The sequence below is a fragment of the Poromitra crassiceps genome (genome assembly GCF_964638095.1).
Source record: "Poromitra crassiceps genome assembly, chromosome: 17".
Taxonomy (NCBI): Eukaryota; Metazoa; Chordata; class Actinopteri; order Beryciformes; family Melamphaidae; genus Poromitra; species Poromitra crassiceps.
The window spans coordinates 17,443,696-17,587,874 of NC_139635.1; the positions used below are offsets into that span (position 1 = coordinate 17,443,696).

General features: G+C 42.4%; 4 protein-coding genes across 4 annotated transcripts in view; 3 read left to right on the top strand and 1 right to left on the bottom strand.

Moving 5' to 3' along the window:
• Positions 1-246, top strand: part of rnf182 (ring finger protein 182) — a gene marked incomplete at both ends in the record, with an annotated part of 879 nt that extends 633 nt beyond the window's left edge. The window contains one exon of the mRNA XM_083653956.1: positions 1-246. This exon is cut by the window's left edge and continues 633 nt beyond it. Coding sequence (XP_083510082.1) covers positions 1-246 — 246 coding nt within the window.
• A 29,465-nt stretch (positions 247-29,711) lies between these two features.
• ranbp9 (RAN binding protein 9) lies at positions 29,712-74,336 on the top strand. The gene is made up of 14 exons (XM_083653850.1): positions 29,712-30,337; positions 32,307-32,418; positions 37,901-37,953; positions 46,947-47,114; positions 49,017-49,039; positions 56,814-56,998; positions 60,772-60,884; positions 61,628-61,736; positions 63,854-64,008; positions 65,404-65,557; positions 67,824-67,945; positions 69,044-69,195; positions 71,979-72,090; positions 72,942-74,336. The coding sequence occupies exons 1-14, from the start codon at positions 30,097-30,099 to the stop codon at positions 73,070-73,072; spliced, it is 1,830 nt and encodes a 609-aa protein (XP_083509976.1). The 5' UTR covers positions 29,712-30,096; the 3' UTR covers positions 73,073-74,336.
• A 7,131-nt stretch (positions 74,337-81,467) lies between these two features.
• On the bottom strand, positions 81,468-93,448 carry nol7 (nucleolar protein 7; the record flags this gene model as incomplete). The annotated part of the gene is made up of 8 exons (XM_083653851.1): positions 81,468-82,035; positions 85,902-85,979; positions 87,738-87,859; positions 89,246-89,345; positions 89,459-89,484; positions 89,590-89,645; positions 92,447-92,507; positions 93,270-93,448. The coding sequence occupies 8 exons, from the start codon at positions 93,446-93,448 to the stop codon at positions 81,962-81,964; spliced, it is 696 nt and encodes a 231-aa protein (XP_083509977.1). The 3' UTR covers positions 81,468-81,961.
• Positions 93,449-115,305: 21,857 nt separating this feature from the next.
• The window catches only part of LOC310792228 (NLR family CARD domain-containing protein 3-like), a gene marked incomplete at its 3' end in the record, with an annotated part of 45,998 nt that continues 17,124 nt past the window's right edge, over positions 115,306-144,179 (top strand). The window contains exons 1-6 of the mRNA XM_083653957.1: positions 115,306-115,347; positions 115,463-115,726; positions 119,891-119,956; positions 123,560-125,342; positions 128,334-128,507; positions 136,747-136,920. Of these exons, the coding sequence (XP_083510083.1) occupies positions 115,308-115,347; positions 115,463-115,726; positions 119,891-119,956; positions 123,560-125,342; positions 128,334-128,507; positions 136,747-136,920 (2,501 nt within the window). The 5' untranslated portion in view covers positions 115,306-115,307. The remainder of the gene's footprint in view (positions 115,348-115,462; positions 115,727-119,890; positions 119,957-123,559; positions 125,343-128,333; positions 128,508-136,746; positions 136,921-144,179) is intronic.

Genomic DNA, 144,179 nt, shown 5'->3' on the forward strand with positions numbered 1-144,179 from the left:
ACGCAGCGGTGGACGGTGTGGAACTGCGCGGCGCTCCTGTGCCAGAGCTCGGCCCGGGCGCTGGTGTGGGTGCTGGGGCTGCTGTACTTCAGCTCCCTGCCCATGGGCGTCTACCTGCTCATCATGCAGAGGACCACCCTCGGGGTGCTGCTGGTGAGCCTGGTCCCTGCCAGCCTGGTCATGATCATGGTCTACGGGTTCTGCCAGTGCATTTGCCACGAGTTCTGGGACTGCTTACCGCCATAATGGGACCATGCATGGGATCAGTATGGGATGTTTGCTTTGGACACGCTTTAGTATGGAGCTCCAGAACTTTCTAGTTTCACTCATGGGCATGGGGAAGGGGAGATTGTAACTGACAATGGGATTATGTATAAAAGGAGAGCAAGAACAGATTATTTTTTATATTTCAACTGGGATTCATATCTTTTAGATTTTCAGTGCGTTCCATGTGTTTTGCTAACAGGTAATGTGTTGTTTTCATGCCTGCCAGCATTAGGCAGGTACGTCCTTCAGGTCTGTCGAACCGCCGTCAGTGATGTGATCCGTTGTTCTGTCGATTTATGCTGGCTTGTTGAAAAATGCTATCTGTAAAGGGGAGACTGGCACCCATAGAACCCATTTTCATGTGGATATCTTGAGGTGAGAGGTCAGAGGTCAAGGGACCCCTTTGAAAATATTTTTTTCCTGGCCAAAATTTTGCTTAAGTTTGGAGCGTTATTTAGCCCCCTTCCCTACAACATTGGTACCAAGCCTTGGGTCATCTACTGTCATATATATATATATATATATATATATATATATATATATATATATATATATATATATATATATATATATAGTATATATATATATATATATATATACAGTATAGATATATATATATATATATCTATACTGTCATAGTTACGATACCAGAAACTTTACTCTAGCATTCAAACTAAGCCCGCTAGAGCCATTTCATTTGTATCACAAATCATGAATATGAAATTACCAATCAGAAGCACAGCAGGAGAAAGGGCTAAAAATAAGAAGACTCCTACAAAGTAGAGTGTTGGCAGTTTTGTGTTTTAGCTTAATAGCAAACTAACCAACTGTAGAAACAGAGTTGGGAGTAACTAGTTACTAAGTAATTAGTCACTGTAACTTATCTACTTTTTGCAGTAAATAGTAATCTAAGTAATTACTTGTTCAAATTTAGTAACTCAATTACAGTTACTGAAATAGTAACTAGGCTAGTTACTAGTTACTTTCAGGCATGAAAATCACAGATACTTATTAAGAGGATTATCCGGTTTATGATCATCAGACCTAGTCCCGGCAGAGAAGTCACCTCACTGTATGGCAAACATGCTCCACACACTGCAGCTGCAGCCAGAGCCCCAGAGGATAATGACCTTGAGTAGGCTATAAGCCCCAGAGGATAATGACCTTGAGTAGGCTATAAGCCCCAGAGGATAATGACCTTGAGTAGACTATAAGCCCCAGAGGCTAATGACCTTGAGTAGACTATAAGCCCCAGAGGATAATGACCTTAAGCCCCAGAGGCTAATGACCTTGAGTAGACTATAAGCCCCAGAGGATAATGACCTTGAGTAGGCTATAAGCCCCAGAGGCTAATGACCTTGAGTAGGCTATAAGCCCCAGAGGCTAATGACCTTGAGTAGACTATAAGCTCCAGAGGCTAATGACTGCCTCTGACACCAGTGTAGCGTACGTTCTCAACCTTTTCAGTTTGTAACCCCTCTAAACAGCCAGACTCATGAAATTTCACAAAATGTATTAGTATTACTCAGTCTCCTCATGTAAGGTTTCTATTGCTTAAAAAGCTAACAACGACCTGTTTTTATTTTCTTCATTGTTTTGTATCACTCTCTATAGTAAGATGAATATACTTTGCTATAACTAACATAAATCTGCACACGTTCAAAATGTTCTAATGCTTTTATAGTCACAATGAATATCTATGCAAAGAAATTGATTGTATAATTTATCAAATCTCCTAGTTTTTAGTTTCCTGTCCCTAAACGGTGATGGGAACAACTTCTGCTGGATAGAACGGACGGCCAAACTGAGAAATTTATAAATAAAAGATGATACAGGAAATCTAGTTGTCTTGGGTCACACTCAATCGGAATACATACAAATATTTATTTTGACATTCCGCCAAAAGGAACACTTTCATGGAAATTGATGTGAATGAACATTGTTGCCAGTATATCACACCAGCTTAATTTGTTTTATTACGTTTTGATACCAGAATTCTAAATGTTCATTTGGAATAAGTTATTGATTATCAATTAAGTGATTATTGAGTCAGCAGATTTGATGCTCTAAGGATGTGTGTTGAGTGTGAGGAGAAAAGCAGATGATAATGTCACCTGCTGCTACCTACTAACGGCTAGTGTCTCCGTCGTTGCGATAGGCCCTTTTCACGGGGGCCATTTTGTGTCGAAAAGGCAGAATAAACACAGGTGCGAGCAAAACACTAATTTCCACATTCCAATCATGGAAGTTTGAAACCCTCATTCGTGTTTTGCTTGCACCTGTGTTAACCCTGCCTTTTTGACACAAAATGGCCCCCGTGAGAAGGGTCTATTGGTTGGCTGGACAAAGCTGCTCAGCTCACCCTGCGCTTTTCTGAAAAGTGTAACATTTCTCAGCTTTTAAAAGCGCTCCGCTCCGAGGTAAAAAAAAAAAAAAAAAAAAAAAAATGAGGAACTGGAGCTCAGAAAAAACGCTATATGACACAGCCTAATGTGTAGTCTCTTAAAACAGACGCGCTGGCTCCCGCAATTTACAAATGCTTCCACCTACCCCCTGTGTACTTTAAGCAGGAGAACTTGGCCCAAGCGGAAAGGGAAACTCACGGAAAATAATGAGTGATATAGGGGGGATGTCCAGCCCGGATGTTCCGCCTAAAGGCAGGTGGTTTTTGAAATACGAGCGGATGTCCCGCCTGTTATCCGCTTGTATTTCTCCAATCACCTGCCTCGGTTTGAACTTCCTGCGGGCTGAAGCGTGTTTCATCCCCCAACTTCCTCTGACCAGCTAGGCTCTGTGGGTGTGAAGTAGCTACAGACTGTGATGCATTTGCAGAATGTCGAAGGGACAGTCTGGCGTGAGAGACTACCTAATATGGCACCACTTGCCATGGTCTTAGGTTGCTGAATAACTTCATGATACGTCTCTGCCAGCAGTCATTTTCAGTCTAAGAGAAGTTCTCAGCTTTTTCAGATGCTGGATATCATAATCTATCAACTCCTCATGTTGAGTCTCATTGACAGGAGTGCAGTAGGGCCTACAGTATTTGCAGAGGAAAGGTGCTCATGAGTGAGGGGCCCCCATGCTGCAGGCCCCCCAAAAAGACAGTCTGCATTCATAGGAACAGAACATGATGACTAGCGCCCCTGCTGGCCGCCTTCACTCCAGAAGAAAGTCCCCATTCATTTCCCCTTTTTGTGCAATGTAAAATACATCTACATCAGAGTTTTGGACACACCACCTTTTTAAGTATTTTCGTAGTATTTTATACTTTTAGAATAAAGACAGCATCAAAAAACACAAATATGGAATTTGCGTTCCAAACAAACAAATGGGATTACGCAGCGACCAAAAAAGCGTTAAACAAATCAAGACTATCTTAGGTTATTTAAAGCTGCTTTGGATGGAAGAATGGAAATGAAAAGGCTTTGGAAAGAAATGCATCCATATGATCAACTTCACTCTTTATATTCAATTTCAAGCATTTAAGCAGCAAGCAGAAGCCTCTAGAGTCTAGATCAATAAAATATGAACATCCAATCAGGTGGGTCCAGACTTTTGACTTTTGCACAAAGATTTAATTCCAAATTCGACCAATTCATTTTTAATAATCTGTGCCATGTGATTAATTAGCCCGTATTTAATCAATAAGGAACATTTTATACCATTTTATAAGTGATGATCTTAGGTTGCTGAAGAACTTCATAACTCACTTAAATACTTTCATGCCAGCAATCTCTGAGATAATGTCTCTCTCTCTCTCTCTCTCTCTCTCTCTCTCTCTCTCTCTCTTTCTCTCTCTCTCAAAGCTTTTTTGGATGCTGGATGGATGTCACTTCAGAATGAGACTCCTCATGTTCAGTCTTGTTGACAGTAGTGTAGTAGACGTAGAATTGCTGCAGACCCCCCCCAAATAATAATAATAATAATAATAATAATAATAATAATAATAATAATAAATCACTGATTCATGGGTAGAGAAAATGATTAGCGCTCCTGCTGCCTGCTGTCAGTCCAGAAGAAAATCCCCATTATTATTATGTATACATAACAATATTAAATTATTATAACTGGGTGAAAAGATAGTAGGAGCCTGTTAAGAATGACAATCAATTTAAAGCAAACTGTTTCTTTCATGGAAATGAAATCCTATAGTCATGTTGAATCAAGGAGATTTTACAAGTCTCCACTACAATGTTTGTCAGTCAACTTTGATCTGGACTGGACCAGCAGAGGGCGTCACAGCATCTCTCCTCTCCTCCTCCCACGGGGTTTGGACAGATGTGTTGTTGTTGTCGTCTTCCTCGGGCTTTCTGGCAAAACCTCCAGCTGTTGTCCTGCATTGTCAAGCTGACAGCCAGTTTCTTGGTTGCCTGTGCGAAAGCGGCATTGGAAACTGTTCATCCTATACGCTGCTTCACCAGATTCTCTCCATTTATCTCTCTGTAAATAAAACGTATGTCTTTGAGTTAAAAAAATAAAAGTGTAGGCCTAGATTTCTTTCCTGAAAAACAAATTCCTGGGATGATGAACAGATGCCAGAGTGTTGGAATGAAGCGTGTGGTGTGTTTACTCTCTGGACAAACCTCTCTGGCTGCTCTGTCACTGTGACTGTGCATGTAGCTCAGATGACCTGTTACTGAACCCAGGCCAGCCTGGGACATGGGTGTGGTTTGGGGTTTCCACAAACGCTGCAAGAATGTTTAGACAAATCATTTGAAACTCAAATGATTTCCACTTTTTGTCCTGGTAAAAAAAAGTACCATGTTAGCAGAGTTGGTGGAGGACCTGAAGAAGAGAGAACTCCTGCTCCTCCTGGCCATGACACAGTCTCAGTTGCAGCAGAAACGGCTGAGAGGCAGAAAGAGCTCAGGGAGTCGGCAAAAAATCCAGCAGAGAGAGAAATAGAGAGAAAGAGAAATATGTGAAGGTGCTTCAACAGGAGGCGGTGGAGGCTATCGATCTCTACTGACAAAGCAGTGGAGGACAGTGAGAAGAAGACCTTCATGAGCTGGTCTGTCTCATTGAGAAAAGAAGCTCTGATGTGAAGGAGCAGATCAGATCCCAGCAGAAAGAGGAAGTGAGTCGGGCTGAAGAACTTTAGGAGAAGCTGAAGCAGGAGATCTCTGAGCTGAGGAGGAAAAACGTTGAGCTGGAGCAGCTCTCACACACAGAGGATCACATCCATTTTCTACACAGTTACCCCTCGCTGTCACGTCTCAGTCAATCTACAGACTCACCCAGGATCGATACCCGTCCTCTGTGTTACTTTGAGGATGTGACTGTGGCTGTGTCAGAGGCCAGAGCTAAACTACAGGACATTCTGACAGAGGAATGGCCTAAGATCTCATGGAAATTGAGTTAACTGGATGTTTTACTGTCACAACCAAGAGAGCCCAAGACTATAGTAGCTGAATTCTTACAACATTCACGTCAGATCACACTGGATCCAAACACAGTAAACACATTGCTGTCATTATCTGAAGGGAACAGGAAAGCAACATATATGACAGAAGAACAGTTATATTCTCCTCACCCAGACAGATTCATTGAGTGGCATCAGGGGCTGAGTAGAGAGGGTCTGACTAGACGTTGTTACTGGGAGGTCGAGTGGAGCGAGGCAGAGTTTTAATAGCAGTCGCATATAAGAATATTAGCAGAATAGAAACCAATGACAAGTCTTGGGCATTAGATTATTACAATAATGAATTCATACATAACAGTATCAACACTCCCATCCAAGGCCGGTTGTCCTCCAGAGTAGAGAGATAGATAGATAGATAGATAGATAGATAGATAGACAGATAGATAGATAGATAGATAGATAGATAGATAGATAGATAGATAGATAGATAGATAGAGAGATAGACAGATAGATAGATAGATAGATAGATAGAGAGAGAGAGATAGATAGATAGATAGATAGATAGATAGATAGATAGATAGATAAATAGATAGACAGACAGACAGACAGATAGATAGATAGATAGATAGATAGATAGATAGATAGATAGATTATATTTGTCATGCAGGAAATTTGTTTTCACAGTCAGTAGGCTACATGTTTCAGGAACATAGGTGATCACATCATACATCTTCCAAGAACATAATGCATAACATACACCCCCCCCCCCTTCCCCGCCCCCACCAGTATCCCAATACAACACAAATGTTAGGTCTGGATCTATACCAGGTCAGCGGGGCGTTCTGTTCAGGGCGGCTACTGCTGAGGGGACAAATCTTTTACCAAAATGTGCTCTTCTCCTGAACTTCCCTACAGCTGTGCAACAGTCTCTAACACAACTGTTGCAACAAAAAAAACCTCATTCTGAAGGAATGGAAGTTCCATTCCTTCAGAATGAGTTTTTTTTTTTTTGCAACAGTTGTGTTAGCAGGGGCGGTTTTAGCATCAGAGCTTTGGGTGGGCTCAGCCCACCCAAAGCTCATGGACCCCTGAACCCCTAGGGGGGTCCGGGGGCATGCCCCCCCGGAAGAAGATTTTGTACAATTTCAAGTAAAAATGGATCAAACTGGCGCACTTTGAGATCAAAATGAAGAGACTAGATCTATGAAGAACTACACACATCAATATCTTCTTTACCATTCTGTGGTTTTACAGCGATGAAAAAATAATTGTTTCCCTATATATACTATATATATTCTGCATACAGGTTACTATATGGTAGAATTATGCTTGCATAAATAATACCAAAATCACTTCAGGGGAGTTTCAAGTAAAGTAACATTTTGCTTTGTAGGCAAAACAAAAGTAAAATTAAATCAAAAGGGAACTTCCTAACTTATTGGATGGAATAATACTCCGACAAGATAATAATATACTGTAAGCAATAAAGCAGGAGTTTGCAGTCAACTAGTTGAAATTAATATGTGGCAGTATTTGTGGGGGTCAAAATCTATGTAGGGTGTACCACCACAAATAGATCAGTGTATGGGAAACACTGACTATTAAATTGTGTGACTAGAAAGACACCAATAAATCTGAGAAAATGTACTTTAATTTTGAACAACAGCACTACAACGGTGGCATTACAAATGGTATTATGACCTGTGACTGTGCATGTAGCTCAGATGACCTGTTACTGAACCCAGACCAGCCTGGGACATGGGTGTGGTTTGGGGTTTCCACAAACGCTGCAAGAATGTTTAGACAAATCATTTGAAACTCAAATGATTTCCACTTTCTGTCCTGGTAAAAAAAGTAGGGCCCTATTCTCCCACAGGCCTTCGGCACTAAAACGGGCCTTAACCGCAAAAAAACGTGCCTTGCGCCTGTTTTGGGACGATATCAATATGGCTTTACGCTGCCAAATGCGCTTTAGGCCGAATGGGCGTGGCGCAGTCCCAGAATGGGCCAAAGTGGGCGTGTCGGCCTTAAATCTCGGCGTACTGATATCTTGGCACCTGCCTTAAATTTAGCGCTTTGCGCCTTTGAAAACCAGGCCTATTCACTGCGCCAGTGCACTTGTGCCTCTCCCCTGTCACCCTTCTCTGTCTCTCTCTGAAACCAGGCCTATTCAGTGCGCCAGTGCTCTTCTGCCTCTGAGTCACCCTTCTCTCTCTCTCTCTGACTCCCTCGCTCAAACAGACACAACACATAGCAGCACCCAGCTTCCCATAGGAAATAGCAGTTGTAAGTTTACTGCCTGTGAATGTCCACTCCCAGCATGCAATTGGGTCCTCCATTTCGCTACTAAATAGAGCCGAAATAGATATAAAAGGTAGATCTAAAATAATGTGTAATGGTAAGACAACCTGCAATTGTCGAACATTTCAATATTGGACCAAATAAAACATGAAATGAAACACCACCCTATGTGAAACATATATGTCCTCTTGAGCCTATATATACCCTGTGTGGATTTAACGTGATTTAGGTAAGTGACAGCGGAACGCGCTTCGGAAGCTTCTACTGTCATCTGCTATACTGTGATGTGCGCTCCAATAACTTCGCCCTACTCCACATTTAGTTTTACAATAAAAACACATTTATGCAATGACTTTACATAATGTAGGGTATATTTATGTGCATCATTCTACCTGCAGCAGGGGAGAGAAAACGATATCTTTCTGGACAAACTTTCACCAATCTAATAGGCTATATTTTTCTAGCTGATGCATTTAGTACATTATTTTCACTTTGATCTTGCTATAGTGTAGCGTATTTACATGCTTGCAGTATTGAAACTGCAGTTAGATTGGTTTGAGAAGCATAATAATATGGAATAATAGCCTATAATGCAGACAGACAGGCTGGATGAAGGGAGGGGGGGGGGGGGGGGGCAGAGCGTTTGGCTTTCGTCTGGTTTTGCGGGATCACTGGAATTGGAGCTAAAAAGGCAAGCGTGCAATTCGTTTATTGCACTTATCCAATGAGCATGACGGTGCATAATTTTACGCCTAAAAGGCGTGGTTGTAATGCTTTGGGCTGCATCTAGCGCCAGCACGACGATATCAAGTGCGCCTTTCCACGCCCACTGCTTTGATCTGCGCCTGCCGCTCGGCCTAGAAACTGCGCCGATGCAACGATAGGGGCCGTAGCCTACCATGTTAGCAGAGTTGGTGGAGGACCTGAAGAAGAGAGAACTCCTGCTCCTCCTGGCCATGACACAGTCTCAGTTGCAGCAGAAACGGCTGAGAGGCAGAAAGAGCTCAGGGAGTCAGCAAAAAATCCAGCAGAGAGAGAAATAGAGAGAAAGAGAAATATGTGAAGGTGCTTCAACACGAGGTGGAGGCTATCGATCTCTACTGACAAAGCAGTGGAGGACAGTGGGAAGAAGACGTTCATGAGCTGGTCTGTCTCATTGAGAAAAGAAGCTCTGAGGTGAAACAGCAGATCAGATCCCAGCAGAAAGAGGAAGTGAGTCGGGCTGAAGAACTTCAGGAGAAGCTCAAGCAGGAGATCTCTGAGCTGAGGAGGAAAAACGTTGAGCTGGAGCAGCTCTCACACACAGAGGATCACATCCATTTTCTACACAGTTACCCCTCGCTGTCACGTCTCAGTCAATCTACAGACTCACCCAGGATCGATACCCGCCCTCTGCGTTACTTTGAGGATGTGACTGTGGCTGTGTCAGAGGCCAGAGATAAACTACAGGACATTCTGACAGAGGAATGGCCTAAGATCTCATGGAAATTGAGTTAACTGGATGTTTTACTGTCACAACCAAGAGAGCCCAAGACTATAGTAGCTGAATTCTTACAACATTCACGTCAGATCACACTGGATCCAAACACAGTAAACACATTGCTGTCATTATCTGAGGGGAACAGGAAAGCAACATATATGACAGAAGAACAGCTATATTCTCCTCACCCAGACAGATTCATTGAGTGGCATCAGGGGCTGAGTAGAGAGGGTCTGACTAGACGTTGTTACTGGGAGGTCGAGTGGAGCGAGGCAGAGTTTTAATAGCAGTCGCATATAAGAATATTAGCAGAATAGAAACCAATGACAAGTCTTGGGCATTAGATTATTACAATAATGAATTCATACATAACAGTATCAACACTCCCATCCAAGGCCGGTTGTCCTCCAGAGTAGATAGATAGATAGATAGATAGTGTCGTGTTTTGAATGCACCGAGAGAAGAAGAGATGAACCACAGAAAACAATGGAGAAACATGATGAAGTCTATTTGAAGAGTCTTTTTTATTTGCAGAGCAAGTTGTGGTGTTTGGCATGGCTGAATCCATGGAGAGATGATCTTGAGTGTGTTCTCTGAGTGCCTTCTCTGCCCTTTCAACCTCCGTCCTCTGTATATGAAAACTTCCTCCACTCAGGGCAACTCCCACTTTTAATGCTCTATCATCCAATCATCTCCCTGCTTAGATGTGTATGTGCTGTCTGTCGAACCACTACAGTGTGTCACCTATCAATCCAACCCCCATGACAGCTGCTCCCCTCATCCTTGAAAGGGCTTCCTGCTTCCCTGCTTAGATGTCCCCACCAAATGGTTTTTATCTCCTTTCACGATGGCCTGCAGGGTTATTGCCCCCCAGTATCCCCACTATCTCCTCTCAGTATCACAACAGAATGTGTGCATGTGACTGCTTGAGTGCCTTTGAGCATGTGTGCTCATCCTCTCATAAACAATACAGCTGTTGCTTCTGTGTATGCGTAACCCCCTAAACTGTACTTTTGTGTGTCACTCTCCTAGTCACCCCCTGATGCTAATCTAACCCCCTCTGCTAAATCCTATGTGTTTCTGTGTGTCCCTCCTGAAGCTATCAACTTTATTACCTCTTTCTCATGCTTCAAAGAGGAGCCTGCCTTTTTTGTCTCACTAGCCTCAACTCCCTCTAGTTAACACTGATTTAGTTAACACTACACTTCATAACTGCACTCCTCTCTTAATGATAAAATATAAGATAATATAAAATATTAAAGGGTCAATGGGCCATATACCACATAAGCCCCCCTTGGCAATGTAAAACTACATTGCCACAAAAAGCCAGATTGTTAACTTATTAAGTTATGTCTAATACTAGTCTATCCAATAGCCACTAACTTCCAATCCTAATTCTAGTTGGATCCCTCTCCTCTCATCCTCAAACATGCTGTTTCCACTCAAACAATTCCCAGTTTCCTATTTATTGCTATTTATCAATGACCCTTGGTGTGGATCTTACTTAAATTCCCACTCAGAGGGATTACTTAAAGTAATATAAAACTACTTCGTTTTTCTTTTAATTCTTAGCTTAATTTTGTTCAAATAACCCCCTAAGAAGATCAAACATTTCCTCTCTGCTTTCCACATGCTCTACAAAGAGAAACCCTGGTCATCTCCCACTTCTCCTCCATGACTCCAATCATTTTTCTCTTTGCCAAGAATGTATCACTGCAGGATTTTCATAGACATGTCCAATCTCCCTTAACCATTAGTGAGTTATAATCTTCAATTCTGGCCAAATAATCACTCTTTCTAGAAAAAGTGCAAAAAAGACCAGATTAGATTTACGCCTATCCAAAGCAACTTCCAGCCAATTAGTTGCCATTACACATGCATTAAACTTTCTATATTACGCCAGAATTTTATCATTTGACTATAGTTCTGAGACCTTCAAAAATAAGTCCTATTATAATTAACATTCTCTTATTTACTTACCATCCAAATTGTTGCCAATTCAAATTAACCTATACCATTACTTTTACAAATCTATATCTATTAGAGAAAATCTCCCTTATTGTGTAGCAAGTAAAGCAAATTGAAGTTATTCACAACACAGAAATACAACATCAGAAAACATTCCATTACTGTTCTAAACACTCTATCATAAGATAACCCTTTACATTCCACTGAGCATCTAATATTCCACTTCACTTCTAATAACCATACTCAAAAGATATACTAAATCATTATCATAAGAATAGACATCTGTAACATCATCAAACATCTAAAATCATCGAGTAACCTAGCATCTATCATATAGTATCGCTTATCCATTCTGTTACTAACTTATATATATTATTTCAAGCATGCACCAACATCTTTATAATCTCCTATTCCAATCATTCTCCAACATTTCTCCATCATTATGAAAATCAAAAGACAGATACATACATCAATCAAAAACTATAAGCTTCCATTACCTCAGTCTATCCAGAACCCACACCCCCAAACATCATTATAATCAAGAATACAGATATAACATATCCCCAATCAAGAATAATACATTTTCTCATTTTTATTAGACACCCCCCTTTCTACTTATCTCATCTCTAAAACCCCATTATCCACGCTGCTGAGGAAGAAATATGTTAACACACAATTCACACAACTGTCAACCGACACTCTATCATTCTAAGCATCTTAAATATTTATTGCTCTCCCATTTTCTTCTTGGATATCAAACCACCTGGACTCGCTCCATCTTCACATTAAAGCCGCGCAAGTAGTCTCCTTCCACAGATTCTTGAATACTTACCAACCGGTCTCAGGATTACGAATGTATACGCATGTATTCTTCTTTTGGCATCCGCCTGCATAGTTTACAGTCCACATGTCTCTTTGTTATGTATGTATGTATGTAGTGTATGTTTTAATGCATTGGGCTTTCTAGGGGCAACTCCCTCTCTTGGCTCTGCTCCCTCTTTTCCAAGCTCGTACAGACTGCAGTGCACCCCTCTGCATACATGGCTCACTCTGGGCATCAATCATCTCCTCATCTTCCCGTTTGGCTCCAACTGCCTCTCCTTTTACATCTCTCTCGTCCAGACACTCTCTCTCTCTCTCTGATTCCATTAAACCCCTGAAACACACTTTACAAGAACAACATCCTACCATCCTAACCACCTGTTAAACTAGACTCAGACATAATGTATTCTCCTACAAGCAGTCACTCTATCAATCCTAAACTTTAAATGTCCTGCTAACCATCAGACTATTTGACATATTCATATTCTCTTTGTAAAGATTTTAATCATACATGGGAGACTCCAACTATCAAACTATATTTACCTCTCATATTTCACATTATCACTGGTGTAATTCCTCAACCATTTAATCCATAACATTATCATAACTTCCCTTTAGATTAACCTCTTACCATACATTACCCCTTCACTTCCTCATTTGATCATAAGGTTTCCCTTGAAATCTCCATCCATTATGCCGTCATCTCATCACATCCCATAACCTATTTCCTATTGGACAAACAGAAGAAACACACACACAAAACAACACCCAAATCCAATACAACCACCACTTGATATTTATATACATAATTAACTTACCATCTCTCACTAAAATGATTAATACTTATACTTACCCAATACTCAAAGGAACCTAATGTTTTTGTGATCAAAATGTTACCAAGATATCTCTCCAGTAGACTCCCCAGTCTATTCTCTTTTCCCATCACGGTTTGCCCGATATCAACATTGGTTTCCTGCTTTTATCCAGCTATTGTTCTCCTGTAAACTGAAACAACACATCTCCCACAACCACAAAGACCCCACAGCTCAAAAGAACCCATCCTCATAACATAAATGACAACCAATGAACCAAATCATAATTGAGTCTCCCCAATTTCATATGACTACATTAAATAATCACTTGATGTGTCCTATCACATCATAGCAGACTCTTCACATTAAATTCAATCATCGCGTGCACTCAATGACCGATTTTAACAGAATGTACTGCTATTCTATCATTTCAAAGTTGTCAAACCCCTTAAATTTATGCCTCAACCCCAACATATAACACTCTTGTTACACCTTCAATTCCCACACATGCTTCATAGTTATTCATGTTCATATCCACCTTGATGTTCTTCCATTTTTTCCCTTTTACCTGGGCCGGGCCCTCAAAAATAATCATCATTAGATGCTCGTACATACTTACCACTCACCACAACTGTAGAATTATTATTTCATACCCCCCTTGTTCCTTCTCTAATGTCATAAAAATCCCCAAAAACCTCTATTCAAACAATTTGAACCATTCATTGTGTACTCAGAACTCTCAGTTTGCATTGTTGCAAATTACCTGCTTTTTTCCACTATTTTTCATTCATTTTCTTATCATTTTCTCTTCCCCCTAACTTTAGACCACCACTCATTCACACTGAAAAGGATATCATACAAACAGAATCCCAATCATTAACTTCACTCATTATATGATAAAACACACACTCTTTTTGTACTATTCCTAAAAAATAACTCTCTGCATTTGCCACACCATATGTTCCACATACTCCCTAGAATATGAATCAACCTTCTATCACCCATCTATCGCCAATCAACTTCCTCTGACCCTCTTTAATTACCATCCTATAAACCATGACATCACAAATCATAAATCATCATTCAATCCCATCTCTTCAACATACCATCGCTTTCATCAAAAATGCTTCTCATTACCACCTCCCCCAAACATATACCAACAACAATCCACAAGCTCTTTCAACTTTCTCCATCATATTATATAACTCTCCAAGATATTATCATCCTACTGTAATCACTATCATTGTCTCACCTTAAACTCCACTCTGAAACCCTCTAAGACATGTCAAAATAATATACCAACAACCCACTCAGATCCTATCTCAAATATCACACTCAAATCAACTCAAATATACTGAAACTTATAGCATGCAAAATCAGCCATTCACACCTCCATGTAATAATCCTCCTCATTATGTTTTATCATATTACAATCCCTCAAACTCATCCCCCTCATCCAACATCAAAGATCAGCTTATGTAATATTCCTCAACTAAACCCCTTCATTACCTATCAGTGTCATTATGTCAACATTCGATACATAAGCAGCAACTTTATCTTATGTACTCTCCCCTATACTAACCCCAATTTACTTAATTTACTTTTACTTAAGATGCCAACTTTTAAGAAATCACACCTCTCTCTAAACAACCTCCTAAATACAGTTATCTCCCCCCTAATAACCTACTTCACTCATTACACAATTTTGGATTTCATCAATACTCTATCAGCTGTAACTTACCTAATTACTCAACCAGCAAATCGCTCTTTACACTGCATTAACATTAACACTATCAACTATAAACCCCCACTCTTGAGTTCTCAAATCATATATACTAAAATAATTTGCTAAAACCACAACACTAATAGGAGACCCCAAAAATCCAAATCAAAAACAGAATTTATGATCTTCAAAAATCCCCACAATTGCCCATCTTTATAATATAACTCAGAAACTAGTTCAGTGTACTATATATAACCTGTGTTTGCATCTATGTATCTCCTCATAAATATAATACAATTCATCTTCAGTCAGTCTATATCGTCTATAGGAAGATACACAGCAGACTTCTCAAATTTCCCCATAATTATTTTTGTCATTTTTAATTGCAATAAAACTTCCAAACCATACGGATAATAGAGCCATATTTTCAAGTTTACAACTCATTGCCAATGACAGCATTGTCAATATCAAGATTTCATTGTGCCTTTCTCTTTTCCAGGGGAGGGACCAGTTCCCCTTATTTTATAATCATTGGGGAGGGAGGAAACCCCATTATCTTCATAACAGCTGATGGGAGCATTTTTCTGTTCAGCTTTACAACCTTCTGTCTTTTTGGCATACTTTAAAATGCAGCTCTATATACATATGTTCCATTCAGTCTCATTGACTTCCTCACAATGCATATAAACCCCCAATTAATCATCCACCTGTGTATCCACCTGTGTAATCAATGTGATGTAGAAACATAATATTCTATCACCTGTGATCAAAAAATTAACATACTGATGAGGTTAACTTTATCATTCCCCAAAAATTTGCTTCCCCCTATTTGTAGTCATATAATAACTATTTATGTATGATGCATAACCTAAAATGAATGACTCTGACACACAGGCTGTGTTTAACTCCTTAGTATTGCCTTAGTGTGTCACAGCATAACTTCAATAACACTGATTCATCCAGGTCTCCCCAGCCAAGCTTGTGGGATAGATGATAGCATCAATCTAACCAGACCCCATAACAACTTTAATATGATCACATCTATAATTTACACTCCACCCCCCTGGTCTCCCACACTAATGCTTCTATCAAAAAGCCACAAATTAATTTATCTTTTTAATCAATAGGGCCTCCCTTTTCGTGAAGTAGTCAAATAGCAAACACCTGTAGGGTTCATTAGGTATTATTCTATACTATATGCAGATATTAATTTCACACACTCAGGTGTGACAATCATTGGGACTTTACTCTACTTTACCTTATTCTACAAAAGCAATCAAGTAATTAAAATTGCTCAATTGGATTGACTTAAACATCAAATATCAAATCATGTATGCCAAAAACCCCATCTCAGTATATCTGACTGATTAACTTTGCTGATGACATCGTTTTCCCCCTTTTTCCATAACTATTAGACTATCTCTCCTCCCATAACACTGTGCTATTCTTTCCCCCCAAAACATCCTGAACGCTCAAGTAATCACTAAGGTTGCTGGTTCAACTCCATCCAAATATTCTAATGCAATCTCTATTCGCTATCCCCTATCAATATTTCAACATGCATCATCAATTAACTCCCATCCAGTATAACTCCAATCAACTTCTATCCACAACCAAGAATGAATCAAAGCTACAGATTCTTTGGTACCTCAAATAACACCCCCATCCATCAAAACAGCCTAATAAATGATTTCCTAATTACTCAATCTAAACTGGAGTTCTTATATAGGCTACTGATTATGAAACCTCAGTTAATGTTCACCAGCCTAAATAATTTCATATACCTTACCTATCTCTGTTAGCTACCCCCAGGAAGACAAACTCACTTCAACATGAAACACCCACACACAAAGAATTTACAACCTAATCACCAATGCCCTCTGCAATCACCCCCTAGCTCATTCACCTCAATAAACAACATTCTCCACAGTACTCATCCCGTTCCAGCAATAAAGCAACTGATCCAACCATTCAATACTGAACATTCATTCATACTAGAGCTGCACGATATTGGAAGAAACTGACATTGCAATATTTTTTTATTCTGCGATATATATTGCGATATGAAAATATACAGGAATTTTCACCAAAAGTCTTGAATAGGTCTATCAAGCCTTGCTCATTTAAGAAGGTGTCCTAGTGGGTAACGTGCGCGGTTGACGTAGTAGGAAGTGAGTGTGTTTTTAGCCACAGACAGGGTGAGTTGCAGGATCCTAAGTGAGTAAAAGTACTATAGTTAGTAGGAAAAGAGCTTAGAACGTCACCGAGAGGGCATGCATTACTGTATGTTATCAGTTCATTTACCTTACTTGACATTGCACGCTCTGCGATGTGACTATTGTGCATGTGCACATTGCGATGACAAATGCTGAAACGATATATTGTGCAGCCCTAATTCATACCAATATCTATAACCTCATAATAGCAAGCAACTAATTCACTTCACAACTAACACAGAGCAGAGTAATTCATTCACCAATCTATCAATTTTCTCCGTTCACTCCTTCACAGCCTCAGACTCACTCACGCTGACTAGGTCTCTTATACGCTCACACATGCCCACTCGCTCTCTCTCGCTCCCCCACTCACTCACTCGCTGTGTAAAATCACTCCTCTTCACATGCGGGGTGTGAGTCAAGGATCACACTGTGAACTGATCACTCGTTTTAATAGCAAGAGCTGCATGCAGATGTGATATCGATCTGGCTATTTAAATTTAAAAATAGACTAAAGACTCTTATGTTTACCGTCACTTTTAACTGCTGACAGCTACTATGCAAACCCAATGAGTCCTCTATAAGTTTAGCTCTTTCTGCAACTGCCGCGCCTGTTGCTTATTGCACTTTTTATAGTCTTTTTTTTTAAGTTTTGTTGTGATGCTTTTAAATATCCGTTTTACTCTCTTCTTTTATTCTATTTTCCTGTCAACCATTTTATGTGAAGCACTTTGAATTGCCTCTGTGTATAAAATGTGCAATACAAATAAACTTGACTTGACTTGACTTCACTTCACGCTACCGATACTCCATCACACAGACACCGCTAGAGGCACGCTGATAGCATGTAAACACTACGGCAGCTCACAGTAGACAAACATGACATGCGATTATCAAATCACCTACACCTCCCATTCTCTTAAAAGGCTCCACACATTATTGTCCTGCTTCCCTACCACTAAATAAGATTCTTCAATGTAATACTATTAATCTTTACCAATAATCTCCCCAAATCGTAGCTTACAATAACTAACAACCACTAATCCTATGCTCCTGATTGCTGATTGGCCAATCTACTTCCTGCTCCACGCTGCAAAGCACTCTGGGTATTGTAGTTTCAATGTCATATCCTGGTATGGACTGCAGTATACTACTCTCCGCTGCATAGACTATTAAGCTAAAACGATAAGACATCCCTCTTCTTCTATGTCATAGATAACCGCATTGAATATGTTTAATGGTCACTGTTGGAAGTTGATTTAAAATAAAAACAACTTACTGTAATTAGCTTATTTATTACCCCCACTACCGTACTGAGCAAACAACAGCCCTCACCATCTGGTCCTACAGCCTCCCCAAAAGTCCCCCATTTGACCAAAGCAAACAGAGTCTACAGTCATTAATCATTATTTTAATACAATATCCCTATACATTCCTATTTGATAGTATCATTAAACACAGCCCTTAGAAGAATAATCCCCACTCGCAGAAATTACCATAACTTTTCTTGCAGTCTACTCTCCCCTATCAATATTTCATATTACTTAACACCTACTGCAGAGTGGCCTACAGTAACCATTCTCACCTATATCTAATAGCCTACTTCCGTGTTTTGACTAAACATGTGACTGAATGGGACCAATAAAAATGAAGAATGACCTCAGCAGTTGTTGCATTTACCCTCTGGCACACTGTAATCTATCAGTTATTAAATGATATCCACACAAGCTGTACGTAGTAGCTACTGTTATTTATTCGGCCATCTTGAAGTCAGACAAGGCTCGTTTGAGATGAGCAAATTCTGCGCAGATTCGACCAGCGCCTTGCTTGCCCCATTGCATGATGGTTAGAAAGTTGTCCGACTTGCTCCGTCCTGCCCGACTGCGTGAGTCACGTGACTCTCGCGAGAGCGAGGCGGGCACAGATTTGGAGCGAGGCGCTGCAGTTGCTCCCCACCAACTGCGCCCGACTGCGGATGACAGAGGATGACGAGAAACGCATCAAGCTGAGCGCCCATTGGTTCAACACAGGTGCATCACAAACCCACAGTGAAGTGTAGAAACTTCAATTTTATATCTATTCCAAGCTGTCACTCCATATTTTACATAAATACCACCTGGAATGCCTACATTAAAATAAAAATAAGGAATCTGAAGGGCTGTGTTATTTGAGCAGTGAGTGTGGGTGGCGCTAATGCATGTTTTAATTTGTTTACAAACCGCTGTTAAACCAAACTGTAGAAGAAGAAAAGCAGCAGCGAGTGTGCCGTCGGGGGTGTTCGACTTGTTGACGCCTCGCCTGACTGTGCTCGCCTGCTCTCGTCTGCTTTCCAGGCGAGGCGGCAGTCATCTCAAACGAGCCTAAAGTCACGTTAACTCTCGCGAGACTTGACACTAAACTACGGTGTCCTGTATAGCACATTCCATTTTAGCTTCGCATGAATCAGGATGTTACACCAATAGTAACCCCAGAAAGTTGAATTCAGCAGTGTATTATAAACATGTAAATAAGTAAATAAAACTAAACATAAACTGTTGTATATGTGGCCTAACTACACAACTAGACATTAATCAAAAGACTTCAGTTTAAGTCTTATGCCTTAATTGACATATATTGTATTCCTTGTCTCTGTTTTCTGCAACTGACTGAGTTTATGACGGAAGCCTCTCTTCCCTCTCCTGGCTAAGTTAGTGATGTCACAAATTTGTATAGAACTCCAGGCTATCGAGTGGACTACAACTTACACACACTTCTTGATTAGACAACTCATTCAACACCAATCAGGCACCCAATCGACTTTATAAATGAATATTCACGGATCATTGCACACATTCAAATCATCATATAGGCTACCCCTTCAGCCTAACGTTCTCACTATAGGCTACTCCTAACCATCTAGCAGCCACATCCCTATAGGCTACCACACACTACAGTCTCTCTCTCAAGACGCAAACCAGCCATCTCATCTCCCACACACACACGCTATAGCCTATCTGTAAAAACCATCTTTTTTAACCAATATTTATTCAGCTTGATAAATGATTATTCCCCGAAATCCTCATTCACACACTAAAGTCATTCTTTTTCACTAAGACAAACTATAATGCATCTCACACCCGCTCAACTCTCCACACAGCCATTCCATATCCTGCCCAACCTTTCCTAACAATGAATCAACCAAACAAACACACTCACACAAAGTCCTGTAAGTCCCCCGCGTAACTCATCATTTAATAGATTACTCCCATATGCCTATTTTATTCCAATCCACTCTTATTCTTACTTAGACTGGCTATTTGAGGTCTGCTTATTCACGCTTTGTTAAAATAATACACACAGACGCTCCTTCGATCACACAGCCGCGCACGCACACCATCAGCCGTTCCAACCAGAATCACAATAGACACGTCACCACGCTCCACGCTCCACACCAGTCCACGTCTAGGTACATATGCGTAAATATATATATCCTCTATTCTCCCATAGGCCTATAAGAATGACAAATATAGCGCTATTCTATTATTTTCATTATCTAGTCGGTTTCATAATCAGTTTCCTATTGGTCCGGTCATCACAAATTATAAAACCCATTTATTATATTCTAGCAAGATCCCCCGCTAAACTTATACTCTTATTGCTTATTTTGAAAATCTCAAAGGAAATACACGCTCGTATACTCTCGCCAACTTGCAACCAGCCATAAACAACCAACATCCCCTAATCCCTTTAGCGCTATTCCATCGCTGATCAAATAGCAACATTATATCTATATCTATTTACTGATAACATATTATATTTTCTTTACCTATCGACCACACCGTAACGCATTTTCCTCAGACGGAACGTAAATCACCAGCCATCATTTCCACCCGGAGCCTCTCAGAATGATGCACTCCACTGACTTCTCTCTGCTCGCTAAACTAAAATTTAATTTATATTCAAATGTACTATTATCTCTATCTCAGCAGTCCTCTTTGATGTGAGGATATCGCGAACTACTACTCTACCCATTAGACTAAAAATATAATTTAATTAGTTATTATTTCGACCAGTATCTTACAAAGTTGCTACTACATGCTAAATGGCTAACTGCTTTAGCCTCTCGCAAACTGGATCTTCTTCAGTTTCTCAAATCAGTCCTATTAAAATATACTAACATTACATAAATAACCCATAATAATGCCATGGGGCAACCTTTTATTGTACGCATTGGACTAACAATCTAGTTTATTTAGCCACTGTTGACTCCTATTTATCTATCATTATTCAACCACTCTAGCCATCGCCCCCAATCTGGTTGCGTGGCAATCAAAGTACTATCTGATCTGATCTGATCTGATCGCGCTGACATTATAATATTAAACCCATTTAAACATTGCTTTACTTTCATTTATTCCACCACTCACACGATCTGGCCAGATACACAATCAATCAATCATAGTCAATCATACTACACATAACACATAGCACATAACACATAACACAGCCTAAACAATAACACATTAACAAACGCGCGTTTCAATATCTCTAAAATCTCATCTCTTATTTCCATATCTCTTATACTCTGACTATTTGCTTTGGGCCCAAGATCTATTTCCGTGCGACTTCTTTTTCAACTTTTTAGAGTGTAAAGACACCCCTTTTTCCATTTTAATCTCCCCAAAACTGCACACGTATTTTTGCCAAACGGTTTGTGTGATCCCACAATCAATCTATTTAAATCTGCGTTTTCTCAGCTGCCTCGCCAAATCGCTTACACACATTTAATTACTCCCTAGGCAACCGACGACTCGGACCGCATTACTTATATAGCCATAATTGATCAATCCTATGGATCCATAAGCAATACCAATCAATAATTCTAATCACGCTTGGAGGGCGGAGTCTAATTATTAATTGTTGTCCTAGTTTACATTAGACAAATTTACTAAAAACTAACAAACATTTCTACTAGAGCAAAACTTAATCAAAGCAGTTATTACACAATCACTCCCACACTGACTTCATTCTAAAAAACGATGTTCAGCGTGTTGGTTTCATTATGTGATTCCAAGTCTATATCTGTCTTCATCCACAGTAGCTAGCTAGGCTATCTGCCTTACTTATCAGATCCGACTCTGTGTGCCAGTTTAACCCTGAAAAGTCTCTCTTATTCTCACTAAAAACTAACAAACATTTCTACTATTCTAAAATCATTGCATTAACTTTAAACAGTTCCATCTTCACTTCTCTCTCCCTACTAGCGTTCGTGCTGGTCGGCGAGACGGAGCAAACGCACAGCGCATCCCAATATTTTAGAGATAGGCCTACTCACCTGCCGTGTGCAGTTGCTCCATCCTGGCCGCCGATTAACCATCTCCGTCTGGCTCGCCACTTTGTCGTGTTTTGAATGCACCGAGAGAAGAAGAGATGAACCACAGAAAACAATGGAGAAACATGATGAAGTCTATTTGAAGAGTCTTTTTATTTGCAGAGCAAGTTGTGGTGTTTGGCATGGCTGAATCCATGGAGAGATGATCTTGAGTGTGTTCTCTGAGTGCCTTCTCTGCCCTTTCAACCTCCGTCCTCTGTATATGAAAACTTCCTCCACTCAGGGCAACTCCCACTTTTAATGCTCTATCATCCAATCATCTCCCTGCTTAGATGTGTATGTGCTGTCTGTCGAACCACTACAGTGTGTCACCTATCAATCCAACCCCCATGACAGCTGCTCCCCTCATCCTTGAAAGGGCTTCCTGCTTCCCTGCTTAGATGTCCCCACCAAATGGTTTTTATCTCCTTTCACGATGGCCTGCAGGGTTATTGCCCCCCAGTATCCCCACTATCTCCTCTCAGTATCACAACAGAATGTGTGCATGTGACTGCTTGAGTGCCTTTGAGCATGTGTGCTCATCCTCTCATAAACAATACAGCTGTTGCTTCTGTGTATGCGTAACCCCCTAAACTGTACTTTTGTGTGTCACTCTCCTAGTCACCCCCTGATGCTAATCTAACCCCCTCTGCTAAATCCTATGTGTTTCTGTGTGTCCCTCCTGAAGCTATCAACTTTATTACCTCTTTCTCATGCTTCAAAGAGGAGCCTGCCTTTTTTGTCTCACTAGCCTCAACTCCCTCTAGTTAACACTGATTTAGTTAACACTACACTTCATAACTGCACTCCTCTCTTAATGATAAAATATAAGATAATATAAAATATTAAAGGGTCAATGGGCCATATACCACAATAGATACCCACATGGAAAGAATCTATATGTACCCTATATGTTTTAATATAGGGCCACATATAGTTTTCCCATATATGGTGCATACATAAAATTGGCCGTTTTCCTATATTATATGTACATATATGTACCTATATGTATAGGTACATATATGTACCTATATGTACATATAATATAGGAAATCGGCCAATTTTATGTATGCACCATATATGGGAAACCTATATGTACATATATGTACCTATATGTAGGATTTTAAATGAAAAAAAATAGCAGCGCACACGGGATTCAAACCCCGTTCTCCGTGCGCTCTAGTGCTGAGCTATACATTTTCTTATACTAACCAGAGAGCCGGGCACATTATATACTCTCTCGCACACAACGTAGACCACAATTGTCAGCGATCGGGAAGTTATTTTATGTGATGCGTACGATCGTAACAGACTAAAATGATGTTGTGTGTGTGTGTGCATCTATAGTCTGTAGGCTGTACGGCTTCAGAGGTTAACTTCATTTAACACCAGAGACTCAGGAGGTAGGCCTACACAGAGCCTCGTATAGTCTGTTACAATAACATAGTGTGCCCAGAGCAGCTCGTTCCGCACTTGGTGCAGACCGGTGCAGACTTGGTCTAGTCAGTCACAGCTAGTAAGTACTTGCGCATGCTCGTTGCTGCAGGAACTGAATTCATTATTTTATAGTATTGCGCTAAACTATTAACCATAGTTGTGTCCTGGAAGCTTTTTGCTGGCACCACATAGCCTATAGTCCCATATTTATGATATTTCATGTGACATAAAATGCGTTGAAATGTAGTTTTCGTGTAGATCAGATTTCAACTCTCAGTTACACAATAAAAGACAATAAAATGCCAATTCACACACTATCAATATTGTCTCTATTCCAAACTACAACAAATGTTTTAACAATATGATGAACCAAATTGTGTTTTTTTACACGTTTACGTTGTAACCGCATTTTAGCCGGTTGAAAAGAGGGTGAAATTAGGTCTTAGACGTTCAAACCCAATATCACCCAGATTTAAACTAAAAATCAACGTTGAAAAAACGTTTTGTGCTCGCTGGGTATATATGGATTATGACACAGTGTATACAAACAGATTTGTAAATGACCTATATAGGAGGCATATACCTTGTATTGTGTACATATATGGCCTATATGTGGATATAAAGAAGTGAGACCTATATGACCTGTATTATGAACATATAGGGCCTTTATGTGTATATAAAGAAGCTATATAGGAGACATATATGCCCTGTATGTGCACATATAGTACCTATATGTGGATATAAAGAAGCTATAGGAGACCTATATGCCCGGTATATGCACTTATATGCACCTGAATCTGGCCTATATGCAACCTATATGCGGCATAAATGTGGCCTATATGCGCATATATGCACCTAAATCTGGCCTATATGCAACCTATATGCGGCATATATATGGCCTATATGCTCCTATATGCGCATATATGCACCTAAATCTGGCCTATATGCAACCTATATGCGGCATATATATGGCCTATATGCTCCTATATGCGCATATATGCACCTAAATCTGGCCTATATGCAACCTATATGCGGCATATATATGGCCTATATGCTCCTATATGCGCATATATGCACCTAAATCTGGCCTATATGCAACCTATATGCGGCATATGGCCTATATGCTCATATATGCTGCATATAGGTTGCATATAGGTTGCATATAGTTGCATATATGTTCATATAGATTCTTTCCATGTGGGTAGATAGATAGATAGATAGATAGATAGATAGATAGATAGATAGATAGATAGATAGATAGATAGATAGATAGATAGATAGATAGATAGATTATATTTGTCATGCAGGAAATTTGTTTTCACAGTCAGTAGGCTACATGTTTCAGGAACATAGGTGATCACATCATACATCTTCCAAGAACATAACGCATAACATACACCCCCCCCCCCCCTTCCCCGCCCCCACCAGTATCCCAATACAACACAAATGTTAGGTCTGGATCTATACCAGGTCAGCGGGGCGTTCTGTTCAGGGCGGCTATTGCTGAGGGGACAAATCTTTTACCAAAATGTGCTCTTCTCCTGAACTTCTCGACAGCTGTGCAACAGTCTCTAACACAACTGTTGCACAAAAAAAACTCATTCTGAAGGAATGGAAGTCCTCCTCTTCACCTTCTTTCCAACTGTGGTTGACAGACATGACCTCTGTTATACGGATGGAGAGACTTAGGTTCCTGAGGATCAAGCCACTTAAAAAGTTTTCAACCGGGGGGCATGGTGGCTCAGCTGTCGCCTCACAGCTAGAAGGTCCTGGGTTCCATTCTCACTTGGGACGCTGTGAGCGCTGAAGGAATTCGTGCCCGTCCGCATGTCCTCGAGTGCCCACCGCCCGGGTGGGGTCGTCAAAAGGGCCTTTCTGTGTGGAGTTTGCATGTTGTCCCCATGCCCCATGGGGGTTTCCTTCATATAGGAACCCCTCACCAAAACATGCAATATCCTGGTTGCTAATGTGGTGCCTCCTCTGGTAGTTAGGGCCGCCTGTTCGGAGGGAGGGGAACTGGTTGGAATAGCGTGAACCTCCCACGTGCTGCTTTCCCTGTCAGGTGAAAAGAAGCGGCTGGCTAACAGCCCATGTCTTGGAGGAAGCATGGAGCCATGCAGTTTCGGTTCTGCCCAGATCGGCAGAGAGTGGAGCAGCAACCAGGATAAATAAATTAAATTAGCACTAATGGGGAATAAAAATGGGATAAAAAAATTGGGAAAAAAATATTAATTTAAAAAAGTTTTCAACCATTTGGGACACGTTTCTAGCCTATCTCGATGAGGTTAGGGGTGACGGGTCACAGGTGACTCACCTGGCTGGTTTCTCATGGACCCCTTGCGTGGGATCCCGAGAACAATATCTCTCACAAGCACATAAGTTCCTTATACAGCTGGTAATCACGTAATATTGAATGTCAATTATATATGTATGTTTCTTTTTCTTTTTCTGTGTCTGTGTCTGAGCGTGTTCGTTTGTCTTGTCTGTGCGCTGAAAGTTGAAAATAAAAAAAGTTGAAAAAAGTGCTCTTCTCCATTTCAGTGGCTTGTATCTGTGGCCTGATGGCGATAGTGTGAAGTGTGGATTGAGGTGTTTGATGGCTTTATCGTTCATGTAGGAGGAGTGTACCTGGATCACAGCAGGGCAGGTATTCTGTCCTTCTACAGCGTCTCTGAAACCATGACTCTCCTCCACAGAGTCCAGATCACATTCACTCCAGCAACTCTATGCTGGACTTTGGTTTTATTACCATGGAGCCACTGCTGAGTTGTGTGAGCTAGAGTCGACAAGGTGTTATTACAGCCGCAGTGTGTGGGGTGAAAAGACACTTCTCCATCTGTGTTGCTCAGCCTCACACTGTGGTGTTTCTGCACTGCATTTCCCAGAGATCAGCTGTGCATCCAGCAGTGTGGGCGGAGCTTGTATTTTCTGTTGATGCGCGGTCTGTTCAGCCACGGTGGCTGGCACTGCTCATGCTCACTACACAGCTCTTAACGCATCACTTCCTGTGCAGCAGAGGGGAAACGATGGGAAAGATTTCATGAACCAGATATAGGTTGAATCACTTTTCTTTAAGTTATATCAGTGATTATCCAAAATGACATTTATTCGTATGAAAATGTAAACTGTTTATAATTCTATTCATATTTATTCATTCATATTCATAATTAAAATATAAATATAAAATAATATAAATAATAAATTATTTATATAAATATATAAATAATATAAATATTCATATTTATTCATATTTATTAATAAATATGTATTCATATTTATTAATCAATATGAATTATATAATTAATAATTATTATGAATTTCTGATCTTTGTTGCCGATTTGGATTGTTGCTGTAATATTTTCTCCTGTTTCTGTTCCACTGCATGGGCTGAGTTGTTGATATGTTGCAACTTGCTTTTGTTCCCGACACTTTGTAACCTTGTTTAAAAAGTGAACTAAAAATGTCATCATGATTATAATCAATGGGGAGATGATCCTATGTTTTCCTCCACAGTGCTGACATGCTGGTTTAACAGATTGATTGTGGATGAAGTGAATACAATGTAGTAGATCGATTGCACCAGTCTTTTACCAGGTTTTAGTGATTTGACGTGTGATCAAAGTGAATGTGTGCAAAGATGAATAAAATATGTCTTCTGTCTTCATTCCAGGAAGCGTACTACTGCATCAAAGCTGAGCTGATAGAGAAAATGTGAAACTGATATGACATCTTAACTGCGCCGACGTCCCCCATAAAACACAACAAAGTGCAGTCTTCATGTTTAGAGCAGATGTGGAATCAAAACGAAGCAGCAGTGTCACTAAAGAAGAAACACTAGTGAAGATGGAAAGAATGAAGGACCATCCTGGTGTTCATGTAACTGGTTAAAAATGTATGAATGAAGTGAAGGACATGTGTGGATGGATAACTGCCTTTACTAATCTTTATCCTTGCAACTTCTTCACTGAAACAGTTTTGTCATGGAGGACAAAGCTTTTAACCCTCAACTTTTGGATCATCTATTGCTTTTTATATCAGCAAAATAACAGTGCTTCGGATGTTTTCTCTCCTCCCAAAATCATCATTGTCAAACTTGACGTCTCTGTAAAACCATTTTATTCTAGTTGCTTCTGGGATAGACTTTCCTGTTACGCACTATTTAAACCCATGGGGCTCCATTAGATTCCAGTAGAAGTGATGTGAGGGAGAAGGAGTCCTCTCCTCAGCCTGTGAACGTCCCTCGCAGCAATGTGGGAATGTTCATTGCATCACTAAAAAGGAATCTGAAATGATGTTATGGGCTGTGAAACACACAAAAGGCCCAGGCTGTTTATCACAAGCCTCACTTCTGTTAGCCCTGAGTCCTCTTTAGAAAAGACAATGTTTGGTAGCTGTGATCTTTTCCATGTGACTCGAGAAGGAGAGGACAGAGTTAAAACTACTATAGCTTATTTTAACCTTGTACCCTGCTAACTAAAAATCTTTAACTGTCTGTTAAGATCCATGGCATGGATTTTGATATTCATAATTAATTTAAAACATTAGAAATGACAACATAAAGTTCAGAAATAAAGTAAAGTCAGATTCCTCTTTTCACTGTGAATGGATCCCGTTGATCCAGTTTGCACTTTCATTGTATACTTGTTTTCTCTCTTATGGCATCACTATAGGATTTTCTGTTTAATCTTTAGGTTTATCTCCAAATCTGTTTCTTTCTGTCTTCTTCATGGCTTGCCTGCTGACCTCAGGCAGGCCTATTCAAAATGATTGATTCAATCACTGATCAGATCAGGCCTGAAAAGTCAGCAGCATCAGCCACAAAATACAATGTGCACCTATTTGACATTGCTGGTTTTCCTATTATCTCATTAGCGTCAATGTTTTTCTTGTAAACAAGATGTAGCTAGAGGTAAATGAAGAGGTAGATATTATTATTAAAAGGGCCTCTCTTGTACTTAAATGTTTGATGCCACTTACAGTGCTAGCCTATGATGCCTACTGCCCAGGTGAGCTATCTCATCAAAATGGCCTTTCTGTGTGGAGTTTGCATGTTCTCCCCTTGCTCCCCTGGGGTTCCTCCATACAATATTGGTATGGACCCCCACCCCCCACTAAAAACATGCAGATCTGACAAGTGAAGATGGTCCCCGGGTGCTGTACACAAGGAAGCTGGCATGGCCTGCCAACCGAACGAGGGACATAAAGAAAGATTATATAAATATAAGATTAGGCTTCTCCTTCTTCTGTGGTGTTTTATGGCAGTTGGCATCCTTTATGTTGCATTACCGTCTCCTTCTAGATTGATCCATCCACTGCTTCCCTACTGTCCCACTCCCGATTTCCGTGTGCGCCTTATCATAAGATTGATAGGGTGATGTCACTTGAGCAAATTGTGACGTCATCAGTGATGATGTCATCATTGATGTCACTCAAGCAATTGTGATGCATCACTGCAGTGATGTCACTCGAGTGACATCATCAATGACATCATCTGTGACATCATCAGTTGGGAAGCAGGGAAGGGATGCTGATGACGTTACAATGGCTCTGTGAGTGTGAAGGGTTAAAAACGTAAAATATTGCTGTAGTGCCGCCCATGGGCAGATTTTTTTCTTTTTCTTCTTTTTTACACCAGATTCATTCCAGACCTCTGAAAAGTGTTTTGGCCAATTTTAGAGGTGATCAGAGCAACGGTGTGCCTTGAAACTCTGGGCAAACAGACAGACAGCTCTCCAATTACTTATACTGTTATGGTATAAGTTATGGTGATGATGACGGGGATTATGATATTAACAGTGGTTAAGTTAAGTGATGATGCCCTATGTCTACTGAATGAGTCTTTAAGTTTAGGTGTGTGTATTTTCCTATGATATTATTTTCACATTCCCATAGGAAGTGAGTGGAGTTGCTCTGAGCCAATCAGATTTGCGGATAACGCTCGGACAACAAACAAAAGATCGAGACTATCCGAGCTCATTATACTTGGTCGATCTGTCTAGCGTGACGTTAACGTTGCTTGTTACTTTGCTCTAATATCGAGCAGATCTTCTGTCTTGTAGTAACTACTTTCCTCTGGTCCTATGCGCCAGGCAGGCAGTGTTGTTTCGGTGGCTCAATTTGCGGCTTTGTGTCAGCTAATGTCAACCTGAGCCATTTTAGCAACCGCTTTGCTCTCGTTGGCAAAGCTAACGCGTTTAGCTGGGTTAGCTAGTCGGCTAACCAGCTCTGGCTACTTCCCTGCGATCAGCGAAGCCAGTTAGCCTAGCCTGCTAGCTAGCTTTGCTATCCCCATAAAAACTTGACACTGAGTGACACCAGCGGATCTGGCTTGTTGCTGACAAGCCGTCGCCCCGTCGCTATGTCTGGGCAGTCTTCGGGCTGTGTGTCTGGGCAGTCTTCGGGCTGCGGCTTCCTCATGTCGGTTGTTGTTCACGGAGACTCCGCTCTGAACGAGCAGGAAAAGGAGCTGAACGAGCGGCTCAGACGGCTTTACCCAGCCGTCAATGAAACCGAGACTCCGCTCCCTCGGTCCTGGAGCCCGAAGGACAAGTTTAGCTACATCGGCCTCTCTCAGAACAATCTTCGTGTGCACTATAAAGGTACGACATATAAGGTCAACTTTAGTTTAGCACTTTAATCGTACTGCCCCCCCCCCCCATGCTAACGTCAGTGAGCCAAGTTAGCTAACGTTAGTTTAGCTTGGCTGTTAGCTGGCTAGCCGCGGCTAGCCAGCTGCCGTTGTGGCTAAAAACAAAGTAGGCTAGGCTAGTAGCTTCATCAACAACAAGACAGAGGACATCTTGCAAAGCGACCAGCTGGCGAGGTGTATCCCCAGCCAAAATTGACCTACTAACGTTAGCTCGCTAGCTTGCCTGCTATTTTTGCCGTTCAATTCCCCCACATAATCAACTGTCATCAACGGGCTCTCAGTTGGACGGTCTGTCAAAAATACATGACACAAATATGGATATTTATGTTTTGAGGTAAAATCACAATAAAACAAAGTAGAGCTAGAGCTGGTTTGGATCGATCTGCCAAGTAATATAACCAAGCCGTTTAGCCAAAATGGACTAGGCTAGACGACCCTTATGCAATTTTGATTTATTTAATTACATACGACGAATTGTACGTTGTCAAATTAGCCCAAGTTAATCAACACAAGTGCAAGTATTTCCCATAAGTTATAGATGACATTATAGACAGTACTTTGGTACTGAGTGAGGCTTATCAAGTGCCATATCTGACAATCGGGTTTGACTAGTTGCTTAGCTGTGCTATCCGGAGGGTTTTTTGGTGCAGGCCTTAACGTTAGAAGAAAAGGCTAGTGTACTGTAAGTGCGACTGTGCTTCCTGGGTGTGTTCTACTATTCTGTCTGACTGTCCCTCTTCATACACTCTTTCCTTGTCACAGCTAGAATCTTCTGTCCTTTGAAAACAAATTCACATTCATGTTTCTTAGCAAGTATGAACGTTATTATAGATGTTAACTAACTTAGCATAGCAAGCCAGCAAACCGACAACTAGTCTACTTGGGACAGGCAGACAATCTTGACATGTTGCAGTGCTCAACCTTATGATGTGCATGTCAACAACGGTGTTAATCAACGCTGCAATTTGAGGCTAACCGTGATGATCCATTTTTTATGGTAAATGTCCTTACAGGCGTTGTCATTTCATAATTGGCTCTAGTAAACATTGTTAGTCTTTCAGAGAGTTCGTTAAATTCAATCTGAATCACACTGAATTGAATGGTTTGTTTTGTGAGTAGAGGGATCATGGGTACTACATACCATAAGCCACATGCTTAGCTTGTAACAACACCAACCTGCAAGTAAAACAACAACAACAATGCAATTGGGGTAAAAGGTGGGTATGGCAGAGATGTGTCTTAATCCCAGACATGACTGGAAATCAAGTGGTAACGAATCATCACACTTCATCACTATATTAAAGAGCCAGAGATTTTAATATGGGTGTGTCATTTCTCTAGCATGTCCCCCCACCTGGATCTGGCATCCATTTTGCCACAGAAACAAACGTGAAATGTAGGTGAAAAGGTTTGTCTGGGTCTACTTACTGAAGGAGAAAATACAAAAGAAATGGAAGCCACATCCCACCACGCAGTAATTCTCTCAAGATCAGGGTGGGAAATTACTGACGAGCAGAACCAGATTCGATTTTAGTTTCAGATGGGGAACTTCAGCAGATACATTTGCAGGCAACCAGTCGTCATTTAGAAAACCTATTCTATCTTCAAAAATGTCGACTGCTGACAAATCTGTACTGTAGTAGATGAGCCGGTAGAGCGCTACGGGCCGATCACACAGGACACATTTTGAAAGCTGAACAACTCCAGATGCGCTGCAGCAACGCCATTGCCTCGTTTGATGTTTAACACATTTTCGGATTCGAGAGCCACAAAGGCTTCCTTCCCGTCTTCATACGCAAGATTTCTCTCCTCTCTTAATACCAAGAGCCTGTTTTAACAGTCACGCCTATTAACTAGAACCTGTTTTATCAGTCACGCCTATTAACTAGAGCATGTTGCTCTCGTCCTCTCACCCAAAGGTCACGGCAAGACACCTAAAGATGCAGCGTCTGTACGAGCCACGCATCCCATCCCCGCCGCCTGTGGTGTCTACTACTTTGAGGTGAAGATCATCAGCAAAGGCCGAGATGGGTAAGGACATGGAACAAGGCACACGCTTCGGAGATAGAAACTGTGCATTTGCACTTGACTTTTTCCTTTACAAATGGCCTATACAAACTCAACTACCTTAAAGGAGAATTTCGTTTTCTTTTTTAACCTGGAGCCCTCTCCTCACATTAATTATTATCTGACGACTCACCCAGTGTTCTCCGCAGCGATTTGGAGCGTCCTAGGCGTTGTTTTGAGATCAATAGTGTCCAAGCCAGTCCTAGAATGGAGCTCCGTCGGGGCCACATGGCAGCGTGCTGTTCCTCCATGTAAATAGACAGTTTTATTCCCGTTTTCTACCCATATCGTCATTATATATATATAAAGACACATCAGACTGCTATTCACCCCCGGGCTATTTCCAGTAGTCTTTACAGGGATCTCATTTCCTCATTCGGGGTGAGTTTCACCAACTCTCGTCAAGTCCCGCAAGACTTTCCTGCCGGCTGGCCTGTGTACTGACTTGAACACTGGGTGAGTCGTCAGATAATAATTAATGTGAGGAGAGGGCTCCAGGTTAAAAAAAACGAAATTCTCCTTTAACTAATAATAATAAAAACCTCATATACTAGACCCTGTAATGTTATAGTAGATGCAAAATGGCTGCCACCAGGAGCAGATATGCGCTCAGGGCTTTGTAGATGTTATGCTGACAAAGAATGCTCCCAGAACTGACTCCTCATCTGTCTTTACATGCATTTTTAACTCTTTTAACATTGTAACTGTCATCCACATTGCTCATCTAAAGGGCATAAACTTGCATCGGCTTTTTAAAGTGGAACTAAACCCCCAGATTTCTGGCAAAATGGCATTCTGCCTCATTTGAAAAAACAAGGAAAGAGGCAGAAGAGCGTCTCCTCTTGTCCCACTATATACACTTTGGCTGTATTCAGACCTGAATTATAAACCGGAAACCGGAGTAGGTTATAAATATAGTCGCGTTATAAACAACTAACCCACGCCGGTGGAAACAGTGTTGCATTGCTCGAAGGGGTTAAAAGTCATATCAATTTGGTCATTCAGTGGCGTTTTACTGCCATGTCAAGTAACTAACGTTAGCCGCTAGCATTAGCCACAGTAGCCGACTACCCATAATGCATTACGTTATCCCAGCACCCTAACTCACGCTACATTTAATGCATAAAATAAAGCTGATATACAATTGATTCACATTGAAATACACCACGCGCAAATACCACCGTGACGCAACGATGTACCAAATCGTCCATTCATTTGAGAGCCCCCCCCCCCCAAAAAAAAAGCAGGTTTGAACCTATAGAGGGCACTTATGCTAGTGAAAATGATAAAGATTGTAGAATATGTAACAGTTTGGTCTCAAATGGGGACATTTTGGCCAGAATTCTTCACACACCAGCCCAAAAGCCATATTGGAAGCCATATTGGTTAAAAGCTGAAAAAAATTGTTTTGGGGGTTAGTTACACTTTAAGTAAACATGCTCCACATGCTCACAGATCGTGTGGGACTTGGATTTGCTCTGTTTAGTGTGAGGTGGTGTGGGAATACAGCAGCTCACAGTCCTGTTCTGTGATGAATCTTTCAACAAAGATGACATGCCCACCTGAGGTTGCTGTCTCCGTTCTAGCTGCTCACATCCATGCCCCACCCAAAACTGATCCCAGCAATATTTTAGTATCAAGGGACACTTATGCAGAGATGTTCATGTATTTTATTCATTATTACAAAACTGTGTAGATCCCACAACTGCACAGTCTTGCGCGGCGTGGGCATTTTTTTTAAGATTATTTTTTGGCCATATATTATTAGATAGGACAGTAGGCAGACGGGAAAGGTGGGAAGAGAGCTGGCATGCGGCAAAGGATTCGAACCCGCATCGCCCGCGTGAAGTCCCGAGCCTCCGTGGTACGTGTGCTACCAGGTGTGTCACGGCGTGCTCAGATTGAATAGTTATTTAGAGGTTTTGACGAGTGTCGAATTCAGTCACGTCATCCAGAGGACACTGCTACCCTCACTGTGTTGTGAAATGTTGCTGATGAAAAACGGGTCAAATGCTGCATTCACACTGATCGCCTTCTTGCTCAATTCTGTATTGCTGCTCATATCAGATCCTTTTAGATGATCTCTATTCTGCTCATATCAGATCCTTTTAGATGATCTCTATTCTGCTCATATCAGATCCTTTTAGATGATCTCTATTCTGCTCATATCAGATCCTTTTAGATGATCTCTATTCTGCTCATATCAGATCCTTTTAGATGATCTCTATTCTAGGATGAAACTGGTGTACGATGCTAATGTGAACTTGTCAAAAAGACATGAGACGCACAGAGTAACATAAATCAAGATGGCTGCTTTTGTACCTCGGCTTCTCCTGCTTGATTCGTCACACTTCAGTGTTGTAGTCAAGTCACTACGTATATCTCGAGTCTGAGTCTAGTCTCGAGTCCCCAGTGTTCGAGTCCAAGTCACCAAAGAAGAGTCAGTCAAGTCCGAGTCGAGTCCCCATTTAACAAGTCAGAGTCCTCGGGCCCTCTCTTACACCTGGTACACCATTTAACAAGTCAGAGTCCTCGGGCCCTCTCTTACACCCGGTACAAGGTGTTGTTATTGCTAGTTTCTAGGGATGGGCATCGAATTTCGAATTTTCGAATAATCGTTGTTATTATCAAGGTCGACTTTTATTATTGAAATTCGGAAAAAAAAAAAAAAATTGTTTTTTTTGTGAGTGAAATGTTGCATTGTCTCCCCTGATTCTAAGTATAGTCGAATCGCTTGGTTTGAGCAAGTAAAACAATTTTTATAAGCATTTTAAGCAAGGTTTATGGAAAAATGAATGGCGGATGAAATCCCATGAAGAGGGAGAGGGGGTGACTTTGGCACCCCTTTGGCACTCAGACCTGAGCCTACTAAATATTTAATGAACCACTCATGATTGTCAAAACTGTTTTTTATTTTCGAAAATGTCAATGTCATGTAACATGTTCTTTACTTCAGTGGTGCAATGCTTGTTTGAGCTAAAAATCCACAGCAGAAGCTTTTTCTATTAATTAATAAAGCCTTAGACTTAGAATCAGGGGAGACAATGCAACATTTCACTCACACCCAAAAAAAAAAAATTTTTTTTTTTTTTTTTTTTTTTTACATTTTTTTTTTATATTTTCGAATTTCGATTAAAAGTCGACTTTGGCCAGCGAATTTCGAATAGTGTTTTTGCTAGAAATGCCCATCCCTACTAGTTTCTAGCACTCAAAATCTCCCTTTTCTTCTTTTAATGACCACTGGGTCGCCGAAATGCGTCCATTGATGTACTGACCCACTGGTCATTAAAAGGACTAAAACTAGCAATGACAATGCCTTGTGCCATGCACCAGCCTCCAGGCCTGAGACAGAGCCCTATGTCTTCAACTTAGAGTCTGAAAAGCTTGAGTCAGTCATCAGTGCTCAAGTCCAAGTCGAGTCACCACTCCTGAAAATAAGTCCAGTCTTCCTGAGTACTACAACACTGCTTCAGTTACAGAATGTGCCATCAGGTTTTGACCAAATGCAGGTGTCAAGTCATCTGTTTAGCTTTCTTTCCATTGTCGTGTCTCATTGTCACTGATGTGAACACTCAAAATACAAGCAGGCATGTAGATCACACGCCACATGTAGATCACACACCACATGTAGATCACATGCCACATGTAGATCACACACCACATGTAGATCACACACCACATGTAGATCACACACCACATGTAGATCACATGCTACATGTAGATCACACGCCACATGTAGATCACACACCACATGTAGATCACATGCCACATGTAGATCACACGCCACATGTAGATCACATGCCACATGTAGATCACATGCCACATGTAGATCACATGCTACATGTAGATCACACGCCACATGTAGATCACACACCACATGTAGATCACATGCCACATGTAGATCACATGCCACATGTAGATCACACGCTACATGTAGATCACACGCCACATGTAGATCACATGCCACATGTAGATCACACGCTACATGTAGATCACACGCCACATGTAGATCACACGCTACATGTAGATCACACGCCACATGTAGATCACATGCCACATGTAGATCACATGCTACATGTAGATCACATGCCACATGTAGATCACATGCCACATGTAGATCACACGCCACATGTACCGTAGATCACATGCCACATGTAGATCACATGCCACATGTAGATCACACGCCACGTGTAGATCACATGCTACATGTAGATCACATGCCACATGTATATCACATGCCACAGGAAATGATTTTACTCCACATATCCATATGATCCGGATCAGAAATGTCCATGCCCCTTTTTGCTGTTTGAGTAGAAGACATCAGCTCTGCCTCTGACTGAGTCACATGAGAGCGACAATTTGTGGAATTGGAAAACTTTGGGCTGCAGTGTGAATGTAGCCAAAGCCCCAGTAAGACAGTTTCATTACATGTCAAATATGTATAGAAAGCATGTATAGGCTTTTAGAAATCCATATCAAGACATAGCATAACAACTCAAATACAGTATCTAATGAGCTGGGTAAGACTTGACTCATCTTAGAGGATCTGCTCAAGTGTAACTGCCACAAGTCACATGACATGACTGGCTGGTCTACAATTGATTGCCCCTTCTTGACCTGAGTGATGAGCTGCCCGTGGGTCAGCTGACCTGAGTGATGAAGAGCTGTCGTGGTCAGCTGACCTGAGTGATGAAGAGCTGCCGTGGGTCAGCTGACCTGAGTGATGACGAGCTGTCGTGGGTCAGCTGACCTGAGTGATGAGCTGCCCATGGTCAGCTGACCTGAGTGATGAGCTACACAGCTAACGGTGTGGGTAGCGTAGCGCCCCCCCAAAAATGTGCCAAAATCCCCTGCAATATTCTTCTGTTGGTATTCACTCTTGTTTTGAGCTTCAAGTGCTGGCAGGTGTGTGCCAGTCACAGGACTGGCACCCGATTGGCACCTAATTTGCGGTGCCAAGCTGTTGTGGCTGCGTAGGGATCTACCACACGCTACTGAGGTCCCTGTCTGACAGTGTCAAATGAATAACGTGTAAAAATGGCCAATATGTGTTGTTAACTTGTTTTTTTCCTTATTACTGTGGTAGACTGCAATCATCCAATCCACAAAGCACCTCAAAACAAGAGTGAATACCGACAGAAGAATATTGCAGGGGATTTTGGAATTTTTTTGGGGGGGGGCGCTACCCACACGTTTAGCTGTGTTGCTCATTCCACGAATGCACGATCCTTACACGTTGTACCCTGTTGTAAAGATGACTAATCAGGCTTTCCAACTATATAAAATACAATATCAATTGGTATTATTAAAGGGGAGAAATAAATTGACCGAAATAACGTTTCCAATTGTTTATCTTTTTTGAAGTGTAACTTGAGTTCTCTTCACTCTGTTTTCATTTCTACTTGTATAAAATAAAGTAAAGTATCAACTGTCTGCTCCACAGGTACATGGGCATCGGCCTCTCAGCTCAAGGTGTAAACATGAACAGACTCCCTGGTAAGATGACACTCTGTGTGTGTGTGTGTGTGTGTGTGTGTGTGTATGTGTGTGTGTGGGGGTGTGTGTGTGTGTGGGTGTGCGTGCGTGTGCGTGTGTGTCTGTGTCAGTTTACTGTTGCTGCCTGTGGGTGTGGTGAAAAGCCGTTTTGTTTGTACTTCCCACTGTCTGTGTCTATAGAGTTCTTTTTGAAGTGCTTTTGTGTGGGTGTCTTTGTTTGATGCACTTGTCTGAGAGAGATGTGCCTTGGCTAGGTTCATATCTGATGCCTGTTGGTTAAAAGCAGGGTTCATATCTGATGCCTGTTGGTTAAAAGCAGGGTTCATATCTGATGCCTGTTGGTTAAAAGCAGGGTTCCTATACAGGTCTGGAAAATCGGTGTGATCATTTCCTTTTTTTTTCTTTTTTTCTCAGATTTGTTTATTAGTTTTTCAACAACATACAGGTGTTCAAAAGGTCATTTGTCACGCTTTGATATTGTGTCAAATATAGTATGCAGAAGAACGAAATCTTAGGGTTGTAGCGGTACTAAATTTCTGTTTCGGTGCCGGTACCAATTTGTATTTCGATACTTTCGATACTTTTCGATACTTTTTGTAAAAAAAAAAGTGAAACTGTCCAATGTCAAGATTTGGCTTTATTTTAAGAGTTTGGGAACAATTACACCAATAAATTGGTGTGGCATTTAAATGCTGAACAAAACAAACCTTTTGAGCAGTGAGAATACCGGTAAGTAAAATAAAGTAATGCCAGTGAAAATAAAATGACCATAAAACACTAGCCTATAGCAGCAAAAACTCAGAGAAACACCAATAACAACAATAAATAAATAATTGGTGGCATTTAAATTCTGTCTAACTTTTACTTGTCAAATAAGTACACACTCAGTAACATAACACAAATCTTTTGAACAGTGGGAAATGGGAATAAGTAAAATAAATAAAATAAATAATAATATAATAAAACACTATAGCAGCAGAAACTCAAATCTTTTTTTCTTCAACAAGCAGCATAACTGGCTTCATATTCCCATTCTGTCCCCCAGCCTACTCAGTCTAAACCCTAGTTCTCCTATGGGTGGTAGACAGACTCACTGTTTGGCTGACTCTCAGTTTACTCACTCAGTCCCTCCCATCCCAATGTCTTCTTCAGGTTCCTAGCCAAGAAAACGAGGGTGTCAACATGTTCCTCGGTCAGTCTAGATCTTGTTGGACTGCAGATATTCCCAGAAGTACTGAAAACACGTTCAGATGCACAGCTTGATGCTGGAATACAGAGATATTGTCTAGCAAACTGAGCTAAGATGGGCAGGTCTGTCTGGTGTTGCTTCCACCATGCCAGGGGATCCTCTGCAGGGCTGATGTCTCTAAATTGTTTATACTCAGTAATCTCAACTTCCAGTTTAGCACTTCTTGTCATGGGTGGGGCATTCAGGCAGTATTACTCACAGTTTACATCTAACGTTATGTAGGCTACTTTCACGCATACTTCAGTCAGGGTTATCGACAGTCCATATTATTGCCTCTGCACGTTTCCCGACGCTACAGTGAGCGCTCGTTAACTAACGTTACTGCGGAGTCCGCTGTAACGTTAGTACAGCGGAGTCCGCTGTAACGTTAGTTAACGAGCGCATTTTCTCACTGTAGCGTCGGGAAACGTGCAGAGGCAATAATATGGACTGTCGATAACCCTGACTGAAGTATGCGTGAAAGTAGCCTACATAACGTTAGATGTAAACTGTGAAAGGGCACAGCTGCTGCTACTAACTGGGCTGGGAGAGGCTTTGTGTTTAGCCATAGCCTACTTTGCTAGTTTGCTTTTAATGTGCGCGGGTCTGCTCAGTGCTCAGCTGCTTTTTTTCCTCAAACTCTTTTCCTCACCGCTTGACATGTGGATATGACGTCACTCACTCCAGCGCATTTCTTAAAGAGACAGGCTCATATTGACCATTATCAGTCATAGCAGCGGTCGGAAAAGTACCGGGTCTTTTTAAATCTTAGTATAGAACCTGTTCTACAGCAATAGTACCGCGGTTCGGGGGTAGTACCGGTAGTACCTACATCCCTACAATCCAGTGACAGAAACAAAAAAAAACAACACCAACACAAACAAACAAACACAAAACGTACATATTGGTCACCAAGAAAAAAAAAAAAAAATCTATAATAAAATTACATGATACAGAATGATACATTCCAAACCCACCATCTGTGCATGAAAGACTGTTACTCTGGAATGGCGGTAAACTCCAACTTTTTAACGTGTGTAAAAAAGGGCCCCCAGGTTTTATCAAATTTGGCAAGTGAACCATTTACAGAGCACCTGATTTTTTCAACTTTAACAAAATAAAGAATGTCCCTGATCCATGCGGAAGGAGAGGGGGGTGCAGTTGACTTCCACCTAAGCAAAATCAGACGTCTGGCTAATAAAGTAACAAAAGCAACAAAGTCTGCTTTATATTTTGGAAGCGGCAGAGTGTGAGGCAGAACCCCAAACAATGCTGTAATAGCTGTTGGTTCAAATTGGGTCCCAGTACAGTCTGAAATTGATTTAAAAATGTCCAGCCAATAACTTAACTGTACAGGGAAGGGCAAGTCCAAAACATGTGAATATATGTAGCAGGAGCCCGGCGACATCGGTCACATGTAGGGTCAACATCATTATAAATCCTAGAAAGTCTGACCTTAGTGAAGTGAACACGGTGAAGGATTTTGCATTGGGTCAGACCGAATCTAGCACAAATAGATGAGGAGTGAACCCGATGCAGAATGTCCTCCCACAGTTCGGTGTGATCATTTCTATACAGTGTCTTTTAGGCTCCCCTGTTAAGCGTCGGGGGGGGGGTTCATTGCCTAGAATAATATTGACCGGCTAATACATTTTTCAGGGACATCACTACCTGTTTCCAGCCCTGTTCCAGGATAGAATCTCTGTTAAAGGATGGCTTTACCCCGGTAATCAACCCACTTTTTATCATTAATAATCTCGGTAATATAAGCACATGGGCAGTGTTTTACCTTCTCTCTATCAGTTTACCTCACGGAAATGCTCCTGCTCCTGTCTGCAGAAACTCCGCCCTTGCCACCTGTAAGTCATTAAGGCTCGTTAAGGCTCTCCATGCGATTCGTGCGCATAATTAAAAAATAAAAATATACCATAACAGCACCGCCCTCGGAGCGGATTCCACGTCTCCAGCAGAACTTCCGCAGCTCAAACGCGTCAGAACGGAGCGCTTTGCCAGAAGAGGAAATGGGAGATCTCCATGAGGAAAACACAAGAGAGAAGGTAAACACTGCCCATGTGCTTATATCACCGAGATTATTAATGATACATAGTGGGTTGATTACCGGTAAAGCCATCATCCTTTAATTGAAAATTTGGCCACTCACTTATACAGTGGACAGAGTTTACAATTCATCAACAGAAGTGTAATTGCAAGAGAGCATTTTGACGTGTCGTTTGAAATGTCGATAACAAATCCCAAAGACGAGGCTATATATAACTGAGGCATTCAGATGCTGCCGTCTGGAGGAGTTGCACCCCGTGTGTGGAGAGGGTTACACTTACTGACTTATCTGCCAAAAGCTTTACTCACCATTTGGCACTTGGCAAGGTTGGGAAGAATTGCACACACAGAAATATGTCGAGTACCGAAAGTCTTCTTCCAACGCCATCAATGACCTTTTTGGAAAATAAAATGTTGGTTCGTTTTTTATTGACTCCGCCCACGGAGTTAGTTTTTTGTTTAACTCCGCCCACAGAGTTGGACTGAGGTAATCTGACATAATGGAACTGTTGCAAGCAAATGTTGACAGTTGCATAGGAGGTATGAACTCTACTGAGTGATCTAGTTGTTATACTTACTTACTGCCCAGATAAGTCACTTTAAACATATAATAAGACTTTGACACAGTACCAATCTTTGAGGTTGTCGATCCCCTGTCCCTAGTATTCACTTTGATTGTTTGGTAACTACATCACGACACTTAAAATGAATTCAAAACATACATTTAGTTGGCGGTCTGCTAATATCAGCCCGCCCCGCCCCGCTAAATGAACATTGTATGGGAAACACTGCTTCGGGTTATTCGAACACTTTTTTGAGAGATATTATGTAACGCACCATCTGATGTCACCAAGTAACAGTTGTTCCTGGACCAACATTTCTTCCTAGTATGGGCTGGGAAAACCCCGCCCCCGAACTCCTTTAATTGGTCGCCGCAATGAGGACTGGGGTTCGACTCCCGGTCGAACCACACACATTTTTATAAAACATGAGGGTTAGACATTAGGTTTAGGCAAGTACAACAATGTGGTTAGGGTTTGGGTCTGGTCGTCGTCAGATAAGAAAACCCTAATCTTAAACACATCTTTTTTTTTTTTTTTTTTTTTACTTCTCGCACATTTTCAGGAAGAAGCAATTGCGGCGACCAATCAAATGAGTTCGGGGGCGGGGTTTTCCCTGCCCATACTAGGAAGAAATGTTGGTCCAGGAGCAAGTGTTACAGTTTGTGCGTTATGTAATGTATCAAAATGTTTTAAAAGATTGAAACCTTACGAAGCAGACAGAGCTTTTCTTTTCATTCTTTTTTGTGTTTGTTTATTTAGGACAACACCACACAATCTACATCCTATAATAAAAATGCCTCGGTGGACGGGCGTGGTCGGGCACGATTTGCGTCACGTTTTGTGGCATACTTTGTAAAGAAATGGAGCGGACACCTTGTCGTGTCTCATGCAGGAGGACGGTGTTGGCAGACATCGTGCACTGTGCAGGGGTTATCAGGCCACACGGGGGGCAGCCTCTCCCCAACACTCCTCTACCAGTGTGGGAGGATTAGACCCAGCCAGCAGCCCCAGTCTCAACTCTCCAAAGATAACGGGAGGCTCAGAGCTAACTGCCAAGTTCCCAGCTAAATGCTAATGACAATTAGCTAATTTGCGACGGGCCGGTTGCCAAACGGCTGCAGTCGAGTGCTTTTTGGACGGCGACAGCAGGGTAAATAATGCGGGTTGGTTATAACTCACATGACCACGCCACCAGTTTTCTCATGTTAAAAGCGCCCCCCAGGCCGCCTTTGCTGTGGCAGAGGCTGCTTCTCCTTCCTCACGAGACACCATGGATAGAAAGAAAAAGACGCCTTTATTGGTGGCGAGCAAATTGATCCTCCTGATCCACACGCAAGGATTTGTTGTTTATTTGAGTCGAATTCAAAGTTTCCGAGAATGATCTATTTATTTGTTGAGTGAATTTTCAAGAGCTTTGCGTTCCTGAAGGAGTCGTCAAATGTAATAATTAATGCATAGACATCAAAAGGAAAGGAGGCATTCATTTCCCATTCTTTAAAAACATTCTTTGCGGATACAGGTTTTCTTTTGTGTTTGTGCGTGTGATCAAGTTTTTATTCATTTTTGCCCTTGTCCCACAGACAGAAGAGAGAGTAACAATAATGACATTGACAATAATAGATACATTGTTTCTTCTTGTTTTCTCTTCAACAACGCTGAAATGTGTTACAACCGTTTTATTTATTTATAAGACAAATTCAATATGTATATATAGCCACGACCAATTTATAATCAGATTAAGTTCAATTAGGCAATGAGTACAGCAGCACAAACAGAGGCTGCCCCTCTGAAATAATAAATAAATACACAAATAAATAAAGAATGATAGTGAGGTGCAAAATCCTTGGAAATGTACAAAACCTGGAACTATTATACCCAAAATTCTGGGAGAAATTGGATGAGCAGTTTCCTCGTTACTAGGGCTGGGTATCGCCACTGACTTCCCGATACGATTCCGATACACAAGGTCCCAAGTCGATACGATTTCCGATACGATTCGATATCGATATTTTAGTTAGAATACCAGTTTTGCTTTGATAATGGAAGAGATTCTCAAAGAACTAATGCTGTAAATTGTACAAGGAACCCTCTAACCTGGTGCATTATTAAAACATTTAAATATTTACATTAAGAATTGACCATAAAGCAAGCAGTTACATCATGTAATTCTTTTTTATTTAAACATGACCAACATAGTCATTCACAGTGCTGTAGTGGTAAAAAAAAAGGTGGGTAAACTATACTTTTGACTCGAGGCAGCTTTCTCACGCGGCACCGGCAGTGTTATAACGGCGGATAAATAAGCTTCCGTGACCGATATACAAGACAAAATATGAGAGTATATAGAACAACTTAATCTGAATCATATAGCTCTATAAGGTATATCAGGGGGTTCCCCCACATTTCTGAGTAGCCAGCCAGATAGAAAAAGTAGCTGGCTATGGGATGGGCCTTGCCCCTCAAGGGGGGTCCGGGGGGATTCTCCCCCGGAAGATTTTTTTTTTTATTTTAAAGTAAAATTCATCAACCTGGTGCATTTGAGAGCAAAATGAACTACACACATCTCTAATGTGTTGTGACTTTACAAATAATTAGGCCTAAACAATCAATATAAAATGTATTTATTGAACATTTGTTGAATTTCTCCAGGTATGAAAAGTTAAATTATACAGTAGGTAGCCTACTTTAAAGGACCTTGTATGAACCCAGTATATACAGTTTGAAGAGTAATATAGTTCTCTCTCTCACACACACTGTACCTGTGATTGTCAGCTTCAGCTTTATAGCTAAAAGTATGTAGACAGATTGAATCTGTGATTCTTGAATACCAATATATAATTCAAACTGTCGACAAACACATTGGGCAAGGATAGGTAGACAACATACTGTACATGGAAATAAAAGTGGTTCTGCCACTCTGGCCACTAAATTTTAGTCAGCCAATATTTATTTATACAGATCTCGGCACAACAAACACCAGTATGTTTCTAGATAGTTTTCAACATGGTCGTATTATATTGGCTTTATACAGTAGCACCTGGACTATTCAAGTCGACTCGCACGCACCTAATGTTACAAACTTTACTTGATCAGAGGGAAATCAATCATGTTTCTTACACCAGTGATTCACTCTTCAGTTGTAAAACGGTGAGCCTATATGATTTTCCCCACTCCGGACACACATTTTTAACCAACCTTACCTATGTTCAGCTCACCATGAGCTGCTCTCCAAATGCGCATTGCGCATCGCTGGCACAATGGCACCGTTAAGTTGTTTGAAGGGAGCGCTGTCTGGGCAGGCAAGCACAGCTCGATAAAGGCACCAACGTGACCGGGGCCGTGTATCTTTCCCGCGGAGCGCTCCACAAAAATAGGCTACGGTTCGCGGAGATCCTGGTCAGTGCCATGCCCATGTGTAATCTTTTTTCTTTTCTTTTGGTGTGTGACGTGCTTGGCGTGGTCTCCACATCAACGGAGTTTACGCAAACGTGTTAAAACTCGTGCAATAATAAGTGTGCATAAACGATTTAAACATGTGAGTAAACGATCTTAAAAGGTGCCTAAACGCTGCAGAGCATTGAAAAAGGTACGTAAACGCCGTTTACGTGCGTTTAGCCACCACTACAGCCCTGGTCATTCAACATCTTATCTTTCTTTACAGTCTTCCGTCTCTTTCTTTACAGTCTTCTGTGAGAAGCGAAACAAATTTAGATTTCCACTATACAACAGAATCATTGAACAGCAGCATGTTGTAAACAGTGTTTCATAAAGTATAAATGCTTTGTAAATAAAATAAAATAAAATAAAATACAGCTCATGAACATTTCCAGTTCACAAACATTATAGTGCAAACAGATCTGAGGTCTGTACATCTGGCTCATGGTGCATGCACAATGCACATGTAGCCTACAGTATTTGTTTTTGTTTCAACTACAAACATAAATAAACGTCAACTTGAAACTATGTTTTAACTACCACACACAGCCTATAATATTATAGCCTATGTTTATAAAAAAAAAGAAAAAAAAAAGATTAAAATATCGATACTGGGATTTATGTATCGATACTTGTTCCTTCACATGAATATCGATTCAATATCGATATATCGATTTTTTTTTAACCCAGCCCTACTCGTTAGTCGTTACCTATGTTTTTTGGACACTGGGAAGACTGTTCTGTAACCTGCTGAAGGGCCTTTGAGCAAGACCGTGAACCCGCTACCTGCTGACTTGCATTAACGTCCTCTGCATTAGGGTATCATCCCATAACTGTAGGAAAGAAGGTGTTTCAGATAGGCAACCTCTTTGTGTTGCTGATGATGACGGCTTCATGACTTCAACACTTCTGTGTTGCCGTCTTCTCACTGACTGCGTTTACATGGACTTGAGTATCCCGGTGATGAGGTTGATCCTGCTTTTGATCATATTGGGGATATGGCGTTCACATGGAACACAGAGAAAGCAGGTTATTCATATCCCTGTATATACATAAGTACTAGCATCCCGGTTACTGATTACTGCATGCTGTTTGCCTGTGATCTTTACAACACAAACCGGCATCATTATTACATTTTTTATTTTTGCTTGTATTGCTTGTGTGTGACATCTTTCCCCTTTTTTGGCCCAAGACTGTGTGGGATTCCTTGGATCCCCTCTTGACGGTGGTTGTCCCTAGTGTCCTCTAGAGAGAGAGTGGCGTCAGCGGAGGACCAAAATGCGAGACTCATTAGCCAATGAACAGCCAGGAATGGGTCTCGCTCTACTTTTGCATGCTAAAATAAAGCTGATAATGTACAATTTGATTCAAGGGGGGAAACACCCTTTCAGAGTACAACACAAACTGTCTATTTTGCTGCAACTCGACAGTGCTGCTTAATCCAGGACCTTACTTCCTGGAACTCTTGAGAGTAAAAAACTGGTCCATTGGAGTGAATGGAGATGTCGGAACTCTTCTATTATACGACTCTGGATGTCCCCATTTGCTTCTTTCATTTTAGTCACATCACCATCGTCCTGTAGTCTGTACACTACAGATGTGAATAGGTCACATCACCATCGTCCTGTAGTCTGTACACTACAGATGTGAATAGGTCACATCACCATCGTCCTGTAGTATTCACACACTTTGTCATTTGCATACCTCAGGCTGGGACAAGCACTCGTATGGTTACCACGGAGACGACGGCCACTCCTTCTGCTCCTCCGGCACCGGGCAACCCTACGGACCCACGTTTACAACGGGCGACGTGATTGGCTGCTGCGTTAACCTCATCAACAATACCTGCTTCTACACAAAGAACGGCCACAGCCTAGGTAAGGAGCTCAAACACTCAAACTGGACGTCGCAATGCCCTTATTTTAGTGTATTGTATTGCGTTGACTTATGGGCAAGTATTGTCATTACACACTAATACTGTGTGCTACTGTGTAGTAAGTAGATAACGAAGGTTATCTCTCGAATATATAGTCTAATGCAGCACTATTATCTTCTTGTTGCATTTTCACAATTCAAACAGGCAGACGGAGGAGAAGAAGCCAACTTTTACTTGTTTAACATTACTCACCAATTTGGCGTTTTCTCTCTCGAAATGAAATCGCACAGTAGCATTAAAAGTGGCATTTAACAATATAACAGTGTTGTCACGATACCAAGATTTGACCCTGCGATACTATACCAGCCAAAGTATCACGATACCGGGTAGTATCACCATACCACAGAGAAATCTATATATTTTAGTTTGAGTTTTATGAATGTGCAATGTATTTACCTCCACAAGTTATAATGTATGATGACGTTAGGCAAAAATACAATGGTTTCACAGTATCTCAGGCACCTCTAAAATATAGGCGCTAGGTCAGTGATACTCAAGTTGCGGCCCGCGATAGGGTGCCAAGTGGCCCCCTGGCCATTTTCTAATTCACAATGAAAACTATCCACCTTATTTTTTAATGCCCCACGGTACAAGTTCCAGTTTAACGTGACTTATTGTTGCAGCTTGCCATTTCCTTTGTTATACTCTTTGGCTGCAGAGCCGAATTATAAACCGGAAACTGGAGTACGTTATAAAAGTTATAAATATAGTCACGTTATAAACAACTAACCAACCGACGCTGGGAGTCCGTATGGAAACAGTGTTACTCGAAATGGTTAAAAGTTCAATCAATTTGGTCATTTAGTGGCGTTTTACTGCCATGTAACATAGCTAGCTAGCCGCTAACATTAGCCACAGTAGGCCACTGCGCTCTTAAAGCGATATTTATCGACGAGATTTTTGCCAAGCTGGACCTGATTAGTGATTTGCTCCGTTCGCCCAGACGGGTGTGAAGCTGTCAGCAACAAGGCTGGGAGGATCACACCGGAAGAAAAACGTATAGGCATCATGGCCGCTAAAAATAAGGTGGATACATTTTGACTGAGCTCCAGCTAAATTCTCAAATATTGCCGCCTGCTCACCAACCAGGTACTTATGTACTAACTAACTTAACCTAATCCTGTGTTCACAAAGTTGTCAGACTAAACCCCGGCTGACACCCCAAATACCTACAATCCGCTACAGAAAAAATTATATTATTAATGTTTGTTTATTAATTGGCCCCTTGGTCTCCTGTCATTTTACAAACATGTCCCCCGGGCAAAGCAAGTTGAGTTATCCCTGCGCTAAGCGGACGGAGTGGAGCTAACTTCTCCCTGCTTTTTACTCACCGGCTTGTCGACGGACTCCGGTGCGTGTGTGTGTGTGTGTTCGTGAGTAAAAAACAACAATAGAATCGTCCAAATGACGGACAATATTGCCGTTTAAGAGTGTGATTTGCAACACGACGATATAAACGATAGAGCATCATATGAAACGATGGACATTTTCCTATCGTGACAATGATATATTCCGTCATATCGCCCCCAGCCCTAGTACTAAGGGGCTTGCTTGGTTAAGATCCGGTTGCGCGGACGACGGCTCACAACAGACATTGTGTTCATACATACAGTACACCCCATCCGAGTAACGTGTGGACATCTTCAGGAGTTCACTGCGTGTCTGAAAAGGGCTTATGGCTGTGTGGTGTGTGTGTGTGTGTGTGTGTGTGTGTGTGGGGTGTGTGTGTGTGTGTGTGTGTGTGTGTGTGTGTGTGTGTGTGTGTGTGTGTGTGTGTGTGTGTGTGCTGTAACAAGTCTCTTCTCCATGCTTACATTTCCTCTGATTCTCTCTTGTTCTCCAGGTATTGCCTTCACAGACCTACCGGTGAGTATCGATATCAACATTTTCTTTCTCTCATTTAGAATGTCCGCTGTATAGTTTGGAGGCTGGAATGTCTCTAATGCTACGGATCGTGCGGTCGGGTGCTCCTTGGATTAAAAATGGATCATCTAGGAATCATGAGGGGTGGAAAAGGAAAGCTCAAAGTCTTGACAGGTTTGCTGCGTGTCCTTAAAGTCTTAAAATATCCACATTTGACACCGGAAATGTCTTAAATCACTTCTAGAGGTGTTGTTCCCCCCCCCCCTTCCCCACACCATGCAATTCGCACGTTTAGTTGTGCTGCGTTTCCACAGATCAGTTAGCGGTACAATCTGCATCCTATCTGCTTTATGCCTCCCCCAGACCTAAAGAGTTTCAACTCCTTGAAGATGATACAAATCTTGAGAAGTCCACACACCTCGCGACGGAGATAACCGGTTTTCCTAAACATTTCAATCTTGGAACGCACACACAATCGCCACCGTTCAGACGCGACCCCGCACACTTGACGATTACGCTGGAGATTGTCCCCTCGGAGGATTTGGGATCTCGCAGAAACTCGCGTGATTAAACGTGACTTCAGAGCAAAACACGCGCACCTTTCTCAAAAGAGAGAGAGTAAAAGACAACGAGTAACCCTTTGATCTGATAACCCAGAGATCCGTTCAATCATGCAGGCGTGTGGCGCGCCCCTCCTGCTTTCCCCTCCTGCTTTCCCCTCCTCTGCCCGTCTCCAAACTTCCTTGAACCCGCAACAAGACACACGCAACAGGTGTTAGCTGCATGCAGGTGTTAGCTGCATGCGGGTGTTAGCTGCATGCGGGTGTTAGCTGCATGCGGGTGTTAGCTGCATGCGGGTGTTAGCTGCATGCGGGTGTTAGCTGCATGCGGGTGTTAGCTGCATGCGAGTGTTAGCTGCATGCGGGTGTTAGCTGCATGCGGGTGTTAGCTGCATGCGGGTGTTAGCTGCATGCGGGTGTTAGCTGCATGCGGGTGTTAGCTGATGGGGGTGTTAGCTGCATGCGGGTGTTAGCTGCATGCGGGTGTTAGCTGCATGCAGGTGTTAGCTGCATGCGGGTGTTAGCTGCATGCGGGTGTTAGCTGCATGCGGGTGTTAGCTGCATGCGGGTGTTAGCTGCATGCGGGTGTTAGCTGCATGGAGATGTGTGAGGGAGACTCTTTTTTTTTCTGGTTCCCCCCCCCCACTTTTTCCCCAATTGTACTTGGCCAATAGAGTACCGCAGGGATGACGTATTTTTGTAGGCTTAACCAAAAATCGCCGCCATGTTGGTTCATCAGGGGGAAAGTCTATGTGGTTTTAGAATGGGGATTTCAATTAAATGGATAAAATAAGGTCTGTGGTTAACACAAGTTTATGGGAACGCGAATCTGGGTTCAGCAGGATAATCTTCACGAACGCACTTTTATGCCTTTTTTTAAAGCGTTTTCTAAAAAACGTGCGTAAAAAAGCGCATTTATGTTCCAAAAGTCATATAAGCTATTCACATTTGTGAATATTATCCTGCTGATCCCAAATTTGCGTTCCCATAAACTTTTGTTAACCACAGATCTTATTTTTTGCATTTAAGTGAAATCCCTATTCTAGAACCCCATTCACTTTTCCTCTTCGCTTCCCCCCCACCCTCCTCTGCCGATCTGCGGAGAGCCGTAGACTAGCGCCATGCTTCCTCCGATACATGTGCAGTTGCCAGCCGCTTCTTTTCACCTGAGAGCAGGGAGCCCGGTGAAGCTCCCCGCTCTCAGGTGAACGTAGCACGTGGGGAGGATCACGCTATTCCCACCAGTTCCCTTCCACCCCGGACAGACTGACCAGAGGAGGCGCTAGTGCAGCGACCAGGACACCAGGCCACACACCCTCATGCCGGCTTCCCGCCCGCAGACACGGCCAGTCGTCGTGCCTATGGATGCCCGACAAAGCCGGAGGTAACACGGGGAGGGGGGGGGGGGGGGCGCGAACCTGCGACCCTTGTGTTGGCAGGCAGGGAATCTACCGCCCAGGAGATGGTTGTTTTTACCACCTTCTGGCTCGGTAGCAGACAAAGGGAATGAAACCAGGGCCATCTGTTTTGGAGGGGGAAGACGCTAAGAGAGTCTTGGCCTAAACAATAATCCATCGAGCAGGCTTGGCTTGCGGCCAGACATTTTTCACCTCGGCGCAGCTGAGCTTTCTGCTTATTGGGCCGTAGGGGTGGGAATCACCAGATGCCCACGATACGATACTAAAACGATAATTGAGTCACGATACGATAGTATTGCGATATTGCGATATGCTAGTATTGCGATATATTGAATATTGCGATATTTCGATATATTGTCTAACTCCTTTTCCTACCTTTTCCTTGACCTCACCGGAAGTAAAACATGCAGTGTTTTTTTGTTTTGTTTTGTTTTGTTTTTGCCCCACACGTAGGCTATACATTATTAAGCTTCTCTGGACTCAATACGACACTGCAGGCGCAGACTGCAACATCGGGCGCTTCGGGCAGATGCCCGGTGGCCTGGCATGGCATGGCCTGCAAAAAAATATATATATATATCGATACTTGGCGTCCAAATATCGATACAATATCGTCAGGCAAAATATTTCGATACTATGGTGTATCGATTTCCCCCCCCCACCCCTATTGGGCTGTGACAGAGGCAACGCCGACACACACATGCACGCACGTACGTTTGTATTATTATGATGCATGTGAGGACTTCCATTGACTACATAATCCCTAAGCCTACAGGGTTCCCATGGTCATGGAAGACAGAAAAGTCACAGAAATTCAAAATCTCGTTTTCCATTGCTGGAAAAGTCATGGAATTAGTAAAATCCTTGAAACCTTTGGAAAAGTCATGGAATTGTGTTGTGTGTCTGTGTACTGAAATTAATTGTTACAGTAATCTTCCCTGGATAACCTTCCACGTAATGTAACATAAAAATAATTTTATGTTACAACCACGTACGTTTCTTTACTTTTTCTATATTGGATTTTAGTGCTTCTTATATTAATATTTGTATGGAAAATTCATGTTTTATTTCAATTGCTTCCATGTGATGTGATGCAGTGATTCTAAAATACTAATATCAATATAAAGAGGTGTGTCCTATTTGTCCAGTGTAGTAATAATTGCTGGCATTGATTTGAGTCACTGCTAGGGCTGCACAAATTAATCGTATTTTCATCATCATCGCAATATGAACATGCGCAATAAACACATCGCAAAGACTGCCTGAAACAATGAATAACAAAAGTGGTTTTATTTACATGCGTCATGCATTCCCACTCAGCATCTGATCATTTTGTCTTGTGACTAAACTGGAGCTAACGTGGGGGAATCGAACCTGCGACCCTCGTGTTGGCAGGCAGGGAATCTACCGCTCTTTCACGTATCTGGAGAACCGCTCGATCAACTTCACAGGTGCTGATCTTCACCTAATCCTAATTTAGTAACGCTAGCCCCCAAACCGAAATGGAAACGCTAAACTAACCTTAACTCTGACCCCGATTTAACCTAAGCTAACCTTAACTCTGACCCTGATTTAACTTAAACTAACCGTAACTCTGACCCCGATTTAACCTAAACTAACCTTAACTCTGACCCTGATTTAACCTAAACTAACCTTAACTCTGACCCCGATTTAACCTAAGCTAACCTTAACTCTGACCCCGATTTAACCTAAGCTAACCTTAACTCTGACCCTGATTTAACCTAAACTAACCTTAACTCTGACCCTGATTTAACCTAAACTAACCTTAACTCTGACCCTGATTTAACCTAAACTAACCTTAACTCTGACCCCGATTTAACCTAAGCTAACCTTAACTCTGACCCTGATTTAACCTAAACTAACCTTAACTCTGACCCCGATTTAACCCAAATGATTTGAACCCTAAACCCAAATCTTAATGTTATTAGCCGCTGGAGGAAGTGAGGACCGACCAAAATGTCTTCACACTGCAGGATTTTCCTCCTCTTTCTTTCTCGTGAGGACACTTGGTCTTCCTAAGCATAGAAATACAAGTGCAAACACACACACACACACACACATCGTGGTCACGCTGTGATAAGGATTGTAAACCCTATGAGCCTCCTTATCTCACAGTGTTCCTGCTTATCTCCTTATCCTGTTGTCAGTGATGTCATCAGGCACACGGAAAGGTAGAAAGCAGAATCGCTTGTTCGCCAAAGCAAAATAAGTTGTCACGAATTTGTTTTGGTGGCGTCGGTGTCACAACATATCGACCACTTGCGTAGCAGCGCGCTACATAGATACAGCAGCACCTCACTTATAACTTTTTAACACCAAAAGTACCACTTATAAACTCATTTTTTGTTACTCAGGAAAGCAGCAGGGGGTGATCGGCTTTTCAACTTTTATATCGCATGATCAACCCGTTCAGTTGCTCAATCTCCCCTCCCCCCATCCTCGCTGAGCAGTTTGCTCACATGGCTGCCGAGCGTCGGGTCAGGCCAGCCGAAACAAAACAGAGAGGCAAAGTGAATGTCACTTCCTGCTTCAGCAGATCAGCAGCACTGTACCAGAGATTTTCATCAGCCACTTATTTTCCCATAGACATTTTGTCAAATGTTTATCAAAAGAGTTTTACTGGTTCAAACCAACCGGTTCAGCTAACGCTATAATCGGGAGAGACCATAGAACATTTCACTCGGACCAAAACTTACAAAAAAAAACATCAACAAAATATTTTCTTCAAACCCGCATTTTTTTTTGTACGTTTTGGTCCGAGTGAAATATTAAGCGATGTCTCCTGTTTCTAAATGTATCTGTACCGTTTGGCTCTTGCTCTAGCTGAGGCAGATGCTTTGTTTTGGATCTGGTCTGATGTTGCCTCCTTTGCCCATTTTCAACCAGCTTTGTAGCATTAGAAAGTCACTACTGTATATACAAAGGAACAATGTTTAAAGGTCCCATATCATGCTATTTTTAACTGTGTAAAATAGGGATGTTCATTTTGAAAAACTTCCATAATCGAAAATCGGGAAAATTAACGATCAATTATCGATTAATCGATTATCGATGGCGTAATAATAATAATAATAATAATAATTATTATATATATATATATATATATATATATATATATATATATATATATATATAATATATATATAATTTGTATATAATAATTTATAATAATAATTTGTGCAGCCCTAGCAGTGACTCAAATCAATGCCAGCAATTATTACTACACTGGACAAATAGGACAAACCTTTTTATATATTTTTTTTACTAGGCGGGTTTATGGCTCAGAAATAAACATAATTCTGCACAGTCAGACTTTGTTGCCATTTAACTTTTCATTTATATTCAATTGGCAGCAAGGCAAGTTTATTTGTATAGCACATTTCATAATCATATTTCATATTCATTCACTGTATCGTGGTTGTATTGAATCATGAGAAAATCAGTTGGATACACAGTGGTCCTGCAGCAGCTGGTAGGCAGGGAGTTTGTGAAACTCTCGGGCGCTGAGTTTTTGTTCTAAACCGGAGCATGGGGCAGGAAGTGAGTCATGAAACACGGAGAGCTCAGCACCCGGCAATGGAATAGTTGGCTCAGTGGTATTGATCAACATCCCCATCAGCCCCTGCAGATATATTATGCCCGTTTTGTGCTATGGGGGCAGTAAAAATCTGAAGTATTGCCCCTTTTTATGTCAGGGCAGATTGAGCCAGGGTGAAGGATGCTGTCCCTCGTCATCCTGCAGGATGAAGGATGCTGTCCCTCGTCATCCTGCAGGGTGAAGGATGCTGTCCCTTCGTCATCCTGCAGGATGAAGGATGCTGTCCCTTCGTCATCCTGCAGGGTGAAGGATGCTGTCCCTCTTCATCCTGCAGGGTGAAGGATGCTGTCCCTCTTCATCCTGCAGGGTGAAGGATGCTGTCCCTCGTCATCCTGCAGGATGAAGGATGCTGTCCCTCGTCATCCTGCAGGATGAAGGATGCTGTCCCTTCGTCATCCTGCAGGATGAAGGATGCTGTCCCTTCGTCATCCTGCAGGATGAAGGATGCTGTCCCTCGTCATCCTGCAGGGTGAAGGATGCTGTCCCTCGTCATCCTGCAGGGTGAAGGATGCTGTCCCTCGTCATCCTGCAGGGTGAAGGATGCTGTCCCTCGTCATCCTGCAGGGTGAAGGATGCTGTCCCTCGTCATCCTGCAGGGTGAAGGATGCTGTCCCTCGTCATCCTGCAGGGTGAAGGATGCTGTCCCTCGTCATCCTGCCGGCTCGCTGCGCCAATTCTGTTCCCTAAAGCTTGTGGGCTGGTGACATCTGAAAGCAGCACATGACTCTCCGGCTCATTACAAAGTAGTATATAGTAGTATAGTAGTATAAATAATAAAATACTTAATTTATATATTGCACCCTTCATAACATAAAATGCAGCTCAAAGTGCTTTACAGAAGAAATGATTAAAACAAAGAAATAGTAAGATCATAGAAAAATAAAAAAGATAAAATCATATGGCCTACCCTCAACGTCCCCCCCGCCCCCATATACACCACAAATTAATAGAATAAATACAAGGATGTAAAGTGAATGACTTTAAATTAGTCTTCAATTCATAGCTCCCTACAAAATAAATAATAAAAGTAAACATACAAAATGTAGAAAAGATGTGATCAAATTCAATATCTAAAACAACGCATGGTGTTGTTGGCTGATGTGCTAGCGGTTAGAAACAGGAAGTGGACTGGAATTTGGACGCATATTTCTTCTTCTTTGGACCAGTTTCATCCATTCTCAGTGTCAAAGCGAGCGGAGCCCATTGACTGTGTAGCCTACTTATGGCGGTCCTCACAGTCCTCCTCACCCAAGAGCTGGAGCGAGCACAGTGACGCACAGCACGTCAGGCTGGTTTGGTTGGGTTGCCAGGTACCACGACACATATCCTACAGTCTGGACATATTCCAGAAACTGTGAGACACCCAGTTGAGTTGTATCGCTATGAAATCGGGAGATTAACGGGGGAAATGACCTATCAGGAGCACAGCTTTTGTATGGTTTGTATCGGTATCGCTTTAAGGGTACTGGTAGTGTAGCCTGGTAAAGCAGCCCGTCACGTGAACTCACATTTCATTTGGTTCTGCGTGACGGTCTGGCCCCAACTCTTCACCCAGTCCTTAGCAGGGGCGGGAGCATGGGCGGGCGTAGTTGCCTTGACAGACAACTCCTTCAGCCAATCGGCGTCGGATCCAGTCAAACCCCAAATCCACTCGGGAGAATATCAAAAACATGTTTTCCGCCGCGTTGCAGCGATACTCCTGTACTTGTTTAATTGTTGTCATTGAGTCTATTTCTGCAATAACTGCACTTTATGGCTGTTTAAACTAGACAAACGCTGACATTACTCCTCGAGGTGGACAGGCAGGGAGGCGGCCATTATTGTTTTGTTAGTGCAGTGCTAGTGGCGTTCCTGATTGGCCAACTTGCGCTGTCAATCACAGCGCAGTCGCTGATTGCCTCTGCCGCTTTGCAGCTTCTGCTTAACACCCTCCCAGGCCTTGGGGGCAGACAGTCTCGCAGAACCAAATGAAATGTGAGTTCACGTGACGGGGTGCTGGTACTGGTGCTGGTACTGGTACACTGGTATCGTCATTTCTTTAAACGATACCCAGAGATCTTCTGTTTTGCTGTTGTTTTTTTCACCCATTGTTTCCTGTTTTTGATTTACTGCCCAGATTACATTCCTAAACTCCATTTCCTCTATCGTCTATCGTCATACCTTCTCTCTCTCTCTCCCAGCCCAACTTGTACCCGACGGTGGGCCTGCAGACTCCGGGGGAGGTGGTGGACGCCAACTTCGGCCAGCACCCCTTCGTGTTTGACATCGAGGACTACATGCGGGAGTGGAGGACCAAGATCCAGGCCCAGATTGACCGCTTCCCCATCGGAGAGCGCGAGGGCGAGTGGCAGGCCATGATCCAGAAGTAAGACGATTATGAGGTTCAACGTACTGTCGTGTGATTGGAAAAACTCACCTGGAACTTTGCATTGTTCAGACTTGTAACCGTGTAAGATTAGAGGAAACTTAATGGGAATAGTATATGAATTAGATGAGTGTGGAAGTGGGATAAAATGAGGTGTTGGGTAGGTAGGGGCCAAGTTGAACAAAAACCGTTTCATCCAAAAGGAGCAATGGAAGGAGGACATCTGGAAAAAAACCAAAGCCCATAAAGTATGTCGGAATTAAAGATTGTTTTACAGAACCCTATCAAATCTAAAGAGACTTACCGAGGTGCCTATGTGCTCAGTTAAGAACTGGTACCTTCACCACTGGCAAGGATGAATTTCACTTTGTGTTTCATTGTCCCATGTACGGTGATTTGAGGAATCATTGATTTGAGAAGATTCAGTTGAAGAATCCTGATCTGTTTTGGTTGTCCGAAGGTCATCATGTTGAGTTGGCTTTTTTTGTTAAGGAGATTTTTCTTTTAGCCAGATCTATAGAAAATGCCTGGCGACTAAGGCAGAGAATATCGTATCCAGTATAACTACATCTCTGTTATGGAAAGTGAATGTTTTGGTGAAATGCTCTTCTCTTGTATTCTGTACAAATGTATATTATGGTTTGCCATGTGGCCATCCTAGCTAATGGTTATAGTTAATATGATATAGTGTCTTGTAAGCCCATATGTGCTGGGCACATGAACACTTGAATGACACTTGCATGACACTTGCATCACATACTTGCATGACACTTGAATAAACATATCAATCAGTAGTATAGGAATGTAGTATAGGAATCACACTTTCCCCGCCCCCAAACTAAAAAAACAGAAAGATATCACAAGCGGCGCACAGTTCTTTACGGGTTTCGCATCACCCAGCACCTGCCAGAGAGGGGAGGCGGAGTCGAAGCAAGTTGCTGTATTTTCCGCGTTATAGAGAGAGCCGCAGGAATGAGTCCGGAAAACATCGATGCTAACTAGGGGTGTCACTGTACACAGAAGTCACGGTTCGGTACGTACCTCGGTTTTGGGGTCACGGTTCGGTACGAATACGGTACAACGGAGAAAAAAAGCAACAAATCCCAAGTTCTGTTTTTTTCCCCTTTTAATTTTTCTGAATTCTGTGTTTTGCTTTTTACGCTCATTTTACCATCAGAAATAGTGTCTAATAAGTGGGAATGAATACGGTAAATGTCCACAATTTAATAAGATCTAGGCAATCCACACAAAAAGGTTTTACTCTACAGCAGTGATTTTCAAAGTGTGGGGTGCGCCTCCCTCTCAGATGTCTGTATTCCAGCTGTTTGACAGGGCAAAGGCATTTCCCCCCACTTTAATCTTTATTGTACACAAGTACAATAAATGAGTATAATGAGTTTTTAAGCTTTTACGTGCCGTTAAAAGGGCGGCTAGCTAGCAAACGGCTAAATGAGACTACACTGTTGAGTCGACGGGGATATTATACGTCAATAACGTCACTTCAAAGGACGAACACGGAAATTCTCTTTCCTCACCTGGTTCAGCCCGGGGTAATCGGTGCACAGCAGCGCACACATCAACAACACTCCAGGTTGAATTTGGCTGTGGTGACGTGACGTGGAAGCCTATGCGACACTGTGTAGTTCTGGAATAGCTTAGCATGAGCTTTTTACTTCTAGGGCTCGCATTTACGTTTCAAAACTCATGAAAGTGGTCCTCATGTGTGAAGATTATCCCGCTGAACACTGGTTCGCGTTTGAATAAGCTTGCGTTGCCCACAGACCTTGTTTGAAGCATCGCGCCAAAATCCCATTAAAAAAGCCCATAGGCAGAAACAGTGAAGAACCCGGAAGTCCGGGACTTCCGCGTTGCGACTACAAAAATACGTCATCCCTGCGGTACTCTATTATGATCCCACTGGAGAACCCGGCCTCTGGCCGCCTACGTCCAAGCTTTGCATTACCGCCCCCCACTGGCCAACTTAAATGAGTTAAGAAGAAGAAGAAAAAAAACCTTCACGTCACTGTGTGGATCTCATCACACGAATTACAGATCATGTGACAACAGGAGAATACGGTTATCAGTTAAACATGTTTGAAAAGACAAGCACACTGAGTTGCGAATATAGTAATATCAAGTAGGGATGGGCATTTCTAGCAAAAACACTATTCGAAATTCGCTGGCCAAAGTCGACTTTTAATCGAAATTCGAAAATAAAAAATAAAATGTAAAAAAAATTAAAAATGTAATTTTTTTTTTTTTTGCGGTCGTGGTTTTAGCGTAACCTATGTGGGGTTTGGCATAACCTTCGTTATTTCGAATCCCACATAGGTTACGCCAAACCCCACATAGGTTACGCTAAAACCACGACCGCAAAGCGTCCTGCCTGTATTTGGCCAGTCGACAGGAAAGTATCGCGGGACTTCACGAGACTTGGTGACCTAGATCACGTTTGAGGTAATTTGATCCCTGTGCACTCCAGGAAACAGCCTGGGGGGAAATATTACTCTGATGGATGTTGACTGATCAGATTACGGCGAGATGTGGCGAAAACGGGAAGAAAAATAGCTATTTAGATGCAGGAAATACAGGCTTCCACTTGGCCCCAAATCAACTCCATTTTACGACTGACTTGGACGATATTGATCTCAAAACAACGCTAGGACGCCCAGAAACGCCGCAGACATCGCTAGGTGAGTGGCCAAATCTTAATTAATGCCAGGAAATGGCTCCAGGTTAAAAAAACAACGAAATTCTCCTTTAAGACCAGATCAGTATCAGACATCGGTTCAAGTTTAGTGTTCAAAATGGCTGCTACTATTGAAAGATAATATGTGGCAATAAATGTGCTGCTAATTATGAGTAGAGGAGGCTCCAGGTCCAGAGGGAACACTTCCCCATCAGAGAGCAGAGCTGTGATCCTGAAGTCAGGGCTCTGGGCCTGGGTGTCTGCATGCCAAGCATGCCATTTATTGTACTTTTACTTGTGTACAATAAAGATTAAAGTGGGGGGAAATGCCTTTGCCCTGTCAAACAGCTGGAATACAGACATCTGAGAGGGAGGTGCACCCCACACTTTGAAAATCACTGCTGTAGAGTAAAACCTTTTTGTGTGGATTGCCTAGATCTTATTAAATTGTGGACATTTATTCATTCCCACTTATTAGACACTATTTCTGATGGTAAAATGAGCATAAAAAGCAAAACACAGAATTCAGAAAAATTAAAAGGGAAAAAAACAGAACTTGGGATTTGTTGCTTTTTTTCTCCGTTGTACCGTATTCGTACCGAACCGTGACCCCAAAACCGAGGTACGTACCGAACCGTGACTTCTGTGTACAGTGACACCCCTAGTTAGCATCGATGTTTTCTGGACTCATTCCTGCGGCTCTCTCTATAACGCGGAAAATACAGCAACTTGCTTCGACTCCGCCTCCCCTCTCTGGCAGGTGCTGGGTGATGCGAAACCCGTAAAGAACTGTGCGCCGCTTGTGATATCTTTCTGTTTTTTTTAGTTTGGGGGCGGGGAAAGTGTCATTCCTATACTACAAAATCACTGTGTGTTGCTGTGTGTAATCACTGTGTTACTGTGTGTAATGATCACTGTGTGTTACTGTGTGTAATCACTGTGTTGCTGTGTGTAATCACTGTGTTGCTGTGTGTTATCACTGTGTGTTACTGTGTGTAATCACTGTGTGTTACTGTGTGTAATCACTGTGTTGCTGTGTGTTACTGTGTGTAATCACTGTTGATTGTGGGTCTCCTCTCATTAGGATGGTGGCTTCCTACCTGGTGCACCACAGCTACTGCGCCACGGCCGAAGCCTTTGCCAAATCCACGGACCAGGCCGTGCACGAGGAGCTGGCCTCCATCAAAAACCGACAGAGTGAGTTCCTCAGTGTCGCTCGGCACATTTCTAAAAGAACATCCTTTCCATTCAAGACAGGACGAGGAATTTACTGATGCTGGTATGAGATCTGCTGATACATATCCTCAACGCTACGAATCTGATAGAAAGCGTCATTATGTACGTGTACGTCATCCGGTGTGCTTGCAGGAATCAAAGCACACATGGAAAATAACGAGTCATGAAATGGTGACAATTCAGTCAGTTCTTGCTTATTCCAAACAAACCGGAAATATAAAACGCATCACTTCCTGTGCACCAAATATTGACAGTGTGTTGCTGATTTGTGTCTACTCAGGAAATTATTGTGATTGTGCGCTTAATAAATTATATACGTATTCTGACACCTTCCACTGTAGAATCAGTGGATGCATGTGGTTTGATATAGTAGGATCACAAAAACCAACATTATCTAGAGCGTAACAAAACACACATTCGTTCATCTGCTCTGTTGCAAATAAATGAACTTTTGGTCTTCCTGCAGATGAGTTTTTTTTACCCAGTGTATTTTAAACATCTGTTCATATTAACATTATGGTGGATTATCGCTCCAAACAAATGCCAACGACTCACTCGGAGCTGCTGTTTGACCCAAGTCTGTGTGGAAAGGACATGGACAGTGGGAGAGGTGTTATTGGTGTTCGTCTCTACCCAGTATGGACAAGATGCTGGATGATGGTAAACGTGCTGCTTGTAAATGTATTGTGCCGTTGTGTTCGCAGAGATCCAGAAGCTGGTGTTGTCAGGTAGAATGGGCGAGGCCATCGAGACCACCCAACAGCTCTACCCCAGCCTCCTGGAGAGGAGCCCAGACCTGCTCTTCATGCTCAAGTGAGTCCCACCTGGGCTTGACAGGTTTGAGTCTCACCCGGGCTTGACAGGTTTGAGTCTCACCCGGGCTTTAAGGGTTTGAGTCTCACCCGGGCTTCACGGGTTTGAGTCTCACCCGGGCTTGACAGGTTTGAGTCTCACCCGGGCTTTAAGGCTGGGTTCACACCGGCGACCCAAGCCTTGCCTACGCCTTGCCTTTACCCACGCTTTTAAATAGGCGTCCGTTTTAGTCAACGAGGCTGTGTACACAGGGCGCCTGAGCGTGAACCCTGCGTGTACCCACGCCTTGCCTGTGCCTTGCCGATTTTATCGTTTAGGCGAGAGTTCTATTTTCACGCGTGCAGGCAGACTTCTTCTGTCAAGCCATGAAAGAAAAACGCGACAATATCCGTGGGAAATGGCAAAGTCAACTGAATTTCAAAATAAAATGGAGTTACTACAACAGTGTTGAGCAGAGAGAGAGAGATTGACGGGTAGCTATCACGTGTGGCTTTCTCCCTGTCTGCAAACAAATCTTCATGAGAGAGAATAGCGACCGAAGAAGCAAGATGGACAATGTTGTTGTGCCAGCACATATTCTTGCAAGATCACCTCTCTAAAATGTCCGACTATAGTCCGACCTGGTTATACATATCCAGCATCAATAGAACATTAAATATATCAGATTTATTTTACCTAGAGGCTACCCATGACAATTCTGGACAACACGTGAAAAAATACAGTCGGGAGAGAGGAGAGGCGCTTACTCGGCTCCAGGTTCGGCGTGCAAAAGGCGTGCGGTGTGATCGCAAAAGCGTTTAACAGGTTCACGCCCAGCTCGGCGTAGGCGTGGGTTGAGGCAAGGCGTAGGTTGTCTGTGTGAACTAAGCGTACGGGTTTGAGTCTCACCCGGGCTTTACAGGTTTGAGTCTCACCCGGGCTTGACAGGTTTGAGTCTCACCCGGGCTTTACAGGTTTGAGTCTCACCCGGGCTTGACAGGTTTGAGTCTCACCCGGGCTTTACAGGTTTGAGTCTCACCCGGGCTTGACAGGTTTGAGTCTCACCCGGGCTTGACGGGTTTGAGTCTCACCCGGGCTTTAAGGGTTTGAGTCTCACCCGGGCTTTACAGGTTTGAGTCTCACCCGGGCTTTACAGGTTTGAGTCTCACCCGGGCTTGACAGGTTTGAGTCTCACCCGGGCTTTACAGGTTTGAGTCTCACCCGGGCTTTAAGGGTTTGAGTCTCACCCGGGCTTGACAGGTTTGAGTCTCACCCGGGCTTTACAGGTTTGAGTCTCACCCGGGCTTGACAGGTTTGAGTCTCACCCGGGCTTGACAGGTTTGAGTCTCACCCGGGCTTGACAGGTTTGAGTCTCACCCGGACATGACAGGTTTGAGTCTCACCCGGGCTTTACAGGTTTGAGTCTCACCCGGGCTTTACAGGTTTGAGTCTCACCCGGGCTTTACAGGTTTGAGTCTCACCCGGGCTTCACGGGTTTGGAGACGGGTCCTGTTACAGAACATTTGATCAGACTCACACTATAATTCAATATGCTCCCCCTTAAAGCTTTCACTTATTCATTTAAATACACACACATAATATCGATCTTCATACACATACTCTAGGGCCATATCAAATGTTTTATTTTCCCCCAAATTTCCTTCCCCGCCCAAATTCAGTTTTTTCCTTTTTAATTTTAGTTAAGAGGATAGGGTCGATATATATTTTTTGTTTTAGTGATGACTTGACTCTCAGATAGTTTCTTCGACATGTTTTTCAACGTGAAAACCAGCTGCGTTCCGATCAGCTGGTAGTTCCCCTTCGAAGTGGACTGCACAGGGTATTCAGCCATGTGAAGTAATATGGCTCAATACCCTGTGCAGTCCACTTCACAGGGAACGCAGCCCAAGTTGTGAGGTGAATTAAGCGTCACACGCAAGACCGACCCCCCTCTCAAAACACCCCCAAATGAAAAGTGAATGATTTCTCTAGGCATATTTTACAATTATCTGATCATTTAGGTTACTACAATAATTAGGTCTACATTTGATTTTGATCATTAGGCCTATTAAGCCTACTTTGATGCCGTAAATAAATAAAGGGTTCCTTGTCTTTCTCCGCCCTCCCTCTGTCCTCAGGGTGAGACAGTTCATAGAGATGGTGAATGGGACGGACAGTGAGGTCAGGTGTCTGGGCGGTCGGAGCCCAAAGTCTCAGGACAGTTACCCCGGCTCCCCCCGCTCCTTCAGCAGCCCCAGCCACAAGGCCAGCGGCTCCCAGGCCTACCTCACAGGTACACTCCACACATTACAGCCCTACCTCACAGGTACACTCCACACATTACAGCCCTACAGGTACACTCCACACATTACAGGCCCTACCTCACAGGTACACTCCACACATGACAGGCCTACCTCACAGGTACACTCCACACATTACAGGCCTACCTCACAGGTACACTCCACACATTACAGGCCTACCTGACAGGTACACTCCACACATTACAGCCCTACCTCACAGGTACACTCCACACATTACAGGCCTACCTCACAGGTACACTCCACACATTACAGCCCTACAGGTACACTCCACACATTACAGCCCTACCTCACAGGTACACTCCACACATTACAGGCCTACCTCACAGGTACACTCCACACATTACAGCCCTACCTCACAGGTACACTCCACACATTACAGCCCTACAGGTACGCTCCACACATTACAGCCCTACCTCACAGGTACACTCCACACATTACAGCCCTACCTCACAGGTACACTCCACACATTACAGCCCTACAGGTACACTCCACACATTACAGCCCTACCTCACAAGTACACTCCACACATTACAGCCCTACCTCACAGGTACACTCCACACATTACAGCCCTACCTCACAGGTACACTCCACACATTACAACTCTACCTCACAGGTACACTCCACACATTACAGTCCTACCTCACAGGTACACTCCACACATTACAGTCCTACCTCACAGGTACACTCCACACATTACAGTCCTACCTCACAGGTACACTCCACACATTACAGCCCTACGTCACAGGTACACTCCACACATTACAGCCCTACAGGTACACTCCACACAGTACAGCCCTACAGGTACACTCCACACATTACAGGCCTACCTCACAATGACCTTGACCTGACAATGGGTGTTTCTGTATGTTGTCCAGTAAGTATTGAATCACATTGCTGCAGGCTGGGTTGGGATTTTCACAGAATAAATCTATTTCTTCAGGTGGCCTCGGAAAGCAAAACTGGTGTTAATGACCTATATCAATCTATACTTGAAAAGAGAACAATATGGTGTCACTAAATCCAGACGACTCCAGACCTTTTGGACACCAGTATACCAGCAGCTGCCATGCTGCTATTAGGGATTGGGCTTTAAATGAACTTTGCCTGCCTGCTTGCCAAGCCGCAAAGTAAAAGAAAATCGCTGTATCTTCAAAAAACTGAAGCTCAAAAATGCTTTTACGGCATCAGATCTCCAGTCAAGTTGAGGTTGTAATCAGCTTAAGGGTCCTGGCTTTGCGGCTTGGCCAGAAAGTAACATTGTTTTCATGGGAATGAGAGAGAAGCTCTTTAAGATCACTGTAGCACTAGCATTAGCATATTGGATGTATCACTTGTTAAACACGTTTGTATCTCTGTGTTTGCTCTAGGGTTCGACAGCAACTGCTGTAATGGTGTGACATCCAATAAGAGCCACAGCTCCTCCCCCCACAGTCATAAGCCCTGCCCCCCAGGCTCTGGCTCCGCCCTCCCAGTGTCTGACGTCAGCCTCAATGGGAACCGCAGCCAACAGCCCATAAGCAGGTACTGAACACCTGACCGTCTCCCCACTAACACAAGCACTGTTTTCTTTACATTTAATTCAGCTGGAAATGTAAAGACAAAAGTAGTCTGGTATCAGATTGAATTGTCAACTTGTTATTATTTTTTTTCTGATTTGCTGATCTGGGGAGAGCCGTAGACTAGCACCATGCTTCCTCCGACACATGGGCAGTTGCCAGCCGCTTATTTTCACCTGACAGCGGGGAGGGAGCTTCACCGTCAGGACGTAGCTGGTGGGAGGGTCGCGCTATTCCCACTGGTTCCCTTGCACCCCGAACAGGCGCCCCGACCAACCAGGGGAGGCGCTAGTGCAGCGACCAGGACACATACCCGTAATCAGACACAGCCAATGGTGCCTGTATGGACGGACGCCCGACCAAGCCGGAGGTAACACGGGGGCGCGAACCTGCAACCCTCGTGTTGGTAGGCAGGGAATCTACCGCTACACTACCCGGACGCCCCAATTGTAAACTTGTTAAACTCAATTTCAGTCTGACATGCCTCCACTGTAAGTGATTTCCGTGCGTAAAATCCCCAAAGGTGATTAGATTTTCTCTAACCAATCACTAGAGACCAACAACGTATCCTAACCAATCACTAGAGATCGACGTGTCGGCCTGAATCTCATACAAAACATCTCCCCTTTGAATAAATGCCTTCAAAGCAGAGTGCTTTTCAGATTTTAAAGTAAGTGCTACTTTCAATGGATTTAGAACTGCCTCATAACGTCTGGCTCGTCTACAGCGGTCGCCATTGCTTCTCCCGGCGCACTTGACAACAGCTTACCTGACAGCGGCGTTAGTCCCGCCCGTGGCGCTGGTTTGGGTCATCGTTTCAAGTGGCCCCTTCACGCTCATGGACCGAATGTTTTTTCAGCATAAGAAATCTCAGTGTTGCATGATCTAATTTAGATTTGCTTCTGAATTGAGCTTAATATGACATAGACATTTCCTGTATTTAGCCTCTACTCCAAAGCACACCTTAAAGAGGCATTAAGTAATTTATGAGCTTTATTGACCTCTACTGGTGAAGTGTCAAAGTGTCCGTCAGTCGACTAACAGGACTGTCGGGTGTTTCCGGTGTTGAGCAGATATGTCCATGCCAAGAATTCCTGTTCCGTGCGCCACCTTCATTGAGTCCGATTGATGTGAGAACGGAGTTGGAGCTGATCGATTGTAGGTGTTTTAGGTCCAGACGGCATTTTGGCTAATAATAATAATAATGCCCGAAATTAGTTCAGTTCTGGCAGCTTATTTTTGAGGCCCTGGCCACTATTTTGCAGTATCATTTAGAACCTTCTCCTTAGAGTGCCATTTTTGGGGTCGTTCCAGCTGGTGCACATTTAAACGCTGCTCAGTTAAATCTAGTAGCCTACACTACTTTACTAGCTAGGAGATTGATATTATCCAAATGGAAAGATGCTTCTCCGCCCACTTTTGCACGTTGGATTAAGGAGGTGATGCAGTCATTAAAACTAGAAAAAGTCAGATATACCATGAGAGGATCAGCTTCCAAATTCTATTCAACATGGAGGCCATTTCTTGATTTTGTAGAGGCTTTAGATGCCCAGCTATTAGCCGGAATGGACTAGTATTTTGTTTCTTTGTGTTTGTTTATTTATTTTTATTTTTATATTGATTTTTATCCCCCCTCTTCTCCCTTCCTCTCTCTCTCCCCATTGTTGTGTGTGTGTGTGTGTGTGTGTGTGTGTGTGTGTGTGTGTGTATGAATGAGTATGTATGTGGGAAAGTAATTCAATGCAAATGTTCTTGAGATGTCTCTTGCCAAGTGGGGCGGGAATATGTTGTAGTTGTTGTTGTTTTTTCTTGTTTTTTTTTAATGGGTTTGTGGGGTGGGAGGGAGATGAATGGGAGGGATACTGGAGCTAGGAGCCAAATCTTCAGTTCATTCTTTCTTGTGATGCCATGTTTTTACTTTGAAAATTTAAAATAAACCTTGATTAAAAATAATAATAATAACAATAATAATAATAATATATAGCTGCATATGAGATGTCGTCGGACTGTAAACAATGACGGAAGCAGAAGTCTTGGTGCAGACATATCCACTCAACACAGGAAACTCCAAAATATCAGCCGTCTGTCCCAGAGTCTTATTAGTCGACAGACTGATAGACTCTGGGTGCCCAGGTTGGTCAGTGTGACCATATAGCTACGCCATAGGAGATCCAGGTTTCCCCCAGGAGGCATTAGTGAAGCTTCTTCATGTATCTTCTCTCTTCCCTCAGTAACGATATGGACATGGAGGTGGACCACTTCACCAACGGAGTGACAGAGTCCTCCTCTAATGGCTTCCTCAACGGCAGCTCCAAACACACAGTCGAGCCCGACGACTGTGATGCAGACATGGGTGCGTAGTAGTTGTGTGTGTGTGTGTGTGTGTGTGTGTGTGTGTGTGTGTGCGCACGCGCGCGTGTGTGTGTGTGTGCGCGCGCGTGCGTGCATGTTCATTTGTGCATTTATCCGAATGACAAATTACCACTGGTACTCAGGGTTTCCTACAGTCATGGAAAACCTGGAAAAGTCATGGAGTTTCAAAATGTTGTTTTTGTAAAAGTAATGGAATCAGTAAAATCCCAGAAAGTTTTTTTGAAAAGTCATGGAAGTTTGTGTGCTATGACATTACAGTAATTGTTACAGTAATATTTTGTGGATAACCTTTCACATAATGTAACATAACACCACATTTATTTTCTGTAGCTGTTGTTGGACTTTACTTTTTCTTTTAAAACATTGTATGGACCCCCCCCCCCCCCCAAAATAGCTTCCATGTAATGGAATGACTCAAAACCAATACCAGAAACTATTACTACCAGTGTAGTCCATCTCTAACACACACTCAACACCTGCAAGCTGGCTGCCAGAAGAAGACGAAGGAAACACACTCAGTGCGATGTTGTCCACAATACGCTTTAGCAACTTTATGTAGTAATAATTACTTTTTTAAGTGCCCCCAATATTTTGTAAATGCCCCCATTTTTTTGACCGTGGGGGCAAAATTGTACCCCAAAATATTTTAAAAATTCCCTACACTGGACAAATAGGACACATCTTTATATTGGACTTCAGTGCTTCTTGTATTTTATATTATTTCTATAGGAAATTCACGTTTGATTTCAATAGCTTCCATGTAATGTGATGCAGTGACTCTAAAGCACTAAAATCCAACATAAGGAGCTGTGTCCTTTTTGTCCAGTGTAGTTATAATTTCTGGAGTCACCACCTCACATTACATGGAACTCCTATTGTGGATCCTTTAAAAGTCCTGGAAAAGTTTTGAAAATGTATCCATGAACATGTGTGGGAACCCTGAGACAAGCAGGTGATCTTTTACTAATTACTCGTTTACATGTGTAGCACCTCCACATTCAGATATAAGACTAAGCCCTCTGACAGGCCCGTTCGGTATGTTCACCTGCCTGTCGTCTGATTGGCTGTTGCTCTGCAGAGGTGGAGTCGGCACAGTCCAAGAGACAGCTGTGCGGGGGGAGCCAGGCGGCCATCGAGAGGATGATCCACTTTGGCAGGGAGCTGCAGAGCATGAGTGAACACCTCCGCCGCGAGTGTGGCAAGAACTCAGCCAACAAGAAAATGCTCAAGGTAACGTGTAGCCAGAGCGCTAAACTACTGATGCTGTGCTACATAGAGTACCTCAAGGAAACGTGTAGCCAGACTGCTAACTACTGATGCTGTGCTACATAGAGTACCTCAAGGTAACATGTACCCAGACCGCTAACTACTGATGCTGTGCTACATATGGCTCATTTCCACCACATATAACAGCTTAACAGCATATAACAGCAGAAGAGAAGGTAAGCCCCACTTAACTGGTAATCCAGCATTGACAGAAAGTATCATTCCAGTACACACAGTAAACATGATTCTGCCTGACCAATCAGTCGTCTGCAGTGTTTTCACGTCACCGTATGGTACCGGCTGGAACCTCAACAAAGCAGGGACCAAAACCAGCACGACTCAACCCCGACTCAACCTGGGCTGTCCAGGTTTTTGATCGGTGGAATGAGACAAAAATGCCAGTCGAGCCGGGCGGGGCCACGCTAATACCAGCGGTGGAAATGGGCCAATAGAGTAGCTCAAGGTAAAATGTACCCAGACCGCTAACTACTGATGCTGTGCTACATATGGCCCATTTCCACCGCTGCTTACAATGCTGGATACCAGTTTCTCCTCATCTGTGAAGATGATCTTGCTGAACACGAAGTTTGCCATTTCATAAACTTGCGTTAACCACAACCTTACTTCAGGCATTTGGTACCGTTGCAGCGGGCCGCAACGCATTTGGTACCGGGCCGCAAGCCCAGTCCCAAAAAAATATACATACATATATATGTTTTTGTTTTTTATAAACATAGGCTATAATATTATAGGCTGTGTGTGGTAGTTGAAACATAGTTTCAAGTTGACGTTTATTTATGTTTGTAGTTGAAACAAAAACATAAATACTGTAGGCTACATACAGTACAACACAAAAGGCTGTTATTTACCCTTTGTCGTTTACCTGGTGAGTAAATATATATGTAACTAAAACCATTAAAATTGACAACCGGTCCGCAACTTTTTTTTCCATGTATCTACCGGTCCTTGGCACAAAAAAGGTTGGTAACCCCAGATTGCGGGGGGGGTATTTTGGGAACCCCTGGTCTAACCTAACCAAAAATACAAAAAAAAATACTAACAAAAAAGAACCACACTGAGTGAGGTAGGGGGCCGCATAGGGGTGTCAAAAATAATCGATAATAAGATGCATCGCGATGCGGACGTGCACGATTCTGCATCGATTCACAAATGTCAAAAATCGATTATTAAAAAAAATATAATGGAAGTACATGCAGTTGTTTATTTTAATTATGGATCATAATACAATGCAATTCCAAATGCACTTTTATTTTAAAAGTAGCCACACAGTGAGAAAAAAGAAAGTGAGAAAAAATAAATCATGTAGGCCTATTGCGGAAAAAAGTAATGCATCGATTTAAGATCCATCGAGATGCATCGATAATCGTACTCGAATCGAATCGTAGCCCTCTGAATCTTAATCGAATCGAATCGTGAGGCCAGTGAAGATTCACAGCCCTAGGGCCGCATGTGGTCCACGGGCTTCCAGTTTCCCACTCCTGCTCTGCAGTAATGTTTTGCTATACATTTTGTGAAGCGTCAGTCAGAAGGGCAGTTTGGATGCATTGGATGGGTGTAAAACAAATGAATTATAAATACTACTGTGAGTCACTTTGGGTGAAGTGTTACAGCCCATATTCATTACCCCGAGATCACACTTCAACACTCAGATGGGGTGCAGGGGGCGCTCTCCCAACTCTGAGGTTCATTAAATACAAATGAGGAAATCTGTTAAAAACAGATCACTCCACTGCAGATGAATTGTGCTCTAATGCAGGCGTTTGGCTCCCCCCTCCTGCTGATGCTGCTGTGAGGAGAAACCAGGAGGTTGCTCCTCTGTGCCAGCACAATGTCATGCACAAATGACATCCACAACTTAACTCAAATCAACTCAATAACTCAATAACAATCAATTCAATAACTGTCAAACTAAATGAATTCCTGCATGTTTATAGATTTTGGATATTTGTGAGATAATGTGCAAGAATAAATCAGCATTGATTTTCTGTGAAGTTCAAGAGTGATTTAAAAGAGGAAACTGTACTTGCAAGTAGCCTGGTAAACCAGCCCGTCACGTGAACTCACATTTCATTTGGTTCTGTGTGACGGTCTGGCCCCCGACGCCATGGGGGGGTTTAGCAGAAGCTGCAGAGCAGAAGAGCCAATCAGCGACTCCGCTGTGATTGACAGCACAAGTTGGCCAATCAGGAACGCCACTAGCACTGCACTAACAAAACAGTAATGGCCGCCTCCTTGCCTGATCGTCTCGAGGAGTCATGTCAGCGTTTGTCTAGTTTAAACAGCCATAAAGTGCAGTTATTGCAGAAATAGACTCAATAACAATAATTAAACAAGTACAAGAGTATCGCCGCAACCGCAGAGTTTCTCGGCGGAAAATTTGTTTTTGCCATTCTCCCCTGAGTGGATTTGGGTTTGATTGGATCCGACGCTAATTGGCTGAAGGAGTTGTCTGTCAAGGCAACTACGCCCGCCCATGCTCCCGCCCCTGCTAAAATCCCCCCATGGCATCGGGGCCAGACCGTCACGCAGAACCAAATGAAATGTGAGTTCACGTGACGGGCTGGTTTACCAGGCTAACTTGCAAGCCTGATCTCCTCAAAATATCTCCATATATTGCAGAAAGTGCATTGATTGTGCAGGTGACACTGTGAGCCATGTAAGATGCCGTGGCGTTAGTAAGCCTTGGTGTGTTTTGTAAATGTTGACGTTCCCCTCTCCCGCTGCAGGATGCATTCAGCCTGCTGGCCTACTCGGACCCCTGGAACAGCCCGGTGGGCTACCAGCTGGACTCCATCCAGAGAGAGCCGGTGTGCTCCACTCTCAACAGTGCAATATTAGGTAGGTCAGCTGTCCAACCAAACCTCAGCTGTGTGATATTACACAGTCCAAGTCCCTCCAGGATTTCAGTTTTTTTGTGATTCAAAGATGCCTGTTTTTGCAGCAGTGTGATGGCGTTTCTCAAAAATTGCAATGCAAATTGCAAAGTTGTATGTGATGTTTATTATTAGTTATTTTTATTTTATTTATTTACTTTTTTCGGTAAAACCCTTTTTGCGAAGAAATCGCAGGAATTTGGAAAAATCGCATGCCCCTGCAAATATTGCGGAGATTAGTTGAATTTGCATTGATCATTGTGATTGCAAAATCGCAATTTCCTGGAGGGACTGATTAGATCGGTCAGCCACAGTCTGTAATGAGGGACTGATTAGATTGGTCAGCCACAGTCTGTAATGAGGGACTGATTAGATTGGTCAGCCACAGTCTGACCTGACTGAGGGACTGATTAGATTGGTCAGCCATAGTCTGTCCTGAGGGACTGATTAGATTGGTCAGCCACAGTCTGTCCTGAGGGACTTATTAGATTGGTCAGCCACAGTCTGTCCTGAGGGACTGATTAGATTGGTCAGCCACAGTCTGTACTGAGGGACTTATTAGATTGGTCAGCCACAGTCTGTAATGAGGGACTTATTAGATTGGTCAGCCACAGTCTGACCTGACTGAGGGACTTATTAGATTGGTCAGCCACAGTCTGACCTGACTGAGGGACTGATTAGATTGGTCAGCCACAGTCTGTAATGAGGGACTGATTAGATTGGTCAGCCACAGTCTGTCCTGAGGGACTGATTAGATTGGTCAGCCACAGTCTGTCCTACACAATATAACTGCTGTCCCCCCCTGCCCCCCCACAGAGACTCACAACCTGCCGAAGCAGCCCCCGCTGGCCCAGGCCATGGGCCAGGCCGCCCAGTGCCTCGCCATCATGGCTCGATCTGGCAGCGGCTCCTGCGCCTTTGCCTCTGTGGACGATTACCTGCACTAGCCCCGTGTACACACACACACACACACACACACACACACACACACACACACACACGCGCGCGCTCGCACACACACATTCTCTCACACTCTTAGGCACCGCCCAGAAATAGCCCTGCATGAGGAGCTGAGGGGAGACGCTTCTCTGACAGATGATTAGAAAGTTAATTATCTCACTAGTTTAGTGTTGTGCTTTTACAGACTGACGTGGAAACCACACGGGGGGGGGGGGAGGGGTGGCTAGTGCGGGCTGTTTTTGGGTGGGGCCCTAGGGTGCAAACACACACCACATAAACGCCCCCATCCCCCCCCCCACCTCCCTATTCATTCTATACATGGATTACACCTCCTTGGCTTGTCTCATAACTCCCCCCCAGCTATTCTGCATCATGACAGCGGGGAGGCTAGAGCCAAGAGTAGCCAACTTGAAAATACTTTACCCCAAAAACTTAAGAGCGCAGAACTCATGTGGACTCACCACAACTCCCCAGCCCTAAGCATTTAGGGGCGGGCAGACAGGCAAAACCCTGGTCAAGCAAAAAAAAAAAAAAAGTCTAGCAAATGTCATGGCCGACGGGGTCCCTGTAAACACACACAACACACCCAGACAAGCAAACGCACAGGCCGATACCGAAAACAGGATTGCAAACATTTCCCACGCATTCAGAGTCCATTTCCACCGAGCGCGCCAACTCCGGCCCACGCAAGACTCCCGGCGCCAAGAGCCAGCCCGCCTCCCCCCGTGACTTCAGGACATCGGCGGACATTTTGTGTGACGCATGTGGACCGACTTTGAAGAAGCCAGAGAGAATCTACAGTCTCGACTTAACGTCTTTCTTTTCCTCCCGTTTTTAATCTTTGTTTTTCTTTTTGCAGAGTGCGGGGGGGGGGAGGGGTGGTTACCTGGCTCTTGTTTTTTGTTTTTCCGGGTTTACGCGGCATGGTGCAGATGATGATTATTATTATTATTCTAATTATCATTATATTAATTAATTATTGTTACTTGCATTCACAGTATATTTGTTGAGCGCCAGCGAGAGCAAGTTCCACCAACATATAATAAAGGTCCCGATCCCACCGATCATTACCAGTGACCAGTGTGTGTACATGTTAACGTTTATATATGAATTTAACAAAAAGGAATTATATCAATAGAGCAAGATATTTAGTTATCAAAAGAAACAAAATGATTGAAAAAGAAAAAAAACACCCCAATCCTGCTTTGTACCGATACCAGTGACCCCTGAATGTGTGCTGGTTGTTCTTAGGCTGTACAACTTCTGAAGTTGTCCTTTCTGTTGATTCCAGGGTTCCTGCACAGAATTTCTCAAGTCTGTCAAAAACTATGGAGAAAAAAAAACGTGTTCAGTTCTGAAACACGGGAGTTCCCATTTGAAGTAGTTGTAGACGTACGTTTATATTTCACATCTAGTGGTGTTGGCTCTTTGATGTCAAGAATAATCCTCAGCCACTATCAGCAAACATATTGAATACCAACCAAAACCTTCAAATCCAGTCAACAAATGAAGTCTGGAATTTGAAATAGGAAATGTGTAGGAACCCTGCGATGACCTTTGACCCTGTTTTACTTGTCCCCCGAGCTGCACAGCAGGTTTGATGCAAACAATTTTATTTTCATATCGAACTCAGGAGCCAAATGTCCCAACCCCCCCCCCCACCACCACCACCACCACCCTTTGGTTTAGAATGCTAAGACCGGACCCAGCGGTCGAACCCGGGCCTTGACTTTCAAGCGAATGCGTTTCTGAGTGGTGCCACGGTGGCCTTTTCAAACTTGAACTTGGACCAGAAACACGTGATGGCGCTGACGTCAGGCCAGCGACGCCTCTCTAAATTACTGTTGCATTTGATTTACTTTTGGAATGGCATCACCCAAATGTATTGGTAGCCCGGACTTGGGTTACACTTGTATAATTAACGCTGGCCCGAACTCGAGGGTCAGAAGCAGAGGTCTGCACGGGCCTGGAAATCACACCCGAGCCCACATTCTCTCTGAGCAGAACGAGCCCTACCTGACCCGAGCCAGAATTTTATTAGATTTTTTGTTTTTAAACAGGCCCTACCCGCCCCATACCCAACATGGGCCGGTCTCGGGTCGGGGTAGCGGACCTCTCTAGTCAGAAGCTAGCTCCCCTTTAAAGCCCAGCCTTGACTGTGTTTTGCTCTTGCTGTCTATCTTCTAACGCTGCTGTTGAAATGGCATTCAGGTATGAAAAGTGCTCACGTCTGCTTGTCCTAAACTAGCTATAAGAAACGACGGCGTCCACCCAGCGTCCCACACTCAGTTGTTACTGTTCCGTTTAGACGATCCTTCCCTGGCCTCAGACTTCTCGCTGCTCAATGCGTTGAAGGGGGAGAAAAGGCATAAAGAGAAGAAAAACATCCAGTATTGTCAACTGCACTGTGGCTAGCACATTTACAGAATAAAGAACCAAATACTTTAAGAAGGCACCGTCGCAGCTGTATGTATGTGTTACACCTGTGTTACGCCTGTGTGTTGGTGCCACTCAGGAGGAGCAGGAAGGCCGATGCAAAGCGTTGGCGCCATCTCGAGTTTAGCCGGCCGGCAGTCTGGAGTCGCTTGGTGGAACGGAGCTTTTCTGTACCTTGGTTTTTGATCACAAGCGGCATCGTTTAGAAAACTAGTCTGTTGTCTCTTTATGAGTAAGGTCTGAAACCTATGCATGCCATAGTAAAGTGGTGGTAAGATCAAGTTAGATGTCTTCTTTTATTTTTGTTTTCCTTTTAGCCAGTTCACAGTGTATAAGGAAGATGTCAACCAGTACGTTGTCCACTGCTGACTTTTTTTGGAGAAAAAAAATGTGCAATTTGTGTGAGGGTGAAAAGATTTCTATTAAAAACAACAAATGATGGCACGTGTCTGGATGCTGCGTACGGCCTGAGGCTCATGCTGAATTCAGGTGCTCCTCGGATGGTCCGGTTTTCCAGCTGGCAACGCATTCTGACATTTGTGTGTTCGTGTGGAAGCTAAATCGGGATTAATGCCAATGGGTAACTTTTCTAACTGATCTAGCCCACTCTACATGGACGGCAACTAAAGGTAATACCATATTACAAATGACGTGAGCAAAATAAAGCGTTTATTGCCATCAACAAAGCATCTACTTTTGTCTGCCATGTTTCTGCCTCTCTAGTTTCTGCATGAAGTCCACAACTCGTGTACCAAACCTTCCGCAAAGTTGCTGTTCCAACTTCACATGAATTTTCCCAGTCTGGGATGTAATTTTTCCGATGACTCACGACAGCACATGAATGCAGCATCGGGCTGAATCTGTCTATCAGAGAGAACGCACCAATCAATGACGTTTGTCAGACTTTCCAATTTGTAAAGCGATCAGTAAACCAACTGAGGCACCGAGTTCAACAAGGTTTAATTCTAATTAATCAAAGTGTTTTTCTTTCTCATTCAGAACACAACAAACAACGTTGCACATCTTGAACTTGAAAGGAGAAGCCTACACTTAAGCATTGAACACGGTTTAAACAGAAATAAATATTGAGGATGTGCCTTTAACAGATCAAAGTATATAGAGAGGAACGTTTAGGAGACGTGTGAATGTGAAGCTCACCTGTACATTTGAAGCAGGGCTGGCAATTTATTTTTCCTGGGGGAAATATTATCATGCCGTAACCTCCAATTTTATCACTAGGTCTCTTTTTTTAGCCTAAGTAAAATGGTGTGGTTTGCAGTGTTGGGGAGTAGTTAACTACATGTAGTTGAACTACATATTGCAGTAACTTGCTGGTAGTTCAACTACATTCATATTTGTGTAGTGAGTCAAGTAGTTCAACTGCTTTTTGGGCATTTTTTGTAGTTTAACTACTCAAACTACAATTTTTGGCAATACAATTAAATTGATATATATATATATATATACCATCAAAAAAAAATTATATCATGGAAATACCATGGATGACCGTGGGCTTCAGTGGATTGTCAAGCAAAGACGATTAAAAAATTTGGCGGAGATTCAGAGGGAGTGGACTGAGGCTGGAGTCAGTCATAACTGAGAAGTAACTGCTGATTTTCTTCACACTATTCTAATTTCTTGAAATACTGTTTTGGGGGTTTTCTGGAGCTGTAGGCCAAAATTATGAAAAATGAAACAAAGGCTAGAAATATTTCACTTTGTGTGATGAATCTATAATCTATTAAAGTTTCACTTTTTGAAAGGAATTATGGAGAAAAAAAACTTCCATGATATTATTTTTTTGGAAAGGATCCTGTATATGTATATATAAATAAAACCATATAAACATTTTATCTCTATGGGATATAGATGTGATAGAGATATATCTCTATGGGATATAGATGTGATAGAGATAGACACTGTCGATCTCTATGGGATATAAAGGTAGGTAAAGGTAAAGTCCCACTGATTGTCACACAATGTGAAATTTGTTCTCCGCATTTGACCCATCCCCTGGGGGAGATGTGCGCCGTGCTCGGGAATCATATGGTGATCTAACCCCCCAATTCCAACCCTTTGATGCTGAGTGCCAAGCAGGAGGCAATGGGTCCCATTTTTATAGTCTTTGGTATATAATTTGGCCGGGGATCGAACTCACAACCTCCCAGTCTCAGGGCGTACACTCAGACCACAAGGCCACTGAGCTGGTAAGATGATATAGATGTGAGAGATATATATCTATGGTATATAGATGGGATAGAGATAAAAACAAAACCCAGATTAATTTACAACAAAAAATATAACATTGAATATATAGGGTGTCAGCTATTTCAATAAACTCAACTGGCATATTTTTTGCTGGCATGTGCCTTTTTCGTAGGCTATTATATTTTATTTCATATCACACATGTACATTGTCAATTTAATGCTTTTCTTTTAAAGTAGTTTGTACTTTTTCTGTGTAGCTTGTATGGTTTCCTACACTACATTTTCCGCAGGCTAACTTTGCTGTAGTTCAAACTACTTCCATGGTCAAGTAGTTGTTAGCTTCCTAAGCTATGCTTTCAAAGTAGCTTCCCCAACACTGGTTTGTCTTAGAACTCCCGGGAAAAACAGAACCATCATGAGGGGCCCGTTTTGGCCCCCGGCCCGCATAATGCCCAGGTCTGTCTCTCTTTGTTCAGTCACTTTTTGTGAATAAATGGAGGCTAAAACAAACTAAAAGTAGCAGTAAAAGCATTGATTCATACGGTACTTTTACCAAGTAAATACCTGAGTGGCCCTTTATCAGCCCAATATTTACACAAGAAGAACAGAATGGAAGATCTGGATCAGCAGTCCTGGGGCCTGTACTACAAAGCAAGATTAGTGGTTTAGCGAGGTAACTTCAGGTTTAAACCTGGTTTAGCCGTACTACAAAGCAAGTTAACTTCTTACCGACATATATTTCCATAGCAACTTATGCTTCACACTTAACCTGGTCCGCAGCAGGTTAAGTTGCAAGGATAAGATTAGACCTTAAATACACCGCCCACGAACCAATCGAATCAGCAGTTTGGAAAAATGGCCAACCCCTTTCTGGATGAGTTCCCCATCTAGGAAGGAGCACAAATTGTAATGTTGAATTAATCAAGGACGAATAATTTAATTAAGCCCTACTTACCACTTTGGAATAGGTTTTTATATATTCATTTTTGTGCTCTCAAATAGCCTAGATACGTTGTTTGACCCCGCTGATCGATTGCAGCTGAATAGTGAGTGGAGAAATATCACTAAACCGGCATAAAAAGGTTACAAATGTCTCCAAAGCGCACGGTGCCGTGTGCACAACGGAGCTGAGACTGACGTTGGGTTGGAATTTAAATGGTCATAGCCTACATGCTAGAATAGCCTACTACATCTAAGCAATTTAATATGGGATCACCTGCACATATCATCATCATGATGAATCATCTTAATCATATTAAGATGATTCATATCTAGGCTACTCCTGCATTTTGCAGCTGCAACTGTGTTGCTTTTGGCCTGTATGATGTGATTGAACTTCATATTTCCAGCATCATTATATGAAATATGGAGATATGCGACTCTGCTGACAATAGCCTATATATGTGACCACAAAATAGGCTATTTTTTATAGGCCTAAATGAAATCTATGCACGCACGTACCGTGTCGATTCAGTTCAGAAGCATTTTTTTATTTTATTATCTCTTTTTTTTATTGCTTAGCCTATAGGAATTATTCAATCAAATAATAATAATAATAATTATCTCATGATGTGTTTAGTCGCACAGTGCGACTAAACACATCATGAGATCATTATTATTCATTGAGCCTAAATGGTCTATACATACGGATTTTGGACTGAGATAGATTACACATTGCTTCCACAAAAGACTGTAGATAGAGAGCTGTAGATAGCCTACGAAACCGCTCTTCAAATAAATTACTGGTGTGGATAAAAGTGGTCACTTTAGACAGTCATTCGGGAACAGTAATAATATCCAACGCAATTTGTATTTGCGGTTTCATTCAATGAGGAAATAGGCGTGTCTGGCGCTGTCAGAGTTGGAGCAGTCCATATTGCACTGTGATTGGCAGTTGTTAAAAACCAAGCCTCTTTTGCGGGCACGAGCTCCAGTGCACGGGCATTTTCATGTGCACAAGCTCCCAGCTAGATTAGAAAAACCTGGTTCGAGTTAACGAGTGGCAATCGACGTTCGTAGTACAAGTTAACTACAATCGAGCTGATCTGGTTTAGACAAACCAGATCAAGGGACAGATCCTGGATCTTCTTATCCAACATTCGTAGTACAGGCCCCTGGAGTAGGAAAGGTAATGGTTAAACTTTATTTTGAATAGAATAGAGATCCAAAGTCACACCCACTTCCGGGTTAGGCATGCGAACCAAGGGATTTCATTTGACATTTTTTCTCCATATACATTTTGTAAAATGCTTATAAAAATAGTTTTTGAGCAATTGAGCTATATTTACACTCAGGAGAGATATAACATTTCACTGTGACCAAAAAATAAATAAACTTTGGTCTGAGTGACATGTTCTATGCAGGGCTCCTACACATTTTCCATTTCAAAATACCAGACTTCTGTCAGACCATATTTGACATCTGAGGCGTTTGTGTTAACAAGTGGTGGGGACATGTCTCCATTGTAAATGACACCTATGGCCACACCACAATTGAGAGGTTTTGGTTTGCGCCTCAGTGAAAGCTTGGAGTTTGAAGAACTCTGACAGAAATGACTTGACCTTGTGAGACTCAGTGGCTCACAGAGTTTTGACAGCTGAATGACAGTTTTGAAGTTGTGGGTTCGAGCCTCAGTCAGTCGTGGAGAGTTTTGAAAGTGGACACCCAGACGAAAGACTGAAAAGCTCTGAGAAAAACCTGTTTTAAGGAGTGTTACCCAGTGGTGCAGTTTGATTGCTGCCCACCAGTATTGAGCCTGTGGGTTCAAGCCTCAGGGGCACTTTACATGAGGACGGTTTCCTATGGTGACGGGGAATTATTTGATCGTTAGTGCCTCCCTTTTAGATGGCTACGGCGAATTCGCGCTTAGGAAACAACACATTTTGAAACCACCCTCCATGTAATCGCTTTGGAACGGCACATTTCAGAAACTCTGACGTGCCTGCACACGCGACACACGCGATTACGCCATAGCCGTGCGCGAGTTGGCAACCAAATAAAACGTCGGTATGAATGAAGTTTGGCAACATTCAGAATTAAGCTACACTGCGGCCAACTGGAGTTACATGTTCATAACGTTACTGCTGCGAGGAGCCGATGGCTGTACCCGGTCGGCATTTAATGTTAGTTACAAAAGCACGTCGACAGTGTTTTCTCACTGCCAGTAGCCTAACTGCAGTAGGGTTTGACAGATAGCACACTCAGCACTCCCGGGCCTCGCTGCTCGTTAAAGATGTCCAATAGGCGTTATTCTGATAAACTGGTCACATATATGTTACATTCTCACCCAACAAATATTAAAACTTTAAAACAGTTTGGGTTTTTTTTTAGCTTGAAAAAAGCTTTTTGGCAAGTCTAAATGACTGCGGAAAGCGTACTCTACTTCAGTGTTTAAAACCGGAAAGACGATTACGAAATTACGTCATGCAGAAGCGTCCTTGTATGGGCAAAGAATAAGGTGATCACACTGCCACCTAGCGACCTGGCATGTACATTACGTCGTTTTAAAAATTTAACAGCGCTCATGTAAACAGGGAGAAGGTGTGAAGGAAAAGGTGTGAAGGAAACGCTATTGTGTCGTTTCTTCCAGAAACTGTCCTCGTGTAAAGGGCCCCTCAGTCAGTTTTGAGGTTGTGGGTTCGAGCCTCATTCAGGGGGCCGTTACCGAATCCACATAGTATCAAAATAAATGTTATTATGTAAATTCAACCATGTTGTTACTTGTTTAATAGTGAGAAATTTTACATGGTAAGTTTCATTAACATGTATTTTTTTTACACAAGAATTGATTGATAACATACTTTCTTGTCAGATAAGACAAATATCCCCCCAAAACCTCCCAGGTCTGGATTAGTGGAAGTTATACAGCACAGATTATAAACCAGTAGTTTAACTGTCTTTCTAAACGGAATCAAAATCACATTTCATCGTACAACAGGTGAAATTAATCTCTGTGTAAGATTTGTGTTTCTACATAGAACCTGGCCACACTGACCTGATTGGCTGATTCTTAGTGAAAATGCCCTTCGGCGAAGAGAACGCTTGAGATCCCATTACAGAAAACTAGAACATTTTCAATGGATCCTGAAAGCATAAATAAGCCTGGTAAGATAAGCAGAGTGTTTGTGATACTCGCTCCATGTAAGTTCAGTGTGCGGGCTGAGCTGTGAGTGTGCCGTGTTCAGAGCGGTCCGGGTGGAGGGTTGTGAGTTGGAACCCTTCTGTCCGTCCCGTCAGCTGGAGGGAATCTGCTGCTTGTGGATCCACCTCTTCTTCAGCTTCTCTGCTTTGGCTTTTTCCTTGGAGGCTAGGGGGTCAAACAGCAGAGGGCAGCGTTGGAGATCACTCTCAGGTAACAAGTGAAGAAAGAATAGAAGAACTTTGAAGGCAAACAATTTTAAATTGAAGCTGCGGATATTCAATATATTTAAAATTTGACTATTGTTATGCTAAACATTTACAGGGTATATGCAGCAATCCTGAGGTTAAATTCAAGACTTTTTCAAGACCCTTCCAATAAATTTCAAGACCCCATCGCCACTTCGAGCTGTGACCGATTACATCAGCGACACACCTTTAACTAACACATACTATAGAGTTTGAGTTTAACTTCTATGCACTGTATCAATACAACAGAATTCAGATAGGCCGGGAAGGAATCAAGCTCAAGAGAATACATTGAGTGACTAACCCAAAGGCAAGGTTTATTTCAACTTAAACATATATATAAAGTATATTTTTAACAATAACATGCTCGCTCACTCACTCACACATGCACAACAACAGTGTTTCCCTGAGGATCAATCTGGTGCACTCTGAAAGCTACCCACAGGTATTTTCACATCATCAAATCTGGCCCCCATTCAAAAAGGTTTGGACACTCTTGCCATATACAGTCTCATATCACAATATTGATATACAATCGATATATTGCCCACCCGTAATATTGAGTGCCAGAATCAACCTCCCAATAGATTTCATTGATTATCAATCACTGCTTTCAACGTCTTTCTGATATAATTGTTTTATTTTTACAACCAGATCACCCTATTAAATAAACAGCATCATGACTCAATAACGTTACTTGGCAGAGGGTCGCTCGTACTGAGCACATTTCCTCGTCAAACTGATGGTGAAAAATGTTTGCTGTCACAAAATAAAAATCGTTTGACGACTTATTTGAGGGAGTGTATTTATGTTATCGATCACATTTGCTACCTGTTGCTCTTTGAAGTCGCGATGTTTGTCGGCGTTTGGTCGGCTCCCTTCGCCAGTTCGCCTCCGCACTTTTAAACAGTGTTTACAGACGGGCTATGTAGTGTCCATCCCTGTCAGCAACGTAATGTAAGCAAAATAACTCAATATTTAGCTCTCTAGACCGGATAAGACCGCATGCGCTCACAGCAGCCATGTTTGTTGTGTTGAAGCAAGCACTGATTGAGTGAAGGTGAGGAGGGGGGGATGCCCACGACACACCCACACGGACACACTGTCACATGCATGTAACGTTACATTATTTTTTTGAAAAGAACGCAAATTATTTTTAACTCAGCGTAAATGAACCGTATGAACGTCATGAAAACATCTATTCACATCGAAAAAATAACACATTTAAAGGGTCTTGAATTTGAAATCCACATAAGACTTTTCAAGGGTCTTGATTTTCCCTAAATTGAATTCCCAACTTTCAAGACTTTTCAAGACCCCGCGGATACCCTGAATTAGGAATATTCAGGTTTCCCCCCTGTGATGCAGCACAAGGTCAGACAAAATGGCTTTCTGAGTGCATCCTGCTTCCTTAGTGATGTATTTCCTCTTCAAAGGATGGTGGGATGGGACGTAACGCGAAAAGTCTAAACCAATGGGAGATCAGTTAGGCAGAAGAAGGCAGTTTTATAGTTTTTTTATTGACTTAAGTGTTTTATTTCTCATGAGGATGTAACCAAATTTTTGTTTTTCAAGAAGGGGACATCAAAACTATTTTTTTTTACTTATTTATTATATTATTAACAAGGTTCCTACACATTTTCCATTTCAACATGGTATCCATTCCCAGACTAAAATGTCCACACAGACTTCCCTGTAGATATTTCAGACCATATTTGAGTACGTAAGTGTGTCACTTTGTGTTAAAAGGTGGTGGGGAGTGGACATGTCCCCATTGTGAAAGACATCTATGGTCACACCACAGTTTGGAGGGATCAGTCAGTCAGTCAAAGAGCTCAAACTGTTTCACTCACCCCAGTCTGTCTCCAGTCAGAGAGCTCAAACTGTTTCACTCACCCCAGTCTGTCTCCAGTCAGAGAGCTCAAACTGTTTCACTCACCCCAGTCTGTCTCCAGAGCTCAAACTGTTTCACTCACCCCAGTCTGTCTCCAGAGCTCAAACTGTTTCACTCACCCCAGTCTGTCTCCAGTCAGAGAGCTCAAACTGTTTCACTCACCTCAGTCTGTCTCCAGTCAGAGCTCAAACTGTTTCACTCACCCCAGTCTGTCTCCAGAGCTCAAACTGTTTCACTCACCCCAGTCTGTCTCCAGAGCTCAAACTGTTTGACTCACCCCAGTCTGTCTCCAGAGCTCAAACTGTTTCACTCACCCCAGTCTGTCTCCAGTCAGAGAGCTCAAACTGTTTCACTCACCCCAGTCTGTCTCCAGTCAGAGAGCTCAAACTGTTTCACTCACCCCAGTCTGTCTCCAGTCAGAGCTCAAACTGTTTCACTCACCCCAGTCTGTCTCCAGTCAGAGAGCTCAAACTGTTTCACTCACCCCAGTCTGTCTCCAGTCAGAGCTCAAACTGTTTCACTCACCCCAGTCTGTCTCCAGTCAGAGCTCAAGCTGTTTCACTCACCCCAGTCTGTCTCCAGTCAGAGCTCAAACTGTTTCACTCACCCCAGTCTGTCTCCAGTCAGGGCTCAAACTGTTTCACTCACCCCAGTCTGTCTCCAGTCAGAGCTCAAACTGTTTCACTCACCCCAGTCTGTCTCCAGTCAGAGTTCAAACTGTTTCACTCACCCCAGTCTGTCTCCAGTCAGAGTTCAAACTGTTTCACTCACCCCAGTCTGTCTCCAGTCAGAGAGCTCAAACTGTTTCACTCACCCCAGTCTGTCTCCAGTCAGAGAGCTCAAACTGTTTCACTCACCCCAGTCTGTCTCCAGTCAGAGCTCAAACTGTTTCACTCACCCCAGTCTGTCTCCAGTCAGAGCTCAAACTGTTTCACTCACCCCAGTCTGTCTCCAGTCAGAGAGCTCAAACTGTTTCACCCACCCCAGTCTGTCTCCAGTCAGAGCTCAAACTGTTTCACTCACCACAGTCTGTCTCCAGTCAGAGCTCAAACTGTTTCACTCACCCCAGTCTGTCTCCAGTCAGAGTTCAAACTGTTTCACTCACCCCAGTCTGTCTCCAGTCAGAGTTCAAACTGTTTCACTCACCCCAGTCTGTCTCCAGTCAGAGAGCTCAAACTGTTTCACTCACCCCAGTCTGTCTCCAGTCAGAGAGCTCAAACTGTTTCACTCACCCCAGTCTGTCTCCAGTCAGAGCTCAAACTGTTTCACTCACCCCAGTCTGTCTCCAGTCAGAGCTCAAACTGTTTCACTCACCCCAGTCTGTCTCCAGTCAGAGCTCAAACTGTTTCACTCACCCTAGTCTGTCTCCAGTCAGAGCTCAAACTGTTTCACTCACCCCAGTCTGTCTCCAGTCAGAGCTCAAACTGTTTTACTCACCCCAGTCTGTCTCCAGTCAGAGCTCAAACTGTTTCACTCACCCCAGTCTGTCTCCAGTCAGAGCTCAAACTGTTTCACTCACCCCAGTCTGTCTCCAGTCAGAGCTCAAACTGTTTCACTCACCCCAGTCTGTCTCCAGTCAGAGAGCTCAAACTGTTTCACTCACCCCAGTCTGTCTCCAGTCAGAGCTCAAACTGTTTCACTCACCCCAGTCTGTCTCCAGTCAGAGCTCAAACTGTTTCACTCACCCCAGTCTGTCTCCAGTCAGAGAGCTCAAACTGTTTCACTCACCCCAGTCTGTCTCCAGTCAGAGCTCAAACTGTTTCACTCACCCGTCTGTCTCCAGTCAGAGAGCTCAAACTGTTTCACTCACCCCAGTCTGTCTCCAGTCAGAGCTCAAACTGTTTCACTCACCCCAGTCTGTCTCCAGTCAGAGCTCAAACTGTTTCACTCACCCCAGTCTTTCTTGACAAACTGCACGGCCGCGCTCTTATTCTTGCCCGTCTTGTTGTGAAGAGAAAGAAGCTCGTTACCTAAAAGCAGAGGAAAGAATGAGCTGTGGTTCCTGTTCAGCCTGATAACAGATCCACATATCAATAGGCAGACAGGGTGATGATGTAGGCTAGGGATGGGCATTTTGAATCAATTTCCATAATCGAAATTCGGGAAAATGAACGATCGATTATCGATTATATTAATCATATATTTTTTAATATATATATATATATATATTTTTTTTTTATTCTTATTTTTTCTTTTACAAAATGCCTATGTGCAAAGCGCTTTTCAATCCGCCCGGTAATGGTGCTCCGTGAGGAAAGCTCATACGCAGGCTCAATCACATTGATCAGGCGTTGAAAACCGTTGCCCTCAACGATGTGTATGGGCAGCATATCCGTCTCGATGAGGTTGCAGACAGCCTGGGTGATCTTTTCTGCACGCCGGCCATCACATCTCCTCGTCACTAATTATAACACCGAAGTGATGGTGGGCTGAGAGGACGAGGCGCCTTCCTCGTTAATCAGGCTTGGATGTACGATGTTCAAGTGGTGAATCATTGGCGTCTTAGCTGTGTTGTACCAACACTACTAACTACTTATAAACGGCATCACAGTTCTTGCAATGAACAATGTCGTCTTTTAACTCGAAATGGTCCCACACAAAACTTCGCTTCATTTCCTCGTCTGGGTGAGTGCTGACTCAGCTGATAATGTACTGTTGCTGTTCTCACCCTCAATGTTCTCACCGCAGCCCGTTTAGACCACGCCCATAACCCCACCCAGAGGTGTTCTGTTCAGTTTTCTCTGTCTCATAGTCCCATTGCGCCCACGTAGTGAAATCCAATCTTATCGTTTCAGCACATGTAGGCCTATTTAATTTTATTTAAACAAATATCTATAAAAAAATCTAAAAAAATCACATGATCGAATCAATTCCTTAACGATCAATTATCGATTTTCGATTATTGATGAACATCCCTAATGTAGGTATGTCTCATAGGCAGACAGGCAGGGCCGATTTTACACTTCATGGGCCCTGGGGCTATTCATCTCTGCAGGGCCCCGTTGGGCGCCGCCGGAAAAATTTTGAGTGTTTTCTTTTAACCTTTTTTAGCCGTATTTAAAGGAATATCTCATTTTAAATCAACATTAGGATTATACTGTTGTGATGTCATTATTCAGTATCTTCTCCTTTTCTCACTAACTTTCATGTCACCACCTGCTCTCCTGTCAGCATTCTAACTTACAAACACAAACTGTAGGTTTAGCCATCATGTTCTTTCATAAACAGCCTGATTGGAAAGAAAACATTGCCACTGAGATGTCACAACAAGCACTTTTATTATTATTATTTAGTATTTATTATTGCTGTTATTATTACAGTGCACACACACATGGTTATTCAATTATTGCAAAAAAAAAAATGGAAAAAAAATTATTGCAAAAAAAAAAAAAAGGGGCCCTTGATGTCCCGGGCCCCGGGGCTTCAGCCCCGGTAAGCCTGTTGGTAAAATCGGCCCTGCAGACAGGGTGATGATGTAGGCATGTCTCATAGGCAGACAGCAGAGCCCCAGGTGAGAGGGATGCTCAGCGGACAGACGGACTTCACTGTAGCAAAGCTCAAATTGAGACAGATCATCATCCTGAAGACTACTGCCACAGAGTGTAGCTTGCAATGCAGACCACATTTTAGTTGGTTGACATTTGACCAAAACCCTTCTTTCAGTATTCAGACCACGCTTTAGTTTGACATATTACCAAAACTGAATGTGAATGGACCATCCTCCTTACTTGTGGTTCTGCCGCTTCCCACTCCGTAGAGTCTGGACTGGAGGAAATCCATGGCTGCCCTCTGCTGGCAGGAGGCCGCGGGCTGCTCCTTCACTGTCGTCACCGTGTAGTTTCCCTTCAGACTGACAGGGGTTCAGAGGGTACAGTTCAGTCAGGGGTTCACATCTAGGTTTAGTCACCATTTGAGTGAAAAGGGATGTAGTTTGTGCCCAGAAATAGTAAGTTAGAAAGTTAACCATGTAGCATTAATCTCTTTCAAGCAGAATAATTTTCAACGGACTTGTAAAACCGCATGTTTTTTAGATATTTTCCCCACATAATAAATAAATTGTCAGCATCAGCATCTTCAAAAATAAGATCTAAACACTAAAGCACTGGGCAGGGCAATATGGACCAAAAATCATCATATTTTTACGCAATATATCTCTGTATTTTCTACAAAGTGGGCTAAATGTTCAGTTCTAAGTCAAAGCCACATGTGAGATGTCACAAGCACTTTTATTAAAACAAGACTGATCAAAACAAAATGCAAAGACAGGCTAATATGTACAAAATCAAATAATATCGCAATATTTTTGACCAAATACCTTGATATTGATATTGCGACAATATTGTAGGGTGCTTTCACAAAATATTTACACAATTAGATTTGATAAATAATCATCAGTAATATGGATATAATGACTACGTGGGTAAATGGAAACGTTTAGAACAAGTCTGGTAAGTTGAGAAAATTACATCACTTTACTGTAAGATGAGGAAAAGACAACAGCTATGCCATGATATTCAAAATCTAATACTGTTCCATAAAGATAGCAGATATCCAAAATAAAAGTCTGTATCTATCTAATCTCATAGCACGATATGGATATATGTCCCGGCCAAACTCGTAGGAAGGAAGCTTGGCTGACTCATGATGCAACAGGCTTGCAATTTTCTACTATTGAAGACGGCCAGTTGCCAGCAGGCAGTAGGGTTGGGTATTGGCAAGGACCTCACGATACGATACGTATCACGATACATGGGTCGCGATACGATTGTATCACGATACATTGCAATACAATACATATTGCGATGTATTGCAATACTCTAGACAATTTACTCAAAATTAAATAATAGAGCTAAAGATACAACACACTGTGTACAACCCAGGTAGTGTAATAATATGTACGTCACTTTATACTGATAAGTTAGTGGACAAATTTAGTCAAAACTACCAAGTGTTGAGTGTGTTACTGAACGCATCGATATGGGAAATATTGATACAGTATCGATTAGGGGTGGGAATCACCAGATGCAGAGGCCTGGCATGGCATGGCCTGCAATTTTTTATTTTTTTATATCGATCCAAGTATCGATACAGTGTCGGGAAATAAAATATCGCGATATATTGCCGTATCGATTATATTGCCCAGCCCTAGCAGGCAGATGACAGACCTCATATCCAGAGTGAATGTTTGCCGATATTGACGAAATAAAAACCATCATGAAAAAGTGGATTCACATACTTCCGGACGTTCGTCATTTCCCCGGGCCTGTCCTCCCTCCCCTCGTCTTCTTCGTCTGATCCGGCTGCCTCCTCCTCCTCTGAGCCACCGGCCTCTTCGTCTGCGTGACAGATGAAGAAGACATGACATGATAAGACATGATGCTCTTTATCTAGAAGATTATTATACTGAGCTCAATGTTCAAAATTAAGTGTGGAAGGGAAGCATCTTTACCTTGGTCTTCAGACAGTTTCTGTTTCCTGTAAAAAAGCAGAGTGAAAACACTGACCAATCGTTCTCATGAAGAGATTGAAGAGTACCAGGGTAAGAAAGGGCTGCAGATTGACTCAGTCCAGTAAACTTACTTTGAAGGAGCTGTATCGATTTCCTCCAAGACGTCGGCAGGCAAGAGTCGTCTTTTCTATGGGGAAGAAGCAAAGCTATGAAGCTAGCCCGCGCACACGGTGGCTTTATACCAAGAACACAACAAGCCTCAACACACATGGAAAACCCGTTTTTGATTGCTGCATATAGCATCAGTCCTTGCATCAGAAATTCAGATGACACATTTCAGGGTGGAAAAATTACAACTCATTATGGAAGCAACTCCAGTAAGAAGCTGCAACATGAGCAAATACAGACTGGGCCTTCAGAAGAGACAGAAAGTGATGTAGGCGTCGTCTCCGGAGCAGAGTCCCAGGTGAGAGGGATCCTCGGTGGAGAAACTACAGGACTTCACTGTAGCAAAGCTCAAATTGAGACAGATCATCGTCTTGAAGACTAACTGCCACAGAGTGTAGCTTGCAGACACTTTATTTTCCCCACAAACCAAACCCTTGGTTCACATGTATTTAGACCAGATGACGCCGTCAGCCAAATAACCATGTGATGGTGCAAACACACCAGACGCTGAAGCAACGAGGACACGCCGCAAAGCGCCTGGAATTTCATTTCGGCTCCCTTGTTAACAGTTTAGACTGTTCAGACCTGCAGAGACAGTTTCTGCGATTGTGTGCAGCCAGGCATGAAGTCAGTGCAAGGTGTGAACAGAGCGTTTCTGGTGTGAACAGCCAGGCTCCTGCTCAAGCTGAATTTGCACGCGGCCGTACTTTCACATCCAGTGTGTTTGCGGTGTGACGAGTCCATGTTAGGTTTCCAAATCTCATCTTGGAAGACAGTAAGTTGAAGTGTTATGTTTGTTCATAGTTTAACAGTTCACTTTCCAGTGATGTATTAAGTTCACACTCCAAATAATTTGGTTTGATTGCACATATGCAACGACACCACCAAGTTGATGAAGTTTTAAAAATGGACTGTGGACTCATGGTTAAATAAAGACTGGGCTTTGACAATTTCAGTTTAACATGATTTACACAGGGATAGTTAAAGGATGGCTTTAACGATAATCAACCCACTTTGTATCATATATAATCTTGGTAATATACAGTAAGCACATGGGCAATGTTTACCTTCACTCTCAGTTTACCTCACAGAGAAAAAGGCTCCCTTTCTCTGCTTGCAGAAACTCCACCCCCGCCAGCTGCAAGTCATTAAGGCTCGATGTGATTCTCCGTAGATGTGCACATATACTTCAAAAATAAAAATAAACAACAGCCGCCCTCGTTGCAGATTCAGCTTCTCGAGCAGAACTTCCGCAGCTCCGTTGTGATGCGCTGTGACGTAAAACAACGGAGCGCTTTGCCAGAAGAGGAAATGGGAGAAACTAAACACTGCCCATGTGCTTATATTACAGAGATTATTAATGATACAAAATGGGTTGATTATCGGTAAAGCCATCCTTTAACATGTTTTACAGTCTAGCCAGCATTTCCTACTTCTGAATGATGATGTCGACTGGTAGAGTCCTTTCTCAGCACAATCCATGCTGCTCTTCATAGTAGCTCTGCAGAGTTGGGCAAAAACGAATACAAGGTCAATGGGGTCACGCTCCTGTATGTACAAGCTGACTGAAGCTCACTGAAATGTCCTCCACAGTCACACAAAGTACATTTCAGTCAGCGTGTACAGACAGGAGCGTGACCCCATGGACCTTGCTTTCCTTTGCCCAACTTTCCAGAGCTACTATGAGGAACAGCATGGATTGTGCTGAGAAAGAACTCTTCCAATCAGCGTCATCATTGGTAAATAGCAAATAGGGCTAGACATTAATGTGAACTATCCCTTTAAGATGCTTTACACATCACTTGGAGCATTTTGGCAAAAACATCTGATCCACCAAGGAGCACTTACACCTAAATGTATCACCTTGCTGTTTTATTTAATGGAAGGAGATCATGTGACCAACAGGAAAATCATCTGTAACTGGTCAAATGTTACTGATATAGAGGCAAAGTGAACGTCACTTCCTGCTTCAGCACTGTACCAGAGATTTTCTTCCGCAATTCATTTTCCCATAGACATTTCGTAAAATGCTTATAAAAAATGTTTTACTTGGTCAAACCAAACGGTTCAGCTATATTTAGAAATCGGGAGAGACCATAGAACATTTCACTCGGACCAAAACTTAAAAAAACAACACCGAAAAAATATTTCCTTTAAACCCGCATTTTTTTACGTTTTGGTCTGAGTGAAATATTGTGCGATCTCTCCTGTTTCTAAATATATCTGAAACGTTTGGTTTGAACAAGTAAAGCTATTTTTATACGCATTTTACGAAATCTCTATGGGAAAATAAATGGCGGATGAAAATCTGTGGTACAGTGCTGAGCAGGAAGTGACGTTCCACTTTGGCTCTCTATATAAATTAAATACTGCTTGGTGTACTGCATGAGTGCCGAATTAAAGAGTGGATCCTAATGATTACTTAAAGGAGGAAGTCCTGCAGGCAACGAGTGCCCATAAGCAAGGCAGCAGTAGACTGACAGATCTTGGTGTGGCGTTTGCTCCATACAGGAGAGATGAATAGCAAGTATTGGCGTTGCAAGATTGTCTACAAAGTTTCTGTGACTTAGATCGGTTCAAAATAGATTTAGGAAAAATAGAGGATTTAATATCAACCAGTAAAAATAGACGTGCATAATTCATTCACAATAGTGCATAATTGAAGATATAATTATGCATATGATTTCATTCACAAAGGAAAAAAAATATGCTAATAATTTTGCACTGTGACCTTTAAGCACTTTGAATAGCTTGTGTGTAAGTATGAAATGAAATAAACTTGCCTTACAACAGGCCATGGTCTTTAACACACAAACATACCTTCTGTTCCTGAAACAGCTCCTGCCTCTTCCTCCTCTTTTCTTTCAACAGTTCCTTTTCCCTGCAAACATAATCAGTGTTGTTTCATTACCTTCATCAATGAGCCTACAGTGTCATGCCAAACTCAATTAAGAAAATACAAATTGATAAAATTTCAACTTTTGGAACATTAGCTACCATGGTCTGCAAGAGGTTTATTTGTAACTTATGCCGAAGTTAAGAGTGTCTTAAACCATTCAGAAAAAGTGTTCATCCTGATTTCATGATGTATGTATATGGGACAAGAAGCAAGAGCACATTTAAAATGATTTAACGACAGACTTTTGAATAGCCACATTTCACAGTGAGGTGGTAAAGCAGGAAGTAAAGCAGGTGTTTCAATAACATTAACGCCCTGGCACTGGAACACCTAATGGAATTGAACTCATCATTAATGGTATTGATTACACCTGCTTCACTTCCTGGCCTGCTTACCACCTCAAAACAGTTGCTGCCTGTGAAATGGGACCATTATTAGCCTTTTTCACTTCTCACCCACCCATTTTGTGTCTAAAATGCAGGAAGTAACACAGGTGCAAGCAAAACAGTAACGAGGGCCCTGGATCACCCAATGAATCGGAAGTTGGGAACCAATATTAATGTCCTGGTTGCACCTGTGTTACTTCCTGCCTTTTTAGACACAAGACGGGTGAATTGGGTGGGAAGTGAAAATGTCTCAGTTTGGAGCGAGCCTCTCTCATGTAATGCTACGTGAGCACGGCACGTTCTGGTGCTAGCAGCTAGCGTTAGCTAGTTGTGTTGCTAACATTACTGCTAACGTTACCTCCTGGCTCTGTCCAGCGCCTGCTTCATGGTCCGCAGAGCGGAATGCTTCGACTCTTCAAAAGTCACCTCCTCTGGCGCTTCGTCGTCGCTGGAGTCAGGCGCCATGCTGAAACCATCTGCCATGTCTTCACTGTGTGCTGGAGCTGCTTCCCCACGCTGCTGTTTCTTCTTCACCATGTTGACCCCATGTGTTGACCACATTGAATAGCAACACCTCACTATTTGGCGACGTGACGCTCTTGGGATGCGACCGCTGGGGAAAGTCTGCCATCTACTGGCAGATAAATGAAACACAGCGGCCCCTGTTACACTCGTCAAATAACGGGCTACTAGAATAAGATTATTGTGATGTCAAGAGTCCTGTATTCCACAAATATGACAAACATGTCTGAATTTGTTTATCAGGGCTGTACAAAATTAAAATGGAAAAGTAGTACACTATATCTTCCAGTGGGCTCAACATATCAAATTAAAAATAAAATGAATACGAAAAATATGAAATATTTTATTGCGACAAACCTCGTACTCATATCAGATTGCGTCTTGACTTGCAGAAGCTCCATAGTGGGAACAAGTATGACTTTTTCTTCCATTCACTACAAATTCTATATTTGTACCTTGCAACATGTTTGTCGTGTTTTTTATTTATTTATTCTGAAATGTTTTGAGTGGATTTAGCTTTTCATTCTGGCAGAGATTAGCTGCCACAAGCATCAGCTAATGGGGATCGATTTTAAATAAATAAATGCTGGCTGGCTTGACACTGCTTCACAAGACTTTCACAACATTAACTGCACTTTCCTTCTAAATGATTAAATACTAGTATAAACCATTTGAGTTTAGTTTTGTACTGATAACTACAGTGTAGGTGGAATGGGGTTATGACTGGAGGTGTGTACATACGTCCTACACCCCCGATTATAACCCCATTCCACTGTATATCCACTGAATGCTATACATTTGATAGTCTATTCACATTGGTATTGTGTATGCGTCTGAAAACAGCTGCAACAGAGCGTATATTTTGAAAACTTGATGGGAAGTTGTGTTTTCAAATTCAAACACAAGACCAGATAATACATTGGGAAGCGCCGTGAATGTCTGGGGCTATTAATTGTAAAAATGCCTAAGCCGTTTGTTTACCAACATAGCCTATCCCTCGCATTAAAGCCAAAGTATGTTTGTGAAGTTTATTTTTATAAACTTTACTAGAAAAAAGTAAGTTAACATTTGAGGAGTCACAAGTCTCTCTCTCTCTCTCTCTCTCTCTCTCTCTCTCTCTCTCTGCTGATCGTCTCTTTTCTCTTGGAGAGAAAAGTGGCAGGACCCAATCTGGTCTCATGTGGGCCAAAGAAAAGCATTGCATATGGCTATAAATAACAACACCTCCAAATGTTCCCATTTCTTTTAGAAGACATTTGAAAACATTCACAGTGAATGGACCATCAAACAGATGAACAGCCTTAAGAACAAATAAGTGCAATTTCAACATATCTGTTTTTGCACATTCCATAAAACAAGGATAGGACAGTGATACTCAACTTGCGACCCGGGGGCCAGGTGCAGCCCAAGGTAGGGTGCCGAGTAGTCTCGCTGGCCAGCCTCCTCTCCCTTCCGTCTGGAGTCTGGCGCCGCAGGTCTCCATAGTGGGATTGCGATGGGCGGCGCTTAGCGGCAGTGCCCATGGAAAATAGTTTCCAACAATCCAATTTGCCGTTTTCAGCGTGTAGCAACGAGCTAGCGTGTAGGTTTCTGCCATTAGCTTGCTAGCTAGTTAGCATTGTTGTTTTCACTGAGGCGGCAGGGCACTATTTACAGCGACACACAGGGAGGAGGGAGCGGAAGCCGCTTTGATTGACATGGTCGGAGCCAATGACAGAGCTTCTTAAGCAGGGAGCGGAAATCCGGCAGCGTCTGAAATCGACGCCTCCAATGGGAGAGCAGCTGTAGAGCAGGGGAGGGTTTATCCCAGTTATGGAGACCTGCGGCGCCAGACTCCTCAGACGGAAGGGAGAGGAGGCTGGCCAGCGAGACTAGGTGCCGAGTGGCCTCCCGACCATTTTCTAATCCACATTGAAAACTATCGTTAAATAAAGTTTGACTGTGGGGTAGGCTACGGTGGTGCAGTGGTAAGCGCTGTCGCCTCACAGCTCGAAGGCCCTGGGTTCGATTCCCACCTGGGATGCTGTGAACGCTGAAGGAATGCGTGCCCGTCCGCATGTCCTCGAGTGCCCACCGCCCGGGTGGGGTCGTCAAAAGGGCCTTTCTGTGTGGAGTTTGCATGTTCTCCTTCATCAGGTTTCCTTCATATATGAACCCCCTTCACCAAAAACATGCAATATCCTGGTTGCTAATGTGGTTCCTCCTCTGGTCATTAAGGGCGCCTGTTCAGAGGGAGGGGAACTGGTTGGAATAGCGTGAACCTCCCAAATTCGGGCTAAGGCCAAAAATCCTCAGGGACTTCTACAGAGGCACCATTGAAAGCTTGCTGACTGGTTGCTTCACCACCTGGTACGGAAACTGCACCACCATGGACCGCAGGGCGCTAAGAAGGGTGAGGCGCGCGGCCCAGCACGTAACAGGAGATGAGTTGCCAGAACTGCAAGATCTGTACAACTAGCGGTGGCTCAGGAGGTCCCTGAAGATCATCAAAGACACAAACCACCCCCACAACAGTCTGTTCTCCCTGCTACCCTCAGGGAGGAGATACAGGGTCCCAAGAGCACGCACAAAACGCTTGAGGGACAGTTTCTTCTCGCAGGCCACGAGACACCTTAACATATACAAATAGTGTAGTAGCCGTACTGTACCGCACTGCAGCTGCTACCATCATGTATGACTAATGTTCAATCGTGTGTTTAATTAGGTATATGCTACTTGCACCTAACAGAATTTTATTATGTTTAATTATGTTTAAAGTATGTTCATGCCATTTGCACATATGTGCAGTGAATATGCCACTGTCTGTGGCGTGTCTACTGCTTTATTGCTTGTTGCCTCTTTTTTTTTTTTTTTTCACTATGTTGTAACAGAGTCTACAGCACAATAATTTCACACGTGATACTTGTACTACGGAGTGACAATAAAAATCTTGAATCTTGAATCTTGCTATGTCCTACCGGTGAAGCTTCGTCTGTCAGGTGAAAAGAAGCGGCTGGCTAACTGCCCATGTCTCGGAGGAAGCATGGAGCCAGTTTCGGCTCTCCCCAGATCGACAGAGGGTGGAGTAGCAACCAGGATAAATAAATTAAATTAGCACTAATGGGGGATAAAAATGGGATAAAAAATCGGGGGGGGGGGAAATATTTAAAAATAAAAATAAATAAAGTTTGACTAAGCTCCAGCTAAATTAATTGTCAGTGGTTCAGATTTATGCTATGTGGGTTCATGTTCTGTAGGTTAATGGCAGAGTGTAAAAATATTAAATATTAAAATGTCAGACTAAACTCTGGCGGGCAGCCAAAGACCTACAATCCACTATGACTACAGAAAAAATAACATTGTTTAAAGAGGATCCACGAGTCAAAACCGTTTTGACTCTGATGAAGAAGCTCTGATGAAGAAGCTCTGATGAAGATGCTCTGATGAAGATGATCTGATGAAGAAGCTGTGTGTCGAAACGTTATTCAAATAACTTTCCAGTTAATCAAGTGCTCCAGGATCCTCTTTATACTGTTGTTGGGTTTATACTGTCCTGTTCTGAGAGCACCCACCTCCCTCTGTGGAGGGGCTGAAGCGCAAGAGACTCCTTCTACATTCATATTATTGTTTCATTTCAATTCATTTATTAAAGAAAGAGTTTCACAGAGACAGGTCTGAAATGCACTCTTCTTAACAACAAAGATTAAAATTGACAAAGTGTACATGCTGTAGGCTAAAAACTAAGCAAGGAGCCAAGGACAAACGATTTAACTAAGTAAGTGATTCACATTTCAAGTCTCAACATGGAGATGGTGACGCTCAGACAGTTTTCACTTCTTTATCATTATAGAGTCTGACTGCAGTGTGTAGAAGGACTGCTGGAGGCGCTTGGTACTGCCAGGCGGCACGGAGAGGGCGGTGCTGTTTCTCATTTGCCTACCAGTACATAGAGAGCCGCAGGGATGATGTAGCATCGATGTTTTCCGTACTCACTTGCTTTAGTCTGGTTGGAGGGTTTGTTTATTAAGTGACCCCTGACCTCCTGTCATTTGACAAAGAAAGTTGAGTATCCCTGGGATCGGCTTTATTAATCCCACAAGTGGTAAATCTACTTGTTCCAGCAGCTCAAACAAGTAGAAGAGCGACATGTATGAATAATGCTTTATAAATGATGAATTCATGATGAATTAAGTATTTGCTAATGTGTTATTAATGCTTTATAGTCAGTGATGGGCAAGCTACTTGGAAAATGTAGTAAGCTAAGCTATCAGTTACTCTCGATTAAATATAGCTAAACTACATTGAAGCTATCCCCAGAGAAATGTAGCAAGCTAACCTACGAGCAACATGGCAAAAGCAGCTTGCTACATCAAAGCTACTTTTTTTCTCACATTGAATCAACTTCATGTCAAAGAACAACTTTCCACCAAACAAATAGGCAGGCAAAAATAAATCTCATTGTGATTGTTTATAAAACACACTGAAACTCTCACTGGCACAATATTCAAAAACAGACAATAAAACCTGAACGTCTCCTTCATCACTGCCAGTGGCTCCCTCTGGCTCTGTCATCTTTCAAAGTTTGTTGCTGATGTGACTTCGCCAGCACATGACATATTTTAGCCCTACCCTTAACCAATCGTCAGTCTTCATTGCCTAAACCCAACCCAATCAGAGGCAGAGTAGTGCTCTTGCTGCAAGAGAGGCAAGGATGCTAAAAAGGGTTAGGATGAGACAACAACACTTGTTGTCCGTCATAATGGAATTTGAAGTGCTTTATTGGCTACACACACAGGCACACTTGACATATGCAATGTCTCCTCCTGTTTAATCCAAACCGCAGCAGAAATCTCCACTGCGTGCTTTGCTCATGGATTTTCTCTGGCGAGTAGCTTGTAGCTTTTGCGGGAACCTACAAGCTACTTGGGTCTATAAATAGCTTAGCTACTGAAAAAGCTACTTGGTTCAAAAGTAGTGAAGCTACCACCAAGCTACTGAGAAATGTAGTTAAGCTATGTAGCTTCGCTACTTGTAGCAAGCTACTGCCCAACACTGTTTATAGTGTATAGTTATTATAAAGTGTTACCGGAAATTTAATAGGACGAATCAGCGTGACGTCACTGCCACCCAGAAATGCGGAACCCCGCGGCAGTTAACTAGTATGAGTTGTGCCAAACAAACGTTAATATCTCAAAAACTATACATCACATCGCTTATATTTTGACATCCAGAGCAGTGGTGGCTGGTGAGCTTGGAAACAGGGGAGGAAGCTAGTGCGGTTATTTACCCCCCCTTCCCGACATCCTAGGTTGACATGCTTCATCCCAATCGATTCCTTATTTCTTCTACTTTCATATGATATAAAGATCACCACTCAAGCTTTAAAATTGAGCCCGCTGTCAGCTATCGATTTACAGGCCAAATTCAGTTAAAAAATGTGTGAATTTAAGGTTTGCGGGTTTTAGTATAAGAAATTACAGGATGAAACTTCAATACGACAAAAATAGCGCTGCTCAGTGAACCATTTCCACGCCGAATTTAATAGAAGGTTCGGATAACTTGAAATCAATTGACTTACTTGAATATCCGTGCTGTCTGTAGGGGAAACGCTGCAGTCGAGACGTTGCAAATATTCCAGTTTTCTGACATTGCAAAAAGCCCGTATCGCGCAGCTCAAGTCTCCCCGCAACTCGAAACTCGTTTTGGTGGTAATCCAATATCAACGACTGTCTGGCTTGTGAACACTTACTGATTGATAAAAAAGTAAATAAAAATAAGAGGGAAATATGATATGCTGCTACTGTCTCAGTAAATCCTTCCTGTCAGGTCAAGCAGTGGATTTCACCTCCTTGATTCAGCGTGAGAGACCACAGACCAGGCAGTGGAACAACGTTGCCGATTTTCAGACGTATTCAGCATTGGACAATACAGAATGTCAATCAATGTCAAGCAATCTATCCAACACACAACCAATTAGGTTTCACCTGGTTTAACCAGGGTAAGGGAGGGCTGCCTCCCAGCTCAACCTGATTGGTGGGAAAACAGTAAAAACACATCAATCTCACGTGTTCTCTGTGTCTGTCTGTCTTTTTCAACCAATCTTATTTTTCCATTAGATAAATTCCCAAATAAATAAACGCCCACAGGGCGAATGTTTTTTTAATCTCCTACTCCAAGGTGGGACCAGGGCCAGAGTCACTCGTCTGCATGGAGCTATAATGAATGAAAAAATGAGCGTCTGCACATAAGAAAAACACATTTGATTGATATTTTATTATAAAAAAAATATGAAAAATGAAAAAAAAATATATATATATATATATATATATATTTTTTTTTATATAAAATCCCCAATCTAATAGAGGAGGACCATCCTCCTATGCCTCACTGGAAAAACCTCCTCTGATCCAGAGTGAGAGCAGAATTAGAGTTTGATGTATAATATATGCATGCCGTGTTAAAGTTGTGTGAACTGTCGCAGTTTTTAAAATGTAAACAGAGTCAGCCGGCTAGATTCAGACACTCAAGCCTCCCAAAGCTCACGCTCCACAGGGTTCTATTGCCGTTGCCACCCAGTGACACGGTTTTTACAGTTGTTTGTATTTTATCATTTTGTTCATTTCATTTTGCCAAAATATAATCCATAATCAATCATAATTAGTAGGATAAGCATCTAAAAGCATTTAAAAAAATCAATTTTAATTTCAATTGCTTTCAATTTAAGTTTCTTTACTGTTCTTGATGTTGGGTTTAAAGTGGGCATGCTGATGCTCCAGAGTTATTACATACAAGCTCCAAAAACAAAAACATACCCCCCGCACACATACACGCACGCACACACACACACACACGCACGCACACACACACACACACACGCCACCCAGTGACACGGTTTTTACCATTGTTTGTATTTTATCATTTTGTTCATTTCATTTTGCCAAAATATAATCCATAATCAATCATAATTAGTAGGCTAAGCATCTAAAAGCATTTAAAAAAATCAATTTTAATTTCAATTGCTTTCAATTTAAGTTTCTTTACTGTTCTTGCAGGGGTACGGTGGCGCAGTCGGTAGCGCTGTCGCCTCACAGCTAAAAGGTCCTGAGTTCGATTCTCGCCTGGGACGCTGCGGGCGCTGGAGTTGTGACCGCCCCATATCTTCAGTGCCTACTGCCCAGGTGGGCTATCTCGTCGAAAGTGCCTTTCTGTGTGGAGTTTGCATGTTCTCCCCGTGCTCCCCAGGGGGTTCCTCCGTACATAACCCCCCACTAAAAACATGCAGAAGATCGTCATCCGACCAGTGACGACAACATCTGAAGTTGGTCCCCGGGCGCTGGAAAGAAAGAGCGACCACTGCTCCTGGCCTGCCCCCTGGAGGAAAAGGACAAGCCTGGATGGGTCAAATGCAGAGGACAAATTTCACCGGCCACCGTCAGCATGAGTGTGTTGTGGCCGCATGCATGTGTGATGTGTTGAAGTGTTCATGTGATAATAAAAGACGGGCTTGTCCGTCTGAAATCGTGTTTTAATCGTGTTTTTAAACTCAACACATTTTATTTTTGGTTTCCAGGGCCTTTAGACCATTTCTTTTTCTACTCTTAAGTCACTTCTTAGCAGTGTTATTTTGAGTAATTCTGATCAGCTTGATAAATGGCTGACACACTCCTGTCACATAGACAGTGTCACATGACTTGCGGTGGGCTAGTGAGAGAGTTTGCAGCATTGGAGGAAGTGGCCACTTCCCCTCAATACCGTTGTTTAGCAACCAAAACAGGCTCAGACAGTTGTCACTTCTTTATCATTATAGAGTCTGACTGCAGTGTGTAGAAGGACTGCTGGAGGCGCTTGGTACTGCCAGGCGGCACGGAGAGGGCGGTGCTGTTTCTCATTTGCCTACCAGTACATAGAGAGCCGCAGGGATGATGTAGCATCGATGTTTTCCGGACTCATTCCTGCGGCTCTCTATTGCTTTAGTCTGGTTGAATGCTTTGTTTATTAAGTGACCCCTGACCTCCTGTCATTTTATAAAGTGGCCCCCGGGCAAAGGAAGTTGAGTATGCCTGGCATCGGCTTTATTAATTCCACAAGTGGTAAATCTACTTGTTCCAGCAGCTCAAAAAAGTAGAAGAGCATTAATGTATGAATAATGCTTTATAAATGATGAATTCATGATGAAGTATTTGCTAATCTGTTATTAATGCTTTATAGTGTATAGTTATTATAAAGTTTTACCGGAAATTTAATAGGACGAATCAGGGTGACGTCACTACCACCCAGAAATGCGGAACCCCGCGGCAGTTAACTAGTATGAGTTGTGCCAAACGTTAATATCTCAAAAACTATAGACGGTTTCTGTGCAAAGTCATCACATAGATGCCCGCGCATCACTGGGGTAGAAAGCCACACACTCGTTTGAGTTGACTGCCGCCTCGCCTGGAAATCAGCCAAGCGCAGGCGAGTACAGTCAGTACACCCCCGCAGCACACTCACTGCTGCTTTTCTTCTTCTACAGTTTTGTTTAACAACGGTTTGTAAACAAATTAAAACATGCATTAGTGCCACCTACACTTAGGGATGCACGATGTGGATTTTTTCAACTGATACAATAACCGATAAATATTTGCTTCTCCTGGCCGATAACCGATACGATAAGCGATAATTATTATAATAAAAATATATATATAATATATATTTTTTAGGTTTTAACATGTATTTTATGCACACCTGGGGTTAAAAAAAGGCAGATGTAGTGAGCATAGCTCTGACCTCACCAAATCTAACTGACATCACTGTGAACGCAAAACAAAGAAAACTTCTGATATAATATGATTGTTTTAATAAAGTCAAGTGTATCACTCAATTACAGTCAATACAAAAATAAAGGCTTTTATAGAACGGAAAGCCAATGACTGCTTAGTCTGCAGATAAAACGCAATGACAAAAGGCATAATAATTTAGACTCTTATTGTCATGTTACTGATCTGTTCAGATTTTGCATTGGTTCCAGTTCTCAGTGAATTGTAGCCTGGGCCCAATGAATGGGGCAGGCACTATAAACCATCTGTGTCGTTTCACTTTTTACTGAAAAATGCTGCCACCAGATTAAAGAAAAGACACTGATGTTGACTGATGCTTTTTATGTAGCCTAATGTGCGCAACTGCACCTTTGTTTTCCTTATTATTGGCTCTGTCCAACATCTAGTGTTAGCTCAACTCCAAAGTCCCTTTGGCTTATAGTGGGACTCCCGGCTAGCGGGGTTAGCTTAACGTTAGCGAGTGGTTTTTTGGAGTTAAATACACAATCCCTGGATGTTTCATTTCAGGTAAAGGATTTTCCATTAGTTTACACCAGCTCTGTGAGTATGAAGTGCTTTTGCGGGGCTGTTTGATCAAAAGCCACAGACTGTAAATGTCACAAGCAGTTTGTCTGCCAAGCGGACGAGCCTGAAGTGTAGGCCGCTCCGAGCTAATGCTAAAACTAACACTCGCTAACAAAAAGAACAAACATATCTGCTGCATCAGCTTTGGTTTAACGTAATGCCAGCTTAGAGGTTTCCCCTCCTCTCGGAACCTGTGTGGGACATGGATTGCAAATTAGAGTAGCTTTCTGATCATCTGAAACTGAAAAACAGAAACATACTGGTAACTGGCAGCAGCCATGTTTGCGTCGCAGCTGTGATGTCACAAGCGTGCGACAACAATAGCTCCGCTTCCAAAAATAAAGCATGATTATCGGCTGATAATTGATCAGAAAAGGCCATTATCGGAATAATAACGCAAAATGGCCATATCGGCTGATAAATTATCCCTACACTCACTGCCCTTAAATAATATATCTCAAATAATTATAATATCTCAAAAACTATACATGACATCGCTTATATTTTGACATTCTGCATGAGGGCTGAATTAGCTCAAGAGTTTGATGTATAATATAATGCATGTCATGTTAAAGTTGTGTGAACCGTCACAGTTTTTAAAATGTAAACAGAGTCAGCTGGCTAGAGTCAGACACTCAAGCCTCCCAAAGCTCAGGCTGCACAGGGTTCCCTTGCCGTTGCCACCCAGTGACGCGGTTTGTTTACCAAAATGCTGCTCGGCTGATCCCGCGTATACTGTATACTATGGGACCCTTACCATTGTTTTTTATTTTATCACTTTGTTCATTTCATTTTTGCCAAAATATAATTCATAATCAATCATAATTAGTAGGCTAAGCATCTAAAAGTATCTAAATTTCAATTTCTTTACTGTTCTTGAAGTTGGGTTTAAAGTGGGCCTGCTGATGCTCCAGAGTTATTACATACAAGCTCCAAAAACAAAAACATCCCCCCCACACACACACACGCACACACACGCATGCACGCACACACACGCACACACACACACACACACACGCACACGCACGCACGCATGCACGCACACGCACACACACACACACACACACACACACACACACACACACACACACACACACACACACACACACACACACACACGCACAAAGTGTGCAGAACTTCAGTGGGATCACTTCAGTAGACAAAAGGGTGATGATAAACAGTTTGTATGTAGTGTTAAAGTTGTGTGAACTCTCAGTTTGGGGGGAGGGGAGCACATAAAAAATGCATCAGAATGTATCAGGTTGTGCAGCACCGGGCATACTCACCGTATTTTTGGTTTCCAGGGGCTTTAGGCCATTTCTTTTTCTACTCTTAAGTCACTTCTTAGCAGTGTTATTTTGAGTAATTCTGATCAGCTTGATAAATGGCTGACAAACTCCTGTCACATAGACAGTGTCACATGACTTGTGGTGAGCTAGTGAGAGAGTTTGCAGCCTTGGAGGAAGTGCATGGCCACTTCTCTTCAATACCGTTGCTTAATAGCAGGTTCACCCCCTCCATCTTTGCGGTTACAGACACAGAACTCACAAAATAACAGGAAGCAACATCTCTCACTGTCTCCTTGACAGATAAAGGCAGAAAGTCTGTTCTTCTTGAGGCGGACGTCAGTTGGGAGGTAAGAATCTATACCAGCAACATTTGACATGTTTGATACATCAAGTATAGAGAAATGTCTTGTGTTTGTATGACTGTGTCTATCGCGCATTCCCAAAGTGGCGTAGCCTACGTGTACCCCCAGGAAAACTCGCAGTTACATCGGGGGTAACCCACCCCACACATTTTCTTTTAATAGTACCCTCCGGAGGTACAGGGTACCCACCAGGAGGTTGAGGGGTTACAGGACTTTAAAAAGTTTGGGTGTATATATATGATGATCTTGTCAAATCTTTCAACATGTTGGAATGTGATTTTTTTGTCGTGTCGTAGCTTACATTAGCTTTGTGCTAGTTATAGCTTTGGGGAAGTAGGCTAACGTTACTCCAGGATAGCATGACAGAGTCGGACGACGTCTGTATTGGGATTTCACACATACACCACTTTATTCACCTAGTGACAGTTTCACCAGAATTCTGTTACTAGGGTTAGGGTTAGTTTAGTAACAGTTTGGACTCAAGTTGGTTTGAAACAGCCCTATCAGTTTCCTGTCAGTTATTGTATTGGCAAACACTGCAACAGGAAGTAGGGCTAGGGCCAATTTAGAATGTTGAAGTTAAAACAGTTTATACCTGTCAACCATACAATGCCTGTTCTCTATGGCATTAATCTCTCACATACATGTAGATGGATATAGTTTAACACGTTCCAAGTAAAGTCCTTACTGAAGAGACAAGCTACTTGTCCAGAGGCAGACTGAGTGGCACTGACTCAACTCAACCTGTTCCTGTAACTCACTCTCAGTTTAAACAAGGAGTGCAAGTGCCACCCAGTGACTTAATATGTTACTGCAACCAAACAGAGCTCCAAAAACATAGAAGGCATATATTGTCACAATGTGTATTCGATGCTCACAGTCTAGATATTCTCAGATTTCAACATTTGACTGTATAGCCCAAATTAACCTTCTCACTACATGTTAAAGTACAGAGTTCACTTTTATTGACCACCCCCCCCCCCCCCCCCCCCCCCCCCACACACACACACACACACACACACACACACACACACACACACACACACACACACACACAGAATACCATAGTAAAGTTAGAGAAGTGAATGTGCAGTCAAAGTGTTCGCTCTGTGTTTTCAGAGATGGTTTCTATTTAGTTTGAATCAAATCTCCATAAGTGCCTCTGGTATTCCAGCCTGACAGCCTGTTCAGATGTAGTGACGGCTCATAGACAGCTGGAACTCCAGTGCCTCTGGTATTCCAGCCTGACAGCCTGTTCAGATGTCTCTGTATAGACAGCAGGAACTCCAGTGCCTCTGGTATTCCAGCCTGACAGCATGTTCAGATGTAGTGACGTCTCTGTATAGACAGCAGGAACTCCAGTGCCTCTGGTATTCCAGCCTGACAACCTGTTCAGATGACAGCTCTGTATAGACAGCTGGGACTCCAGTGTCTCTTCCAGCCCGACAGCATGTACAGATGACAGCTCTGTATAGACAGCTGGAACTCCAGTGCCTCTGGTATTTCAGCCTGACAGCCTGTTCAGATGTACAGCTCTGTATAGACAGCAGGAACTCCAGTGCCTCTGGTATTCCAGCCTGACAGCCTGTTCAGATGTGACGGCTGCCTGTATAGACAGCAGGAACTCCAGTGCCTCTGGTATTCCAGCCTGACATCATGTTCAGATGTGACGGCTGCCTGTATAGACAGCTGAAAACAGCAGGAGGCACCTAAAGGCTAACAGGACTTTTAATGAAGCTTAATGAGTGCAGATACAAAGTGCTTCAGAAACAAAAGAAGCAAAGAAAGAAAGGTAAAGAACACAACAGGTTATATTACATGATGCTAATATTAGCAGCATCCTATAATAAAATTGGCTAGGTGGACGGTCGGGCGGGCGGTAGCGGTGTCAGTCACAATTTGCGTCCCATTTTGTGTCACAATTTCATGACATTGGCCGGGGCCTCCGATCAGAGCTGTCATGCCCATTGAAACTGAGGGGGCAATTTTTGGGAAAATAAATAAATAAAATAAAAAATAAAATAAATCAAAATTCATGGCTGTCATTAGCAGTAGAGCATCAATCAATCCCCTTTTCAAACATGTGAAAATGAAATGCTGTTAGTTATTATAGGTATAGATTGCAGCAAGTTAGTTGGCTACTTGTACCAGGCAGCTAAGATTGTAATGTTAGCTATCCCTCAATCATGTTGTTTACATGTCATGTAAAGCTGTGTGTGAGTGTTATGGCAGTGTGCTGTTAGTTTGTACCACCAATATCACAGGTTATACTAAAACACTGAATTCCATTTAATGTCTCCAGGTCAAGATGCAGTTCTCTAAAAATAATTAGCATTGTGGATATAGTATTTTTATTTGAATAACATTTTGGGTGAAGGAATATTTAGCAGTATTCCAAGAAAAGTGACAGCAGTGTAGCTAGTGTAGAAGTGAGCAACTAAGCTAATAACCATAACAGCACAAATAATTGACAAACATCTTGAAATAAATATACACTATTTATCCTAATGAGAAAATTTGCAAATATTGATGTTACAACTGAATAATGAAATCACAACTGTTTAATCCTAATGTTAATTTAAAATGAAATATTCCTCTAAACCTGGCTTCAAACAGGCCAACATTTTAGGAAAACAGACAAAAAAATTCAAAAAGAATTGCCAGCCGCCCAAATGTTGCCCCCTCAGAATTTTGGCTTGCATGACACCCCTGAATCCGACCGATCCCTCGCCACCCCCCACACACACAGGCACCTTCCCACACACAGACTCGGCATAGCACCACCTACTGGCAAACACAAAAAGTGGTTTATCTCGAGAATCGTTTGTTCGATCGACTTCAAACTTTGGAAGTGTGGTTACGGTGACCTAGTCTCAACGCAGACCCATGAGAGTTCTATGCTGATACACTACATTACTGCATGCTGCAGAGCTCTCTCTGCATCTGGGACACTCCCCTCAGCCAGTTGGTTAGGGGAGGGAACCGTTCCACTGGCGTAAGGATTGGCGGTGCGGTGCACCAGGGCCCAGAGCTGTCAAGGGCCCCATGAAGAGCGAGTCTCGTTTTGGGGAGACGTAACGTACTTACGGTTTCTGCTGCAGTCCCACTCCAAATAAACTTCCATGCTGTATTATGCAGTCAGCACTTGCCCTCATGTAGCTTACTAGACTAACGAATGCTATAGCTTTACGTTTAGTTTAGTTTTAGATTCAGTGGAAAATACGAAGGCGTTCTCTTTCCAACGTGTCTTCAGCCGAGTCTCCTTCGAGGTTCTGGTGACATCATTGACCATATGGAGCTGGAGCAAGAGAGGAGGAATATTCCTTCACATAGCGCATGGCTCTTGTTTACGACTGTCTTGGGTCCTTCGGGGGTCCTGCTAATGCACAATAGACAGCTAACAATCTGCCTGACGAAAAAATAATGAGTGAGTCCATATTTTCGGTAACACTTTATATTAAGGTTCTATTAATAAGTGTTAATTAATAGGTAATAAGGCTCTTATAAGGTGCTTATTGACACTCTTATATGTTAATAAGACTATATGGGCCCTATCGTTGCAAAGGCGGTAATTTTGCGTCAGCGCCGCGCAAAACCCTAATTGTGGGCGTCATCTCGGCGCAAATCTCCATATACGCGTGTTTATGCCCAAAACAATATTCACAAGTGTGAGATCACTCCCCTTGAAAGCCAGCATCACCGCCATCACGTCTGTGACAGCAGCTTCTTTCTTGCTGAGTGCAAGCAGAGGGAGACAGAGTGAGAGAGAGAGAGAAAAGAGAGAGGGCGAGAGAGAGAGAAGGAGAGGGGAGAGAGCGAGAGAGGGAAGAGAGAGGGAGAGAATTGGAGGATGAACCAGTTCGGATTCGTAACGAAAATTGATGCTGATCCATTTGAAACACACCAAAGGGCCGCCGCGCAGTTACGCAGTGAATATCCCCATCATGTCCCAAAGCGTGCGCTTACTGTAGCCTAATTAGTCGTTTTGTCCATATCGGCTATAACATACACATTTAAAAATATTTGTTTCTTTAATAGGGTAGGGATGTGTGAGATTTTAATTATAGTCTATTTCAATAGCCTATATCAGAATTGTCCACTCGAGTTAAGCTATTGTTGCATGGTGCAATTGCAGGGAGAGAAGTTAGGCTACTGTATAGCCTACTGGCTGGGTGTTGTGCCAAAAAGTGATTTGCTGCCAGAAACTTATTTCGCTGTAGCCTACTGCACGCGACTACAGGGGAAAACAAACGGAGCACCAAAAAAACCGCTCCGTGCGCTGTGTTTTGTGCACAATGGAAGCGCTCTCAACATGATTTTCATAGCGTTATGACTGAAAAAAAAACGCTTTTGGTGTGAATGTCCCCTAAGGCAGCTTTATTTGTGCGAGATCATGAGATCAGATCAAACTTGGTAAAAACAAAACCATGTGTCAGGTTACATTATAATAAACATAACCTTAACCAAATGCAGACAGTCCATGAACCATACTTTGTAAGTGGCCTAATTTGAGCAGGTAGACTTGATCAACTTATAAATTGCAACGTTTGTTGAACATTTGTTGATAGTTAAAAAAAGGAGAAGTGGAAAGTACCTAGCAGATAGTTTGTTGAAACAATTCTTGTTGACAGTCAGCAGATACAAAATTTCACAGGCTGGATGCGTAGGCTACCCATGCGTACCTGAACTTTTGCACATAGCGGGGAGCCTTGCTAGAGCTTCCTCCCACAGACCACCAAAGCAGCTCGCACACTTAGCCGTGCACTGTACTCTGCAGATATGTGCAGCACTATACACTGTCAGCAAGTTACAGGCAGCATCTAGACCACAAACAAACACCGCTATACTGCAGAAAATAACAGGAAACAGACATGAGGCCACAGCCATCTTCTCTTTCCCTTCAGACTTCTCTTACCATAATTGGGCAGAAGAATTTGTCAGTGGTAACAAAAGTTATGGTTACAGTTTCATTTCATTTCACTTATTGAGTGTAAAATTACAGGGACAACGCACATTATTAAACATTTCTGTAAATGTGCCAGTTTAGCCAGCTTGGCTAGTTTTCAACCGTAGTCCCGGGGCGGGTATGATGGTGACAACTGCAAATACAAATACATAAAATACATTAGAACAGGAACAGCAGACACTGTAGCTATCTGTAGTGCCGCAAACTTCATACAATCAATAGAAATCACATGAAATAACAATACAAAAACATGAAACAAAGCATAAAACAAAACACATCAGGATGTTATAGGCCAGGGTATGGTCGCACTCTTGATTGTCTCCACCAAGATTTGAAGTTGACTTTAAAAGAATGATAAGTGCCACAGTCTCTGCACTGTGCTGGGAGATTGTTCCATGTGTGAGCTGCTCTCACTGAAAACGCTGCCTGTCTAAATGTTAGTGCATCAGTGATGTCACAATGCCTCATTGTGTGTGTGTGTGTGTGTGTGTGTGTTTGTGTGTGTGTGTGTGTGTGTGTGTGTGTGTGTGTGTGTGTGTGTGTGTTGCTCACTAAATGTTAGTGCATCAGTGAAGTCACAATGCCTCCTTGTGTGTGTGTGTGTTGCTCACTAAATGTTAGTGCATCAGTGATGTCACAATGCCTCCTTGTGTGTGTGTGTGTGTGTGTGTGTGTGTGTGTTGCTCACTAAATGTTAGTGCATCAGTGAAGTCACAATGCCTCCTTGTGTGTGTGTGTGTGTGTGTGTGTGTGTGTGTGTGTGTGTGTGTGTGTGTGTGTGTGTGTGTGTGTGTGTGTGTGTGTGTGTGTGTGTGTGTGTGTGTGTGTGTTGCTCACTAAATGTTAGTGCATCAGTGATGTCACAATGCCTCCTTGTGTGTGTGTGTGTGTGTTGCTCACTAAATGTTAGTGCATCAGTGATGTCACAATGCCTCCTTGTGTGTGTGTGTGTGTGTGTGTGTGTGTGTGTGTGTGTGTGTGTGTGTGTGTGTGTTGCTCACTAAATGTTAGTGCATCAGTGATGTCACAATGCCTCCTTGTGTGTGTGTGTGTGTGTGTGTTGCTCTCTAAATGTTATTGCATCAGTGATGTCACAAATTAATGCCTCCTTGTGTGTGTGTGTGGCCCAATTCCAATTCGCCCCCTTACTGACTCAAGCCCTTAGAGGCGCGTTCACGTGAAGGGAGTGAGGGCTTTAGGGATGTCCCACACTGAAATCGCAAAGTGAATGAGGGCTCAGAGTGAGCCCTTTCTGCCCCCTTACCGTAAGGGAGCAGCTATGGCCACTTACGGAAAGGGATTGCCCACAATGCATAGCGTTGTGATGTATAAAACGGGGAAGGCTGCAAAAAATAAAAAAAATAAAAGAACACACGCACGAAACGAACGCGGTGTTTGCGAGTGCGCTGGAATGCCTTAATTGACAATGAAACATTACATTAATAGGGATTTCAGATTAGACAAAAATATTATATCAGAGGAATGCAAGTTGGCTAGTTATTTTACACAATCCTAGAATAATCATCGATCATTTCTATTACAATTGCAATCCACAACTTTATTGATGAATGAGAAATAGTTTTACCCAATCTGTATTGTACAGTATTGACATTGTGTATAATGTTGGGTGACATGTCATTATTATGCTTATTTTAATTAAAATTACACATGTTGCAGATTGCAGATTTTGCAGTAGGCTACATTTATTTTTAAATGACCTGTTGTCCACTCTGTAGAGCCAGAGCCTGGATGAGAACAGACTCATCAGGGATTATATCCCTCAAAGCGTCTTGACAATAAACACTATATAGCGAGCCCCAAACCTGCCAGAGTCAACATCATCTTGTCAAGTGCAAAGGGCTCTGCTGTCCCAATCCTCTTATTTATCCAACGTGGATCCCTTCCACACTTGATGACTCAACCACTTTCAGATGGCGGCCATTAGAGGGACTGAGGGTTCAGGGCTTGAGTCTTTATGGGGCGGATTGGAATTGGGCCTGTGTGTGTGTGTGTGTGTGTTGCTCACTAAATGTTAGTGCATCAGTGATGTCACAATGCCTCCTTGTGTGTGTGTGTGTGTGTGTGTGTGTGTGTGTGTGTGTGTGTGTGTGTGTGTGTTGCTCACTAAATTTTATTGCATCAGTGATGTCACAATGCCTCCTTGTGTGTGTGTGTGTGTGTGTGTGTGTGTGTGTGTGTGTGTGTGTGTGTGTGTGTGTTGCTCACTAAATGTTATTGCATCAGTGATCAATGTCACAATGCCTCCTTGTCTGTGTGTGTGTGTGTGCGTGTGTGCGCGCGCCCACTTATGACATCACTTTTGACATCCTTGTGTGTGTGTGTGTGTGTGTGTGTGTGCCTCATTATGATATCACTGATGTCATCATCACTGGGTGTGCCCCCTATGACATCACTGATCAGTCTTGTCACAATGCATTCTTGTGTGTGTGTGTGTGTGTGTGTGTGTGTGTGTGTGTGTGTGTGTGGTGTGTGTGTGTGTGTGTGTGTGTGTGTGTGTGTGTGTGTGTGTGTGTGTGTGTGTGTGTGTGTGTGTGTGTGTGTGTGTGTGTGTGTGTGCATGCGCATGCGTGTGTGTGCGCGCGTGCGTGTGTGTGTGTGTGCACCCTATGACATCAGTTTTGACATCATCGATCACTGATGACATCACATCATTAGCTAATTAGCCTAATTAGAAAATCCCCAGGTCACCAGCACGGGTGCCCTTTACACACCCTGAAGGTTTCAGCATGATCACATGTAAAACGACATAGCTGCTGTGGCCGAACACAGAACGTGAAACAAAGTCCACACATCTTTAAAACAAAGTCCACATCTTCAATAGATGACTCTAGTTAATTTGCATTTCACCAGACAAGACAGATTGCTTTCAAGTCTGACATTTACCTAGGCTATGTAATACCCTGGTTCCATAACCATGCATTATTATTTCATTTCATATTACAGTCTTTTGCTGTCAAGTATTTTGGTTTTAATGTACTGATACATTGAGTTGTATCCCTGTTTTTCTATATACCACAAAGGGTTAAGGTTATTTCTTGATTCTTGGAATTTGAGGTAATGTTTTTGGAATTGAGACAGGCCTATTGTTGGGATTTCCTAAATGAATCTGGCCAATTGCGATGCCTCTTGTTCCTTGGTGAGGGGAGGTCTGAAGAATTTTTGGAGAAGCAAGCGCCATGTTGAGAGACTTTTGAGAAGGAGAGCAAGAGAGATAGCAAACAAAAGAAGCCGTGAGCATTATTACGTTTGTCCTCGCCGGCCAAGTAACGTCTGTAGAGCGTTGTTTGTTTGTTTGTTTACATTCAGACAGTAATCAAGAGAGAAATTTGACTTAATTCACAACTTGAAAAATCCTTAAGGTACTTTGAAAATCAGCTTTATTGTCCATCTTTTGTAAACAATTTGCCATGACAATTTGCAGGGATGCAATCTCAGGAGCGAACACAGTATCCGCAGCCACATTCAGACACTGTTTCACAAAGTCACCACATGAAAAAGCGTGTCCACCCTTTGCAATCAGTGCAGATATCTGATAACTTGCCGAGTTGCATTCTGGATTAAAAAAATCGGCGGGGGGGGGGGGGGGGGGGGGGGGGGGGATTACAAAAAAAAAAAATCAAAATCAAAATCAAAATCCGTGGCGGGCCAAAACAAACTTGGCCCGCGGGCCCCAAATTGGGCACCACTGGTTTAGAGGGAGAGGAGCTCCGTGTCCTTCCTTCACCAGCTGGGTTTCCGTGGACAGCGTGGAGTTCCTGGTCGTCCCTGCTGCTTGCCCGGCGCTGTGGAGGGATCCTCTCCTCTCCTCTCCTCTCCTCTCCTCTCCTCTCCTCTCCTCTCCTCTCCTCTCCTCTCCTCTCCTCTCCTCTCCTCTCCTCTCCTCTCCTCTCCTCTCCTCTGCTCTGCTCTCCTCTCCTCTCCTCTCCTCTCCTCTGCTCTGCTCTCCTCTCCTGCATGTTTCTGTGTTGTGCTCGGAGGAGGATCACTGATCGGTGTGGTTCAGTCATTCCGTGACGGTGCAGGAACACGGTAGTGTGGTTTCCTCACTCTACACAAGGAGGTAATATGCTATCACCTTCATGAGCTCCAACATTAAGCGCGCCAACGAACCGTACATGCAAGCTTGCTTTAGAATAGGAACAAATTAGAAGAGTGCACTCAGGTCAAAACTAAAATATAAAGTGGGTCTTTATTGTTATTTTCATATTGTGATTTATTGTATTGTTGTGAATAATTGTTCATTCATTCAAACTCATTCACTCAAACTTCATTCATAACCATTCATTCAGTTAATATAAGATCAAACTGAGATACTGTGTGTTTGTGTTATTTCCCATTGCATGCACTGTACTAGCCCCATAACGTGCCGCTGCTACTGTACTCCGATATTCTCATACAGCAGTCAGCGTCACACAGCGTTCGAATCCTCAATAGGTGGAAAACGCTGTTACCAGGCTATGAACAGTCAACCTAGTGACATCATCTAGCAGACTCAGTGCAGTAGTTGGCAAAAAGGTGAAATAATGTTCATCTTTCTACCAAATCTAGATAACTTTCAGTCTTGAAAGCAGTGTGCTGTCTTGTCTGAGGTGAAATGCAAATGAACTAAAGTCACATGATCACATGTTTCATGTTCTGTTTACTGTTTAATTTCCTTTCGTTTGAGACACCCCATACATTTAGTGATGTAACTCCCTAATTATGCATACTATAGACGGTTTTAACTTGACAACAAAAACATTCTAAATTGAACCCCCGCTCACTTCCTGTTGCAGTGTTTGCTATGGACATAAAAGAAAAAAAAACATTCAAGTGCAGGACTGACCATTCCATGAAAACCGTCTATACAGCTGAGCGGCGAAAACAAAAGTAACGATGTCGAGTGAATATTTCTGCAGTTTTCCGAATGCTGAGAAAAAGGAAGTGCTGTGGGGTTGCGCTCTGGTGAAAACCGTCTATACACGTCATATTGCTGGATTCAGCACAATCACACCTTTCCAACAAACCCACATTGGTGTTTCTACAACAATCCATAGCAGAGTTATTACAAAGTAGATGAGGACATTCAGCATAGATATTCTTTTTTACATTTCCGCTTATTTTAAAGCTGCATTCAGCGATGTTTTTTTGTTCAAATAAATGTTAAATGTAACATTTAACCCTAACCCTAACATAGCAAAATAAAATCAAACATTTTAAGATGTGGTGGCGCTGATGATAATAATAGCTCAGGGAAATGTCCGGCCACCGGGCCCTTAGCTTTCTGACAATGTGGCCCTCTGAACAATAGAGTTGAATTGTCCTGTCCTAGGTGATTGTTTTCAATCCCTACTACCCCTTGTGGCTCCGTTTTGAAGGCCAAGTGCCAAAGTGAGGGACACTCAGAAACAAGGACTAGGGGTAAAAATAAGAATTGGGATTTGGCCGTTGATGTCACAACGGTGTATGGCACTTCTTTGTATGGTTACACGTGTGCATAATGAGCGGATTGTTTTGCCTCATATAGGAGTGAAGAGGAGCACTTGATGTCATAGATTACTCCTTGTGATGCGCAGGTGGTGAAATGTTTGAGTGTGACAGTCTGTCTGTCTGGGGCTGTAAATGACTTGATTTTGAGAGTTTGTGGGCAACAAGAACAATGAGGAGGAGATTGGGGAGATTGTCCTTGAGGTGGGGTGGTAGCTGGAGGGCGAGCAAGAGGGTATTTATTTCTGTCAGTGGGCTTTGTGTTCATTGTACTTCTCTCGTTTTTTCCTTTTGCCTTGAGGGCAACATAAGTCAAACGTGGCTCATCTTACCCCACTCTCCCCTTCTTGTGTGACCTGGCTGATAAAGTGATCTTGTGAATATTTCCTGTGATTTTACCAGGGGGCAATGATGGCGACGGATAGAGAGAAGGTGGAAACCACGATGGGAGGTAGGTGAAAATGTTGTAATCCTTCAGAGAAAAGTAGCCTGATACAAGCTGATTTTAGCCTGATGCTCACTCAAATCAATCAGAATCAGTAATTTTTCATTCCCTTTCTCCTCAGAGCACTTTGTGGATAAACACCGGGCTGAGCTGATCCAGAAAGTGACCATGGTCGCACCAATCTTGGATAAGCTCCTGTCAAAGAAAGTTATCACGCAAGAAGGCTATGATCATGTCAGATCTAAATCTCCCAAACAGGAGCAGATGAGGGAACTCTATAAGTCACTGTGTACCAATGGAGCCAAAGACATCTTCAAAGATATCCTTAAGGAAGAGGAGAGGATTCTTATGGATGACCTTGAGAACCCCAAGAATCAAGACAAAGGTATGTTGGGCAGTGAGTAACAGAAGAAGATCTCAGAGCAAGGGGCACTTAATTGGGTGGAAGATATGGGCAGAAATAATTGTCACTAAATTCAATTATTTATATTTGACTTTCCTAATGTAGTTTACATGAACATCACAAACAGCAGCAAGAGAGAAGTGCAGCTACTTAGTTAACACAGAACAGAAGCAACCAATAAAGCACAGCTAGCAGAGCTCTATGGGAATCAGCACAGTGTGAATGTGTCTTTAAAGGATAAGGCTGGTGTTTTTAATGCATGGTTTACTGTCAACAAATCCTATGAAAATCACATCAACAATGTGTTTGCTCTACTCCCACTAGTGTCTTAGTGGTGGGTGGGTTTGAATGAATCGTTCGATCTCGAGACTCTTTTTACTGACTTGGAACTCGCGTATTGTCTGACTCGACTCGCCCCCTGTATCAAGTTAATTGTTGTATTAGTCTCGACTCGTATCAAGTGTTTTTATTTTTTTCTTCAATTTTTTATGAAACAATACACAAGACAATACAAGACAGACAGGCTCAGACACAGGAAGAAAAAAAAGAGAAATAAAACAGAAAAAAAACATACATTGACATTGCAATGTGGTGCTACCAGCTGCTCAAGGCGCTTATGTATGTAATAGATAAAGTGCTTGGGATCTCACGCAAGGGGTCCACAAGACACCAGCCGGGCAAGCCAACCATCACCCCCAACCTCAGTCACCTGTCATTCTTAACCTCATCAAAGTGGGCCAGAAACGGTTCCCAGATAGTTGAGAAGCTCCCAAGCGAGATGGTCCTCAGGGACCTGAGATTCTCCATCTGTATAACAGAAATCATGTCCATCAGCCATACCCGAAAAGAGGGTGGAGAGGAGGACTTCCACTCCTTCAGAATGAGTCTCTTGGCAACAGTGGTCCCCAGTGTCAGAGACTGTTGCACAGCTGTAGGGAAATTCAAAGAGGACTCAGAGCGCCCCCTGTATCAAGTTAATTGCTGTATTAGCCTTGTGAGAAAACAACCACTATTTGGCGCTTGTTTCAGTACTCGCTCTCCCGGAGGCAAAATCCCCTCCCTGCCCTGAGCTGTAGGGTGAGGGAAGTGAGCAGAGCCCAGCGTGAACAGAGCTCACTCGCTCTGCTCTCCCTGCTCCACAGCTCAGAGAGCCAAACCCGGAGCTCCTCCATGTTCACTCTACCCTCCTGTCACCACTGTGCTCTGGGCTGAGCTCAAGCTGACTCAACCCGTCTGCATCAGGCAAGCACTCGCTTACCCACAAATTCCATGCCTATAAAGGCCCCTAGTAAACATTGTTGCAAAGTACCATTCTCCCTATTTCTGTTCCAAGTAGGGGAGGAGGGCTGGAGCACTGTGTTCTCCTATATTACATTAACATCGTCCCTATAGATAGACTGTGTTCTCCTATATTACATTAACATCGTCCCTATAGATAGACTGTGTTCTCCTATATTACATTAACATTGTCTCTATAGATAGACTGTGTTCTCCTATATTACATTAACATCGTCCCTATAGATAGACTGTGTTCTCCTATATTACATTAACATCGTCCCTATAGATAGACTGTGTTCTCCTATATTACATTAACATCGTCCCTATAGATAGACTGTGTTCTCCTATATTACATTAACATCGTCCCTATAGATAGTGTTCTCCTATATTACATTAACATCGTCACTAGATATACCGTGTTCTCCTATATTAGATTAACATAGTCTCTATAGATAGACTGTGTTCTCCTATATTACATTAACATTGTCCCTATAGATAGACTGTGTTCTCCTATATTACATTAACATCGTCCCTATAGTGTTCTCCTATATTACATTAACATTGTCCCTATAGATAGACTGTGTTCTCCTATATTACATTAACATAGTCTCTATAGATAGACTGTGTTCTCCTATATTACATTAACATTGTCCCTATAGATAGACTGTGTTCTCCTATATTACATTAACATTGTCCCTATAGATAGACTGTGTTCTCCTATATTACATTAACATCATCCCTATAGATAGACTGTGTTCTCCTATATTACATTAACATCATCCCTATAGATAGACTATGTTCTCCTATATTACATTAACATTGTCCCTATAGATAGACTGTGTTCTCCTATATTACATTAACATCGTCCCTATAGTGTTCTCCTATATTACATTAACATCATCCCTATAGATAGACTGTGTTCTCCTATATTACATTAACATCATCCCTATAGATAGACTATGTTCTCCTATATTACATTAACATCATCCCTATAGATAGACTATGTTCTCCTATATTACATTAACATAGTCTCTATAGATAGACTGTGTTCTCCTATATTACATTAACATAGTCTCTATAGATAGACTGTGTTCTCCTATATTACATTAACATTGTCCCTATAGATAGACTGTGTTCTCCTATATTACATTAACATTGTCCCTATAGATAGACTGTGTTCTCCTATATTACATTAACATAGTCTCTATAGATAGACTGTGTTCTCCTATATTACATTAACATTGTCCCTATAGATAGACTGTGTTCTCCTATATTACATTAACATCATCCCTATAGATAGACTGTGTTCTCCTATATTACATTAACATCATCCCTATAGATAGACTATGTTCTCCTATATTACATTAACATCATCCCTATAGATAGACTATGTTCTCTTATATTACATTAACATTGTCCCTATAGATAGGGCATCTAGTAACCACCAATTGGGCCAGAGATTGGCCCAATGATATTGATGGTGATGATGATGTCACAATTCCCTAAAATCTTTACTTTACTTTTACTTTATTTCATTTGGCAGACGCTTTTGTCCAAAGCGACTTACATCACATTTCAATACAATTCATTCAGAGAAATACAAACAATGAAAACATAACTAAAAGCACATATAATCAATAAGAGTTAAACGTTTCCGGAGGGGCCCAGGTGTAGCCCGAAAAGATAAGTTTTAAGTGTCCGGCGAAATATCGGCAGTGTCTCGGCCAGCATGACGAAGGGGGGAAGTTCATTCCACCATTAAGGAGCCAGGGAGGAGAACAGTCTTGAACGAGACAAGTGTCCCCCAGGGCCACGCAGCGATGGAGGGGCGAGGCGAGCCGTGCAGGTGGAGGAGCGGAGGGAACGGTGGGATGTTTGGAAGCTGACCAGGGATTGTAAGTAGAGCGGGGCTGACCGGTGAACTGCTCGGTAGATGGGGAAAAAATGACCCCTGAAGGCCTAAAAATGTGAAATGGGCTGTTATATCACTAAGCTTTGGGAGATTGGTGTCATTTGGCCTCATGGTTTCTGATGTGCATACATTTTTACAGAAGAATAAGAAGATTTTTTATTTTTTGCACACTATACAAAACTACATAAAAAACATATGATATCTTAAAAAAAACAGAATGTGACAGGATCAAGGTCCGTCTGCCAAACTGTTTACAGTTTTCTGATAATACTGAATTTGTAATGATACAAAGCTGGTTGAGTGTTCCTTTAACAGCTTATTTGTTGACATTCAACAAGTCAACTGTTTGGCTTTGTCTCTACATGTTGTTTTAACAGCTTATTATTTGAGATGCAACAGATTCTGTTTGCTTCCTGTTCCACACACCTGCACCTACTGTAAGATAGATGTCTTCATGAATTATAATATCCTTCTATCAAATATGTTGAACATCTGTTAAACTGTTGAATTGTTGAATGTCAACTAATAAGCCGTTGAAATGTTACAAATAATTTAGTCTGTAGACTCTATAGGTGAACTATCCAAATAAAGAGTTACCCGTTCAGTTAGTAAAATGAAGTTTGATGGCTGCTTAGGGCATCGGCTACATGGATGAGATTTGTTGTCAAAACAAAGTCATTGGTGATTTTGTTATGTTCATAGGATTTGGATGCATTAAAACACCAGCCTTATCCTTTAAGGAAATAGGTTGCATGATACTCCTCCTGGTTGAGTAATAATAACTGATTCAACATAATCTACTCTTACACCAGTCAGGACAGGAGGACCTGCTTGTCCACCCACCAGTAATGAGCTGAATACAGTCCATGGAGTTGGGAAGCTGTAAATTATCAGGACATGTTTGCATTACTTTTTGATCACCTCTCATTGATTTAATTTGTTGTTTGTTCTTACAGAACCTCATGCTGCAGTGGACCAACCTAAACCCAAATCTAATCCGAAGAAGCGCTTGAAGCTTGGCAGTAAGTAATGCATTGAAATACTAGACTTATCCTTTAAAGCAGGACTAAACCCCAAAACACTTTTTTTCAGCTTTTAACCATATGACTGTGGGGGTGGTGTGTGAAGAATTCTGGTCAAAACTTCCACATTTGAGACCAAACTGTTACCATTGTACCATTTGTATCATTTTCAGCCGCATAAGTGCCCTCTATGGGTTCAACCCTGCTTTTTTTTTGCCCTCAAAACTGCACAAAATGTGGTACAACCTGACGTCACGTTGTACCAAAGACTATGGGATTTCAAGATAGTAACTCCCCTACTCCCCCTGTACCCTTTCCCGGTTCCTCACAACTCCGAGCCTATTCCCATGATGTCACAAGCATTTTCCTACCAATATGGCGCTACAATACAGCGCTCATTGGCTGTTTATGTCACTTGACCTGTTAATCACCTGTTAATTGATTACAATCGCCTGTTATTTTCCTACCAAGATGGCCATGTGGTGATGTAACACAATACTATCAATAAAAGCCACTATAATCATAAATAGAAATAAAAGGAAGGAAATGGCATACATACAATGGCAATACAGTATAACAATTAAAGCAACAAAAGAAAATGTAAACAGACGAAGGCAGTGACCCACTAACTGTAAACCAACAATGAGCTTCGGCAGGGAGCACTTGCTGTCGTCAGCCCGTCGCAGCCTCGCAAGCTGCTCAATATGCACTTGCTGTAATTGCTAAATGCAGCTGAGTCCAGCCACAGTAAATCGGAGCAACGTGTACCCCAGCGTGCGGGATCCCAGCCCTTCGTGGAGGCGACCAAGCCCAGTCTAAGCCGCAGATTGTCAACAGGTGCCTCTTATTGCCTAATCACAGCTCAGCACTCCGATACACAACACTTCCGGAGATAACAGAGAATCCTGGAATCCTCTCAAGGACCACTGGTGGTCCCCGGACCCCACATTGAGAACCACTCAAGCACTTCATTGTGCAAAGAGAGAGAGAGAAGAGAAGAGAGGAGGAGGGAGAGGAATGTTGTGTGTACGGCCCAGCTGCTACTCCGCTGAGTCCGCTCCACTCTGGTCTCGCGCTAAACGAGAGGAAAAAGCAGAGGGTGATGTGATGTGTGGGTGATGTGTGAGGGCACATTGCACTTTTTGACAAGAATCACGGAAAAGGGAGAAACAAAAATTAAAAACTGACTGCATAGCGCTCTAGAGGACAAGTTGGACAAGTTAATAACGTGCAGACATCTCCCATTGTGATTACATTAGAGCGTGTTCAGAGCAGGGGGTTTGTCCTGGGTTCGTGTTCTGCGGCCGCCGGCTAACGATAACCTCGCGTTAACGATCGTTACATGGGAGTCAATGGCAATAAAGTAGATTGCCACTGAATGACCAAATTGATATAACTTTCAACCATTTTGAGCAACGCTGTTTCCATACAGGCCACCAGCGTTGGCTAGTTGTTGATATTTATAAAGATTTTGTGGGTCTCATACAGTGTTGGGGGTGACTCATTATAAAAGTAACATATTACATGTAATATATTACTTTTAGCAGTAACTCAGTAATATAACTTATTACTTATACTATAAGTCTTATAGGATTTCAGTAATATTATACCAGTTACTTTGTCAAGTAACTCAAGTTACAAATTGAGTTACATTTTATTAAATCAAAGCACATATAAAAAAAGATACAATCTTTCCTAATCAAACTGTGTGTTTTTATGCAAAAAAACACTATAGATGACAATAACAAAGGAAAAGAATAAAATTTAGAATTTTGGATGGTTTACACTGACTTCAATGCGTTTTAAATTATATTTCAGGATGGTTCTGGGGCGGCAATGTCATTCTGCTGCTGCTGTTGTTTTGGTAAAAGTAATGCAAAAGTTGTGTAATAAGTAACGAGTTACTCTACACAGAAAGTAATATTGTAAAGTAACTTATTACTTTCAAATGAAAGTAACTAGTAATATGTAGTATATTACATTTTGAAAGTAACTTGCCCAACACTGGTCTCATATAAGGTTTTTCTTGACGCGGTGGGCAAACTGTCATGGCCTCGTTTTCCGATAAAGTTTCCTGTCTGACCACAGCCAAAGAGTATAGTGAGACAAGAGGAGACGATCTTTGCCTTTATTTTCTGTTTTTTCCCATAGGTTTTTTCAAATCAAGCAGCATGCCGTTCTGCCAGAAATCTGGGGGTTTAGTCCTGCTTTAAAGAATCTGATTGTTGCATGAAACTCCTGGTTGAATAATAAGTAACGATTCAACACCATCTACCCTGACACCAGGGTTTCTCAACTGCTGGGTCGGGACCCAAAACTTTGGTCGTGGGGCCGCTTCGAGCGGGTTGCGGATGCCCGTGGAGACAAAAATAAAATAAAAAAATCTGATGCCGCGCTTTTACTTTGAAGGACATAAAGGAGCATGAAGCAGCACACATCCTACTAAGGTGAAGGCATGACCCGCCCCACTCTGTCTCTGATTGGCTTACCCTGGTATTTGACCCTAACCTTAAAGCCCCATAATGTAGTTTTTCTATTTTCGGGAAACACTTCCCTGTTTGTACATTCAGATAGCAGCCTTATTTTACTGTTTCTGTTTGTACTCTTTACTTTGCTAACCTCTCTGCAGTGTTTGTAACTGATTCACTGGGGAAGGGCGCGGCTCCAAATCTCCCCAAATGTTGTTGTCTCGACTTGTTTTAAGAATTCAGATTCTTAAAGAATTGATGAGCATCACCAGTTTAACTTGTTTAACTAACAGCGTTGCTGTCTGATGAAAACCACTTACGCATCTGAGCAGCGCAGTTTCCACTCCATGGCCGACAGAATGTCTGTCATGGGGTTGGGCAGTCTCGCAAATGTTATTCTCGTCCGAAAACCACTTCGATTTGCATACTATAAATGAGTTAGCAGCCCAGGGACAACCCGAAAACACCTTATTGATCTATTTACATCAGACGATGCCAGAAGCACACAAAACCAAGCCGAAACACAGCCGGCATTCGGTTCAGCAGCGTGCCTGGTCCCTTTTCCGGGTAAGTCTTCATGAGGGGGGGGGGGGCATGGATGTTCAGCTGTCATATGCGCGATGTGATGGGCAGGTCTAGCATCCAATGGTGGTACGTGTTACATTACCCACTAAAACATGTTTGCATTGGTCATTTAGATGTCAAAACCTACCAGTAGACAGAGGAGAATGGATATTCCATTTATATTAAAAAGTAAAAAATTGTTACGTGGTTTTCATCAGACAGCGACGAGAGGCGTATAATTCAACATAAGTCTGCCTTTTTATTTCACTGGGTTTGCCCTAGTTGCATTTGTTTTGTTTATTTCATGTGCACAGTGCATGAAGGCATTGTTTATCACTGCAGTATTTTTTGTGAAATAAATGTGAGCGGTAAATAAAAATCACTTAATGACTAAGGAGAAATGTGGGTCCTGACCCTAGACCAGTTGAGAACCACTGCCTTACACCTTACAACCAGTCAGGACCTGTTTGTCCACCCACCAGTAATGAGCTGAATAGAGTCCATGGAGTTGGGAATGTCTAAACGTCTTTACTCACCTCTCATTGATTTAATCTGTTGTTTTTTCATTCAGAAACTGCTGTGTGTCAAGGTGAACTCAAATCCAATCTGACGAAGAGGTTTCAGAGTTTGTTTGAGGGGGTTGCTGAAGCAGGAAAATCAACACTTCTGAATCTGATCTTCACAATGCTTTACCTCATAGTGGGAGAGGGTGGAGATGTCAGTGATGAACATGAGGTCAGACAGACTGAAGCAGCCTCCAGGAAACCAGTGAGACCAGAAACAGCAATCCACTATGCAGACATCTTTAAACCCGTACCTGGAAGAGTACCACCCAGGACATTGATGACAAAGGGGGTGGCTGGCATTGGGAAAACAGTCTTAACACAGAAGTTCACTCTGGACTGGGCTGAAAACAAAGCCAACCAGGATATTCAGTTCATATTTCCATTCACTTTCCGAGAACTGAATCTGCTGAGAGGGAAAAGTTTCAGCTTGGTGGAACTTATGCATCGCTTCTTTCCTGAGACCAAGAAAGCTGGAATCTGCAAGTTTGACAAGTTCAAGGACAATGTTGTGTTCATCTTCGACGGTCTGGATGAATGTCGACTTCCTCTAGACTTCGAGGAGAACGAGATCGTGACTGATGTTACAGAGTCAACCTCATTGGATGTGCTGCTGACAAACCTCATCAGGGGGAAACTGCTTCCCTATGCTCGCATGTGGATGACCACACGACCTGCAGCAGCCAATAAGATCCCTTCTGAGTGCATTGACATGGTGACAGAGGTGAGAGGCTTCACTGACCCACAGAAGGAACAGTACTTCAAAAATAAATTCAGAGATGATGAGCAGCAGGCCAACAGAGTCATCTGTCACATCAAGACTTCACGAATCCTCTACATCATGTGCTACCTCCCAGTCTTCTGCTGGATCACTGCTATGGTTCTGGACCATGTGAGAGGAATGATGCCGAAGACCCTGACTGAGATGTACACCCGCTTCCTGGTGGTTCAGTCCAAACGACAGAAAGCCAAGTCTCATGGGGGAACTGAGACAAAACCACACTGGACTCCAGAGATCAAGGAGAGTATTCTCTCTCTGGGAAAACTGGCTTTTCAGCAGCTGGACACAGGCAACCTGATCTTCTATGAATCTGACCTGACAGAGTGTGGTATTGATATCAGAGCAGCCTCAGCGTACACAGGAATGTTCAAAGAGATCTTTAAAGAGGAGTCTTGGCTGTGTGACGACAAGGTCTTCTCTTTTGTCCATCTGAGCATTCAGGAGTTTCTGGCTGCTGTCTACATCTTCCACCACTGTCACACAAACAGGGATAAGGATGTACTGGACACATTTCTGGGAGAGGGTAGATCTGAAGACAGTGGACAATCCCTGGATGTCTTCTTGAAGACAGCCTTGGAAAAATCCCTGGGCAGTGAAAATGGCCACCTGGACCTCTTTGTCCGCTTCCTTCATGGCCTCTCACTGGAGTCCAGTCAGCGACTCTTACGAGGCCTGCTAGGTCAGACAAAGAGGAGACCAGAAAGCATCCAGAGAGCCATCAACCACCTGAAGGAGATGACCACCTTCGATCTCTCTCCTGACAAAAGCATCAACATCTTCAACTGTTTGGTGGAGATGAATGACAAGTCAGTACATCAGCAGATCCTACAGTTCCTGAAGTCCGAGAACAGACGACCAGAGAAACTCTCTGGGATCCACTGCTCAGCTCTGGCCTACATGCTCGAGATGTCAGAGGAGGTTCTGGATGTGTTGGACCTGGACGCCTACAACATACCAATATATTGCCGACAGAGTCTGATCCCAGCTGTGAGGAACTGCAGGAAGGCTCGGTTAGTCCTGATGTGAATACCAACAGTAAACAGTGTAGAACGACCTCCATACCTGACACCATCAGAATTACAATAAAGATCTAGAGTTCCTCAAACATGAAACATACACACTTTTAACTGTTGTTCTACATAGCAGTGGTAACGTTACAAAGTAATGTGTCACTGTAATCACATTACTTTTTCCTCTAAGAGGGTAAAGTCATTACTGCTCCACGACAGGTTCAGTTTCACATTCATGTTAATGTTTCTTGAGTCTCATTCGATAGTCTATTCAGCCATTCCCAATCTTAAGAATGCAGCGGCCCACTTTCAAATCTAAAAATCTTCTGGGACCCTCCCAACCCTTTAATCAACACGAGACTATGAAGTATACTTTTTCATTTAATAAACAGAACACCTGAACATGGGCATACAGCAATGCAGTACAAATTAATAATCCATCCACATACAAATATTCAGGATAAATACCCACAAGCCTGACTGCCAACAGGTTCTTCCCCTTTAGGCTGGTTTCACACCGACGACCCACGCCTTGCCTTGCCTCAACCCACGCCTACGCCGAGCTGGGCGTGAACCTGTTACACGCTTTTGCGATCACACCGCACGCCTTTTGCACGCCGAACCTGGAGCCGAGTCACAAGCGCCTCTCCTCTCTCCCGACTGTATTTTTTCACGTGTTGTCCAGAATTGTCATGGGTAGCCTCTAGGTAAAATAAATCTGATATATTTAATGTTCTATTGATGCTGGATATGTATAACCAGGTCTGACTATAGTCGGACATTTTAGAGAGGTGATCTTGCAAGAATATGTGCTGGCACAACAACATTGTCCATCTTGCTTCTTCGGTCGCTATTCTCTCTCATGAAGATTTGTTTGCCGACAGGGAGAAAGCCCCACGTGATAGCCACCCGTCAATCTCTCTCTCGCTCTCTCTCTCTGCTCAATACTGTTGTAGAAACTCCATTTTATTTTGAAATTCAGTTGACTTTGCCAGTTCCCACGGATATTGTCGCGTTTTTCTTTCATGGCTTGACAGAAAAGCCTGCCTGCACGCGCCTTGTCGGCGTGAAAATAGAACTCTCGCCTATTCGATAAAATCGGCAAGGCACAGGCAAGGCGTGGGTACACGCAGGGTTCACGCTCAGGCGTCCGGTGTACACAGCCTCGTTGACTAAAACGGACGCCTATTAAAAAGCGTGGGTAAAGGCAAGGCATAGGCAAGGCTTGGGTCGCCGGTGTGAAACCAGCCTTAGCCTACTCAGCAGAAGTATGTGTGAATAACACAGATGAGATATTTATTGAAAGAGATGAACAACAACATGAAAAAAAATCCACAAGCTATTAAGCTATTAATGCTATTTAAATGTCTCCATGCATGGACAGACATTTGACATTAGGACTCATTTTCATTCAGATGACAGATCAAGGGACTCCTGTGAAATAGTTCATCCCTGACCAAAATGTAGCCTAACTTTGCAGCATTATTTAGCTCAAGCTAGCATGACATGGTTGACTAATGGATGCCTTCGGTCAGCGGTTCTTAACCTTTTCTGACTCATGGCCCACTTGAAAATCTCAAAAATGTTGGCGACCCACATCCGACAATAAACAGTACAGTGACTAAATAAAATAATGTGTTCTCAGAGCACTTTTTATTTTAACGATAAAAGAAGCTGTCCATCAGCACCACACAGAAACCAGAAACTAAATGTGATGGTCTGTCTGCAATAGGCTAATTAACAAATAATTGATTACTAATTAAACAAATATGATTGCCCCTTCAACAAATGTGATACTATTTTTGTTTGTGAAACAATGTTCAGTGTCAATAAAATCATAGGCAGCACGAGGGCATCACGCATGGGACAAAATTAGACAAATCACATAAACAGCTCGACTTGCACTATAAGATAAGAAAAGCCAGTGGGACATGAAATAAAATATTACCCTAGGATGCATATTAAGCTCAAAATAATTACAAGTGTCGCCGGTATGACCAATTTGAGATAGCGCAGTAGAATAACGTTTTCCATTCCTTTTTCCACACAGAAGCAATGCTCACCTCTATTTCGGTCAAGCCAGCCAGTGCAGCTCTCCATGCACTGCACATTCTATAACAAACCCTCCCCAGCTCAGATTTATCATTTGTTTTGTTTTGTCCACTAGATTCTGGTTTATGGCACGTTTTCTCTAACTTGGCCCAGTTGTCGTTGTGGCATTGTTATTGGCCGCTGGTAGGCTACAGATGTGTTCCATAACACACAGAATACTGTCTTAGGGCTAATGTACAGCGCCTCCGGAACAGATGCGGTACGGCTGCGAACAGACCCAAACTCATCTAATCTGTCAGACATGCGGGATCCGACAAAAATACAACAGGTGCGTAATTATTCCGTACAGAATGTAGCCTACGAGTTGATACCTTTCAATCATCAATTAACGCTCCTCAACGCTCAACATACAGTGCAGTCAGAGAATTCATTGAAGAGGAATCATCCTCTTAAGAGGATGACAATTAAATATGAAGATGGTAGCCTACACAATACACAGCTCGTTGCCTGCATAAGTTATTGAAGATATAGATTGTATAGTTTATTTTTCTTTTAGGCCTACAATGCAACAAACGTTTAGTTTGTGACAGTGTGACACATTATATTGCAATATAAGCCTTATCTTCCATGTTGTTTTCTAGTTATTACAACAATTTCCAACAACAGCATTTGTTTTGCATTGTGTGTAGTTCAAATAAGACTATTTTTCCAGTCATATATTTTCATTATTCAAGTTTTGTAAAAAAATATATAAATATTGTATCGTATCGTTATCGTGAACCCAATATCGTGTATCGTATCGTATCGTATCGTGAACTGAGGGTATAGTGACACCCCTACTAATCAACCATTTTGCATTAAATCTGTAAATAGACTTTCTGGCTGTGAACTCAGAGACCTCAGCTCTGAAGTCCAACTTCTCCTTTATTCTTTATTCAGATTCAGGGGCTACATCTCATCAGAATCTCACTGGGAAGTCGTGGCCTCAGCTCTGATGTCCAACCCCTCCCATCTGAGAGAGCTGGACCTGAGTGTCAACGTGATTCTGATTTCAGAAGTGAAGCTGATCTCTGCTGCACTGGAGAATCCAAACTGCAAGCTGAAGACTCTCAGGTCAGACAACATTATTCATTATTAAACAGTATTTAGTAATATGCTGATATGAATATTATTTGAATATTGTAATGTGAAGATGTGTGTATAGAGTCGTTTCATCTGAAATCAGATAGAATCTGGTTTTAGAGACTTGGATTTCAAATTCTCATGCTCTTTTCACAAAATCCTTTTGTATTTAAATGAATAACGATGACATTTGTTGATTATATACGGGAGTCCAAATTGCTCCAAAATGGCTTCAATCTATTGGGGTAAGAAGAGAGAACAAGCCAGCACTCTAGATGTCCTTTTCAAAGTTTTAATTTCTCTTCTGGGCGTTTCAGCCCACAGGCCTTCTTCAGCATTGACAACGATGAAGAAGACCTGTGGGCTGAAACGCCCAGAAAACAAATTTAAACTTTGAAAAGGACATCTAGAGTGCTGGCTTGTTCTCTCTTCTTACCAGTGTGTTTTTGCTGTGCACGTGAGATTTCATTGGTCCCTAGAGTGTGCTCGCTATCGTATCAGTGAGTTTCGTTTTCAATCAGTTAGGGGCAAAACTTTGATGCGAGAGTGTTTGAGGCAATAAAGGAATTAAAGATCAGACTTTTATTGTGGTAAGAACATATGGACATCCGGCTATTGATCCAACTATCGATACACAATGTAATAAGCTTATTTTCTTTTGTGTATCTTCAGGGATAAAAAGTCAATGTCTGTCTCCATTGGTACACTGGTATCTCTCACAGTTTAAGTGTTACGGGGCTAGCTAGTCCTAATATGTCAGTTTGTGTAGTTAAATGTCTACATCCAGCTGAACAAGTCAAGTCAAGTCAAGTCAAGTTTATTTGTATAGCACATTTCATACACAGAGGCAATTCAAAGTGCTTCACATAAAATGGTTGACAGGAAAATAAAAGAAAAGAAGGGGGGGCCTAACTTAACAAGGGTTAAGTTAGGGTCAAGTTGGGGTTAAGTTATTATAACGTTAGGATTAATTTGGGGTTAAATTCCCCATCCAACTCTGCTTTTTATGACAATTTTTCCAGAGAAACTGCCATCTGAAATCTTGTCCAAAAAAAAGTGGATTCTGAACATTAACATTATTTTAAACTAATTGGTATTCACAATCGCTACATTTATTCATTTGATCGGTTACAGAATGTGTTCAAGGAAAATGGACCAATTCTGAGACAGAGGTGTGACAGCCTGTCTGGTTTGAGATGGAAAGACATCATAAGGCTGACCTGATGCTGATACACCATAAATGACAACATGCTGAAGTCTATTGGATAATAATAATAATAAGAATAAGAATATTAATAATAATATTAATAATCTGATTGTATTTATACTATGACAAACTCGAAATTGAACTTTACATAAGGACTTGAGTTTTATTGTTCCAGCTTTATATACACTGAAATGAAGCTCAGTGATGGAGAGAAGATCATCCCAGCCCCTCTCTGTTCATCTAGCTGGATCTTCCCCAGTGGGAAGGTGACATCTCAGTTTTAACATCTGTCCCCTGGTTATCAATTAGACAGATACTTAATATTAAAATGTTACTGGAAACATTTAAAGCAGGCTAGTTTTGGTATTGAATTATTAGGGGTGGGAGAAAAAATCGATTCACCTAAGTATCGCGATTTTTAATGTCACGATTTTTTGAATCGATCTTTTATTCCAGAATCGATAATCGCAATTTTTTTTTTTTTTTGGGTGCCCGCAGTCAGGCCACTCACTGAACAGCAGGCCAGGCGCCGCCTATTGGTTTACTAGTGGTTTTATTACTTTATTAGTTAGTCTGAAGTAATAATTACACTTCAGGGTTAAAGTGGGTGCATCTCATTGTAAAATTCGACTTGGCCCAAATTGGGCTTCAAACGGACAAATTTCATGCGCGTCGGCCCATATCGGCCTGGCCTGCTTGGTATCTAATGCCCGGCCTGAATTATGATCCCAGTCCGCCCCTGTTTTTAACTATATCGCCCAGCCCTACTCATGATATAATATACAGTCTCTAGTGTATGATTCAACTTTTCCCATGTTCTAATCTAGTGTAAAAAAGGCAAACAAACTGAAAAAAGAAAAGAAAAAAAGAAACAAAAATCGCAATAAATCGTAATATCGAATCGCAATAATCGTAGAATCGCAATACTTAAGAATCGCAATATATATCGAATCGGCACCCAAGTATCGTGATAGTATCGAATCGGGAGATAAGTGAATCGGCACAGCCCTATGAATTATACTGTGGAGCTCTTAGTTCCCTGTGAGCTGAGAGCCAGCTGAGATCTTCAGGTCCTCCTGACTTTCCTTCAGTCCAGACTCAACACTGAAGGAAGTTTCACTTTAGTCCTCAGCGCTTTCAGACTGTGGACTGCCTTCCTGAGGGAGGCTACAGAGTCGCTATCGTCTTTGTCAAACACACTTTTATTGATTTGTTTGTGTATTTTTGTCTCTTCAATACTTCTGCAGCGTAGTGCATGTGCCATTTATTCTCCCAATCAGCTTACTGCACCATGTGTAAAGCGTGTGTGTAGCGAAAAACCCCATCACAAACATAGTATACATTAGACATGGTACTTCAAAAACCTATCCGGAAATCATCCATTTTTAGTCCCACTCAAAGTACATTAGAAACTGTTATGACCCTGGGGGTCATATGTTTTATTCCCTGTACTGTGATCCTCTGCATTGTGCGTCTTTCCTGCATGCCTGATTGAGTGATTGACTGCTGATGGGATTCTGATGCATGTCAGCTTGGGTGAATGCTTATTGCTTGTGGTGTGTGACTGATTGGCTGTGCCCTAGTTGTACAGTATGCTGGCTGGTGATTGGATGTGGACTCTGTACCAAGACTATACTGCCCTGCAAAGCTAAAAGGGGGTAACTCAATTTTTGGCAAAAATGAGTTTTTGTCATTTTTGGAACATTGAAGATCTGCTTTGTCATGTGGAAAAATATCTTGAGTCAATTGTGTTGTTTTTTGGAGAAAATAGGCGGTCATATTTACAGTAACTTCCAAAAGCCCTAGAAAAGCCAAGCAAGACTAAGGTAACATCAGTTACGGTTGTTTGGTTTGGTTTGACTGCACTCTGAATGCTCTGCCCTGCAACGCAAAAAGGGGGTAACTCACCAGAATGCACAGGTTGAGTTGAGGTATGAGTTACATTACTGGGCAGGTCTAATGTCATGATTGTGACATCGGACCAATTACCACCCCCACCCACACAGACACCCACATTAACTCCCAAGGTTGCCAGCTCATACGGCATTAACCCCCTAACCCTTATACATTAACCCGCGAGGCACCTCATATGACATTAACCCCCGAGGCACCAGCTCATACCACATTTACCCCCGAGGCTCCAGCTCGTACAACATTATCCCCAGAGACGGCAACTTATATGACATTAACCCCCGAGGCGCCAGCTCATACGACATTAACCCCCGAGGTGCCAGCTCATACCACATTAACCCTGATGCGCCAGCTCATACAAATTTAACCCCTGTGGTGCCAGCTCGTACAACATTAACCCCCGAGGCGCCAGCTCATACCACATTAACCCCAGAGGCACTGCTCATATGAAATTAACCCCGGAGGTGCCAGCTCATACAACATTAACCCCCGAGGCGTCGCTCATATGAAATTAACCCCAGAGGTACCAGCTGATACAACATTAACCACCGAGGCGCCAGCTCATATGACATTAACCCCTGAAGTACCAGCTCATACAACATTAACCCCTGAGGTGCCGCTCATATAAAATTAACCCCAGAGGTGCCAGCTCATACGGCATTATCCCCAGAGATGCCAGCTCATACAACATTAACCCTCCAGGTACCAGCTAATACAACATTAACCCCCGAGGCGCCGCACATATGAAATTAACCCCAGAGGTGCCAGCTCATATGACATTAACCCCCGAGGCACCAGCTCATATGACATTAACCACTGAGCTACCAGGTCATACAACATTAACCCCCGAGGTGCCGCTCATATGAAATTAACCCCAGATGTGCCAGCTCATACGACATCAACCCCCGAGGAGCCAGCTCATATGACATTAACCCCCGAGGCGCCAACACACAGAAACACAACGGGCCAACAAGAGTCCCACCAAACTAGGCTTGAAGGATGTGTAGCGGCCTGATAATCTAGTTATATTATATTTATACGTATATTATATTAAGAGTAATTGTGCCATGAAAATGAGACTTCATGTCTATGTTATCATTATTATCATATATACTGGTTTTATATAGTGATAAGCAACCAAGTGAAGGATCAAATTGAAGTTACTGTCTTTTTGCTTGGCATCACCCCTTATTATTTTGCAGACAATGCAAAGCCAGAGTAAGGTAACTTCCAAATAAGGGTCAAAGGTCAAGTTTGAGCTAAAAAAAATTATGTAGATAAATAACTACATTAAATAAACAAATAATTTACACATTTCCAGTTTTCTTCCTACAATACATTTGGCTGGACAACAACAAAACTTTAAAGTCATTTTTCTCAGTTCTACACTCTGGCGAGTTACCCCCTTTTAGCTTTGCAGGGCAGTATAAAGCTTGCTGAGACGTCAGGCCCGTAGCTACCATTGAGGTCATGACCTCGGTATTTTCCCTTTTTTTCTTTTTTTTTTAATAGCCCCAGCCCCCAGATCTATTCATCTGTCATTGATGTTTTAAAGCCCTCATAAATAACATGATATATGACAGTTGATCAGAAATGCAACAATATGCTTCCTGTCTGTGTGCTATATAGAAGGAAGAGACATAGCTCACCACAACGTTTAAATTTTGCATTGGGGCTAGACTTTGCGGACAGTTCTATTGAAGTGTGGGTAAGTAACTCCCCTGTAAGTGATGTTTGTGTAATGGGCCATTGTATTTAATTGAGCAGTATTCTGCCATGTGACCTGTATGCAGAATATAAATTATATTATATGGGGAGACATTTATTTTTTGTATCATTTTAAAGCAACATCACAGTAAAGAGGATATTAATCTAACATTATGTCTGTAGTTCTTTATATATCTACCCTCTTAATTTTGCTCTCAAAGTGCACCAGATTGAAGCATTTTACTTTAAAATGGACAAAATTTTCCAACGCCCCCCCGGTGAAACTTGAAACTTTGTGAAACTTGAAACTTTGACTTGTTACTCATTGACTTTTGTAATGGACTGTATCAACTGCTAATTATAAAGGCATGGGAGTTGGGTGGGTGACCTCTTGTTTGTTTGAATCCTTTTCTCATGATTTTCTGGTTAGGTTATGAAGGTAAGCTTCCTGCAATTTTGTTTATTTTGGACAGGTAAGATTATGGGTTACTTATTATACGGATTTGATTTCTTATGTTTACCGTTTTGGCCTGTGTGCCCTCCCTGAAGCTTTGCCCCCCAAGTGGGACAAATCAGCTTTTTGGGCATTAGCTCTTCGCTAGTTCTGGTTCTGTTTGGGAGCTGGGAAGGAGGGGGTACATTTTTTATGTTACACCCGGTGACCCCTAGTCCGGGTCATAACAGAAACTACAAAAACATTTGCACAAAAATATAAAGTCATCACAGTGAAACACAATATGCGTGCAGGACCAGCCTATTTGGCCTACTACTACCTTGCTCCAGAGATGAGCGTCGACCTGACTGAGGCACACTGGCCCTGGTGTTGTCCATGTTGTGTATGGACCATGACTATCTGTGAATGCAGGTAGGATGGCGCAGTACCATTTGTGATGTTATACATAATCACTACAGTCCATCAGTAGACATAATGACATTAAGTATAAGGGCCAGTTAGCCTCATCAACACGGTCTGTCAGTAGAAATAATACATAATGACATTAAACGGGTCAGTTAGCCTCATCAATACAGTCCATGAGTAGACATAATACATAATGACATTAAATATAAGGGTCGGTTAGCCTCATCAATACAGTCTGTCAGTAGACATAATACATAATGACATTAAATATAAGGGTCAGTTAGCCTCATCAATACAGTCTGTCAGTAGAAAGAATGCAACAATGACATTAAATATAAGGTCAGTTAGCCTCATCAATACAGTGTGTCAGTAGAAAGAATGCAATAATGACATTAAATATAAGGGTCAGTTAGCCTCATCAATACAGTCCATGAGTAGACATAATACATAATGACATTAAATATAAGGGTCAGCCTCATCAATACAGTCTCTCAGTAGAAAGAATGCAATAATGACATTAAAGATAAGGTCAGTTAGCCTCATCAATACAGTCCATGAGTAGACATAATCAGAGTTGGTGTCCGTTACTCAAAAAAGTAATATATTACACATTACACATTACTTAAAGTAATGCCTTACTTTACTTGATTACTCCCTGGAGAAAGTAATTTGTTACACTACTCGTTACATTACTTTTGCGTTACTCCGTAACATCGCCTGAGATGCATTGTCACGTAATTTGCCAGTTAACAATACAACATTAATCCTTACATATACTGTATGCCCATATATTAGCACAAATATCTATCGTAATAAGGTAGGTTGCAAAACTTTTCCTGTCTGATGGTGGCTGTCCATTCCCTGCCATCTGTATTTTGCTCAATATGTTTCAGAAAAATGGCGATTTCATTCTACTGTTGAAACTGGCAACATTTCCTCTGCCATGTAGGAGGAGGCAACAAGCATGTCCATCTCTGATTTTGATGTTACCTGGTGAAAATAAAGCTTTTGCTGCTTGCTTGGGGTCGAGGCAGGTGACTCAGCTTGGGTCTGCAACCAGCTTTGTGTTAGCATGTTTCCACTGCAGATGCTTTGAGAGGTTTATGTCGTACCGTAGCTAGCTGCTTCTGTCCAGGGCGTTTGCAGTGTCCCATTCTTGTCCTTGCGCGCAACAAAAAGTTGTTGTAGAAGACGGCGCTTTTTGGCAGATTGCTGGCAGACTATAGGCTGAATTATGCTCACCCTGCCGTGAAGGGCGCGGGGGTGGAGCGAGGGCCGGGCACGTCAAATGACGTAAATTTGGTGGCCGTGGTTATTCGCTACCTCTGTCGAGCGCTCGCCTTGTGCCTGATTTTTTTTCTCACAGCGCGAGCAACGCATGGCTTCTCTCCAAACATGGCCGCTTTCAAGCCACTGAACCCTGAACACTGAGCTGTGTTTTCGCCACATTTCTTGATCCATGTGGTAGGCTATAAACTTTGATTTGCAACTGTTCGTTTTTAGTAATTTCACCAAGTAAATGTGTTGTGTTGAGAGCATTATTGAGAGAGATTAACAGCAGCACAGAGTAGGCAATCAGGGCTGAGAAGTAAAACGGCTTTCAGTAAAAACAAGTTTGGTGATTCCTTTATGTGCTGATGTGCGGTCGTTTGAGAGTGAAAGCGCCCTCAGTACTGCACATAATAGCGGCTGTTCTCACCATTGTACAATACATGCTGATCACTTTCTGAGTATAATGGCATCAGCCCCAGCGCGGGGTCTGCACGGTGACTCGCGGAGACTCGGGTGGGGGCAAAGGTATAAGAGCACCTTATTACGGAGCATACCGCACTGCGCCCACTTCACTAGAACACGTTGTATTTGCAAGAGGTATTTACAGACCCCATCAATGTATGTGGGTTTCTCTTATGGTTTACGTTTACATTTAATTTAATTTAATTTTGTCCAATATTCAGATATTCCAGAATTGCATGTTGTGTTAAAATACATATTATTTATATCTAACACTTTTTAGCCTGATTTAATTGTAAAACAGAGTGTAAAAAGTTATGCAAAGCCTTCTGGGAAATTTAACCCGTGGAAGAGGAAAGTGGGAGGAGTTCCCAGCATGCCCTGGGGGTACTGTGTTTTTGTGTCAATTGTTTGTTTGTCAATGTGTTTTGGAGGTTAAAATGATGTATTGTTCTATATGCATGATGTTAGTTATCTGATAAGTTATGTGTCGACTAATAGTGCTGTTCTGCATGCTAATACAAAGTTGAAATATTGGCACCATGATTGATTCTGCTCTGCAGTTAAATGACCCGTCTGATGGGACACAGGATGAGCTATTAAAATGGAGATCTTTTCTCTCTATAGCCTACTTATCTTGCTAGTAAGCTCGTGTCGTTATCATTAACGCGTTACCCCCAACACTGGACATAATACATAATGACATGATTAAATATAAGGGTCAGTTAGCCACATCAATACAGTCTGTAGAAATAATACAATAGGGTCATTAAATATAACATAATAACATTTCCACCTGTCTTCTTGTCCTTCAGGCTCAGTCTCTGTCAGCTGTCAGAGAGAAGCTGTGAAGATCTGGCCTCAGTTCTCAGCTCCCAGTCATCTAGTCTTAGAGAGCTGGACCTGAGTAACAATGATCTTCGGGATTCAGCTGTGAAGCTACTCTCTGTTGGACTGAGGAGTCGACATTGTAGACTGGAGACTCTCAGGTCAGATATACTGTTACTGTTCAACTGACCATTTAATGTCTGCTTTACATGTGCATTAATGTTAGAGAAAATAGCTGAACTCTCATTTCCGGCTTTAAACCAGCTGGGAAACCAGCGTTCAAATCTACTTCCTCTCCTCACTGCCTCTGTATAGGTGCAACCTGAAGTAAATTGCTTGTCAGGTTCTGTCAAACTGAATCCAGAAGCTAAAAATGTTATTACAATAAAAAGTGTTTGTATCAGGTTTGATCACAATATGTAATATCACTAGTCTGTTGAGTTTAAAGGGTTCATTTTGCTCCTGAATAAAAGTTGAACAGAACAGTCAACTTTAATTTAAAACATTTCTCTACCAGAATAAACTATAATCATCATCATCGTCGTCGTCGTCATAAAAAGCAGATTGAAAGGGTTTCTCAGTCAGTCTTACTTTCAACTGGGGGGAGCTCGTGCCCCCACCCTCTCACAGCCACTTCCTCCGCTATTACAAGTAATATCTCCTTCAATGTCCGCACCCCCTCCATCCACTCTTATTATTGGCGACTCAATTGTAAGGGGTTTTAAAAAGAAGTCTGTGGCCACGTTCTGTTTTCCAGGGGCCAAGGTAACAGATATCACGTCAGAAATCCCCAGCATCCTGGCTGACCATGCACTAGTCCAAGACGTTGTCATTCATGTTGGCTGCAACGACATCCCAAAAAGGGCATCCGAAAAGCTTAGAAGGGATTACACAGCTCTCCTGTAGCCTGTACTACGAATGTTGGATAAGAAGATCCAGGATCTGTCCCTTGATCTGGTTTGTCTAAACCAGATCAGCTCGATTGTAGTTAACTTGTACTACGAACCTCGTTTGCCAGTCGTTAACTCGAACCAGGTTTTTCTAATCAAGTTGACTGCGCGTGCACATGAAAATGCCCGTGCACACGAGCTCATGCCCGCAAAAGAGGCGTGGTTTTTAACAACTAGCCAATCACAATGCAATATGGACCGCTCAGCTCAGAACCGTAGCTTTTACAGCGCCAGACACGCCTATTTCCTCATTCATCAAAGCCATCGACTACTATGTCAGAATCAAAATCCGCATTGGATATTTTTAGTCTGTTCCCGAATGACTGTCTAAAGTTACCACTTTTATTCACATCAGTCATTTATTTGAAGAGCGGTTTCTGCCTCCACGTATCCTACAGCAGCTGAATTCACCCTCTCAATAAACTGCGAGTGGAAGCAATGTGTAGCCTAATGTCTCAGTCCAAAATCCGTAGACCATTTAGGCTCAACGAATAATAATGATGTCATGTTTAGTCGCACTGATTGAATAATTCCTATAGGCTATCAATAAAAAAAAGAATGATAATAAAATTAAAAGAGGCTTCTGAACGACACGGTATGTGCGGGCATAGATTTAATTTATAAAAAATAGCCTATTTTGTGGTCACATATATTGTCAGCAGAGTCGCATATCTCCATATTTCATATAATGATGCTGGAAATATGAAGTTCAATCACATCATACAGGCCAAAAGCAACACTTGCAGCTGCAAAATGCAGGAGTAGCCTAGATATGAATCATCTTAATATGGGATCGCCTGTGTGCAGGTGATCCCATATTAAATTGCTTAGATGTAGTAGGCCAGCATGTAAGCTATGACTATTTCAATTCCAACCCAACGTCAGTCTCAGCTCCATTGCGCACACGGCACCGTGCGCTTTGGAGACGTTTATGTAGGCCTAACCTTTTTATGCCGGTTTAGTGATATTTCTCCACTCACTATTCAGCTGCAATCGATCAGCGGGATCAAACAACGTATCTAGGCTACTTGAGAGCACAAAAATGAATAGGCCTATATAAAAACATATTCCAAAGTGGTATAGGGCTTAATTAAAATAGCCAACAAGTGCAAGGCTTTAGTCCTTGATTAACATTAACATTGATTACCATTACTCATTCAACATTACAATTCGTGCTCCTTCCTCTACGGGAAACTCATCCAGAAAGGGGTTGGCCATTTTTCCAAACTGCTGATTCGATTGGTTCGTGGGCGGTGGATTTAAGGTCTAATCTTATCCTTGCAACTTAACCTGCTACGGACCAGGTTAAGTGTGAAGCATAAGTTGCTATGGAAATATATGTCGGTAAGAAGTTAACTTGCTTTGTAGTACGGCCAAACCAGGTTTAAACCTGAAGTTACCTCGCTAAACCACTAAACTGGCTTTGTAGTACAGGCCTCTGGACTTTCTCTCGGTCCACAATAAACGTGTGTTTGTTTCTGGCCCGCTCCCCCCTCGTAATCGCGGGGTGGAACGATTTAGCCGCACATTGGGTTTTCACACCTGGCTCGAATCAACTTGTGCAACTCGCAACATAGTTTTTATCGATAATTTTAACCTTTTCTGGAATCGCCCTGCTTTCTTCCGGCCTGATGGCATTCACCCCAATGCCTTGGGCTCACGCATTTTAACTGATAATTTGTTTTATAAGATCCACACCAGCCGAACATGACTAGCCACCTCCATGCGTCCACTTCCGGTCATTCCTGTCCCACACCTTAGAAACTCCCTCTCCACCAAGGATCACGTTAGTTCCCCCCCCCCGCTATCGTCAACTCCAGCCGCCTCCCCCACTGCATTGCAGACAACAACTTTGTCAGTCAGACTCACTGGAGACATTGAACTGGATCCTGGACGTTTGGTATCCAACACACAGACTCTATCATCTCTTCAGTCTTGTTATTGGATTCAACTATATGGCAATATTCTACCAAATGTTTTTAGCAATCCAAACTATCTCTTGGCCCACCCCCCACTGATAAGGCTTCCTCCTGCAGCAAATATTATTTATGACCCGTCTTATTTTCTTTATCCAAATCATTATAATACATATAAAATAGATCAATCTGATATCTTACCTATTAGCGATCAGCCCATTAATCTGTTGGGGGTCACGGACCCCACTCACTCCCACAGGAATCCAACTTCTGGACAGACAATAAGGCAGACAAAAATCCGTGGCAATAAACCAAAGCATCCCAAAATAAACACTCCAACGAGCCCGCTTCAAATGTCCAAAACAAAGGGCATTAAGTTATGCCACCTAAATGTTTGCAGTCTTTTGTCCAAGCTTGACCAAATAAAACTAATATTAACACAGGCTAATATCGATTTACTCGCTCTATCTGAGACATGGTTATCATCCCTTGTCCCTGATAATTTTCTAAGCATTGACAATTTCAACCTTTTTCGACTCGACAGAGCTGATGGGAAAAAAGGAGGGGGTGTTGCGATGTATATTAATAATAAATACCCCTCTACTAATTTAAATTTCCAAACCCAGGCAGACTCTGAGACTTTGGCTGTTAAATTACATCTCTCAGCCGAACATGTACTTGGCATTATCGCCACGTACAAACCGCCAAATCAAAATCCCTCACAATATATTACATCATTAAAAACAGGCCTGAAGGACATCTCGATTAAGGAATTGGTAATTCTTGGTGACCTGAATATGAGCTGGTCAGACGTAACTGTAAGCAGACCTTTAAAAGATATGGCTCTACATTATGGATTCGAACAACTTATTTTACAACCAACTAGAATCTGTGACACCTGCAGCTCAATTCTAGATCTAATCTTTACAAACAAACCAGAAAAATATAAGTTTTTTTTTTTTTTTTTTTTTACCTTTATTTATACAGGGGGAGTCTCACTGAGAGCAATGCTCTCTTTTTCAGGAGTGCCCTGTTCACATTCACACACACATTCATACCTGGAAGCTGACCAGTACAACCACAGTCTGATCTGCTGGCCACTGAGCAGCTCCACTGGAGCAGTTGGAGTTAAGGGCCTTGCTCAAGGGCACCTCAGTGGTGGTAATGAGGGAGGGGCAAGCGCTGCCATTTCACTTTCCCCACCCAGATTTATCCTGCCGGTCCCGGGGATTGAACCGACGACCTTCCGGTCACAAGCTCGCTTCTCTAACCATTGGGCCACCACTGCCCCTAAGTTACACGGTGTCTTAAAACTAGCAATCTCCGATCATTATTTAACATTTGCGATCAGGAAAATAAAGAAAGAAAAAAATTGTCACAAACTAGTATACTCAGAGAGAATTCCTAAATCAAAAATCCAGAGTTATGAAAATGAACTTAAAAATACAACATGGACAATTGAGCTAGAGAGTAAAAATCCAGAGCAAATTCTTTCTTCGATCCACAATAAACTTGATAAGATTAAAAATAAATATTTAAAAAAGGTTACAATTAAACAAAGGCAGCACACTCTTCCCTGGCTGAACGTAGAAATAATTAAGTTACTGAAAGAAAAGGAAAGTTGTATGAAAAAATATCACACTACAAAGACCAAGGAAGATAAAACCATCTACATTGATGTAAAAAATAAATGCACTACTGAGATGCGAAAAGCTAAATCAAATTATTATAAAACTCTCCTTCTTAATTCAGCTTCGGACCCTAAAGCAATATGGTCAGTTCTGAACTCTATAACCGGTAATCAGAAAAATATCAAGAATAAACTAAGTATTCATTTATACAGTGTGCTAATAACTGATCCTCAAAAAATTGCCTGTGCATTTAACGAATTCTTTATCAACTCTGTTCAAAATCTTGCTATCAGTTTCAATCCTCCTTCACCAACACAAAATCTGAGTATCAACCCTAATGAAACACAATTATTTTCTTTTAATACGATAACTCAGGAACACCTATTAGAGGTAATCAACTCTTTAAACAAAACAAATGCAACTGACACATATGGCCTAAACTTAAAATTTATCATATCCTATATAGATACTTTTCTCCCAGTGCTTCATCACATAATCAACACCTGTATAGAAACATCTCATTTCCCCCAGCAATGGAAACTGTCTAAAATAACACCTATCTATAAAGCTGATGACCCCACATCCCTGACTAACTATCGACCAATATCAATACTCCCTATTATGTCAAAATTCCTGGAAAAAATTATGGCAAACCAACTTTTAGATCATCTGGAAAACAACAATCTCCTCAGCGACTATCAGTTTGGTTTTCGTTCAAAAAGATCCACTATGACAGCTTCACTATATCTGACCGAACATATCAGACAGGCCCTCAACAATGGACAAATAACTGGTACTGTTTTCATCGACTTTAGAAAAGCATTCGACACGGTCAATCATCAGCTCTTATTAAATAAATTACTATCCTTCAACATCGATCAATCAGCAGTCAACATGATCATCTTATCTCTCTGAAAGAACACAGCTGGTATGCATTGAGAAGTCTAAGTCCTCAAAGGCTCCTTATAACATTGGGGTCCCCCAGGGGTCAATATTAGGACCTTTGCTATTCGATGCCTACATAAATGATTTGCCATCTATCTGCCTTTTCACACAAGCCATAATGTATGCAGACGATACCGTGGTATATGTATCGGACCCAGATATAAATGTAATAAATTCAAAACTGGCATCCGATCTTGCCACTCTCCACAACTGGTTACACACAAATCATCTCACTTTAAACATAAAAAAAACTGAATGTATGTACTTCAAATCCCCCCTGAAACAGCTACCAAAGTATCAACCTATTATGATAAATAATGAACCTTTAGCCGTAGTGAATAAATACAAATATTTAGGAATTCTGCTTGACTCGAACCTTACATATAAACTACACATAGACAAGGTAGTGAAGCAAATTAAACAAAGATTGTTTGTCTTCCGTAAAATCCGTCCATTTCTCTCTCAGACTTTAGCTCATATCTATGTAAACTCAGTTATACTCTCCAATATCTCCTACTGCCTGCCAATTTGGTGTCTGACTGCTAGGGACACTCTAAAACCTGTGGAGCGACTGTACAATAGTGCCTACAAAATCTGTTTAAATCTTCCCTATCGCTCACACCACTGTATTGCACTTGAAAGAGCTAATGCATTAGACTTTGAGAACTACCTCAAATTAACATAAATGAAATTATATTATCAGATCCAATATCATCTTACACCATCCCTTATAAGCTCCCTCCTCCCCAGGTTCTCAGCCACAAGACAAACTCGAACCACTCGTGCCATCACAAACTCAGAAAATCCTCTTCCTAGATATAAAAACAATTACGGCAAGCAATCTTTCTTTTACAAAGGTACAATAAGCTGGAATGAGATTCCACAAATTTTAAGGAATAGTTAATCTCTAATAAGATTTAAACGGATGTATAAGAATCTTCTATTGGAGGAACAGGTCTGTGGTCATTGACCTGGGTAATGAGGCAACACTTGCAGCTGCCTCATGACCTAAGCCAGACAACCTCTTCTTCTTCTGTTTCTTGATATTTCCCCATCTTTCATATATCTATCACTTTAACTGTGTTTTCGTTTTTCTCTTGCTGCAGGACAGGAACCCTCTGAAAACCAGCATTTATGCTGAGTAGGGCCCAAAAGTATTTGAATTACCTTCTTGGTGTTGTATGCTTTTTTTCCTGTTAAATAAATAAACTGAAACTGAAACTGAAAACCTATGACCTCATATATGCTAATACGATTTTGTCTCCACGCTGGCCTGGGAATGCCTCGGGATTTCCCAGTCAGACCTGGCTAATGTGGCCAGTAGGGCTGCAACAGCATGTGAACGCAGATTAATTGCTAATTTAAACATCAGTGTGAAATATAAACTGCCACTGTTACTTTTTGAAGGTAACAATTAAAGGTATACTATGCAACTCTTTAGTAAAAAAAAAATCCTTAAAGAAAAGTTTCTCCTCAAAAACATCAATTTAACCCACTAAATACTGTGACAGTGTGTTTGTGGCCAGACGCTGCCCCCTGCCTGATTTCGGGGCTGTTTACATATTGGCTGTGCCAGGACCTATTTGGGCGGATACATTGCAGAGGTCCACGTGGGGCTGTAAAAACGTTCAGCCAATAACATTACTCACAGTGCAACAGTCAGCCAATAGCATCACTAAGATGTTCTGAGAGGAATCCAGCAGAGTGGAGTCAGCGCGGACTAAAACCAGGAAATAGAGCTCCTTCCCAGATCAATGTTTGAGCTGTTTGGTGTTTATCCCTCGATGGTTTGAAGGTGTGTGTGTGTGTGTGTGTGTGTGTGTGTGTGTGTGTGTGTGTGTGTGTGTGTGTGTGTGTGTGTGTGTGTGTGTGTGTGTGTGTGTGTGTGTGTGTGTGTGTGTGTGTGTGTGTGTATAGCCGCTGTGAAACTATCCGAAAATGACACATAATTAATTAATAACCTACATTTGAACAGTTT

Bases quoted from the DNA above. Each gene is read 5' to 3' on its own strand.
- ranbp9 (XM_083653850.1), top strand. From the start codon at position 30,097: ATGTCTGGGCAGTCTTCGGGCTGTGTGTCTGGGCAGTCTTCGGGCTGC. The intron at 30,338-32,306 runs GTACGACATATA...TCTCACCCAAAG, and splicing joins TCTTCGTGTGCACTATAAAG to GTCACGGCAAGACACCTAAA. The intron at 37,954-46,946 runs GTAAGATGACAC...TGCATACCTCAG, and splicing joins AAACATGAACAGACTCCCTG to GCTGGGACAAGCACTCGTAT.